At 41.4% G+C, this 144,179-nt stretch overlaps 3 protein-coding genes and 1 pseudogene across 5 annotated transcripts; 2 read left to right on the forward strand and 2 right to left on the reverse strand.

The window, feature by feature from the left end:
* Positions 1-758: 758 nt before the first annotated feature.
* Positions 759-32,685, reverse strand: GTF2H1 (general transcription factor IIH subunit 1). Its single transcript, XM_030864938.3, has 15 exons — positions 32,241-32,685; positions 24,323-24,491; positions 20,339-20,531; positions 19,380-19,545; positions 18,357-18,450; positions 16,320-16,469; positions 14,890-14,969; positions 11,567-11,694; positions 11,366-11,453; positions 8,585-8,673; positions 8,088-8,205; positions 5,975-6,065; positions 5,380-5,495; positions 4,200-4,292; positions 759-1,870 (listed from the first exon to the last, which is right to left on the reverse strand). The coding sequence occupies exons 2-15, from the start codon at positions 24,474-24,476 to the stop codon at positions 1,784-1,786; spliced, it is 1,647 nt and encodes a 548-aa protein (XP_030720798.1). The 5' UTR covers positions 24,477-24,491; positions 32,241-32,685; the 3' UTR covers positions 759-1,783.
* Positions 15,141-15,939, forward strand: LOC115857668 (heterogeneous nuclear ribonucleoprotein A1-like; annotated as a pseudogene).
* HPS5 (HPS5 biogenesis of lysosomal organelles complex 2 subunit 2) lies at positions 32,469-77,447 on the forward strand. Of its 3 annotated transcripts, none has more exons than XM_060303442.1 (23): positions 32,469-32,851; positions 37,901-37,991; positions 39,900-40,010; positions 40,184-40,248; positions 40,709-40,901; positions 42,245-42,378; positions 45,901-46,113; positions 46,422-46,493; positions 50,370-50,458; positions 51,486-51,664; positions 52,426-52,584; positions 53,179-53,365; positions 54,040-54,163; positions 55,196-55,345; positions 56,558-56,635; positions 56,942-57,522; positions 61,825-61,945; positions 62,148-62,303; positions 63,076-63,195; positions 64,377-64,490; positions 65,898-66,004; positions 75,041-75,311; positions 76,577-77,447. In XM_060303442.1, exons 2-23 carry the CDS (start codon positions 37,974-37,976, stop codon positions 76,635-76,637), a joined length of 3,303 nt encoding a protein of 1,100 aa, XP_060159425.1. In that variant the 5' UTR covers positions 32,469-32,851; positions 37,901-37,973; the 3' UTR covers positions 76,638-77,447. The 3 variants fall into 3 exon arrangements, with proteins under 3 accessions (XP_060159425.1, XP_030720791.2, XP_030720793.2); XM_030864931.2 differs by lacking the exon at positions 37,901-37,991 and adding an exon at positions 38,020-38,183; XM_030864933.3 differs by lacking the exons at positions 32,469-32,851; positions 37,901-37,991 and adding exons at positions 37,380-37,399; positions 38,020-38,183.
* Positions 77,448-97,456: 20,009 nt separating this feature from the next.
* LOC132597676 (serum amyloid A-2 protein-like) lies at positions 97,457-100,165 on the reverse strand. Its single transcript, XM_060303448.1, has 3 exons — positions 100,071-100,165; positions 98,092-98,230; positions 97,457-97,701 (listed from the first exon to the last, which is right to left on the reverse strand). Exons 1-3 carry the CDS (start codon positions 100,156-100,158, stop codon positions 97,539-97,541), a joined length of 390 nt encoding a protein of 129 aa, XP_060159431.1. The 5' UTR covers positions 100,159-100,165; the 3' UTR covers positions 97,457-97,538.
* Positions 100,166-144,179: the final 44,014 nt, after the last annotated feature.

Below are 144,179 nucleotides of genomic sequence, written 5' to 3' on the forward strand. Positions count from 1 at the left end.
GCCTTACAAAGCCATCTGAAACCTGAATTAAACTGATTTTCCCAGCCTCTTCACTTCCAACTCTCCAATCCAACAAACACTCTTGTCCCAACACGTGTGTGTGTGGGTTTCAAAGTCTTCACATCCTCATCATGCACTTCCATGTTCACCCTTCAAGGCTTAGCTAAAATGTTACTTCTTTAGTGAAGTCCACCCAATTCCCCCAATGGTTTCTTCCTTCAGGTTCCATTATATTTATCACTTAATCTTTAACAGAGCACTCAACAGAGCATTTTATTTCTTTACGTCTGCCTTTCCCAGACATACTCTTTCTTCTATTTCAAACATTTTTCTATCTGCTCGATTGCTATTGCTTATAGAGTAGTTGTGGTAATAATTCATTTGAAATGCACTTTGTAAAACTGTGAAGTGTAACACACCATTACTAAACTGATCTGAAGGAGAAATGGGACGGCTGAAGCAGAAGAATGATGTTGCTACTTTCCTTTTACTGGTTCAAAGTCTGAACAGGTTGAAAACCTGTTGTAGCCATTTTATGAGAGATAACCAGCTTGTATAATGGCTTAAAAAAACGAGTAGCCCTCGAGCAGCCCACCCAAGTAAGTACCACACATAAGGAGAATCCACAAGATGTGTTACAGTTAAAAGAGTATCTATAAAAAGTTTTACTTTTTTCTGTAATTTTTAATATAAGACATCTAATGTCTTAGATAAACGGTGAGTTGATACTATCAGGAACAAGATATGGCACAGATTCCAAAAACAAATTTTTTTTTTTTTTTTTTTTTGCATTTAGGCTTTGCAGTCACTATGCAATGATTATCAATTCGCCAAGGACTGTAACAGTCAGATACTGGAGAAAAAGAGATATGAGAAACATCTTTTATTTTTTCTAAAGAGGTGAAAATAAGTAAGATTTCTTATATCTCTCACTCATAAGATTTTTAAACTCTTAAAAATGCAATTTCTTTTCAAAGCACATGCCATCTTAAAAAAAATCTTAGCAATGTACATTTGCACTCAAAGAAAAACATGCAGCGCATTGTCCTCTGACAAAATTCTGCATAAAAACCCCACACGACTTTCTGCAAATATGTCCCCTCTTTATCTTTTAGGGACTCCAAACCACAAACATTCAGTGCAATATTTATTGTTTCTTATTTCCGTAGGAAACACAGGACCAATGATGTCTTCTGACTACAACTGTTTCTGGATGGCTGAGCAACAGTCTCCCTCTGCTTTATTTTAAAGTACTCTCTTTAGCTTGCTGATGTAAGGTACAACTAGAATTCAGCAAAACTTGAGGATCCAAGTGGAAGATGGAGGAGAAATACTTAAGGTGTACCCTGTGCCATAAACTTAGGAAAAAAAATTTACACAATAACAAAACAAAACCAAAAATCCTCAGATTTTATCAATGCACCCTTTTAAAAAGTTTTTTTTTTTTTAGATTCCTGAAAGCAGCTTAATGTGAATCAAAAGCAGTTCCTGAGTAACTGCTGTAAACAGTGTCTTTTTAAAATATATATATATATATATATTTGCAACTTAGCTCATTTTGGTTCTGCCTTAATTTACCTCCCTAGCTTTTAGTTTAATCCTAGTTCCCTTCTTTTCAGTTCTCAATGTGCAAGTACAATAGCATCAGCTCCGAGTCGGCATGGTACAGATGTTTCTTGTCACTTCTGTGTGATCACCTGCATGTCTGACAGGCCAGGTTTCCAGAGTCACTGCAGGTCACAGTTCTCTCAGTCTCACAGAACCTGTGAGAGCCACGGACACTTCACGTTTTCTTCATCAGACGCCGTGACTGCCACGTGTGGAGCTTGTTGTAAGCTGTCTGGAGCATCTCCTCTATGTGACTTACCAACTGAAAAACATAGCAAGACACTTAGGCAACAATGGTAAAGGCTGGGGAAGTTACTGCTTCTGATCCAGATCTGGCACATACTTCAGTGCTGTTCCCAAGCTCTTTTCTGTTTCTCCAATGAGGTAACATGCAAGCCCTCTGTGAAGGTGTTATCAGACACACTTTGTATAGAAAGGTAAGAGGGAAGGTGGGGTATAGTAGAGGCTGGAAATTCACCTGCTTTGCCTGCACTGTATGTCTGCCCTGTCATTAATCAGCCATAGGACAACATGAAATGCTGGGTTCTAGGCTTTAGTTTCTTTTGTCAAATGAGAAAGGTGAACTAAACTGGTGATTTCTAGATATAAACATAAGCCTCTTGACTAAGATCAAGAGGGTGGCATCAACACTAACTTAGAGAAAATTTGAAAAATGCCCCACTCCCCTGAAGATTCTGAGGCAACAGGTCTGGGATGAGACCCAGGAATCTTTTGATTTTCAAAAGCTCCTCCACTTAATTCTGCTTCACAGGCAACCTTGTGAAGCACTTTTCTATGTTCTCTAGGGTCTTTTCCAGGTCTAACACTTCAGGATTTCAATGTAACTCAGCAGATTACAGAAAAATCTAAATGGTCTCAAAGCTTCACACAAGTATTATGTCATGCCTTAGGTCAGGACTACGTATCTTGAGCAGAAAACAATTTTACCCTCGTCACAGACATAACTAGAAGTCAACAGGACCACACTGATCTAAGCTGATAAAGACTCCTAAGGCAGAGTGTCTTTGGATTATCTGTTTCCTCGGAAGTGGAGAGTGTAATTTACATGGTTGGAAGTAAAAGTCTTATGAAAAGTCTGCAAGTCAATTTTGGCAGTATGGGGACAGAGACCAGGAAGTTCTAAATCCTTGTAGCATGCCAATAACTTAGATTCAATCTGAGATAGTTAAAAACAAAATAAACTCTTATTTACCACACCTGTTATCACTGTGTGTGTGTGTGTGCGCGCGCGCGCACAAGGGGGAGTGTTATGTTATTTACTTCTGTCCGGGAACTACACTGCTCCATAGGCTGCAGTGGCTCCACAGAACCAGTTAGAAGAGATGAACGCCACAGCCTCCTGTAAGGCCGCACATGGCCTCAGAATCCTGTTGACTACAGTGCTCCAGGTAGTGACAGTCAATTGAGAAGGCACATAAACTGAAATCTACTTGTCACCCTTGCTCTGCTGTGGGAAGACACTTCGAGCTTCTTTTCTGATTATAAATAACGTTGTTATATTTTAAGAAAAACCACTTAGAATGTTTAGGGAATAAAAATTTACTAAAAATATTACTGATGAAGATTTTTCAACTGTAAAACTTGTTTTGATTATCCTACTCACTGAAACACTGAACTCTAAGTTTGTACATACTAATTTTTTCCCTGTCACCTCTGAGAAGACCTGCATTAACACATAGAGAAACAATCTTGTGTGGTTGTTCTAGCCTTCCATTAAAAACAATGCTAAAAATCCTGGGCATAAGGTGACACTTCTTACCCACTTGCCATGCCCTGCTGTCAACCAGGGAAGCTGAAGGCAGACCATAATCCAGGAACTGTTCAGCTTACTTTCATAGAATGGCAATTCTACCTTTCTCTGCATTGCTACATTTGTACTTGCTACTCAGGTTTTCAAAATAAATACCCTTAGGAACATACATATAGGTTGTAAATCTATAAAGAAAGGCATGTAGGTGATTATTACAAATCCTGGTTAGTCATGGCCTTGAGAGAGTGGGACAGGGACACTCAGGGTACTGGTTCTATTTTTACCATGATTGGTGGGTACACAGATACTTGTTTTACTATTTAAAAGAGCAAATGTATTTTATACACTTCTGAATGTATGATACATTTTACAATTAAAAAACTATTCCTGGGACTTCCCTCGTGGTCCAGTGGTAAAGAATCCGCCTTACAATGCAGGGGACACAGGTTTGATCCATGGTCAGGGAACTAAGATCCCACATGCCACCGGGGAACTAAGCCCGTGTGCCGCAACTACAGAGCCCACGCACCACAACTAGAGAGAATCCCGCGCACCGCAAGGAAGAGCCCGCGGCGCCGCAACGAAAGATCCCGCATGCCTCAACGAAGATCCCACGTGCTGCAACTAAGACCTGATGCTGCCAAAAATAAAATAAATAAATGCTCTTAAAAAAAAAAAAAAGCAGCCTTAAAAAAACCCCCAGTATTCCCAGCAACAGAAAAAAAACAACATATATACTCATTTACAGGAAAACAAAGTAAATTTCATCATTTTACTACACAGAGAAAAATATTAGGCCAAAATTAAATTGTTGCCTTACATTTGTGCTTAAATACTGTCTCCGAATTTTTTCTTGGAATGGGCAGAGTTTTGTAACTTGGAATCGTTCCAAATTACTTTTCATTTTCACTACCTAAAAAAAGATGAGAGAAATAATGAATTACAGACTCTCAAAGAACCTACAGGGATCAAGAGAAAAACACACATAAGGTTTCTTTTTCTTTCTTCTTCTTTTTTTTTTTTTAAGATTAACTGGCTCCACCAGGCAGAGAAGCAATATTGAATATATTCAGATTCTTTTGGTTTATAATTCATATCCTTCCTGATGTTTTTTGTGCATGCGTATAAATGCATATGTAGAAAATATACAGTATACACTGTTTTAAAATTCCACTTGGTTTAACGGGAACATCTTTAAGTCATTAAATACTAAGTCGTCATTTAAAATGGATGTATCTTTAACCAATCCCTTTCTGGTAGATATTTAGACCATTTCTACACAGACAGTGGTAGAGAAACATCTCTATGGCTCAATATTTGCATACATTCATTCTTAATTATTTCCTTAGGTTAAGTTTCTAAATGTTGAATTTCTGGGTCAAAGCGTGTTTTAAAAAGGTAGTACTTGTAGTGGAGGAAAGGACTCTCTTCTTAGCAACTTGGCCATCACTGATCATTCTAAGTTTTTTATCCTTTTACAAATTATAGATGAAAAATGCGCTTTTTATGTAGCTTTAAAGATAATTTATTTGAATACTGAGTATGAAAATTTCCTAGGTTTATTGGGCCACTTGCATTCTTTAGTGAATCGCCTGTTAAAAATGTTTTGCCTATTATTTTAAATGGGGTATTTATCTTTCTCTTAAAGATTGTTTGTAAGAGCAATCTATATAGTAAAGCTATTACTACCTTTTTTTTAAATTGAATTATAGTTGATTTACAATGTTGTGTTAGTTTCTGGTGCATAGCAAAGTGATTCAGTTAACTTTTAAGATGCACGATTATAAGTTATGGAACTGGTCTGGATCTCAAGTTTCTTTGCATACAAAATGGGTGTCAATACCTACTCCATCAGGATGCTGTGAGGCTTAAATGAAACAATATATGCAAAGTAGTGTTTGGCACATAGTAAACATCCAATACGATTTTCCAACTTCAAGATAACACTTCACTAAGTTACACTACTACAACAGCTGGCTGTGTTTGGAATCGGTTCTGACCTTTTCTTCTAGGAATGGCGTATTAACGGGAAAGCAGGACCAGAAGTGCCGTAGAAGTTCCCCAACAGCCACATACAGGTGTTTCAATTCAGACTGAATATCATTTGGCACCATCTCTGCAAAAGAAAAAGTGGTCCATAGGATAAAAGCTATTTTCCCCTGTGTGTGGTCTCTGAAAGAATGACAACTCAGAGAATAAATCTGAATGCACACTCTACCAATACTAAACCAGGATGTGCTATTCTGAGACAAGTTACTGATTTTGTGGCTGAAAGACCACAGAATTTAAATTTCCTTGGGGTTTTGGAGGAATTTTCAGGTTTTGCTTTAAGAGGTAGGAGAGGAAAAAAAATGTGTGACGAGCAATATCAGACATTACTAGTGTGACACAGCAACGTGCCACTGTTTGTAATATTAAAACAATACTGAAACATCAACTCTTGTCTAAATATGCTTTAGGATCTGGATGCATAAAAACAAAACAAAAATTCCAGAAATGTCCCAAAGAGAAACCAATAAAACTTAGCACTCTTCTCAAATTGCTCTTCTGAGGTTATTTAGGTAAAGGGACAGCAACATGAGGTCCAGAACATACGGTTTATGGCTTGCTGTGTCCCTCCCTGCATCAGTGCTCCTCCAGGTGACAGTGCTGTGATGGTACTACTGGCAGCACTGCTTGAGAGAACCTGAAAGAAATTAAGACAAAAAAGTGGTTTCTCTCTTTTCTGGCCATCTTTTTTACTTAACATTTCAGTTCTATAGCAAAATGTCCATTAAGTCTTCATTCCTGTATAAATACATAAGTTATAGCAACCAGAGTGAACCACTTTCCATGAGGCTAGAAACACAATATGTGTAGAAACAGAATACCTACCAATCTTCCAGGAATACCAGGCAAGTCCACAGGTACTTCAAAATACACAACTTTTGTCTAGTCAAGCCCCCCTGCCTTTTTTAAAGTATAGTTGATTTACAATATTGTGCTAGTTTCAGGTGTACAGCAGTGATTCAGTTACACATGTACATGTATATATCTATATTCTTTTTTTCATTCTTTTCCATTATAGTTTATCACAAGATACTGAATATAGCTCCCTGTGCAGTAAACTCTTATTGTTTATCTATTTTCTATATGGTAGTGTGCATCTGTTAATCCCATACTCCCAATTTATCCCTGCCCACCACCCCTCCTTCTCCTTTGGTAACCATAAGTTTGTTTTCTATGTCTGTGAGTCTGTTTCTGTTTTGTAAATAAGTTCACTAGTACTATTTTTTTTTTTTAAAGATTGGGAGTGAGTTATTTATCTATCTATCTATCTATCTATTTATTTATTTATGGCTGTGTTGGGTCTTCGTTGCTGCATGTGCGCTTTCTCTAGTTGCCGTGAGTGGGGGCTACTCTTCATTGCTGTGCATGTGCTTCCCATTGCAGTGGTTTCTCTTGTTGTGGAGCATGGGCTCTAGGTGCATGGGCTTTAGTAGTTGTGGCACGCAGGCTTATGAGTTGTGGCGCATGGGCTTAGTTGCTCCACGGCATGTGGGATCTTCCTGGACCAGGGCTCGAACACGTGTCCCCTGCACTGGCAGGTGGATTCTTAACCACTATGCCACCAGGGAAGTCCCTGTACTATTTTTTAGATTCTACATAGAAGTGATATCATGTAATATTTGTCTTTCTCTGTCTTAGCCAAGCCCTTACTTAAGTACCAACTTAACTTATGAACTCTTAGCACTGAAGGTAAGAGTGCTAAGGTAAAACTGAGTTTAAGGAAAGAAAAAAATGACAATAAAACAAATGTTAAATCCTTAATGGCAGCTGACATAAGAAAATCCAGCAAAGCAGAAATATACCATTTGTCACTTTTCAAGAAGTGAATACACCTAGCCAAAAGGGGAAAAAACCCCACATTCCCCACTGTATCCATATCAACATTTAGGGACATAACTGATCTATCTCTTCATTGAGTGCCTAACAAGTACCAAGGGCTAGCCATGGAGAGGAACAAATCATTTGCTGAATAGCTCAAGCGCAGGTTTAGTGTGTCTCAGTGGAGTTTTTACAAGTAGAAACTTATGTGTGTATGAAAAAAATATTTAACTTGGTGTAAAGAGCACATTATAGGACAACTATGAGTCAAGGGGACATGAATGTTCACTTCATTCCTATTTCCTTTTGTTAGAAATGTTATAATGCATTGTAACCAGAAGTTTCAGTGACTGCTGAGCTTGCCGACTAGTCACTGGTTACACTCAGGTATACACATCCGAGGGCAGATGACCTCTTCATGTGTCTCAGATGATGAAATCACTTTTTTAGGGCTGTGCGGAAGAATCTAAATATTGAAGACTGACCACAGCTTAAAAAAGTTAGGTGGACCTACTTTGGCCCAAGGGCCAGATCTTGCACAAGTATAGTATCTAGAGAGTGATGTCCAGAAATTTGGGGAAATCTGGGAGATTTTTCCAATAAAACTGTGTATATGGAAGAAAAAATCAGCAATCACAAAACTCATTATCTTACTTTTCATCATCATCTTACCTTCAGGTATGCCAAATACCTCTTTTCTCTACCTCTTTTTCAATTTATTAAGCAGAAATATGTCTTTAAACCCCATTAAAGTATTAGTTTCACAGTTCAATGTGAATGTGCTCATAAACTCAGAAAACAGAATGGGAATTCTGTTTTTCAAACAGTACAAGTCACCTACCTGAGTTAATTTGGGTGTATAAGCTTCCATTTCTTGTCTAATACTTTGAAAAGAATTAATAATGTCCTGACTTGTTGCATACTGTAGTGACTGGATTGGAGTTGGACCATGATAGTACCTGAAGATTAGCAAAGAAGAAATTACTAATCACACAGAATAAAGGTGCTCAACATTTGCTTTCAAATATTTTAGCAGTCTCAAGACAACATTCTCCCCAAAGTAAAGAGTTAAAGATATTTCAATAATATAATTGAATTCCTGTAAGGGCAATAGGAAGAAAACAGCACAGATTGCCAAAATTTATTTTCTTGGCTTCCATCATTTAGGATCCTTTCCTGAGATGCAAAAAGTAAATTTTTAAGGAAATAAGATACTGTATTTTATGGTAACAAACTAATTAAAACTTGAGTTCTATACTTGCAGAATATATTCTGTAATGACTTGTAATATAAAACTATTCTGTCTCAAGTTAATTTAATATTAGTCACCAAACTTACCTATCTGACTTCTTGAGGTTTAGTGCAATTGTTTTTATGGAATTATTTTTTCCCAAGTCTTCATATTCAATGGACTCTTGTAACTTCGCCTATAATTATCAACACAACATTTTTTATTGTAAAGTTCTCTTACAAAAGTAATGAACATGACTGAAAAAGCAAAACTGTACAGAGGATAAAATATGAAGTCTTCCCAAAATGAGTCTCACTTCCTAGACATGACTGCTCTACAAATGGCTGAACCCATTTTTTTTCACCATCCACTTACACAGAGTACCTGTTTTCCTACACTCTGACCAAACTAAGCATTACTGAACCTTTAATATTTGAAAATTTGGTAGATGAAAATGTGTATTTTACTATTTTTCTCCCCAAATAAATATAAAAAAATAATTTTTTTACATGTGTTGCAAATACTTCTCTTCCAATTTGGTGTTTTTCAATTTTAATTATTCCCTTTATGCTTATTCTTTCTGTGGGTTAATTTTTTGCTTAAATCTTTGATCCACTTAGAATTATTTTGAAATAAGTAGTAAGGTAGGGAATCTGAGGGTTTTTTAAAATATTAAATTATTAATCAGTCCCCCTAACACCATGTGTAGAATAATGTCTTTCCCCACTTATTCTGAAATGTCATGTTTATCATATATGTATTTAATCCCTCCATGTAATAAATATTTGGGTTTACTTCTGGATTCTTTATTTTGGTTTTACTACTGTGTTTTCTCCTGGACTAGTAACAAAATGCTATATTTCTATAGCCTTATAATAAAAACACATTAATTATAAGACACATGGTGACAATCTATGTAAACATTTGGGAAAACAATTTTACAATATTTCATCCCTACAGAGCTATGGAATTCATCTGGTTAGCTCTCATCTGTAGCTTCCCAGACTAGGATCAAAACGTTTACGATATTAAATATACCTCAAAAAAGATCAATCTGAAAACAGTATTTAAACTGCCCCTATTTTAAGAGTCTGAATAGTCCTCTTGTAGTATAGGAACAGATCTGACCTCAGCATGCTATTCAGAGTAACACATCCATCAGTCCCACCTTACCTAGACTCAGCCTAAGCTTTTATTATTTTCTCAGCTCTACACCCTTGAGCCAACTTCAAAGCATACTGATGTCTTCATTACCTTTCCCATATGTCAAGCTCATTTCTACCCTGCTGTTACCTTACCCAAGTCATGTCCCAACCTAACCTCTTATATAAATCCAAACCCTAAGCCTCTGCCAAGGCCTAGTTATTCACCTAACTTTCATACTTAACTGAAAGCTCCATGAATATAATACTTCTGGATCTCTCATTCTATAAATCCTTGCAGAACACACAGCAGACTATTGACTTGAAAAAATATCTATAGAGTCAGTTTATCACTGAATATTGTGAAAATTAACACAATGATTTTTGACAATTCTTTCACTACCAAGAATCACGAGTACTTAGTGCAATATTGCAAAGAAAAGCATCACTTCCTAGATTTCTTCCTTAGCATCTCTAACTTACATTTTAGATTCACTTTGCTTAGTTCAGAAAAGAAATATCTTATTTTGTTAATTTTAAAGGTGTATATCCCTGTAGAAACATATTAAGTAACTGAAATATATAAAATAAAGACTCGCCCATAATCCCCTTTTAAAAATCATAAACTTAATTATATCGTATTAGTCTGTTCTGTGAACTTCATCTACTTGCTCACTCTTTGGTTCCTATTGTAAATCACACAATTACTATACTTTAAATTGTTTTATAATTATTCTTTTGATTTTGTTTTACCTGTAGACACTAAATTCTTTGAGGACAAGAACCCAATCTTATTCTGTCTTGTTTCCCACCACCTAATATGGCATGTAAGGCAACTCAAAAGTGCTTTCTTGAATTTAATTTTAATGAACTGAACTATCGTATGGTATACGTGAACTCTTTTTAATTCAACATATCATTAATCCTTTTAAAAAGCCATCAATTGCTGCATGCATCAATCTCCACTGTATGGATGTATCACGGATATTAGGATGGTTGCTATTTTCTCAATTATAATACTGCCATGAGTATCTGTATCTGAATCTTTGCACACATCTTTATTTTTTTAAAAAATAAATGTCCAAAGTGGAATACTATCCAGAAGTGGAATTAAGGGTATAAACCTTCAAAAATTTAATACATATTGCCTGACTGCCCTCTAAGGAAGCTTTATCATAACTTATTTTTATAACGAGGGAGGGAGGAACTTAAAAAAACTGAGGGATAGCGAAGCTTGGCAAAGTTGCAGGGAGAGAAGAAACATACAAGTAGGTAACTGTTCATATTCCCCCACAACCTCTTTTCAGTATTTAATGAAAGACATTTCCAGTTCTGAAATGCCAGGCTTTAACATGAGGGCCAATCTTATCTTTTAAAATCACATACACTAACCTTTAGTTTTTTCTTTCTGTCATAGTCTTTGTTGATACTCTTTCCCAGAAAATAAAACTGTATGTTAATATGTGTATGTGTCTACAGGTGAAGGAAAAAAATAAAAATAAAAAAATAAAACAAAACAATAAAAACAGTTAACAGACTTGAGTCCACGGAAAGCAGGCTGGCAGGCCAAAACTAAGGAAGTACTCTTTAAAATGTTCTACAATTTAACCCAAATGCTTAACATCTTGGCCAGAAGGAACTGAGTCATCTGAACTGATCAAGGGTCAACATAAGGTACTCGCAGTCAGTTACATAAGTTATCTGGAGAAACGTGAGCCGTAAATGTCCCAGACTTTTTACCCATACCCTTTTTACTGCTGGCTGAAAGCAATCTACATCTCCAGAATTTCCATCAACGCTGCTGGGCTCGCCATTTTGCTCATTTTGTGCTTCTCTGAAAACAAAGGAAAAAAAATTAATGTTGAAAACCACAGGCAGAACAACAACAAAACTCCATCTGGCTATCATGGGAAACCCAGTTACTGCATCTTAGCATGTGTACTTAACTGTTTCCTGAGACCTGCTGCCAGGACCATGGCACTGTGATGGTTAAATCTCTTGATGATGGCAGCATTACTATTCTCTCTTATGGATTTAGAATTAGAAGTAGATGGCACAGAGGAAATGCCATAGCCCTGTGAGAAACAATTTAGTAGATTAAAAATTAAAATAAACTTCTGTTTTTCTTATCTATTATGAGAGACATGTTGAGCCATAAAAACTTTCTGGATGACAGGACTTTATTAATTCTAAGCATTATCAAATACTTACAGGTAAACATTTAAAAATAAGTGACATTATACACGCAAAAAATGAAGAAATACTACTAACTGCTTTTAGTATCACAAAAATACCTTAACTGTTAAGTGCTGCATTTTTTTCCTAAAGAGCAATTTTGGATCTAGATTAAAATACTAGTTAGTGGGACGTTGGGCTGTAAGTCAGTACACTTAGTTAAAACTCACAGGGGCTACGAAAGAAGAAGTGGTCACTCCCACCGGGGTGGGGTATAGGGAGGGTAGGGTAGGTTCAAAAAAGCTTCACGGAGCACCATAAGATGAATAGGTGCTTGCAAGGCAAAAACGGAGACATTTCAGGAAGAGGAAACTAAACAAAGGTATAGAAGTAATGTAATACATATTGTGCCATGGGTTTGTATGTTGTTTGGTATACCTGGAATGAAGGGTGGGCCAGGGATTGGTGGGACATAAGGTTAAAGAGGTATGAGAAAGATCGTAAAAACTCATATGCCATTCATTCATTTATCAAGTAATTACTGAGTGCCTAATACCTCCTATGTGATGGGGATAGGCCAGTAATAAGAACAGTCAGCCTCATGGAACTTACAGTCTAGTGAAAGAAGACTGACAACTGACAAGTAAAACAAGGTAAAAATAAGACCACTTTTGAAAGTGACAGATGCTATGAAGAAAATAAAGAAAAGAAATGGAGAAAATAAAGACACAGTGTAGTGACTGGAATGGGAGGAGATACTTTAGATAGGGAGGTTAGGGAAGGTCTCACTGAAGAAGTAACATTAGAACACATGTCCAAAAGATGGGTAGAAGCTAGTTAGGTAGAAGAGCAGGAAGAACGAACAGCAAGTGCAAAGGCCCTGAGGTAGAAAAAGCTTGATACGGACCTTAAAGAAGGCAATTATGTTTGGAGCACGAATCGAGTGGAAACAGCCCCAACTGAGGGAGAAGTAGGCAGAGGCCAAATCAAGAAGAGCACGGTAGGAGTTTTGATTTTATTCTAAGTTCAATGAGAAACCACTGAAGAGTTTTACATAAGGGGGGCATTATGATCTGATTTGTAACTCTGACTGCTAGGGAAGAATAAACTATAGGGAATAAACGTTGAAATAAGAAGATCAATTAGGAGGTTAATGCAAGCCATGAAGCAACGGTACCCTAAAAGCAAGAGGGTGTAAATGTCTACGGAGACAGAGGAGATATAGACAGATCAGAGATGTGTTGTTGAGTGCTTGTTGATCAATTGAATGTTGGAGGTGAAGAAAGGGGAGGAATCAAGGAGACTCCTAGGTTTTGGCTTGAGTAACTGAGTCCATGGTAATGGTTTTGTTTTTTTTAAACTGACATACGGATGACCCAGGAAGAAATAGGTTTTTGAGAATGGGAATCAAAGGTTCTATTTTGGACATGTTATGTTGAAGGGTGTCTGTGAACTACCTAAGTGAAGATATCAAGTAGGGAGTTGGATATATGATTTTGGAGTTCTGGGGTAGACAGACCAGGACTAACTGGGAGTCATCATTACATAATTAGAATTTGAAGCAATGGAATGGAAAGATGTATTTACAAGGAGGCTCAAGTCTGTATCCTGGGACAGAACTACTAGAGGATGACAGGGGAAAAAGAGGCATTAAAGGAACAACTGAATCAACCAACATTTTAATTAAAAGGATTGGATATATAAATTTTTATATATCCTTACAAGGGAACACTAGTTGCAAGTCTGTACCCTTAAACAACATCTCTCCAATTTTGCTACCCCTCCCCAAGGTCAGAACTATTAACCTCATTTACAAGAAAACTTAGAAAAATGTTTATAAACTACAGTTTAAGCCAGGTAAGTCTATGTACTTAACAACCGTGTGGTATGTTTAGCTCAGATTGATAGTGATAACAGGAAAAGAGAAGAAAGGTATGCACAACATACCACCATTTTTATTAAAAAAAAATTAAATTCCCCCTCCATCATATTAAGCTGTATCTTTTAAAAAAATATTTTAATTTTAATTTAATTTTATTTTATTTTTGGCCACGCTGCGCAGCATGTGGAATCTTAGTTCCCCGACCAGGGATAGAACCCATGCCCCCTGCATTGGAAGCGCGGAGTCTCAACCACTGGACCGCCAGGGAAGTCCCTTAAACTGTATCTTAAGCTTCATTTTCTCCAGGTGATTAAAGAAGGCCACATTTGTAACGTGTTGAGATTCACCAAGGAAGTGACTGAATGCTGAGAATTTTCAAGAAAACAACTGAATTTCATTAGGGAAATGACTCACTGGGACATCAAGGATTACTTTCTGTTAATTTAATAATTTAGACTATAGGACACAATTTTAACATTGGTTTTCTCACCAGGTGCATGCATACACCAAGAGGAAAAAGGGGGGGGGAAGGAAGGAATGAGCATGTTTATATGGCCAACAGAATAGTAGCCAAAGGAAGGGCAAGAAAATTAAAAAGTAACAGTGTCAAGAGAATACCTGAGGAAAGCAGGTTCCTTCCTAGCCTAGAAGATAGAGGCAGGGATAGAATTAGCCTTGATCAGAAGGGATCACCTATTTCTCCGTGATTGGATAAACTTCTCAGTCTGGAGTCACGATGCTGAGGTAGGTGCTCATACTTGATGGTCTAGCTGTTGAAACATATTGGGGCTAATATAGGGTAAGGGTCATGACTGTGCTCAAGATCTGGCAAATAGTGGGCAACCAACAATGTTAACTTTTCCCTGTATAATAATATTTAGGCACATTTATTTAGATTAATGTTAGATACAGCATAAAAAACATCGTGTTAAACCTTCATTAATACCTAGGCAACTGTTGATGGGGGAGCTAGAAAATTCTTTTAAAAAATGTTTTACCAATTCATATGGAAATTTCAGTTCTCCAAGGCAATCTTAATAATAAACAGTGCTCTTGAAAAGCACTTTTGATAAACCACTCCAAATAACAGTATTTTGTTTGTTTTACCTTCTAACAAGTTAGAATATCTATACTCAAGGCAATTTTAAAATTATACAAATGTTGAAGACTAGGAAGACTGTTTTCTCTCGTAAATCCTTTTACTACTACTTACCTCATCTAATGGTTTATCTTCCAAAGCTGTCAAATCAAGTAGTGGGTTTTTCACTCCCAATGAAACCATTGTTTTTAACCCTAGAAAATCAATGAAACAAAAAGTGATTAAGTTTTCCTTTCTCAGAAATAAAAAAAATCACTAACAGCATTAATGACGAGAGCAGCAAATTAAATGCTAGAGTGTGTTTCTGCCCATGGACGCCGCCGAGTAAGCATCGTTGACGTCTCCCCGCCCCCTCCACTGCCGTCATGTCTAAGTCAGAGTCACCCAAAGAGCCCGAACAGCTGCGGAAGCTCTTCATTGGAGGTTTGAGCTTTGAAACAACCAATGCGAGTCTGAGGAGCCATTGTGAGCAGCGGGGAGCGCTCACAGACTGTGTGGTAACGAGGGATCCAAACACCAGGTGCTCCAGAGGCTTCGGGTTTGTCACATATGCCACTGTGGAGGAGGTGGATGCGGCCATGAATGCAAGGCCAGCACAAGGTGGATGGAAGAGTGGTGGAACCAAAGAGGGCCGTCTCAAGAGAAGATTCTCAAAGACCTGGTACCCACTTAACTGTGAAAAACATTTTTGTTGGTGGCATTCAGAAATATCACACAGTGAACGGCCACAACTGTGAAGTAAGGAAAGCCCTATCTAAGCGAGAGATGGCTGGTGCTTCATCCAGCCAAAGAGGTCGAAGTGGTTCTGGAAATTTTGGCGGTGGTCGTGGAGGGGGTTTTGGTGGGAATGGCAACTTTGGTCGTGGAGGAAACTTCAGTGGTCGAGGTGGCTTTGGTGGCAGCCGCGGTGGTGGGGGATATGGTGGCAGTGGGGATGGCTGTAATGGATTTGGTAATGATGGAAGCAGTTTTGGAGGCAGTGGAAGCTACAATGATTTTGGCAGTTGCAACAATCAATCTTCAAATTTTGGACCCATGAAAGGAGGAAACTTTGGAGGCAGTAGTTCTGGCCCCTACGGTGGTGGAGGCCAATACTTTGCCAAACCCCGAAACCAAGGTGGTTCCAGCAGCAGCAGTAGCTACGGCAGTGGCAGAAGGTTTTGATTACTGCCAGGAAACAAAGCTTAGCGGGAGAGGAGAGCCAGAGAAGTGACAGGGAAGCTACAGGTTACAACAGATTTGTGAACTCCGCCAAGCACAGTGGTGGCAGGGCCTAGCTGCTACAAAGAAGACATGTTTTAGACAATACTCATGTGTATGTGCAAAAAAACTCGAGGACTGTATTTGTGACTAATTGTATAACAGGTTATTTTAGTTTCTGTTCTGTGTAAAGTGTAAAGCATTCCAACAAAGGGTTTTAATATAGATTTTTTTTTTGCACCCATGCTGTTGATTGCTAAATGTAACAGTCTGATCATGATGCTGAATAAATGTCTTTTTAAAATAAATAAATAAATAAATGTGTGTCAAGGATAAACAGTTACCTTTTTCATCTATTTTGGCACATTCTGCAAAGAGGTCCTTTGACCCAGTATTCAGCCGGTCCCTGTGAAAATAATGGGACTGAAAGAAACGTGTCCAGAACTCCTTTTCTGTCATGTTGTGGGGAACATTTTCTGCATATTTCATTTTTACTGTGAAAAAAACCCATAATAGTTACATAGTGAATTTCCAATTCTTAAAACCCCTCAAATTAGTTTCAAAATAGACTAACAGCAAAACTAGATTATGAAAGTATTCAACTTTACAAACTGTATATAATAATTGTAAATATAAAATATAACTTGAGAGATTAGGTGAGGCACTACCTTTATGAATCTTAACAAATTACAAACAAAACCTTATATTGAATATTTATTTATTTGGCTGTGCCAGGTCTTATTTGAGGCATGCAGGATCGTCGTTGCAGCATGCAGGCTCTAGTTCCCTGACCAGGGATTGAACCTGGGCCCCCTGCATTAGGCGTGCGGAGTCTTAACCAATGGACCGCGAGGGAAGTCCCACAAAACCTTATTTTGTACCAAGAAAATTAACGAGTTTCAAAGTTTTAGTGGAAACACCAAGCTTTTTGGAGTGAGACTTGAATCTGCTTATTTGATCACTTACATATGGACACTTTTAATCCAAGGCATCATGTTAGGTGCTGGGGAAATAAATAAAGATCTCCATAACCCACTGGACTATCAGTTCAGCACTCCAGATGCATACACATTGTTCAATAAGTAAAGAGATTAAGAGGTTTAGGTCTCTTAAGCTGGAGAGCCTAAGTTTAAAATTCTAGGTCTGCCACTTACTGTCTGTGTGATGCTGGACAAATTACTTAATCTTTCTTTATCTTGGCTTCCTCATCTGTAATGTGGGGGTAATGATAGTACCTACTTCATAGGTACTATCTGTGATGATTAAATGAGTTAATATACATAAAGGCCTTAGAATGGTGTCTGGCACACAGTAAACACTACATAATTATGTTATTATCAGAAAGATAAGAAAATAATTACATTATAATGTGGTAAGACACAGAGCCCTATCAAAGGAATGGGGAGGGGGCTTATATCTGCCTAAGATAGTCAGGATTTTACAGAAGTGGCAATGAAGTGATGCTTGAGCTGAGTCCTGTGGGAGAGAGATGTTTCCTAAGGACTAAAGGGGCAGGAGTGAGGAAGTATAAAGAGAGAATAGTGTATAGCTTGAGAGCTTTGTTTAGTTAGAAGAATGACTGAAGCAGCTGCTCTCAACCTTGGCTGCACATCGTACATCACTAGAGCTAGAATCAAAACATTTATACTTTTAGGATGATTTCTGCAAGGGAGGCAGAATGAAGGATGATCTGAGTTAGTGCTGTAGAGACTCATTTATTGATGCCTCTGGAGCATGTCATCTTACTCATGTATGTTAAAGGGTATATAAAGTTTAGGAACTTCCCTGGTGGTCCAGTGGTAAAGAATCCATCTTCCAATGCAGGGGACGCAGATTCGATCCCTGGTCGGGGAACTAAGATCCTACATGCTGCGGGGCAACTAAGCCCGCGTGCTGCAACTACTGAGCCCGCACACCTCAACTAGAGAGCCCGTGTGCCGCAAACTACAGGGCCCACACACTCTGGAGCCCATGTGCTCTGGAGCCTGCACACCACAACTAGAGAGAGAAAAATCAGCAGGCCACAACTAGAGAGAAGCCTGCATGCTGCAACGAAGAGCCCATGCACCGCAACTAAGACCCAATGCAGCCAAAAATAAATATATACATAAAAAAGAAAAAATAACTTAAATATTAAAGAAAAAAAGTTTAAGAACCACCAATGGAAAGAATGGGAAAGTCATCATACCAATGGATTGATGACAGCACATTATATGCTAAGCCATTAGTATCTACCACATGTCAGGCACTGGATAACGTACTTTACATATTTTATAGCACTTCATCAGGAATAAAGGTAAAGCCTTTTGCTTTTCAATGGTACATTACTGAATTCATCCAAACAAATATTTTAACTATCTGAAAGAACTGATTCTTCTTACCTGCTGGATAGGTCCTAAATATGGACTCAATGATATCAGTCGTTAAATTGTATCTCAGACCATTACATCCATCTGTTTGGGGTCGGACATCAGCCTAAAATAAAGACCACATATATATCTCTATTTGTTAGAATATTGGGGGGAGATGTCTAAGAACCCAATGAACACTGGACAAAGGTGGAAAAATAGACTCTCTGAATGAAATACAGACAGAGATAAGTCCCTCACCTATACTTTTGGCATAGAGACAGGGCTCACAGAAGCCTGACCTGGTTTCACATAATTTTAGTGAACTGTAAAATCTGCTTTTTGAAAATACAACATGGTCAAACAGGCACATTTAAGTGTGGCCAAAGGCAGATATCTAGTGGAGATTTAACATAAAACTTATACAGTTACCAAATATTTAACTATTTGGTTACTAAGTAGTTAAATATTATCTGATTGGTTTCTTTAGAAGGCCTTATTAATTCAATTCACTGCTAAGCACTCAGAAAGATGCCAAACACGTAACTGCTACTCAAATTTTTGTTAAATGTATAAATACTGCTTTGGTTTTACCGTCACTTTCTAATTCCACACATAAGGTAGTCTCAATTTTCCTCTTAAGATACATTTTACAAATCTTACTTTTTTATAACCTGGTGGTCATTATACGTTTAAACTTTGCATTGTAAGTAAAATATTGCAATCATTAAAAAAAGGTAGCTGAAAGCCCTAAATTTAAAAGTAATAGGGGAAGTAAGCATTAGTCCAGTTGCTATAACATTCTTTTTCAAAAGTCCATTTGATTTCCAGCATACTAGGGTCAAGTCCAGAAAACTAAGAAAATATAACTGGCAAAAAATATATAAATTAAAAAAGACACTGTATGTATTTTAAAAATTATTTTAGAAGAATACCATAGATACTGAAGTATCCACTAATTTACTTGAAGAAAATGCTAAATTTTACAAAAGAAGTGGCATCGTTAATACATATACCACGGTTTTTTCCCTTTAGAAATCTAGAAGGGTCACATACCAGAAATGCTGCAGAAATGCCAACATCCTGCTTATGATTAGATGTGGAAGAACTCTCTGTTGCATTCACATTTAAACGATTGGCCCAGAATTCCTCAGCACTGATCACCTGACTCACAACAAGGTCTTTATAAAGCTGAAACAAAACAGGATCTTCTTGCAGCATTCTGGTGATAGAATATATCGAACATATTGAACTTTTAGAATAAAATACCATTTAGGTAACATTCAAAAAAGACTTTAGCCACATGAAACACCCAACTTTCATTTTGTGATGACTGAGCGGCAGAGGTCATTTAGTTCATTTGTAATTAAAAGCAAAAAAACATTTTTGGAGGAACAAATGTAAGTGCAGATAAACAGAAGTCAGTCTGAAGAAGCAAAGGCTAAACTCTTTGAAGGCATGGATTTGGTCTTATTCATCCCTATATTCCAGTGATACAAAGGCTGTATTTGTACTGTACTGTATTCTTTCACAAAAAGGTGAATGGGGAAGAGAGATTTTCTAGCAACTAGTTTTTCATGGTGATAAGCACCTGGAGCCATAAGCACAGAAAGACAATTCATCTTATCAGAAATTCTCATTATTTTAGAATGTTTGCTCAACTTTTTTACAGTATGACTACTTTCAGGTTTCTTATTCACATACACATTTCTAATGGTTTAGTATCTTCTCTGTGACAGAGAACTAGAGAATTAAGGGACCTTATTAGCACCTTCGAATCGCAGTTCTGTTCCTAATCAGATGTTAGGTTTGAGGCAGTTCGTCTGAGTTTATCTCATCTGCCGAAAGCCAAAGCTAGTAAGATGCTAAAGTTAATAACCAAACACAGAGGTAAAGATAATGAAGCCCATATTTTCCTAAACTACACTGTCAAAGCACAAGGGTGAGAAATAAACTATTACTTGACTGGTGAGAACCTAGCATCTCTTTAAAAGGCTGTTCTTTTCCTCCTTCACCTGTTTTTCTCTTCCAGTTCTTTATTTGCTTTCCTCTTGAATTTGGGCAGCAGCTGCTGAAGAAGGTCTTTCACTGCATCTCGCTCTTTCACTGCTGTGCTTTCATTGGAAAAATGGAAGTTAGTTGTGTCCCCTGCATGCAGGACCAGCTGAAGTTGAATTTTAGCTTTTCCTTCTGGACTGATTTTCTGGCCTAAAAAGAAGCATGAGGCTAGTTAGATAAGGACACTCACACTGTGGAAAGTCATACAATAAGTTACTTCTCTCAAGACTCAGGCTTCCTTTGGGCTTTAGTTGCCCTATTCCAATCTTGATGCTTCAGAAGAAATGTACAATTCTCAAATAATCCCATATAACCAGAGCATGGTTCAACAAATTCGCTGCTAGCACTTGGCTTCCTTCTTCAGTATCCTTTTTGTGTGGCACTTCTCACCCACTGCTTCCACCTACGGATACTAAAGGGCTTTGGTTTCCACTCAACTGGGCAGCTTTCTTAAAAGCTTTCTAAACAGCCAACCCAGAGTCCTGAATCCACCCTGAATAGCTGCTTCCAACTGACAATATCATTAATAAAAATGATTTGTCACGATTCAAAAAACTCCAAAACATAGCCCATGGCCTAATTACTAATTGCGAAGGAAAATACATAATTTTACATTTGAGAGATCAGGTGTCAGCACTTTAACCAAGTGACCAAACTTAGCCTCATTAAAAATGGAACAACCTGACACTATGGGCTTTCTGAGGTGACAGAATAGCAACACCACCACTTATGTGTTGTTCTTGCTGAAAATGTCTAACTTGAGTATAATCGAGCCTGTAGACCTGACTTTTATAAGAAATACAGGTATACAGGAAAAAAATGAAACAAAACCTTGAGGAGACCATCAGACTGTGTGATATTCTACAAGCCCATACTCTTAAAGAACAGACAAAAGAGGCTACAACTACATACATGAACCTAGACTAGGTATTGGTTAAAAAAAAAAAAAATCACAGGTATAAAAAACTTTGGACAACTGGGGAAATGCAACAATGGTCTGGATATTTATTAAAATTTTCTTGGTGTCATAAAATTATAAGCAGTCAAAGTGTACACTCACATAAAAAAGCAAATATGGCAAAATTACTAATATTTAGATGGTATACAATATACACGTATACATTGTACTATTCTTTAAACTCTTCTGTAACTTTGAAGATTTTCATACTAATTTGGAGCTGGAAATGTCAAAATATACCTACATAATAGAGATCTTGTATTCTTAAAAAGTGGGCCTCATGACTTGTCTTCTTCATAAGGGAAACAGATGAAGGGGCTTTGTCTCACTAAATGGGTGACTAATGGTAGTGTGAACACATTACCTAGAGCTCTCTGCCCCAAGCAACCTACTAACACTTAAATAAACAGGAACTTTTTCAATGAAAATGCTGCTTCCAAACCAACAGTTTAGATGAAATACCTTACTGCCAAAAAGAGCAATATGAAGCAATTTACACTGTCAGCCAGCCTGTTCCATTATCCCATACCTCCAAAACAAACTATCACTCCTCTCTACTATCTCTTCTCAGTCACTGCTTTATTCTTGCTCTATCTTAGCTCGTGCCTCTGAGAGGCCTACTTTTGAAGTTTTTTAACTATCTAACTGCTAATTTTCACCTTAGTAATGTACTATTGACAACTTTCAATGGCTTCTTTCAGAAATGAGCATTCTTTCAAATATTCAGCTTAAAATGAAAACTGATCTGGTGCAGATCTAAATTTGGGTATGTGCTCTCCTCCCCAACAGCTGAGAAGAATTGTTGAAATACAGAAGATAGGCATATTCTTTTTTTTGTGGCCTCTCCCGTTGCGGAGCGCAGGCTCAGCGGCCATGGCTCACGGGCCCAGCCGCTCCGCGGCATGTGGCATCCTCCCGGACCAGGGCACGAACCCGCGTCCCCTGCATCGGCAGGCGGACTCTCAACCACTGTGCCACCAGGGAAGCCCAAGGCATATTCTTTATTGCATGCTGTAAGTATCATATTGAGTATGTGTTTTGCAAAGGTGTAAGGCTAGCTTCCCGTTTAAGAGAAATGCTAATACAGGCAGTTCCTAATTTATGAGTCTATTGTAGAACAAATGTTAGTTTGTTAAGACTACTATTAGAAACTTGGTGAGGCATTTCTCCACAGAAACAAAGGTTTGAAAGGAAGTAGTGTTACCAGGAGAGTGGACAAAGACCAGATAGCTTAGGCAGTACTGAATTATGATGAATTTTAAACAGTATTTCCTTTTGAAAATTAAGATTCTCAGTTATTTCAGTGGAGAAAGATGATCTTGGTCATTTCCAGCAGCAAATTAGAGGTAAGTCCTTAGGGCAACTGTTTATACACAAAGGACATTTGTAAACTGACCACTTGCAAGTTGAGGATTGTCTATGTTTTGAGGTGTCATGTTCCTTGAAATCTGTTCAGGATTTTATCTAGGAGAAGAATCTCATATCCAGGAAAATAAATGAATCCATATTAATGGTCACAGTTAAGATACCACAATTTGTTGAGGGCTTTGTTACCCAACTCCCCTGGGGTCCCTCCTATTCAAGATCTTTTAGTTAGGTGAATTGCAGAAATCCCTTTCAGAGTACAGGTTCTAAATCCCAGGATTCACTTGGTGCCTTTAAACCTAATTATTATTGAGCCACAAAGTACCATGTCCTTTGGGTAATAAATTCAAAGTTAATTTTGCAAATTTGAAAAGAGAAGGGGTTTTGATGTTAGCTTTCATACCTGAAAATCATAAAAAGGATATAAAAATATTATGCTCTGTATTCCTCCCATCTACATTTAGTATAAAACTAAGTCTATTTTCTCAACAGATGATGGATGGCCACATAACCAAAGATTAGACGACTTTACTTAAAAGATACAATTTTATGCCAGGGCAATCTGGCATCATCTATCAAGCTTTTTTTTAAAATAAATTAATTTATTTATTTTTGGCTGCACTGGGTCTTTGTTGCTGCACGTGGGCTTTCTCTAGCTGTGGCGAGCGGGGGCTCCTCTTTGTTGCGGTGCGCGGGCTTCTCATTGCGGTGGCTTCTCTAGTTGCGGAGCACGGGCTCTAGGCACAAGGGCTTCAGTAGCTGTGGCATGCAGGCTCAGCAGCTGTGCCTCGCGAGCTCTAGAGTACAGGCTCAGTAGTTGTGGTGCACGGGCTTAGTTGCTCTGCAGCATGTGGGATCTTCCCGGACCAGGGCTTGAACCCATGTCCCCTGCATTGGCAGTTGGGATTCTTAACCACTGCGCCACCAGAGAAGTCCATCTATCAAGATTTTAAATGCATGAACCATTTGAACCTGTAAGCCCACTGCAGGGATGTATTCCATACATAAAAGCTCAAAAAAATATTAGTGCATAGACCAATACTGCAACATTGTTTTCAATAATAAAATTCTGAAAACTTCCTAAATGTCCTTCAATAGTGGACTGGTTAAATACATAAGTGTAAATCCATTCAGTGGACTATTATGCAACTCTTAAAAGAAGGTATGGGGCTTCCCTGGTGGCGCAGTGGTTGAGAGTCCGCCTGCCGATGCAGGGGACGCGGGTTCGTGCCCCGATCTGGGAGGATCCCACATGCCGCGGAGCGGCTGGGCCCGTTGAGCCATGGCCGCTGAACCTGCGCGTCCGGAGCCTGTGCTCCGCAACGGGAGAGGCCACAACAGTGAGGCCCACATACCGCAAAAAAAAAAAAAAAAAAGATGGTATGTGTGGAGATCTTTATGTGAGGTAGATTTACACATGTAAAGCTGTACATACTCTATTATTGTAGAAAAGACAGGTTACAGAATAATATATATTCAATGATCCTACTCTATAATTATTTTTATACAGTTGATTTTTTGACATTATAATAAAAACCCCACAGAGACTGTATAATCAGTCTTCTTATAAAGTTACTAACAAATATGACATACATCAGACTTAGTATAGCCGACTTACATTTAATATCTGCATACATATGGCTGATGGTAAATCTATCTTTGCCTTCAGGTGCCCAAGCAATTCTTTCTGCCATGAGGTACAGAGCTCCATCCTGCTTCTTCTGTCGCACCTTCTTTACAATCAGCAAAACTTCTTCAGATGAAGTCGCCATGACGGCTAGAAGGTGCTAAAAAAGACAAAAAGATTTCACATCTCAGTTAGGGTTGGATTCATTGACTTGAGTCCCTTCCAAATCTAAAATGAGTAATAAGGAGGGAAAAAAGTCTTTTCCCTCTTTCCGAGTTGAAGATAAAGCTGTATGGCGTTATTCCTTTAAAATCAAATTTCATTTTGCTCATACCACAGGTATGAATTTACACAACACTGCAAGTTGACAACACCTGGCAGTTTTCAAACCATTTCCACATATGCTAATCAGTATTTTCAATTTATTTTCCTGTTATATTATTAAATCTTAAACACATGATTTGACTACAAATATGTGGTCTGTAACCTATATTGCAGAACTTTAGAATTACACAGCACTCTATTGGATATTTAGTTCAAATTTGTTTCAACTGAAAAAACTAGGAGCCAAAGGGTTTGTGTGACCTTCCTAAAACCACTCCTAGATCTAAAACCCGGTCTAATATGCTTAAAAAAAAAAACTGAAAGAATTTAACACTTAACACTTCAGATGCTATCTTCCCCATCTTTTTTTTTTTTTTGTGGTACGCGGGCCTCTCACTGTCGTGGCCTCTCCTGTTGCGGAGCACAGGCTCCGGACGCGCAGGCCCAGCGGCCATGGCTCACGGGCCCAGCTGCTCCGCGGCATGTGGATCTTCCCGGACCGGGGCACGAACCTGTGTCCCCTGCATCGGCAGGCGGACTCTCAACCACTGCGCCACCAGGGAAGCCCTATCTTCCCCATCTTTTAACAATCAAATGTCTTCAACTGCTCTCCAGTCTAAGCGGAAGATTCATTTGTATATGGCTAATTTGTTACCTAGGAAGAAACAGCTTGGAGCTCCCCCCAGGTTCACCCCATCCTGGGAATCTTAAGCCACTCAACCCAAATCCTAGAGTCTTGAGTGTAGCTGTCTGTAATATGAGGCTGAAAAGGATTTTGAAGCTGTTTGGGCTCAACAGGAAAGATGCCATGATTGATGAAGTCTGCCATGGGCTGCGATGGGGAAAGTGGTGGCACAAATGGCACATATATGCCATTTCTGGTGAAGTTATGACTTTAGCTTTCATTCCCAAAGGAATGATTTAAAATATAACTTAAAAATATTTACTTCTTCAGGTACAAATTATAATTTCAGAGAAGTTAGCATATCTAAGTGTCATAAGAATTAAATTTGAGCAAACAAGTGAAGCTTTATTGTAACATTTCTTATTCACTGAAACAGTGATTTAAAAATCAAAAATACAAGTAAAAAAAAAAAGAGTGAAATTTTAATTTCTCTGAAGTTGACTACCTGAATTTTGAATAGCCAGATCTTCCCTTTTAGTTTCCTTACAGGCTACTCCACCCCAAAAATGGAAAGGAAAAGGGTCAGTGTGAATACATTTATTCAATAGTTCTGTACTGAGCCAAGAAGTCTAGGGATTACCTGAAGACAAATGTCTGCCAGTAGTGATTTCTGCTTTGAGAAAGCTTCCAGTCTAGTGAGCAAGATGTGTGTGTGTATATACAAATTAGAATGTGTAAAGTCCCAAAAGGGAGACAAAAAACAGTTCTGAATTAGGACTCAGAGGCAATTAACTTTTTCACATGAGAGGCTTTGTCAAATATTTGTCACAGATATCTTAGGGCAATAAAAATAATTCAGTTATAATTAACTGAACAAACAAGATGCAAATCACTAAATGCATAGTCCTTAGGTGTTCCGTTTGATGCGTTTTGGCAACTGTATACACCCGTGTACCATTACCCAAAACAAGACAGAGAACATTTCCATCACCCCCCAAGTTCTCTCATGTCCCCTTCTAGTCAATTCTCTTCCTCCCGCCCTCGAGCAACTGTTTTCTGATTTCTATCACCACAGATTAGTTTTTATCTGTACTAGGATTTCATATAAATGGAATTCAGGCACTATGTATGCTTTTGTCTCTAGCTTTTCGCTTAACATGTTTTTGGAAATTCACCACATTATTACATGTATTGGTAGTTTATTCTTTTTTATACAGAAGTTAGTTATGAATTGGGTCTTGAATGAGGGTTTTGACAGAGAAAAGGCAATAAGCATTACAGGCAAAGAGAATGGCTTGGGGCAAAGGCTCCAGACTCTCTGCAAATGGTTAGTAGTCCACTCTGGATGTAGCACAAAGTTCATAGTGGGGATCAGTGGGATATGAAGTTGGACAGTTAAGATGGAGGAAGATAGTGGAGAATATCCCCCTATGTGGCAGACAACAGAAAACTTCTAAAGATTTGAATAAGGGAGTGATTTTTATTTTAGGAAATTAATCTGAGGCAATATGAGAGAGACTGAAGGGAGGACCAGAAAGGGTCTGAACCAGGCTGGTGGCAGTGAGAATGGAGAGGAAGAGACAAGGAGGAGTACTGAGGAAGCAGGATGAATAGACACTGTGCTGAAGGAGGTATCACAGCTGCTTGCTCATACCCCACTTTTAAGCCTAACTGACATGAGTACAGCGATGCCACTCACAGAAACAGTAACAAGGAAAAACAAGTTTGAAAGTGAAGGCAAGGAATTCGGCTCTGAAAATGAGTGTGAGGTGCTGCTGAGTCACGCAGGTAGAAATAGTCTGTATTATGTGGGCATTTATAAATGTTGGGACAGAGCCTAGTAAGTTAACAAAAAGGGATTTAAAAAATGCCACAATCTCACAACTTTAACATCAATTTTCTTAATTTTAAATTGTGCTTATCTGTACTCACCTTACAAATGTAATCATGAAGTACAGCCAAGTTAATTATCTTGTTTATTTGCCATTGAAAACATTTTCCCATGTTACTTTACAATCTCCAGTTTTAATATCCATACATTATATATGATAAAGGGTCAAAATTCTTAATATATAATACCATCTTTTAACTGATTAACTTATTTGATGTCCTCCAAAGATTTTGATTAGAGGATTACTGTCGCTTAAAAAGTTTGAAAACCACTGTTTTAAAGAACTATTTTTTTTTTTTTGGCTGTGCCGCAGCTTGTGGGATTTAAATTTCCCAACCAGGGATTGAACCTGGGCCCGTCAATGAAAATGCACAGTCCTAAGCACTGGCCCGTCAGGGAATTCCTTAAAGGACTATTTAATGACATGAAAAGATAAACTGTTAGGTGATCAAAGCAAGCAAAAAAAGCATGTAGTTTGATTCCATATTCTTAAATTTTAAAAAACCTTCTAAAATTTATTGAAGGCTTGTAATACGTGCCAGGCATTGGGCTAAATTCTTCATAGGCATTATCTCATTCAGTCCCCAGCTAACAATCCTGAGGTAGGTTCTATTATTAGTTAGTTCTATTCTGCAGATAAAGGAAATTGGGTCTGAGAGATCAAGATGCTTTCCCAAAGCACCAAGAAGTAGAACTGGGTTTGAATCTGGATCAGTCTGACCTTAGAGTTCCATTATGCTATTTTGCAAATATATATGACTGGAGAGACATACACCCAATTTAATAGTGGTTACCTATGGTGATAGGACTACAGATGATTTGAATGTTCTTTTTGTTTTCTGGACTATCTACATTAAATATGTATTTTGTAATGAGAAAAGCAGTTACTAAAAATGTCTTTCCAAGAGTTTGTTCTCTATCAAACCACATCTATAAGGTAACATGGGAAGGTGTTAGGGTTGGTAAGAATTAAAACTGTTATTTTCAATTTCTGTAATATGTGTACTATTTTTATTTAGTATTAAAACTTTAATTTATAATAATTTTTATAAAATCTATGGAACCATTAAATATTTTAATATTAATTTTATAATATTCATTATAATAAACACGTAACTATTAAAAACATTTAAAAACCTGTCTATACTATGTAAAATTAAACTGCATATCATATGAATCACATTTTAGGAAACATGAATTAAAATCTGAGAAAGATAGGAGAGGTGTGTGTGTGGAGGGGGATAAGCAGATAATTACAGGATAATTTAAAATATGTCCATATATGGAGGAAACACAAGGTTACAGCTGACAGAGCAAGTCACCAATTAACTGGGCTTATGGGCACAAATAAAGTGTTAACTTTGGAAAAGAACAAAAAAACCTTTCTGAGATGGGAAGATAAGGAGAAAGATGAATGAAGACAGAGAAACTGTAAAGTGGAGAATAAATTAGATTAATAGAACTATTAGAGTTGGCTACTTTAAATCAATTGGGGAAAAACATAGCCTCTTATGCATAGCATGTAAAACCATTCATATTAAAATCTATTTAGAGGGAGCTTTAAAAATAAATCAGAGATAAGTTATTGAACACTGGGAATAACTAGTCAATTGTCTCACAGCTAACCTGCTTGGCAAATTTCCCTGGTCATCTGTAGCACCTCTGTTAATTGTACAAGGACCAGTTTTAGGAAGTTTAATAGAACCAGTAGGACCATCCTACAAGGGCTTCTATGATTTCTAGATTTTTCTTGAAGGTGGCTCCTTGGGTGGCAAAAACTTCTTTCTAGTAGAACTCTGTAAGAGCCACAGAATATTTTATGAAAAACACCGGTGCAGTTATATTTAAACAAAGTGGCTTGATGAAGATCTAGCTTTACTTAAAAGATTATTTACTTTATGAAATAATCTGCCACAAGACTTCTTTAAATAGCAAAATCCTCCAGTAAAGGCATTTATTCATTTGCAGTTAAATATTTACTTGCTTGAGGCTAAAGGCACATGCATGCCTTGTGCTGAGCCTCTGCACATTCTCCTCCCTTTCCATCAACTAGCTTTTACTCATTTTCTGTCTAAGTTTCAAAGTTACAGTATTCTTCCCTTCACAACACTTATCACTACTGCAATTAATTTTTTTAAATTAATTAATGAATTTATTTTTGGCTGCGTTGGGTCTTCATTGCTGCGCGCAGGCTTTCTCTAGTTTCCGCGAGCAGGGGCTACTCTTTGCTGCGGTGCACAGCCTTCTCATTGCGGTGGCTTCTCTTCTTGTTGAACACAGGTTCTAGGCACATGGGCTTCAGTAGTTGTGGCTCACGGGCTCTAGAGTGCAGGCTCAGTAGTTGTGGTGCACAGGCTTAGTTGCTCCGTGGCATGTGGGATCTTCCTGGACCAGGGCTCGAACCCATGTCCCCTGCATTGGCAGGCGGATTCCCAACCACTGCGCTACCAGGGAAGTCCCTGCAATTAATTTTTAATGTAATTCTTTTAATGCCTTTCTCCCCGAAAGACCGCAAGTTTCATAAAGAAGGGAAGAGGCTGCACGTGTTGTATTCATGGCAATACAGAGCCCAGCAGCATATTTTAGTCCATAGGAATAGTCCAATAAATACCTATGACATCAATTTAAGATCTCTGTTGTTAAAAGAATACAGTCTTGGTTAATACATAACAAGAAGCCATTGTACAGACATCCTCGGCTAAACTCCAGGAAGCACTAAAGCTCTCAACTCACAGATCAGAGTACCATTCCTCACAGATTCCAATAACTGGCTTATAAGTAAACAGGGATAGGAAGAATTTGAAACTATTCAGGAGAAATCTTTAAATTTCCATTTCCTACATCTCATGTCTCTGCATTTCCATCACCTACATCTCCTTTTCCAATGTGCAGAGATAAATGGGGCAGACGAAAAGAAGGCAACAAGTGAAATATAAACTCCTTATCACTCACTAAAAGGAGGACTGTTATTAGAGAAAGCACTTCTGTGTCTGCCAGCATACAAAATGGAGACTGGAATGCTGCTTGCCATCAGGCAATCCTAAAAAATGTTAACAATTCAGCACTACAGGGAATAAGACCTTGAAAGTATGTAAAGAGTGACCAAAATGTACTGTTTTAAGGATAGTTACACACATAAAGAAGATATTAAAGGGAATAACTGAGGTAGCAATTTTAAGACCGAGCACTTTTTCATTTTACAGCAGTGATGGGAGAGGCAGGAGGAGGAAAATGCGACAGAGACGCAAGATAGAGGGAAGAGTATGCTCATATTCACTAATAAATACTGCATGCTGACAAAGAGTACGATACCAAAATTGAGAGAAGAGCAATCAGTTGGTAATCATAAATGGAGCAAGGAGGGACTATTAGATGGATGCCTGACACTGTCACATTGCAGGCAGGAAAGAGAAAAAGGAGGAAGGGACAAAGACACTTTTTTTTTTTTTTAATTAAAAAAACATTTTTTTTTGGCCATGCCATGTGGTATGTGGGATCTTAGTTCCCTGAACAGGGATCGAACCCATGCCCCCTACAGTGGAAACAGGGAGTCTTAATCACTGGAAAACCAAGGAAGTCCCCAAAGACACTTCTAGTAGCAGCATCCATGAAGTAGAAATAGTGGTCAAAATGGTAGGAAAGCTCAAGGTACACCTGACAACATTCTGATGGTAAGGGAAAAACCAGCAGCGCAGAAAAGCAGGGCTAAAAGGTGTAAAGACAGCCCAGCAGGGATAAGATATAAGCCTTGAGAGCAGGTCGTACAGGAGGCAGCCACAACTGACTGAAGCTGATCGTTGGGTGCATTCTTTTAAACTGATTCCTCTCTCTTTGCACCAACCTTCCTAGTATTTTTAAAGAGCCCTCTCTGCATTTGTGTGGATTTTTTTTAACATTAGCACTACCATATGTATTTAATATCCCCTAGGAGAGACTCAAAGCTCATCAGTCTGATGCCCTGCCAAATGTCAGATGAGTGAGAGTAGCAGAACAGGTTTAATGCCTCCAAATTCTCTCTTCCAAATAATGGATTTTGGTCTGCTAAAAGGTACAAAGTTCTTTCCAGAGTCTAGATCTTTTGTAAGCCATAAGCCTGATACTAGAGGTTACCTTCCCCTCTGTTGTGACCTCTCCATCTCATTTGTTCTAGTTTTGATTTTTTTAAATCGATCTTAGGGTTGGCAGCTTTGGCTTAGTTACCAAAGCCCAGTTCATGATGTTCACACTGTGTTCCAAGAGGGGAGGCTGAGCGCTCCCAAACTCAATTCCACCATGGCATGCTGCTTTGTATGTTGGGGTTTCTGGTAAGAATTCAACGGGAAAAATTGTTCCACTCCTTTATGGAATCAGTACTTACTGCAAGGTATATTTTAAACCACTTAGTTTTTGTATGTTTTTAAAACTGGGTCTTCTGATGGGCAAAAGGTTGTTTTTATCTCTCTCCTCCCGCCCCCCATTTTACAGACCCTAAAGCGGGCATTTAAGAGTCAACTGAATACACTTCCTTAAACAATGCAGTCTCTGAGAACACTGGGGAATTTCTAAAATAATTATTTACTTCCATGTGTTGGTGCTTAAAGATGATCAAATTGGGCACAGACCAAAATGTGATGTGTGTGTAGGAGGTTGGCCTAGCACACATGTTAAGAAGATTTTAAGAGTGGTAAGTTTGACAGGTAAAGCAAAAGGTGTGTGGACACTAAGGTAAAAGCTTTTCCCTTACAGAAACCAAAAGACTCAACAGCACATTTTCTAACGGGACGGACTTCTCAGCCCCAGAGAGGCCTCCGTGTCCTTCATCCTCATGAGCCAAGTCTGATCCCGGCTTTGAATAAATCTTCGAGTCCCTGCTTTCAGTGGAGAGATAAGGCTTCCTACAGACAAGTAGATTAGGGGTCGCCTCTTCGTCGCGTCAGAATAATAAAGGGCTACGAGACCGCAGGCTTGGGAGTTGTGTCAACGGCGACAGGGACACAGGAAAAAGAGGCAGATTCCGCGCCGTCCTGCGGCCCCCAGGCCTGTCAGCTCTTCACCCGCCCGCCCACCCCCATTCTTCGGTCGAAACTTACCAGGTGGGAGCTACGGCCTTGGGCAAGGAGTAAGTTACTGAGCTAGGTCGAGTCGAGTTCCGCTGCGCTTCTTAGAGACGCTGCCGGGAAGAGGCTGAAACCCAGCAGCCGCAGCCGTCGCCACCGCCTCTGTTACCGGGGGGTCTCGCCTCCATCGCTGGCTGCGAGAACTCTGAAGGCACGTGACCGGAAGTACCAAGGCGGGCCTGCGGGGCACGTGACCCCAGAGCGCGGCCGCCATGACACCTTCCGCTAGTTCCCTCCCTTCCCCGCCGGTGCCCGCCTGTTTCATTTCCTCTCGCCGGCTTTAAGCGGTGAAGGGTCCCGGGATCCTGCCTGGCTCACCCCTTTGGCCTAGAGCTCCTCCGGTCCCGATCGGCGCTGCGTCTTCGGCCGGCAGCGGCCCGCTTACTGCAGGCCACAGAGAGCGTAATCACGACGGCGGCCCGAGGGGGAGGGATCACGCGCCAGCAGGGGCGTAACCTGTCACGTGACGAGGAAGTACAGTTAACAGCTTTGTCCCAGCGTCCCCGGCGCTCCGGGATGACGTAAGCCAGGGAGGGGAGGAGCAGGAGGGGAGACTGAAGTTCAGGTGCGGCTCTTAGTGCGCGGTGAGTGTTAACGGCACCCAGCCGGGAGAGAGGGTGTGACCCATTGGAATTTGGGGACTACCGGCCTGGAGATGGTGGAGAGAGGCTGAGACCTACAGGCTGTGAGCCTGGCTTTGAAAACTTGATTACCGAGGCTCCTTTCAAGAGATCTGAGTATAGTATTAAAGTTACTGCTGTTAAAAAGTTAGGAGTTCCGCTAGTCAGGGAGCTTGTGGTCAGGAACTGTCTGCAGTGGGGTGTACGAGGCATGCTGAGTGCATGAATGAGTGAGTCGCCATTTCTTGGTCTGAGGTGAAGAGTTGTTCTCTGTTACTTGGGTTTAAAGATCCCCATTACGGGAATGAGGGACTCTCGTACTTCCCCTCCGCATAATATCTTTAATTTTTGCTTCCTTTCTTTTCTCTTTTGCCTCCTCTTCCTTCCACGCCCCTAGTGGGGAAGAAAGAAAGCTGTGATTTGCATTGGTTGTTTGCGCAGCAAACACTAGTCCATTAAAATGAATAAAAGTGAGTACTAGGACGAAGAGAAAAGACTTTTCTTGATTCTACTGCTCCTTTAGTTACCATCGAGCAGTGTGGGGAAATGGAAAGGTAATTAGATTTGGACTCAGGATTAGTGGATTCTAGTCTCAGCTCTACTTGTGAACTCTGTGACCTTGGGCAAGTCAACACTTCAAAAAGTTCTTTCATTGACTTTGGTAAGCATTTATGACCACCTTCTATTTGCTTAGTTTTTTGCTAGGCTAACAGTGTGACAGACTTAACAGAAGTAATAGTTAAACTCGGATCTGTAGGAAGATAGTGTTTTGTTAGATGGAGGAAGGTTCAAGGAACAGCATATATTAAACCATGGAGGCACAGAAAGTTTATAGAATGAAAGGTTTGTACAGAGCTTTTTGTTGTTAAGCACATACTTAACAAAATCTTGAATATATGTGACGAAATCACTGTGCTGCACACTTGTAGCTAACACAACATTGTAAATTAACTATACTTCAATAAGAAATCTTGTTCAAGAAAATTTAAAACAGACAAAAGTAGACAGGATAATATAACGAACCCTCATGTGCACCTAACCAAACTTTAACAGTTATCAGCATTCTGCTGTTCTTGTTTGAACAGTTTTAAATTTTCTAGGTACTTTTTATATCCATTATCACATTTGATTAATGGCAACTTTCAATTTGAGCTCAATTCTACTGTATCTAGGTACTGGCTAGGAAGATTATATTCATTTTATTTGAAAATTTCTTTGGGTTTTAGTTAACTGCTTGCTCTGTTGAATCAAAAGTGTGACATGGCACATTGTAAAGCAATTATACTCCAATAAAGATGTTAAAAAAAAAAAGTGTGACATGGCTACTTTAAAAACATACCTGGAAAAAAAAGTCTGATACTTTTTTAGGATGTAACATAGAAATTTAGTGTCCAGGTCAAGGAACTTAGTGTTTCTACTCTATTCTGTGTATCCAGCTACTTAAGGAGATTTATGTTCAGTTCTGGAGACCACATTTTTAGGCAAACTAAAGCTCTTGTGTGGAAGGCTGATCAGAACAGAGAGGAATTTGGACATTGTCAGGTCAGGAAGAACTGGGGTTGATGAATTTTTAGAAGACCTCATAACACTTTTCAAATACTGAAGGACTGTTTTGAAAGGAGTGAACTTATTTCCTTAAACTGTAGAAGCCACAGTTGGAAATAAAAGCTCCAAGTCATCAGGTTTCAGCCCAATAGTAGAAAAAGTACCTTATAACAGTGAGAGCTGTGGAGGAGTGGAATGGGCAGCTTCATGAGAGGGAGCAATTCCTTTCCCTTACTGAAAGTGTTCAGGGATCCAGCACAAGACTAATTCCTGAATTACGTGGATGTGTGCACTGAATTACCTATGAGTCTTCCACTTTGAGAATTCTGGGAAGTGGGACTTACGCTGGGCCTGAAAGCCTGGGCAGATTTTAGTAAGTAGATCTGGAGGGAAAGGAGTCATTTCAGAGAGTAAACGCAAAGAAAAATATAAGTTTGGAGTTGGCTCAACACTATCACTAGCAACTTCTCTTGAGAACTGACATTGTTTATGCTATTCCTTTTTCATTCTCGTCTCTATTAAGTCTTTTTCCGAAAAATAGAAACTTACTAGGTTTTTTACTCTGTTAGGTCATAATTTCCAGGTCATTCTCTCTTCACTGAGATCAAGACCAAATGGTCTATCCGTCTCAGAGATTGTTTTAAGATTGCAAGTGGAAGAGATAGCCGCTGTGGTCCTAATGTCATTCCTTTCTGTCTTTCTTAGGATCTTGTACAGTGATTTTATTTTCTTTTTCTTGTATTTTCAGTCCCTTTCATTTTTTAAAAAAATTATTTATTTATTTGCGTGCTCCAGGTCTTAGTTGGGTCACACAGGATCTTAGTTGTGGCTGTAGAATCTTTGGTTGCAGCATGCAGGAATCTAGTTCCCTGACCAGGGATCAAACCTGAGCCCCCTGCATTGGGAGCACAGCGTCTTAACCACTGGACCACCAGGGAAGTCCCTTCAGTCCCTTTCATTCTAAAGCCTTTTCTTTTAGCTGCTATCTACAAATCTGCGTCTCCCCTGCTCACAAGGTCGAGAGGTTTTCTCCTTCTCCACCAGATTTCTTGAGTAATTGAAAGGCCTTGTCTTTAGTTCCGCACCGCCCCTCCCACCTTTTCTCAAGTCTTTGTTTTCTAGTGTCTACCCACGGCACTTCACAGAAATTATGTGATCTCCCAACGCCAAATTCTTCAATGCCTTTCTGTTGCCTACCAAATTAAAATTTGTGCAGGTTCCTTAGTTTGAGATTCAGTGCCTTGTACTTTGTGACTGAATTACTGTTCCAGCTTTATCTTTCATTTTTCTGTTGCTTGTGTCCTGTGTTTCAACCAAAGACTAAACTTGTATTCTCCAAATATATCCTCTGTATCTTTGCTTATTGCTGCCCTACCTGCTACCCTTTCTTTTTTCCTTGTGATAAAACCTAATCAGCTCCAGTGCTACTTCCCTTAGGAAGTTTTCTATGGTTACTTTTAACTCAATGTGATCCCTCTGTCCTCTAAGTTCCGACATTGGACCTTGCTTACGTTTCCCTTATGAGGGGGGTGTGTGCATGTGTGTGTGTGTGTGTGTGTGTGTGTGTGTGTGTGTATGATTTGTCTTTTTCTCCCTAGTTGATTATAAAGTGACTGATTTCAGGAATTATTTTATTTGTCTTGTTCGCACCACTGTGCCTCATATTCTACTAGAAACTGTCGACTCAGAGAAAAACACACAAGATGAGAGTTGTGAGTTTAAGTTTTATTCAGGGTCTTGCTGAGGACTATAGCCCAGCTAACAGCCACTTAGCCCTGAGGAAACTGCTCTGAAGAGGTAGGGGAGAAGACAGTATATTTTATGTTATTTTATTTTTAAATTTTTATTGGAGTATAGTTGCTTTACAATATTGTGTTAGTTTCTGTTGTACAACAAAGTCAATCAGCAATGCATATACATATATCCCCTCTTTTCTGGATTTCCTTCCCATTCAGGTCACCACAGAGCAATGAGTAGAAGTTCCCTGTGCTATACAGTAGGTTCTCATTAGTTATCTATTTTATACATACTATCAATAGTGTATATAGAGAAGACAGTTTATATATGATTTTTGGCGAGGAAATAACTGCAAGTTAAGCCTACATCTTGGTAAAAGATTACTGCTAATCACAAAGAATAGATATCTCAAGTTAATGATTTTAGTGCTTTTCTATGTATGGGAAGGTGCAAAAATCTGGGGTGATTAAAATTCTTCCTGAGATATACATCTATGAGGGGCCTGCTTTGTCCAAAGCAGAGGGCCTCATCCTGTTGTTAATTTCCTCTCAGAGTGCACTGGTGGTCAGCAACTGTAGTGGGTTACGATGTAACTCTTGTAGAACTGGATGGTGAGCAAAACTATTTGTCTTAGCAATCCTGATTTTTCTGTATCTACAGTACTTAATAAAATGAATGAGTGAAAAGGATGAGAGAAGATTTTTCTTAGATTAGGAATTCTCAAATATTTGAGTATAGGAGGACTACTAAAGAATTTTGTTTTTTCAGAACACCATTCTCCTTGCAGAGATCAGCTGTATTACCAGCAGAAAATAAGACTATATTATGTGTATGCAGTAAAAAGTATTGTAAGCTTATATATGGTTTGCCCCTGGAAAGTGTGCTCCATGAACGTTAGGACTTTGTTTTGTCCTCTGTTTTATCTCTGGGACCTAGAACAATGCCTGGCACATAGTTGGTGCTAAGTGTATATTTGTTGAATAAATGAGTGAGTGAATACATGTGTTTCTGGAAAAAAAAATTAAAACCACAAAGTATAAATTAAAAACAATTAAGCATAAACAGTTGTTTCTGAATTTTTTTGTAGTATTTGTTTTTTATTCTCAATTTGGTAGGCAACAAAGGATTGAGGAAAAGTTAAAATTAATGGATAGAATTTTCTTAAACTCTGCTTTCTTCTGGAAACTGGTATAATTTGACAAAAATGTACACTTGAGAGTTGTTGAACAGGTAAGAACTCTTGTGTTAGTTTACAAAGTCTTCACTGGGTAGTTGGCATTTGCTACCTTGTATTCTTATTTCTATTCTTTCCTATCAGGCCTCTTATTGAAGCTCTTATTCGTCTTTCTGCCTAATTCCCCACACCTGACTTTTCACTTATTCACAGGTTGGAGAAAGCTATCCAGAGGCCCTTTCCTATTAAGCACGGTTAAAATGTGGGCTGATAACCATTGAATTTAACAAGAGACTTAAAAGCAGAAGATTTACAGCTCAAAGAATTGCAGCTGGAGGTGCTATTTTACCACAGAGGAGCTTGACAAAATTTCCCCTTATATCCTGCAAGCGTCTATTCTATCTGTTCACACTGTTAGGTAAATAGAATGGGATAGGATTGTGGAGGGCCTTGAGAATCTGGATTTCGTTCTGTGAGAGTTTTAGGAGTCAGGGAATAATCAGTACAAGCTGATGGTCACTTATAATGTCACCTGCGTGTGTTTTCTTTCCACCTAGATGCCAAGGAGCTCCAGAATAGGGATCCTTGTCCCTTTCGCATGTTTCCCTGTTTTCTCCACCTGTTCATTAAATGCTTGCTGAAGGAGTGGTGAGCTTCTTAAATTATATTTTTGCAGGTTTTATTCAGGAATACTGTGCCTATCCCTCAACGTAGTTTCATCTTTCTGGGTAAATGACTTTCGTGCCAGTGATACCAGAGTCTTACAACCATGTTCTTGCAGAATTTGAGTCTCTGGATCCATTACTTTCAGCCCTGAGGCTGGACTCCGCTCGTCTAAAGGTGATTTTCGTGATCCTTATATCAGTTTTATTTTCACGTTCATATTTTTGTGTGCTCTCGGTTACGTGCCCCTCCGACCCCGTTCTTTATGTTTTATAGACTCTTGGGTGTTCTTACCTGTGCTAGTAATACCTCACATAGCAGTAGTATGTTCATAGTGCTTTCTTGATTTATTTTTCAAGCAATCTTTGAATTCTTCTTTCCCATCCTTGGAAACTATGATATAGATTACTGAATTTTCCCGCCTCTAATCTTGCTGTCTTCTCTCAGAAAGTAATGTATTCAATTGAAAATAAAATAGTATAAATGAGTATACCCCATTGCATTTTGAGCAACACAAACCATTGCTATTAAACTAAGTTTGTTCCAAAACAAGGAGTTTGATGTACCCCCTCTGTTTTAGGGAACAGAGCTAAAAATTAGCTTTACAAAGTTAGCTAAAAATTAGCTCTGTGGGAAGGAGTATGTGCTTCCCTCGAACCTTGAATTCATTTGATAAACTCAGGAATGACATGGTAAAGAACAGTTTCATAACCAATTCCAAAATAATTTCATTCTTATCCTTTTGTTCCCACCCCAAAGCACCTTTCTAGCCTCTGAGCAAAGGGAGAATAGGAAGTAATAGGCAAAGTAATATGGACAACAATCATGAGGGTTGATATCAGACGTTTTTTAGCTGCAAGTTACAGAAAACCTTCTCAATAATATCTTAAGCAGTAAAGGTGTTTATAACCTGGTTGGAGGTTATCGTTTCTGGGTTTAGTGTAGTGGCCTTTGATATTCCTTAGGACCCAGGCTCTCCATCTTTCCTGTTCTACCATCATCTGTATATTGACTGTTGGTCACAGTTGCAAGATAAGTGTCCTGGCTCCAGTCTTAATGTCTCCATTAGCATCTCAAGCAAGAAAGAGGTGGCCGAGGACAAAGGCTTTTTTCTCTTCAGCTTCGGCCATTCATCTGGGAGGGCAAAGCTTTCCGGGAAGCCCCAGTAGGGCTTAGTCTTAGTAGCTGGATTTGAGTCACAGGGCTCCCCCTAGCTGCAAAAGAAACTGGGTAAGTGAAGATTTAGGTTTTCCAGCTTCTGCGGTAGAAAGCAACAAGTTCGAAGAGGATTGGGAATTCCTGTTCGTTCACCAACCAATAATTTTTGTCACAGGGTATTGGGCACAGCCTGGCCACTGCTTTCTCTGGTGGGTAAGGAGAAGAATCAGTAGGCTGAAGGTGCGGGGAGATGTAATAGTACACTGACTTGCATTTGTGTCCTCTGCAGTCTCACTTGCTCTCAAAACTGTGGACATTTTGTGCTGATTATACAGACGAGAAGTGATTTATGTGAGCAGGTGATTAAAGTGGTTGCTTTATCCCATAGAGACTTACTTGATCTTCCATCATTGTAGTCAGTATTGGAATGAGCTAGCTGAATTGCACAGAAGATGAATGGGCTAGTAACTGGCTTTTGCCAAGGGAAAATTACTCATTTATACAATTGAGCCTATTCAGCAATTTTGAGATTCAATTAAAAATTTAAAACCAAAATGTTCTTTCTTCTGTATCTTTCACTATCTAGAATAAGAGCTTGAGTGCCATTATGTGGTGTCTAACTGGGCGGGTGCGGGGAGGAACCTGACACAGATCCTCAGTATTTATTTCCAGTACATAGTTTATTTGTTAAATGACTGTGACAGTTTCACACTTGTCTGTTGCCATGTTTTTTAGTGCACGAGCATAGCTGTGTCTCGAAAATGGTTGGCTTTGGGCAGTTCAGGAGGAGGACTCAATCTCATTCAGAAAGAAGGATGGAAGCACAGGCTTTTTCTTTCGCACAGGGTAAGATTAAGGGTAGCCCTGTCATGTACCATCCGGAGTATCTTTCATAAATTTGAATTTCTCCATTATCAATGATCATTTGGACTAAAAGAAGAAGGTAAAACTTGAGATTTAAAAGTAAAAAATTACCCATTTTTGAGGAGCTGCCTAATATTTTTCCTTTTGTGCTCTAGGAAGGTACAATTTCTCAGGTCGCCTGTTGTTTACATGATGATGATTATGTTGCTGTGGCTACCAGGTAAGAAACTGTTCTAAAACTGTCTGATCTTTTCCAAATGCATTTGAAGCTGACAAATGTAGTTGTGTGTTTGTTAGGGTGACCAGCCATCCCAGTGTGCCTGGGCCTGACCCTGTTTTAGCACTGAAAGTCCCGTGTCTTAGGAAACCTCTTAGATGCAAGCAAACCAGGATGGACACTTGGTCACCCTAGGGTCTGTGGAAAACACTAATATGAGGCAACAACATTTCTGTGACCTTAAAAGAGAAAGGTAACAGGGATAATTTAGAACATCTAAGTTCTCCTATTATATTGGATTGGTGGACTAAAGCAAGGAAATTAATACCTTGGCTTTCTACTTCCTCTTTTCTGAAGAATAAGAATTTGCTTATATATTTAACATAGTTGATATTGTGATGCATTGAAATTGTACCTTTTTCACCATTGCCAAAAATTTGCTTTTGTGTCTCAATACTTGCAGTCAAGGTCTTGTAGTTGTTTGGGAATTAAATCAAGAGCGTCGTGGGAAACCAGAACGAATTTATGTGTCTTCAGAACACAAAGGCCGAAAAGTTACAGCTCTCTGTTGGGATACAGCTATTCTTAGAGTTTTTATAGGTGATCATATGGGGAAAGTTTCTGCCATCAAACTCAACACTTCTAAACAAGCAAAGGTGAGAACCAGTCCAGTTCTTTGTGTATGTAGGTGAGATATAAGGTGTTGTCTCGCAGAATTTCAATTAAAGGACACAATTTGACCTACTGTATCTCTTGGGGACTGATCTAGAGCCCAGACTATGAATTTTGAGAAGACTTGTTTGCATGTAGTGCATATGGTACCCTGGTTTAGCTTGACACTGTTACAGAATGGCTTCTGTGAGCTAACTTCAGTAATTTGCAGTTGTCTATTATATTACTCCATAATTCACCTTCATGGCTCATTTAAGTAAAGCATCCTTTAATACTAGGCTGTTAAGAAAGAAAAGATGGCTGGACTTCGCGGGCGATTCAGTGGTTAAGACTGCGTGATCCCAATGCAGGGATCACAGGTTCGATCCCTGGTCGGGGAACTAAGATCCTGCATACCACATGGCGCAGCCAAAAAAAAAAAAAAGGAAAGAAAGAAAAAAGAAAAGATGCCTGTTTATTAGTTGTGTGAATAAAATGGCAAACATAGAAATGGTACCAATTGCCCAGGGTCCTATTCTCCTGGTCCCTGGTTAGAAGAAACTCATGGGTCTAGGTATATTTTCTCAGGATGGATGTAACTTGTGAATGGAATCTTAAAGACATCTCCTGGATTACGCTAAGCAGTGTGGTTCCCCAGGCTTCCTGCCACAGTTGTTGGAGTAGAAAAGTTGAGTCTCAAGTTATCCTAACAGAATGCTCCAGTCTGTCATTAAGGCAGAGCCAGCCTGCTCCTCGCTGTCCCTCTCCTCCAAAGCTATGATATCAGAAATGGGGGACTTGTCTCTCATTGGCTTATTTGCATGTAGGATCCTGGTAGAGAAGAAGAGATCTAACTACTATTGGCTAAGTTATTTTAATTAACACATCAGAATATTCTTGATGTATTAATTAAATATTCATGATGACCCATCAAGGTTACTACTTGATTCCTAACATATTTTTGATATACAGTTGGAATTCTACACTTATTACAGCTCTAATTTGTCTTTTTTCCAAAGGGAGAAGTACTGTCTACAGGTGAAAAATTGTCTCACGTATTCTAAAACTTGCTTCATCTTTTTCTTCCCAACTTCTAAGAATAGATAATCACAAACAGAGCCTTAAGAATTCTCTTCTGCAGTTATGTAGCAAATTATTTCACAAAACTTAAATGAGCAAAACTTGATATTCTAACAGGCAAATTAATTTTGGCCCATTTAAAGTTTTTATTTTGCTGTCTAAGCTGTTTTCATGTAAAAGCACATAATCCCCTTCTCTCTAAAGAGAAGGGAATTATGTGTATACGTAAAGATAAATAAACTTTATTTCCTTGTCACATCCCCTTTAGGCGGCTGCTGCCTTTGTGATGTTTCCTGTTCACACAATAACAACAGTTGACTCCTGTGTTGTCCAGTTAGATTATTTGGATGGAAGATTACTTATATCTTCACTTACTCGATGCTTCTTATGTGATACTGAGAGGTATATTGACTAACCATGAGTCATTGGAAATACAGAATTTTAGTCCCGGAAAGAAGTCATCCCGCCCAAACCCCTAAATTCAGTTATACAGATATTAATAAGGAACCACCTGTGTGCAAGCTGATGTTAGTGATTAGAGAGGAGGTAGAGGACAGTGACATAGTCCAGTGGGTGACTAAGAAAAATATTCAGTTAACTCTACCAAGAAGCCTGGTCTAAGTGTCATGAGGGAAGACCGAACAGAGGCCTGTTTCTATATGGGGAATTGGGAAGTCTTCCTTGATTGAGTTTGTTGTTGTTGAAATTTGTTGTGTATTTAATAGAATTTTACTATAGGGTAAAATTGGATGAAAAATAAGAACTTTATGAAGCTGACAGATATTTAATGAAATCTCAACAGTGGAACCAAAGGTCCAATGAATGGCAAAGGAGTATATTGGCGGTAGCTGTAAAATACCAGAACAGAATAGGAAATGGTTTGAAAAAAATGTTGTGTATTGCTGTGTTTAAGTTCTTCAGCCATTCTCACCACAGGGAAATATTCACTGGGCATTTTTTTCCCCCTCCATTGGCCCTGTCCAGCTACGATATTCCTCAGGACCCAGCCCTTCTGTTAAAAATTTATTGTGGAGAATTTTGAGCACACACAAAGGAAGAGAGAATTGCATAATAAACCACTGTGAGCCCACTAGCCAGCTTCAGTAATTTGTTGAGGATATTTAATAGGCGAAGTTTGAAGGAAGAGAGGTAAGAGGGGATAGGATATTCTAGCAGGAAGGAACAGCGTCTTGGGGAGAAGTAAGAAAGAATTAGGCATATTTTAAAACGTGTCCTCTGGCTTGAGTAGGGGAGTCGTGGGAGATCACGTTGGTAAATTAGCACCACATGGAGAGTGACAGTCTTAAATGTCACACTAATTAAGTATGTGGGTTCTCAGATCATTTTAAGAAAGTGTACATGTAGAAAATCAGGGTTTGGAAATTGATTCCCTTAGAACTATCAAGGATTGGAAACTTCTTATGTTTTTCCAGGGGTTCTTGTATCTCAGTTAGAAGACTGCTATTCTAGAAAGTAGGAGACTGGACTCCAAAAGTTTTGAAGGAATGTATGTTGACTGTCAGGGTTAGTAGAGGGAAGGATGAGGAGAGGATGCACTTTTTAAAAATTTTCTTGGGATGAGAAAGGTATGTGGGAAGGAGACCAGTAATAGTAGGTTGCCGATGTCTGGCATCAGAGAACGTAGCTGTACAGCAGAGGGGCAAGGCTTTGAGATGCGAAGGATCAGTTTACCTGGAATTAGTAGGAAGGATGGTGTACTTGGTTCTGACTTATTTCAGACTAGATCGGTGATGAAGTTAGACTTACAGAACTGGAGATCATGTAGTGTCACTCTTTCATTTTTGCAGATCAGAAAGCCTAGTGAGTGATAGAGCTTGCCTCACATCATGCAGCTGGGAGGAGGCAGACTAGAATCTTTCTGTCTTGATTTTGTGCCTTTCCTGTTACCTCTAGTATATTCTTTGACATTGGACCTTTGGCCATTAAATCCATCCTTGAGATTTTGGTAAAATATTTGTTAGCTTCACAAATTTCTCAAATATTCTTCATCTATAGGTTTTCGAGTTTACCAAACAGCCCAATTCAGAAATTTGGCTGAAATTCTGACAAATGGTCAAAACACTGCATTGAATGAACACCTTATTGGGGTTGTTTTGAGAATCTAGTCAAATGGTATAAAGAGCTAACTAAGTGGAGGCTTATTCTTCCCTGTGTGCAGTACAGTTGCTAATCATTTATGCTCCCATTTTACAGGATTGTGGCTAGAGTTGGTTATGAGAATAACTAACTGCAAAAATAACATGTTTTAGAAATGCCTACTTTGTTAGCTAGAATTCAGTTTGGGGGTACATGGATAGGACAATAATTGAAAATTTTTATGTATGTTTTAAGTTTTGTTTCAAGGTATATTCCCTTCCAAACAAAGAAGCATTTTTCTTTTTTAAACAAAGGCTCCTAATAACTAACGGAAGTGAGGTATGAGTTTGCTTTTCCTGCTACTTTCTGTCAGTATTGTTAATGAACAGGGTGGATCCCAGGAGGAAATAGAACAAACAGAAACAAAGAATTATGTTGTAGTAGAGAGAACATTGGATAAGGGAGCCTGACAATATGGTTTCAAGTTCTAGTTCTGCCACTTCTTAAACCTTGCCAAATGTCAGTTTCCCCATCCAGAATGTAGAGGTAGTTTTAAGGATTAACTAAGATAATGTATAGGAAATACCTAGCCTTGTGCCTGTCACATGTCATTTGAAAATGTGGAAAGCAAGATTAATGAGCATGCAAATGAGAATGAGTTGACTGTATTGGTTTACTCAGGAAATATTTATTGCACGCCTCTGAATTAGTAGCACTGTTGTTAAGCACCATAGAGGATGTGAAATAAGCAAGAAATATATTTTATTTCCCAAATAAGGAACATAGGTAATAAAACCGTAACTTCTTGTATTGCTCTGTATACATTTTAAAGCACTTTCACATCCATATTCTTCTAGTAAAGCTGATGTTATATTTTATTCATAAAGCAAATAAGTACAGGGATATTTATTGAATTATCTAAAGTCATGTAGGAAGTTCATGCTAGAGACCATATCAGGCCATTGTCCAAATAAACAGTTTGAGTATATGGAGCACAAAGGGCACTGAGTGCTTTCCGTGGGCCAGCTACTGTGCTGTGCACTGGGAGTTCAGCTAAAGAGGAAAAAGAAATGACGTTTGTCCTGAAGAAAGTCATAATCTACTGTTCAAATAGACACAACTACCATATGTAACGTGGTGAATGCTTTGAAAACATAGCATGGGAAGCATATCCTTCTGCTTATAGGAGTCAAGGAAGTCTGTCAGAGGAGGAATGGTGGAGTTAATTATGAAGAATAAGTAAAGGAGTGTTTGGAAAGAGATATCCTCATTCTCACCTTCCATGTTCTCAGGCAGTTTTGTATATGCAGTTCTTTTATATATCTAGCTCAGGTAACCCTCAGGGAACAGAATGTTCCAAGGTACAGCCTTTCAGAAGGACTTAGCATTTTGAGGAAAGAGTGAGGCATTTATTGGGTATATGTGGCCGAGGAGTGGCCTGGAGACAGGGCAGATCAGTAGCCTCCATGGAGTGGCCAAAGAACAAGGTGATTTGGAAAGCAGTCAGTAGGATTTAAGGATGTAGGAAATGGTTCGGTAGCACTTACTTTTTAGTTTTGAAAAGAGCGTTCACATTCTGTGGATAATAAACTGAGTACTAACTTGAAGTCATTTGCTTTCTGTAACAGAAATAGTTAATGGCAAATCAGAGCTAGAACCCTATTTTGACCTTTCCATTCTGTTGTTCTTTCCAGTAAATTGCTAATATGAGGAGAGAGGGGACATTGTAGGTGGGGTTATTATGGCCATGCCGATATGTAGTGCCATTGCTTTTGACTTTTTTGTGAGTAAACATGCTTTCTCTTTTCTGCGGGGGTCGGGTATTAGAGAAAAATTTTGGAAAATTGGAAACAAGGAAAGAGATGGAGAATACGGAGCTTGTTTCTTCCCTGGAAGATGTTCTGCCAGCCAGCAGCCCCTAATATACTGTGCCCGCCCTGGCTCCAGGATGTGGGAAGTGAACTTTGATGGAGAAGTTATAAGTACACATCAGTTTAAGAAACTCCTCTCATCACCACCTCTTCCTGTGATTAATCTAAGGTAATGATTTGTATGGCCAGTAGGGAGTATTTGAGGAACTTACAGGGAGGGTTTGGTTTGAAACCTCTGATATTCTGCATGAGTTAAAGATTTTATCATGCCTTTTAAGAGTGAAGTAGAATTTTTATTAAAAGATTCAGAGAAACCAAAAAGTCTTTAATCAATTATCTTTCATATGCTTAAAGCAAATTCAATAAGGGTAAATGCAATTAGGCTCTTGAATTTGTTTTGGAGGCAGAAATTTTCCTATATAGGGAAAAAGATACTTTTATATTTTGATTAAATCATTAATCATGTTTACTTCCTAGATCAGAACCTCAGTATGATCATACGGTTGGATCCTCCCAGTCTTTGTCTTTCCCCAAACTCTTACATCTTAGGTAAGTTTCTCCCTTCGATCCTTTAAAAAAAAAATGAACACTTAACTTTTCCTCTTTGTTTCTTGTTCAAGGTAGTTAGCTTTTCAAGTTTGTTTTTGTACTAAATCATTTTTAGAAAATTAGGAAATGACTGTGTTATGTGAAGTGTTCTACGTATAAGAGGAATGAAAAAAAGCATAGAAATATGCTTCCCTTTCTGTTTTGAACTGGCCTAAACCAGTTGGACACTTCACAGTTGTTGAGAACTTTTGACAAATTAGAGCTCAGAGCTGTAGATACACATTCTTTCATAACCTCCTCTCCCTAGTGGAATATTCCAGTGAAAGCAAGTCTCAGACTGAAGTCTGCTGCATATGTATGTTTCTTAGTAGGCAGGCACAAAAGTAGTTGTAGAACTTGTTCTTGTAAGCTTGGTGAAATTTCAGCTCTCTATTCTTCAGGTACTTTGCATGAAAGATCTGCTCAAGGTGGATCCAGCCAGCCATATTTTAACATCTGAGTTCAGCTAGCCTTCTAGTTGGATTAGGTACAAAAAAGTCCACTATTAAGTGGCAGCACAGAGTGCCACTTAAAGCTATCAACTGCTGGGCTTGCCAGTTCTTACAGCTTGTTCTACAAGCATGGGCATGCCAGTGTATGATTTCCAGTCAATCTGTGTGTCTTGAACCCTTCTTATTTCAACAGCAGAATATTATTTCTAATATCTCTTAAGCTAATTAATAAGATCCCTAATGCAGATTCAGAGAATGTTATTTAGAGCTGGTATAGGGTACTCTGGAGCTTGGCTCCTGATCGAGTTCTTTCAAAGGCTAACTAACCGTGCTTTGAATGTAATTTTAAAAAACACTTGAAATGTTAACTAACTGCCCCTAACTAACGTATGTATGCCACACTACCTATAATGCAATATTTGAAAATAAATTATAAACAGTATAACTCTTTCACAAGTCCATAATTCATCCTAAAAGTTATGGGAGAAAGACCACTATTTACTTGCCCATAGTTAGATAAAGCATATTAAAAACTCTTTCTTTATGGCACTTATCACAGTTTATAATTACATATTCAAACAGTATTTATGCCTCTCTTACTCCTAGACAGTAAGGCCCTTGAGGGCATCATGTCTGTTTTGTTCACTGTGTTATTCTCAGTGTTTGGCGTAAAGCCTAGCACATCATAGACACTTAACATTTGTTGGCTATGGTGTGATATGTGGGGTGTGGGGAAGTCCCCTACCCAAGAGTATGTTTTCTAATGGCAAGGCCAGTCTGCTTGGTTCTCCTGGTAGTGTTTTTCCTTTGAGTGAAACTATTTAAAGCTCCCATACAAGTTCTTGCCATAGCATTCAAAGCCCTGCATGATCTGGCTCTGCCTACTCCTCAGCTTAAGGAATAATTAATGCCACTTTGAAGCTTTTCCTGACTCCTCCAGTGACTCCCGTTAGACACTTATTCCCTTGCACTGTTGTCACATCTTGTTCATTTCTCTGTCACCACCCTGTTTCACTGTCCTATGAATATCCATCCCAGGACCAGATTGTCAACTCCTTTGCTATGGGCACAGTGCTAGGCACATAGAAGGTTCTCAAATAATGGCTAAATTAAAGAGTTTCACAAAGATTTTTTTGAAAAAACATTAGTTATACAGGGCTTTTCTTTACTTTTTTTCCCATGTGTACACTTGTGTTTTGGTAACCTTCACTGTTACACCCACAAGTTCTACGGGGAAGCAAATTTGTATGCCTCATTTTCTTTGGGGTACACTGATGTCACTTTCTCTCCCTTAACTTTTTAAACAATGTTGTTAGGCTTGTGTCCCTGTCTGTTTATTATCAGTGAAGGGGAAGGGGATGAGGGATGTGTAAATTACCAAGTCTCAGCTCTGATATTAGTCCCCCCCACCCCCCACCTATTCTTAAGGAATCTTTCCAAGCTGCATGTCAAGTTCAGTGTCAAAATCCTGATCCTGTGTCTCTTTATTCAGGGATCTTCTGGCCTCTGGGGTTTTTTTCCCCTCTGGCTCCTAAAGGCAGCCTTCCAATTTTACTTATTTTGGACTAGGATTCTGACGATTTCTTCCTTCTTTGTGACAAAGATTACTTTCCCATAGGGACAGTGATCTGATCTTATATTGGCAAAATGTTTAACATTTGTGTGAGGACCGAATTCCCGTTAAATATCGCCCTTAGTTTCATCGCCACATGTTACCTTTTTTAGTACTCTTGGAGGCATAAACTTAAAAAAAAGTCCCTGTTCTCAAGATTATAGTTCGTTGGAGAGATGTAGTTTATTTCTAGAAAATGTTTAACAACAATAAAAAGTAAGAGTTGTGACAGTGCAATACATGATTAAGTGCCGTTTGAGCGGGGTTGATGAGAAATAGGTTGCGTGCAGGAGGGAGAGTGCTGAGGGCTGTCGGGGAGGATTTCAAAGGGCAGTAGAACTGCTGCTGATGCTTAAGTGGTGACTAGAATGAAACTGTTATATATGGGGAATGCTCTGACTGGGGATTACCAGTGGTGTATAAAAAAATAATAGCAGCCTCGAGAGAGTAAATGAGATATATGAGCAAAGGAGTATAGAAGGAGATGAGCAGAGATGGAGAGTACCAGAGGACTGGAAAGGAAGGTGGACCAAGAAGTAGTGTCCAGAGTCTAGGAAGGCGAGATTCAGGAAGGAAGGAACAGTCTGCAGAGTTGGCCTCTGCTTGGGGATCAAGAAGGAAAATGAGAAAGTAGGTTATTGGGTTTGGCATGTAGGAGATCTGTGACTTTCCAAGAATGTAGTTAAGTGGAATGATCAGGATTCCAGATAACAGTGGGTGGGTCAGTGAGGATAAATGAGGGTAGAAGTAGCTTCTGTGAGGTATGGAGAAAAAAGTCCAGGTTTTGGAGCCAGACAGTCCTTGGTATAAATTCTGACTCTTCCGTATTCATACTGAATGGGCTTCAACATGTTATTTATCTCTCTGGACTTCAGTTTTTCTTTTTTGTAAAATAGGGATAACACTCCTATCTTGATGAGATGCTACAAGGTTAGATAATATTGGTATAGCCTTTAATGAAAAAAATAAACTCCCATAGTTGACTGGTAGTTTTCAACCTTTTATTGCCCACATACAACTAAGGACATCAAAATATTACCCTCCCTGGGACTTCACTGGTGGTGCAGTGATTAAGGGTCCGCCCGCCAAGTCAGAGGACACGTTCGAGCCCTGGTCCAGGAAGATCCCACATGCCAGGGGGCAACTAAGCCCGTGCGCCACAACTACTGAGCTTGCGCTGTAGGGCCCGAGAGCCACAACTAATGAAGCCCGTGGGCCTAGAGCCCGTGCTCCTCAACAAGAGAAGCCACTGCAACGAGAAGCCCACACACCACAACGAAGAGTAGCCCCTGCTCGCCGCAACTAGAGAAAGCCTGCGCACAGCAACAAAGACCCAATGAAGCCCAAAACAAATAAATAAATAAACACATTTAAAAATATATATATATTATCCTCCCTAAAAGTGGCTCACTAGAGCAGTGATTGGTGGTTAGATGTGATGTTTAGTCTTTGTTTTAGATGTCATACCAGATATGGGAAGTTTAGATACTTTAATAAATGTCAGATAAGATACCAGCCTTTTATTTTTCTAGAAGATATTTCGTGTATCTGAATTTTTCCCACTTTGGTGTCATATTATGCTATCTTTTACTGGCTTGTTGTTACAGACAGAAAAGAGGTGGTAGGATGTAATTGGCTGGATCAACTGTTGCTTTCTTTGTACAGGCTGATTTTGCTTTAATAGCTAGAGTGAGGGTCTGAAATCAGGGAATTATAAACTTCTGATTCCGAGCAAACTAGAATTCTCTTGACCTCTTCCATTTTCTCTTGCAGTGAGCACTGTGTGCTGACTTGGACAGAAAGAGGAATTTATATTTTCCTTCCTCAGAATGTTCAAGTTCTTCTTTGGAGTGAAGTCAAGGGTAATTGTGTTTTTCTTCCTATGTAATTTTTAATCGCATGCTTGTGAAAGATTTAATTATTGTAGGAGGATTCTCTTGCAGTGTAAGAAGTAGAAAATAGAATGAGGTGACATTTCTTTTAAAGATTAACTTCATAGGTGTATCCCATTATAAGATACTTACGAAGTATACATTTGTGAATCTATGTATAGTTATTTAGTTATTTTAAATACAATTTCCATTTATTCTTAAATATTAGCAACCACTGCTAAGAATTGAATGGGTTAATTTTTCCCTCTACTTACCCTGAATATTTATCCCTGTTAGAAGTCTTGCTTTAACTCCTGTTTTGTGTCTTAATAATTTAGGGTTGAAAAGTCCTTGTGGGAACAATAGCCATTTTATGTGGCTGAGGCAGAGAAAGTCAATCTCTGTATTCTTCTGGTTTAAACCAGAAATGGAGGAAGTAAATCTAGCATTTTTAACATGACTGCTCAGAGAGTGTATCCTGACTTTTGAGTCATTTTCTACTTTGTAAAAACATAAAAAAGATGAAGGAACCATTACATACTGATTTCTCGTGAATTAAGTTTCCTAAAGGTGTCCCGTGAAAACTAGTTTTTTAGGTCATTTCATGGTATTCTGCCAAGACAGGTGTTTTTTCACGAACAGTTTGTTGATTTACATACTGCACTGAAATCTGTTACTGGTATCAGATTTGTAACTCAGAAATGTGATAGTCTGGCCTCCGAAGTGCCCCCTTTTAAAGTCCCAATTTCTTTTCACAAAACATAGCATTTTTAAAAACAGGATTTTAGATCAGAGAGATGTTTCTTTCTCTGTCTCTTTTATTCTTGATCTTTTTTAAAAGAATAGTGTCTAAGATATGATTTCTTCATTGAAATGCAAGTATAAAAATAGAGGTGAAATTCAATCAAGCCAAACCCTGTATAGAAAATGAATCTATTAGAATAATTTCAGCCATCGCAAAAATGGAAAAGGAGTACTTGGTTAATGTCCTGTGTGTTCACCCCTGTGGTTTTTGTAGATATTCAGGATGTGGCTGTCTGTAAGAATGAGCTGTTCTGTTTGCACCTAAATGGGAAGGTCTCCCATCTTTCCCTGTTATCTGTGGAACGTTGTGTGGAACGCCTGCTAAGGAGAGGCCTGTGGAACCTGGCTGCTCAAACTTGCTGTCTTTTCCAGAATTCCGTCATTGCCAGCAGAGTGAGTCAGAAAGCTTACATGTTCATCTGGGTTGTTAAAACCATTCTAGCTTGCAGGATTGTGCTACGCAGTTGCTTGTCTTTATTAGCCTGCTGATTAAGCAGCAGTAAATCCCCAAAGGAAACATGACAGATAAGTCTGGAGTGGGGATGGGGGTGAGAAAAACTGTACACTTTCCATTAAAAAAAATCAAATTTACCCACAAATTTATTTGAATTTCAGGCCTTGTTTTTTTTAGATGTTGGGGGTAGGAGTTTATTAATTATTTAATTATTTTTTGCTGTGTTGGGTCTTCGTTTCTGTGCGAGGGCTTTCTCTAGTTGTGGCAAGCGGGGGCCACTCTTCATCGTGGTGTGCAGGCCTCTCACTATCGCGGCCTCTCCTGTTGTGGAGCACAGGCTCCAGACACGCAGGCTCAGTAGTTGTGGCTCACAGGCCTAGTTGCTCCGCAGCATGTGGGATCCTCCCGGACCAGGGCTCGAACCTGTGTCCCCTGCATTAGCAGGCAGATTCTCAACCACTGCACCACCTGGGAAGCCCAAGGCCTTGTTTTAAGTGAAATTATTATATGTACAGTAACTCTAAATTCTTAGTTCCTAAGAGAATTCTTATTAAGTCTTTTACTAGCTTTTAACGCCCTTTTAAAGCACCTTTGAGGTTTTATGTTCTATGTAGACCTCTTTCAATGTATTGGCCATTTGAATATAGATTTAGTTACAAACAGAAAACCCTCCTATTGGTTCTACTTATCCTTTTATTAGGGAAGAAAAACTTTGACTATAGATAAATTGGAACATTTGAAATCTCAGCTGGACTTAACAACCTATGGTGATCTGATTTCCCAACTGGAAGAATTGATCTTAAAATTTGAACCTTTGGATTCAGCTTGTAGCAGTAGAAGAAGCTCCATTTCATCACATGTAGGTATTCTCACTTTTAAAAGGGTTTTGCTGTACAGTAAGGTTGTTCTACATTAGTTTGTACTCATTTACCTCTAGGATCCCAAAACTTACCTTCCTTTCCATGTTGTATATTGTTTGGGGGTGGTGGTGAAGAGGGGGCTTTCTTTCAGGTGTTGGACAACCTTATGAAGCCTTCATTTAGGTGTGTCTTAGAGCCGCATTTTGTTTTGTCATTGTTTATTATGTTCTGTTTGAAAATATACCTCATATAGCCTCCAGAGCAAGTTAAGTTACCCCTAATATGTAATTTCAGATGCTTCATGCCAGCTTGAATCTCAGTGCAGCTCAGGATTGTCTATTTAATCCTCATTCTCACATTCTCACATTCTCACAGCCAGACTTCATGGAGACCCACTAGAGAAATATGGTAGCATGATGCCATGAGCAGGTGAGAGGGACCTGGCTTCCAGGAGCCTAGACCTTGCTCACCATTTTGTTCTAATAAGCCATAATTGTCGTTAATGACTTGTTTCTTTTAGTGTTGATTTTTCTCTTAAAAAGCTATATCGTGTTATAAAAGTTTAACTTTTCTTTAATTCTTTTTCTTTTTAGGAAAGTTTCAGCATCTTGGACTCTGGTATTTATCGTATCATTAATAGTAGAAGAGGCAGTCAGTCAGATGAAGACTCTTGTTCCCTTCACAGCCAAACCCTCTCAGAAGATGAGAGACTTAAAGAATTCACCTCACATCAAGAAGAGGACCAACCAGATCAGTGTTGTGGTTCACATGGAAATGAAGGTGAGGAATGTGTCTTTTATTGGTTGCTGATGTGAAGCAGTTATTTTCTGTGACTTCTGTTTGCCAAGATTATCTCATGCATAGAGTTTTCTACAAGGTGTTAATAATTTTTATTAAGTTGTTAGACTTTCCATCCAGACCTATTGATCAGTTCACCATTAGAAGAATGGATTTATGTTTAGTTGGGGTTTTTTTCCCCTCCTGTTTAGGCTAACATTGGTAAATTACCTAATTATTATCATGCATCAAAGTGCTGGAAAGGTTAAGAAAGGAGGTCATTAACCAAGAGTGGAACGATTTTATCCTAACCAAATTATTTTCCATTCGGAATGAAAAATTACTACAGTTTTGGGGGTCATTGCCTTCACTTTTCGATGTTCAAGTACTCCTGTGACCGAACTGTTGAGATTAATAGAGACTCTAAGCTTCCTTTCTGACTTGTGGGGATTCAGGGCTAGTAGGAAAAATGAAGGTACCTGTCCAAGTGTTTTATATGTGGACCATCCCATGCTTCTTGTAAAACCTGTGTTCCACTCATTTGTATTTGGATCAGTTGTGATTTTGGTATTGAATCCTTCATTTCCTTTGCTTCATTCATTTCAGAATTTCTTTAAAGATTAAAAAACTCTTCATGTGATTAGATTTTGTTTTTTCTCCCCAATTCCATTCATCAGACAATGTTTCACACGCTTCAGTGATGTTTGAGACAGATAAGAATGAAACTTTTCTCCCCTTCGGCATTCCACTGTCATTTCGTTCTCCATCTCCTCTTGTGTCTCTTCAGGCTGTCAAGGAAAGGTAAACTCATTAGTCTTGTCATTTAATCCCACTTCTGGTTTTACTTCAGTTGTCATGTTAGGCACTTTTGCGCTGAGAATGGAAAGACATTTTAAATGAGGAAAAAGAAAGTCTCTAGATTATTCCTCATATAGCCTGTTATACGAAGCCGTTTACTTCTCATTTCAATCTTGGGGAATTTATCGTCCCTCTTTGTTTGAGTACCTGGATATTTGAGTTGTTACAAATGTGTTTTTTTCCCCCTCAGGCTGAGCAAAAGTTAAAAAATGTTTTTTCCTCATCCCTGATAGGAACAATTTCCATATATCATTAGTCATTTCTTAACTTAATCATTTCTCAGTTTGGGCTCAGAATTGAAGACTCTTCAGAAGTCTTTCTAGCTACTCCATGGGCCCAGAATTGACTTACATGAATTTATGTCCAAGTTTTTCCACTTAAACGTTTTACCATAATAGGATAAAGTCTTCATAATTATAACTTAATAATTATACAATGTGTCACTGAGTCCCTGTATTATGAATATACTAATGATTTCTGTAAAAAAAAAAAAATAAAGACATTTAAGTTTGAAAGAGAAGACTTCTGTAGCTCCTTCACTGCTAATGGGAGTTTTACTGGATACAAATTTTGCTTTTTCAAAGGATATATTGTGACAAATCAGCAGCTGAGTTTCCTGAAGAAATTCTTTGGCTAGGATGGGGCAGGTTTTCACATGGCCTTCTTTGCCTAAGTAAACAGAAACATTGCAGGCACAGCTGCAATTAAAGACCTTTTCTTTAGGATTGAATCAGAGTAGTTTAGTAAATGAAGTAAATCCTTATTATAAATTTTACATGGGCCTTATGTGAAATATGTGATTGATTAAGGAAGTTGCTATAAAGAGTCTTTCTTTATAGCAAGTAAAGAAAGACTTGCTAAGTCCAAGTTGCCTTCAGGGACTGACAGGAACATACAGAACTCAGATACTGAAATTTTCATTCTTGGCAGTAATGAGATTCTTTTCATATTAGTTTATTGGTATTTGGCTTCCAGCGTTTCTAGTTTTGTGCGTAAAACTACTGAGAAGATTGGCACCCTTCATACGAGCCCTGATCTGAAAGTGAGACCAGAACCCAGGTGTGATGAGCAGTCATGTGAAGAGGATGTGGGTCCAGTCACTTGCCCAAAGGAGGAAGACACTGAGTAAGCCATTGCAGAGAAATCTGTGTAAATTCTAGAGGATACAATTGTCGGTTTGAAGAGAGCCATAAACCATGTCGTCTTGAAGAAGACACATGTATGACTCTGTTCATTGTAGATTATTTGCATAGCTTATAAAAACTGAATACCACAGAGTAAGTGTTGGAAAATTACATCTACCCATAACAAGTCTGTTGAGACAGAATTTTAATTTAGCACCTCTTCTTCCATCTTTCCCCTGAACAACTTCCCTCACCTCCAAATCTCTTCAAACTTCTGCAATGTTAGAGAAGGAGTATTAGAGCAAGAGTAGGATGACCAAGGATATAGGCCTTGTTCTGGTTCTGCTTCTGACTAGCATGTGACGTTGGTGACGCCCTCTGGCCTGTAAGATGAGAGCATTGGCATTAATGTCGTCACGTGCCTTCCTATGGTATGCTGGTGGCATAGTCCTTATGTAGTGGAGTTGTAGCAGAGCCCTTGGTCTGGCACAATGTGAAGTATCTTGTCCATCTGGTCTCTGCCTTTTCTCATAATTCAGGGGATCTGGGCATTGGAGGCAGGCAAGCTCAGCACTCACACAGGAATTGAGATAGACCCACAGGGCCAGTGTACACTGACTGGACATTCAGATGAGAAAAAAGGTGTGTTACCCTTAGAGTAACTTAGTTATGAATCCGTATGTATATCGGGAAAAAAGTGTAGATAGTGCTGTGGCATTTAAGGCAGCCCTCAGTCTGACGTTAGCCCACCTTTCCAGGTTCATTTCCAACCACGTCTTTCTAAGCACTCTAAATTCTAGTCATGTCAGAGAAGTGGGTGTGTACACCTCACTACTTTTCTTCATGCTGTTTCTCCCACCTGCAGTATTTTCCCCCCATTTTTCCTAACGCAAATACACCTCCTCAGGAAAGCTTCTCGTGATTGCCTAGTCAGAATAATTATTCCTTTTTCTGTGCTTTCAGATCACAGTGCTTGTGCTGCTCTTTAGCATTCATTCTATTCTTTTTTATATTACAGTTGTTTTCTTGCCTTTCTTTCTGACTAGGGCTTACTCTGACTTGAACTTACTCATCTTGAAGCCATGGACCATTTTTTATACTCATCTGTTTGTTTCATGTATCATTAAGTACAATACCTACCACTTAGTGAGCACTTAGAAATATTTGCCCAAGAAGGTTCTAATCCCCTTTAACTCTTCTCACACTTCTCTAGGGGAAAAGAAGAAGTAACTAGTCAACCTCCAGAAGAGGACAAGTTTCAAGAGCTCAGAATGGCAACAGCAGAAGCAATGTGAGTATTTATGGGTGACAAAGTTTTATAGAGAGTGGGAATGACTTTTTGAGATCATTAGTAGTGGTCCTGAGACAGTGTGGGGCAGAGGCAGTTTCATTTGGAATTGAAATTCATGAATTAATACAAAGGTAACGTTCTCTGTGTTGTTGTCTTGCTACTGAGATAATTGTTATTTAAAGAGTTGAAAAGTAACATTTATTCTGGATAAGTAATGTTGTATCTGTTAGACTTATTTAGCATGAAACAATTTGTTTTTGAAAAACCACATAAAACATAAATTTCTTACTTGTCTGTCTTATATAGGACCAAGCTACAGGACCCACTGGTATTGTTTGAACCACAGTCTCTGAAAATGGTTTTACAGGAGTGGCTTTCACAGTTAGAAAAAACATTTGCCATGAAGGACTTTTCAGGCATTTCAGATACTGGCAACTCATCCATGGAATCAAACCAGGGTATGCTATTGCTTGATGAGTCAAAAAAGGGAATATTAGACGAAGAAGATGAAAAAGAAAAAAGGAACTCTTTAGGCAATGAAGAAACTGTTGATCGAGCAGCGTGTGACTCTGTAAATAGTCTGAGGGAGTCCCTGGATGATGACATTTTTCAAGTATGTTCTCCATGCAGTATACCAGGCAGTCTTCAGAAGGACCTGGCTGAAGTGACAACATTGTGTTTGGAACTGAATGTATTGAATTCTGAGATCAAAAGTGCAAGTAGACATGTAGACCACACTTTGCAACAGTGCTCTCCTGAAATTCTGGCTTGTCAGTTCCTAAAGAAGTACTTTTTTCTTCTGGACTTGAAAAGAGCAAAGGAGAGCATCAAGCTGAGTTATGCTAACAGTCCTTGTGTTTGGGATACTTTCATTGAAGGATTGAAAGGTAATAATCAGATTGCCTTACCAATAGAGGACAGTAGCATCTTGGCATTTTTGAGTTTAAAGAAGAAGATTTAAGTAGAAAATCACCTCTGTTCTGGTCAACCATCCCTTCAGTTTTCCACTCAATTTAGTCTTTTGTTGCTTTTTTTTTCTGTTGAGATTGCTCACTTTTTTTTTTTAATTGAAGTATAGTTGATTTACAACTCAATTTAATTTGTAATAGTTCTTGCAACTATTATAAGAAGCTAGTTTTATTTCTCTCACAGTCATTCAGAAAATGATACAGCAATGTTGGAGAAGTTGGGTTTAAGTAAAATTTTATAAGTGCAGATATATGAAAACCAGAAAATCCCTCTTGTAACTTACTAATATAGAGATAATATATACCATTTATTGAGTACTCACCAAGTGCCAGATAATATGCTAAACACTTTGCCAGCATTCTTTCATTTCATCCTTACAACACTTTGGAGTAGATGGTGTTATTCTGTTTAATAAGTAAGGAAACTGAGGCACAGAGAGATTATAATAGTTGAATAGGCTAAACTTCTGTAATATCTCATAATAACTCAGATACAATATAATAACTCAGATATGGTAGTTTATTTCTTGCTCATATATCAGCCCAGGACAGATGTTCCAGGTCAGTGGGCAGCTCTCTTGCATGTGGTAACTCAGGGTTCCAAGTTCCTTCCATTTTTTTGGTCTCTATCCTCCCTTAGGGCTGATGATTAAGACTGGGTTGCTATGTCCAGGGGGAAGCATGTGGAAGAGGCAGACAGGCTCTTACAGGGAGGTGTGGCCTGGTAGTGGCTTATATCTCTTCTGTTGGTGAGAATTCTATCTCATGGCCCCACCTAACTGCAAAGGAGTCTGGGAAATGACCTCTCCAGGTGTCTAGAAGGAAGAGGATGGACATGGGTCAGGAGCTTGCATGTCTGCCTCAGAGATTTTGGTGGGCAGTCAGCAGCCTCTACTTCACACTTGATTGAAGGTCACACTGTTGGTCATCCTCATGTAGACACCAGCTTTCATACCCTAGAGGCCATGCCTGCCCTTTCTACTACATAGTCCTATGTTTTTGAACAGGTGGATTTTCTTAACTCAAAACTCTGAATAACAGATGTCATGTTTCTAATAATTGATGTAGACTCTAAGCAAACTTTTCATTCATTACCAAAAGTGAGTAGTCACAAGTAGAGGTACATTTTTATATTATCTGACTTAAAGAGCGTTAAGGTTTCTAGAAACAAGGATCTATGGTTACAGTTCTGCCTCAATTCACATTTAGCAGTTAAAAGCATAAGAAATGATTTCAGCTTCTTTTTCTGAATTGAGGTAGACTGTCTTTTATGCTGAAGTAAGAAGAGTTATTTCTTTTCAAATAAGTTCAAATGTTTGATATTACTTACTGGAAATTTGCTATATCTGTCTCTATTATGTGATTGTACCCAACCTTGGTTACAGGAAAATAGCAAAAAAAATAACCACTTCATCAACCTGAGTGGTTAACTTATTGCCAGGGCTGGCTGGAGCAAGTGTGGTGGGTGTTTGAGATGATGCAGCTGCTTCCAAATTGAATTTAAGGGGATAAGTTTGGCTTAGCGCCCACCCAATCATAAAGCTTTCCCTCACTTCATATGCTCTAAATGATGGCCTTCTCCTCTAAATCCCTTTAAATACTTACTGTCTGACCCAGTCAAATCGGAAATAATGAAACTGGGAAAGATTGATATATTTTTTTAAACAAATATATCGGAATTGAAGGTTTGGCTCTTTAGAAATGGTCTATTGAACAGGTTCTACTCTTCTAATGATGTTGTAATCATGAAAACAGCTTTGGAACAGTTCTTTGGGATTTATCTTCAGAGCTAGATGAAAACTTCTTGAAAAAACTCATTTTACTTTAGATTCATATATATGTAAACATATTTTTTAACTACAAGTAGTTTTAACTAGATCTTCACTCACTTTATTTACACACTTCGCTTTAAATGACTCGGCTATTCCCCAAAGTCAGATCTTCCTTTGGAGGAAGATTTGCTATAACTGATGTTTTTAAAAAATAGGTAAAATATTTTTAAGTTAATTTAATTAAATTTAATTAACTAATTTTGTTCCAAAAGATTGATTAGGGATATCAGTTCTAGAAAAAAACGGAAGAATTTGTCATTGATGGTAGAAATGTAGCTTATATATATATTAGCTTGCATATATGATAGCTTATATATGTAATACATATATTACATATATAAAGGGTACATTTTCTTTTTTTTTTTTTGCGGTACACGGGCCTCTCACTGCTGTGGCCTCTCCCGTTGCGGAGCACAGGCTCCGGACGCGCAGGCTCCGTGGCCATGGCTCACGGGCCCAGCCGCTCCGCGGCATGCGGGATCCTCCCAGACCAGGGCATGAACCCGCGTCCCCTGCATTGGCAGGCAGACTCTCAACCACTGCGCCACCAGGGAAGCCCTAAAGGGTACATTTTCAATGGTAATAGTCATGTATTGGTTATCTGTTCCTTTATCTTGTTTAAAACTTCCAATATGCTTTGCCTCCCAATTTGATTTTTTTTTAAACATCTTTATTGGAGTATAATTGCTTTACAATGGTGTGTAATGGTGTGCTTTATAACAAAATGAATCAGTTATACATATGCATATGTTCCCATATCTCTTCCCTCTTGCATCTCCCTCCCTCCCGCCCTCCCTATCCCACCCCTCTAGGTGGTCACAAAGCACTGAGCTGATCTCCCTGTGCTATGCAGCTGCTTCCCACTAGCTATCTATTTTACGTTTGGTAGTGTATATATGTCCATGCCACTCTCTCACTTTGTCACAGCTTACCCTTCCCCCTCCCCATATCCTCAAGTCCATTCTCTAGTAGGTCTGTGTCTTTATTCCCGTCTTGCCCCTAGGTTCTTCATGACTTTTTAAATTTTTCCTTAGATTCCATATATATGTGTTAGCATACAGTATTTGTTTTTCTCTTTCTGACTTCACTCTGTATGACAGACTCTAGGTCCATCCACCTTACTACAAATAACTCAATTTCATTTCTTTTTATGGCTGAGTAATATTCCATTGTATATATGTGCCACATCTTCTTTATCCATTCATCTGTTGATGGACACTTAGGTTGCTTCCATCTCCTGGCTATTATAAATAGAGCTGCAATGAACATTTTGGTACATGACTCTTTTTGAATTATGGTTTTCTCAGGGTATATGCCCAGTAGTGGGATTGCTGGGTCATATGGTAGTTCTATTTATAGTTTTTTAAGGAACCTCCATGCTGTTCTCCATAGTGGCTGTATCAATTTACATTCCCACCAACAGTGCAAGAGGGTTCCCTTTTCTCCACACCCTCTCCAGCATTTATTTCTAGATTTTTTGATGATGGCCATTCTGACCAGTGTGAGATGATATCTCATTGTAGTTTTGATTTGCATTTCTCTAATGATTAATGATGTTGAGCATTCTTTCATGTGTTTGTTGGCAATCTGTGTATCTTCTTTGGAGAAATGTCTATTTAGGTCTTCTGCCCGTTTTTGGATTGAGTTGTTTGTTTTTTTGATATTGAGCTGCATGAGCTGCTTATAAAATTTGGAGATTAATCCTTTGTCAGTTGCTTCATTTGCAAATATTTTCTCCCATTCTGAGGGTTGTCTTTTGGTCTTGTTTATGGTTTCCTTTGCTGTGCAAAAGCTTTGAAGTTTCATTAGGTCTCATTTGTTTATTTTTGTTTTTATTTCCATTTCTCTAGGAGGTGGGTCAAAAAGGATCTTGCTGTGATTTATGTCATAGAGTGTTCTGCCTATGTTTTCTTCTAAGAGTTTGATAGTGTCTGGCCTTACATTTAGGTCTTTAATCCATTTTGAGCTTATTTTTGTGTATGGTGTTAGGGAGTGTTCTAATTTCATACTTTTACATGTACCTGTCCAGTTTTCCCAGCACCACTTATTGAGGAGTCTGTCTTTTCTGCACTGTGTATTCTTGCCTCCTTTATCAAAGATAGGGTGACCATATGTGTGTGGGTTTATCTCTGGGCTTTCTATCCTGTTCCACTGATCTATATTTCTGTTTTTGTGTCAGTGCCATACTGTCTTGATTATGCAATTTGATTTTAAAGTTCTTAAAAGCAGTGGTTGTCTCTTGTTCTGTTTTTGTCTCTCCTATGATGCTTTACAAATGTTGGGACTTGCACACAGTAGGTGCATGACTAATGATTGTTGATTAATGTGTTCATGAATAAAATATTTACCGCTATGAGATGAAGGGAAAGGGGTGTGCTTTGTCTTTTAGAAATGGCAAGTTCCAATCCTACATATATAAAGATGGAAGAAGGAGACCTTCCAACAAGATTAAAGTTATTGGATGACTTGGTCTCTTTTGACAGTCCTTTGTTGATTGCTTATGCTACCCGGTGAGTGGTCCTGTATGTTGTTTATGTGAACTAAAGCACAGACATTTTCTTCGTCTCAGTCTGTAAAGTTTTACTCTGTTACATGTTGAGCAGCTTCTTGTTAGTATATTTATTTTTATTTCTAGTAAATACATAGATAATGTAACCAAGTTATATTATCTTACTGAAGTTGGAGACTAACATGTTTTGTTTTTAAATGCAGATTGTATGAGAAATTTGGAGAATCTGCCCTTCGATCCTTAATCAGGTTTTATCCATCCATTTTGCCTTCAGATGTCATGCAACTTTGTCATCATCATCCTGCTCAGTTTTTGGCTTATTTAGACAGTCTGGTAAAATCAAGGCCTGAAGATCAACGGTGAGAAGGAGAGAATATTTGCGGACCCTCCTTTTTTTTTTTTTTGGACTCTCTTTTGATAGGGCACTGTTTCTCTAGTATAAGCAGTTGGAAAATTTATACTATTAACTGCCACAGGATTGAGGCACCTGCTATGGAAGAGGAGGATTTTGGCAGTTGTGTTCCATTCTTCCACAATTCACAGCACACACCACAAATGTGCACATAACCCACACTTCTCTTTCCTCCCTCTCTCCCTCTCAGAGATTCTCAGATCAACAGTGTAAAATTAAACTCCGCTTCAAGGCCTATGCTAAGACAGATAAGCTTCCTTGTTGTCTCTGCCAGTGAGTGGATTTGCTGCCACCTTTTTGTTGGTGATATATCCCAGCTTTTTGTGGGTGGATCTCAGTTACAGCTCTTAACTTCTTTGGGCTGAGGCCTCACTTCCTATCTCCACATGGCAGTGAACACACATGTCCTTTGGTTATTGAGAATGACAACTTCCCCCCTCTGTTTCTTCTGATTGGTTCACATTTGCTATACTGGTATTTATTTCTCCTTTTTTTTTTTTGGCCCCTTGGTATTTTCCTTATTATCTTGAAGCTCAACTGTTCAGTTAAAAGGCTATTATATTTTCACCAGCATTTCTATACATTTTGTAGCAGAAGAGTTTTCAGGTTATTTCATCCACTGTCTTGATCCCTTAATAACATTTTCTTCACATCTGCACATTTTATCTTTCCTTTCTCAGCATGAATATTGGTGATTTTTTTCCCCAACTTTCTCTTAGGTCATTCTTCCTTGAGTCCCTCCTACAACCAGAGTCTTTAAGATTGGATTGGCTGCTGTTGGCAGTGTCCCATGATGCTCCCCCAAGCACCAGCACTATGGACGATGAAGGAGACCCCAGGTATAGAAGGAGTCCTGTTTCTAAGCTCTGCTGCTCCTTTGGAATGGAACCAGTTTATTCACATATAGCATTCTGGGCTTACTTCAGGAATAGCTATGGAAGCGACTGACTCAAGTCATGGTAGTAATCAGATTGAGTGTACTGCTTAGTGGTTCTGAATATTTTTTGAATCACAGACCCTCTAAGAATCTGATGATTCCTCTCAGAAAAATGCACATTCATACAAAATTTTGCACATGATTGCAGAGAATTAAACTGGGCTACTGAAACTCTTTCATGGACCAACATTAAGAGACCTTGGTGACTAAACCTGTGTTAGAAGAAAATTGTGTGTGTGTGTGTGTGTGTGTGTGTGTGTTTTCTTCCTAGAAATTTGCCAAGGGATTTTTAGATGTAACCTGATGTAGGATTTTTTTTTAACTTTGACTCTTTTTTTAAAGCTTTTCTAGTACATTTTAAAAACTTTTAATTAATTTATTTTTTGGCTGCATTGGGTCTTCGTTGCTGCGCACAGGCTTTCTCTAGTTGTGGTGAGCGGTGGCTTCTCTTGTTGAGGAGCATGGGCTCTAGGCGTGTGGGCTTCAGTAGTTGTGGCACATGGGCTCAGTAGTTGTGGCTCACGGGCTCTAGATTTGCAGGCTCAGTAGTTGTGGGGCATGGGCTTAGTTGCTCCGCGGCATGTGGAATCTTCCCGGACCAGGGATTGAACCCGTGTCCCCTGCATTGGCAGGCGGATTCTTAACCTTTGCGCCACTGGGGAAGTCCCTGATTAGGATTTTTTAAAAAAAAGAATTCATAAAAAATACACACTGTTACTTGTAATATATCAGAAATATTCCTTGTGTTTTCCTCCAGGAGAAACTTTTTAAAAGCTACCAAAATGCCTATTTTATATGCCTAGAGAAAAAGGTCTGGAAGGATATAAAATGGCTATCTGTGAGTGATGGAATTATGAGCTTCTTTCTTTTGATTACTAAAATATATAATTAAAAAAAATAAACAGGTATTTGTCATTGGAAAAATAGCTATTTTAATTTTTCAAAGGCCAAGTAGAAATGTTTGAAAAATATAATAATGGAAAAAATGTAATTAAACTCTGATCTTACCTATCAGCTGACGAATAAGCATTTTTGTAGAGTTTATTTCCTGTCTAATTTACTGATTTTTTTTTCATTTTTCAGGCCTCATTCCCACTTGTTTTCCTGGGGTTACAGTCAGCTAATCCTTCATCTAATTAAACTTCCTGCAGATTTTACAACAAAAGAGAAAGTGACTGACATCTGTAGGTCTCATGGGTAAGTGAGAATTTTCCTAGAAGCTGAAGTTAGGATTAGAATCATTTTAGTTAGTAACTTTGTAGTTAGGGGCCTGAACGGATATGCTTTGTCATTTGGGATTTTTTTTTTTTGCTACATAAAGGTGGCTTTTTGTTTTAAGTGATAATAAACATCTTTTTTTGTCTTAAATTTTGAGTGTATTTTATTTTGTGTGTGGAAGAGACTGGTCCTTGCTCATTCCTCTCTCCCCCTTTTGCTTAGTTGTTAGCCCCGGTTCTCAGGTTTATTTAATTAAGCACCAGACTGTGTGATACAAGTTATAATTGATACAGTTTCGGAGAAGGGAGAGATCAGAATGGGCTTGGTAGAATGGCTGGTGAAGGACTCAGGGAGGAGGTGAGACTTTGAGGTAAGCCCTAAGCCTGGGTAGGATTTGTATTCAAACAGGAGCCAGGAGGAGGGCAAGTCAGGTGAGAGAAACAGCAAGAGCAAAGCCATGAAAAACTGACATTGCTTTTTATCTGTACCACATATTCGTCAGTTATTCATGGCCTGAAGATGTTATCTTATGGCTTTACCTGGATTACAGTCTTTTGGAGATAGGGACATGTGTCTTGCTTTTCCCTCATTATGCATAATTCATAAAGTGGTAGGCACTTGGTACATATTTGTTCACTGATAATGAGGGATGAGACTGGCCAGGTTGTGGGTCATGAGATCATATAGGACCTTGAAAGGTGGTTAGAAGAATTTAGTTATCAGCAGAGACCCTTTTAGGTACAAAAATGACAGGATAAAATGGAGGTTTCTGGAGATCATTTCTGGTTTCATACATGAGAAAGATTGGAGATGAGAAAGGAAGGCCAGCTAGGAAGCTGGTGCAGTAATTCAGGTATGACCAAATTGATTCTAGGTCAGCAGAAGGAGCACATCTAATGGCACATTTCAAAGGAAAATGCAGTGGGACCTGTAGATACTGGGTATAGCAAATGAAGGAAGGGCAAGAGTCAAGGAGAACTTCCAAAGTTTGCATACTTGGGGAAGAAATATGCTAGTTTGTTATTGAACCTTAAAGTCTGTGAAGTGTATAAGCTTAAATGTCTCATAATTGGGACTTGGCCTCAAATGTTAGTATTTATCACTAGCTTTATTTTTTTTCTTAAATGCTCTAGATCAGGGCTGTCTAATAGAATTTTCTGAGGCAGTGGAAATATTCTATCACGCTGTCCAGTATGGTAGCCACTAGTCACATGTGGCCATTAAGTACTTGAAATATGTATTGGTCAACTGAAGAACTGACTTTTAAATTTTATTTAATTTAAATGTAAGTAGCCACATGTGGCTAATATCTACAGTATTGGACCACACAGCTCCAGATAAATTCACTGCCTTTTATTCCTCTCTCCAACTTTGGTCTCTTTCAAGTTTCTGGCCTGGATATCTTATCCTCTGTTTGGAGCTGGGGAGAAGAAGAGAGGCCTTCACGAATATTGTGTATCTGAATGATATGAGCCTGATGGAAGGGGACAATGGTATGTAAATCTCAATCGGTTATTCTTGGTTACAGTATTTTAGAAGTCACTACAGACTATTCAGTAAAGAAATTTGCTAAATATTTCAATGATCATTTATGTTATTCTAGCTAGCTGTCACATTTTTGGAGTTTTTTTTTTTTTTATCTGTACTACTTGGTATACCATGAAATCATAACTAGAAATAAACTACAGGCAACTTTTCTGTTTCACGAGTGCCTACCGTGTGAGGCATTATATTGATACCTGATGCTTTTCCATATGCTGTTTAAATGAGATATTAAACCTGTGGGATAGTTACTATTATTTCGATTTTTAAAAAGTTATGATTGAGGCCCAGAAAAAGGATAATTAGTTTCCCCACAGTCATACAACTAGTTAATGCTGGAGCTGGTGTTCAGGCCAGGTCTGACCATCTCGAAAGCTTGTGCTCAGGTTTTTTGATCTGCATCATGTTGCCATTTTACACAGCCCAAAGTTAGAGATCATTAAGATGAACTTAGAGTAGCAGTCAGATTTTCCTAAGCCTTTACAGGTACTTAGGGTTTGTTTTTGTTTTTGTTTTTTTAATTTTCGTGAATTCAATACAGATAAAATGGCAGTCAGGAGGCCAGGACTTTGACACACTGATTTCTGAAGTCTGAGAGTTCATCCTGCACTCAGAGAGGTGGTCTTGGTCTGTTTTGTAGTGTTACTTTATTCATCTCAAGCAGAGATGCCAGCAGCATGACGTCAGGATCCTTCATCTAGCAGTGTGATCTACAGCCTTTTTCAGCCCTATTTCTGTAGAGGAAGAAAAGTTACAACCAAGCAAAGAAACCAGATGACTGGCAAAGAGATAGCCTCAGGTGTCACAGTTACAGCAATAATAACTGAATCATCTTTGTTTCAAACATGAAACAAGAGGGTCACATGGTTTTGTAGAACTATAGATGTGTTCACTTTGGAAAAATAACCAGAAAAGTTAAGATATAAATGGTTTATGCTTTTAAAGTTACAACATGATGTTTGTTATAGAAAAAAATGGAAAATCTAGGAAGAATGAAGAAGATATCACCTAAAATTCTTCCCACCCAGATAAAAGTACTCTTAATATTTTGTTAATATAATAATAATAGCTATTCTTACCCTTGGTGTATTAAATGGGAGTCTTTTCTTGACATTGTTCTCTCCTAACTTATATTTCACTTCAAAGAATGTTGCTTTTGCTGCCAAATATATATCTCATATTTATCTACTTTCTTTGGCTCCACCACGGTCATTCTGATCCCAGCTACTTGCCTGGTTACTGCAATAACTTTATAATTGGCCTTCTGGTTTCCATTCTTGCCCATCTTTAACCGATTTTCCTTAGAGCCGCCAGAATGGTTCTTTTTTTTAATTAAAAAAATTTTTATTGAGATAACATTGGTTTATAACATTATATAAGTTTTATGTGTACATTATATTTCCACTTTTGTATACCCTGCAGTGTACTCACCACTAAAAATTTAGTTTCCATCTGTCACCGTGTTTGTTCCCTTTTACCCATTTCACCCTGCCCCCACTCCATCCCCTCTGGTAACCACTACTTTGTTCTTTGCATCTACATGTTTGTTTTTGTTTGGTTTGTTCATTTATTTTGTTTTTGTTTGTTTTTGTATTCCACAAATGAGTGAGATCATATGGTGTTTGTCTTTCTCTGTCTGACTTACTTCACTTGGCATAATATGCCCAAGGTCCATCCATGTTGTCACAAATGGCAAGATTTCTTCTTTTTTTTTATGGCTGAGAAGTATTCCATTACATGTGTGTGTGTGTGTGTGTGTGTGTGTGTGTGTGTGTGTGTGTATCACATTTTCTTTATCCATTCATCTATCGATGGGCACTTCGGTTACTTCCATATCTTGGCTATTATAAATAATGTTGCAGTGAACATAGGGGTGCATATATCTTTTCCAATTAGTGTTTTCATATTCTTTGGATAAATACTCAGAAGTGGGATTGCTGGATCATATGGTAGTTCTATTTTCAGCTTTTTGAGGAACCTCCATGCTGTTTTCCCCAGTGGCTGCACCAACTTACATTCCCACCAACAGTGCACAGGGTTCCCTTTTCTCCATATCCTTGCCAACATTTGTAGACTTTTTGATGATAGCCATTCTGACAGGTGTGAGGTGATATCTCATGTGGGTTTTTTTAATATAAATTTATTATTTTTTATTTATTTTTGGCTGCGTTGGGTCTTCGTTACTGCACATGGGCTTTCTCTAATTGCAGCGAGCAAGGGCTACTCTTTGTTGCGGTGCACAGGCTTCTCATTTTTGTGGCTTCTTTTGTTGCAGAGCATGGGCTCTAGGTGCACGGGCTTCAGTAGTTGTGGCTCGCAGGCTCTAGAGTGCAGGCTCAGTAGCTGTGGCTCACAGGCTTAGTTGCTCTGTGGCATGTGGGATCTTCCTGGACCAGGGATCGAACCCGTGTCCCCTGCATTGGCAGGCGGATTCTTAACCACTGAGCCACCAGGGAAGTCCTCCCATGTGGTTTTGATTTGCATTTCCCTAATAATTAGTGATGTGGAACATCTTTTCATGTGCTTCTTGGCCATCTGTATGTCATCTTTGGGAAAATGTCTATTCAGTTCCTCTGCCCATTTTTTCATCCAGTTGTTTATGTATTTTTGGTTATTAACCTCTTACTGGATATATTATTTGCAAATATCTTCTCCAATTCAATAGGTCATCTTTTCATTTTGTGGATGGTTTCTTTTGCTGTGTAGAAGCTTTTTAGTTTGATGTAGTCCTATTTGTTTATCTTTGCTTTTGTTTCCCTTGCCTGAGGAGACCTAGCTAGAAAGATATTCCTAGGACTGATGTCAGAGAGTGTCGTGCCTATGTTTTCTTCTAGGAGTTTATGGTTTTGGATCTTACATTTAAGTCTTTAATCCATTTTGAGTTGATTTTTGTGTATGGTGTGAGGTAGTGGTCTACTTTCATTTTTTTGCATGAGGCTGTCCAGTGTCCCCAACACCATTTATAGAAGAGACTATCCTTTCTCCATTGGATGTTCCTTATTCCTTTGTTGTATATTAATTGTCCATATATGTATGGGTTTATTTCTGGGCTCTCAGTTCTGTTCCATTGATATATGTATCTGTTTTTCTGCCACTACCATGCTGTTTTGATTACTGTGGCTTTATAATATAGTTTTAAATCAGAGCGTGTGATACCTCCAGCTTTGTTCTCTTCGCTCAGGATTGTTTTGGCTATTTGGGGTCTTTTGTGGTTCCATGTAAATTTTAGAATTTTTTGTTTTATTTCTGTGAAAAATGTTTTTGGGATTTTGATAAGGATTGTATTGAATCTATAGATTGCTTTGGCAATATGGACATTTTAACAATGTTAATTCTTCCAGTCCATGAGCAGGGAATATCTTTCCATTTATTTGTGTCTTCTTCAGTTTCTTTCAGCGGTGTCTTATAGTTTTCAGTATACAGGTCTTTCACCTCCTTGGTTAAATCTGTTCCTAGGTATTTTATTCTTTTTGTTGTGACTGTAAATGGAATTGTTTTCTTAATTTCTTTTTCTGCTAGCTCATTGTTAGTGTATAGAAATGCAACAGATTTTTGAATGTTGATTTGTACCCTGCAACTTTATTATTTCTAGTAGTTCTTTGGTGGAGTCTTTAGGGTTTTCTATGTATAAATCATGTCATCCACAAATAGTGACAGTTTCACTTCTTCCTTTCCAATTTGGATGCCTTTTCTTTTTCTTGCCTGATTGCTCTAGCTGGGACTTCTGGTACTATGTTGAATAAGGGTGGTAAGAGTGGGCATCCTTGTCTTGTTCCTGATTTAGAGGGCTAGCTTTCAGTTTTTCACCATTGAGAATGATATTAGTTGTGAGTTTGTCATATATGGCCTTATTATGTTGAGGTATGTTCCTTCTATACCCACTTTATTGAAAGTTCGTTTTATCATAAATGGGTGTTGAATCTTGTCAAATGCTTTTTTTTTTTTTTGCATCTATTGAGATAATTATATGGTTTTTATCCTTCATTTTGTTAATGTGGTGTATCACATGAATTTATTGTGGATACAACTATTCTTGCATCCCTGGAATAAATCTCACTTGGTCATGGTGTATGATTCTTTTTATGTATTGTATTCGGTTTGCTAATATTTTGTTGAGAATTTTTGCATCTATGTTCATCAGAGATACTGACCTGTAATTTTTTTGAGTCTTTGTGTGGTTTTGGTATCAGGGTGTTGTTGGCTTTGTAAAATGAGTTAGAAAGCATTCCCTTCTCTTCAAGAGTTTGAAAAGGATAGGTATTAAGTCTTTTGAATGTTTGGTAGAATTCACCTATGAAGGCATCTGGTCCTAGACTCGTGTTTTTTAGGAGCTTTGATTATTATTTCAATTTCTGTACTAGTGATCGGGCTATTTAGATTTTTCATTTCTTCATGATTCAGTCTTAGAAGGTTTTATGATTCTAAGAATTTGTCCATTTCTTCTAGGTTGTCCAATTTTTTGGCATGTAGCTGTTCATATTATTCTCTTATAAGCCTTTCTATTCCTGTGGTATCCATTGTTATCTTTCTTCTTGCATTTCTGATTTTATTTATCAGAGCCTTCTCTAAGATTAGTGAATCTAGCTAAAGATTTGTCAATTTTGTTTATCTTTTCAAGAACCAGCTTTTAGTTTTATTGATCTTTTCTATTGTCTTTTTAGTCTTTATTTCATTTATTTCTGCTCTGATCTTAATTATTTCCTGCCTTCTACTGATTTGGGGCTTCATTTGTTCTTTTTCTAGTTCCTTTATGTACAGGGTTAGATTGTTTATTTTAGATTTTTCTTGTTTCTTGAGGTAGGCATGTATTGCTTAAACTTCCCTTTTAGTATCACTTTTGCTGCATCCCATAGATTCTGGTATGTCATATTTTCATTTGTCTTTGGGTAACTTTTGATATCTTCCTTGATTTTCATTGACTTGGTAGTTGTTCAGTAGCATGTTGTTCAGTCTCCACATATTTGTAATTTTTCCAGCTTTCTTATAGTTGATTTCTAGTTTCATAGAAATTGGAAAATATTCTTGATACGATTTCAGTCTTCTTAAATTCACTGAGATTTGTTTTGTGTCCCAACATACGGTTTACCCTTGAGAAAGTTCCATGTCCACTTGAGAAGAATGTGTATTCTGATGCAATTGAATGGAATGTTCTGTACAAATCTATCAAATCCATCTAGTCTGATGTTTAATTTAAGGCTGCTGCTTCCTTGTTGACTTTCTGTCCGGATGATCTATCCATTGATGTCAGTGGGCTGCTAAATTCCCCTACTATTATTGTGTTGCTGTCAATTTCTCCTTTTAAGTCTGTTAATAATTGTTTTATATATTTTGGTGCTCCTGTGTTAGGTGCATATATATTAATAACATTATGTCTTTGTGATGAATTATCCCCTTTATCATTATATACTATCCACTTTTGTCTCTTGTTATCTTTTTTGGTTTGAAGTCTATTTTGTCTGATATAAGTATGGCTACACCCACTTTCTTTTGGCTGCCATTTGCCTGGAGTGTCATCTTCCATCTCTTTACTTTGAGCCTATAATTGTCTTAAACTCTGAGATGAGTCTCCTGGAGGCAGCATACAGTTGGCTCTTGGTTTTTAATCCACCCAGCCTTTCTGTGTCTTTTGATTGGTGAATTCAATCCATTTACATTTAGGATGATTATTGACAGATGACGATTTGGTACTGCTATTTTATCTTTCGTTTTCTGGTTGCTCTATATCTTCATTATTTCTTTTTCCGTGTATTTCTGTCTGCCATTTTGCTTTGGTGTTTTTTCATGATGTTTTTCTCACTTTCCTCTTTTTTAATGTTTTGTGTCTTTGCTCTAGATTTATTTTTTGTGGTTACCATGGGGTTTGTATGAAACATGTCATAGATAAAGTAGTCCTTTTTCTGCTTATAGCATCTTATCTTTATGTACCTATATGAGTTCCACCCTTTTCCTCTCCCCCTTTTGTATTTTTCTTGCCTCAAATTATCCCTTTTTATGTTGTGAGTTTGTTACCAAATTGAAGTAGCTATAATTACTTTTTCTACTCATCTTTGCCCTTTAACCTTTATGCTGTAAAGTGTTTAAAAAACCTATTCTGATAAAGAGTTGCAGTTTAAAGATTCTGTCTGCTTATCACTTTACTCAAAGATTTGTGTACTTTACTCTTTTCTGTTTGTTTGTTTCTGGTAAAGAGCTCCTTTCAACATTTCTTGTAAATGCAGGTCTAGTGTTGATGAACTTCCTCAGCTTTTGTTTGTCTGGGAAAGTCCTTATTTATCATTCATATCTGAATGATAACTTTGCTGGATAGAGTATTCTTGGGTGATGGTTTTTATCTTTCAGTATTTTGAGAATGTCATTCCACTTTCTTCTGGACTGTAGAGTTTCTGCTGAGAAATCTGTTAATAGCCTAATGGAGGTTCCTTTGTAGGTTACCTTTCCTTTTTCCCCTGGCTGCCTTAATTCTTTGTCATTGACTTTTAACAATTTTAATATAATATGTCTTGAAGAAGGTCTTTTTTAAATACATTTATTTATTTATTTATTTATTTTTGGCTGCGTTGGGTCTTCATTGCTGCGTGTGGGCTTTTTCTAGTTGTGGCGAGCGGGGCCTACTCTTGATTGCAGTGCTCTGGCTTCTCATTGTGGTGGCTTCTGTTGTTGCAGAGCATGGGCTCTAGGTGGGTGGGCTCAGTAGTTGTGGCTCGTGGGCTCTAGAGTGCAGGACCAGTAGTTGTGGCACATGGGCTTTGTTGCTCCGCGGCATGTGGGAATCTTCCTGGACCAGGGCATGAACCCATGTCCCTTGCATTGGCAGATGGATTCTTAACCACTGCACCAGCAGGGAAGGAAGTCCCTTGAAGAAGGTATTTTTGTATTGAGATAATTAGGTGTTCTCTTAGCTTCATGGGCTTGTATATCCAGTTCCTTCTCCAGTTTGGGAAGCTCTCAGCTATTACTTCTTTAAATAAACTCTCTGCTCCCCTCTCCCTTTCTTCTCCTTCTGGGAAACCCATTACCCTAATGTTGTCTTTCCTAAGGAGTCGGATAGTTCTCATAGAATTTTTTCAAATATCTTATTTCTTTCTTCTTCTGCTTGTGTCATTTCTAGAGTTCTATCTTCAAGCTCACTAATTCTCTCTCCCATGTGATCTGCTCTATTTTCAGTGCTTTCTAATGTTTTCTTCAACTCATTTATTGAATTCTTTAGTTCTAGAATTTGTTTTTCTTTTTTAGAGTTTTAATCTCTTTTGTAAAGTATTCCTCTGTTCATTAATTTCGTTCCTGAGTTCATTGAACTGCCTGAGTTTTCTTGTAGTTCCTTGACTTTCTTCATGACAGCTATTTTGAATTCTCTGTCAGTTAGATCACAGTATTCTGTGACTTTAAGTTTGGTTTCTGGAGAATTGTCATTTTCCTTTTGTGGTACAGTGTCACTATGGTTCTTCACAGTGTTTGATGAAGTTGTTCCTCTGACACATTTAAAGTAGCAAGCACCTTTCTGCTTGATTCTAATGATCCAACAGGTTAGAAATTAGAGGCCTTTCTTTTGTTTTCCAGTAGGTGGCGCTATAGCACAAGTTTTGGGTTTCTCTTACGTCAGCTGCCTCTGGTTATATTTGAGAGTCTGCACTTTGTGCCCTCTACCATCTCCATCTGTGGTGTGGCCCGATGCCTGCATTATCACTTCCTGTACCTGCAGGGTCGCCTTACTTCTGCCAGTGTTGCTAGCATTGCCACCTGGTGCACCAGGATGGTGGGCTCCCTCCTGTCCAGGAGCCCTTGAGTGGCAAGTTCTACTGCTATTGGGGAGGAAGGGGCAGGGGCAATAGCTAGGATTGCTCAGGTGGCCCTGCCATGTCCAGTGTTGTAAGATTCATGGGCTTGCTACTTCGAGTGGGGGGCTGGGGGCTGGGGTCATGTGCACTGCTTCCCCTGCTACCGTCAGCTTCTCTGGGGCTGGAGGGCTGGGACTGCAGACACCGCCTCCACTGTTTCCCTGGTTCTGCCTCTTCTATGTGTTCCAGTCCATCACCTTTAGTTGTATAGATATGTGGAGAATTCTCTGGTTTCTTGGTGTGTCGGACACAAGAACGTTTGTTGTGTTGTGGATGTTTTACTGGTTGTAGGTTAAGGGGAGAGACAAAGGTAGCTTTTCACTCCACCACGTTGCTGACTCTCAGAATGGTTCTTTTAAACAAAAATTGGATTATGTGGCTCTCCTCCTTGAAGCCCCTTACATTGGACTGAAAATAAAATCCAGATTCTTAAGCTGTTCCCTTATGGCCTGGCCCTATCATCTCATTCTCACTCCTCACTGCCACCTTTGTGCATTGTAGGCCTTTTTTGAGTTCCTTGAACTCACCTAGTTCCTTCCTGTGTCGAGTCATTTTCCATGTTTCCTTTGTCAGAAATGCAGGCTCCTTCACCCTCCATTCCTGACACCTTCCCTGCACGTTTGTGTACATATGGGCCACAAGCACATGCTCACTAAACTTGTCTCATCTTTCAGCTCTCTGCTTAACTGTCGCTTCTCATACAGCCCTTCTCTGATCCTTAAAAAAAAAAAAAAAAAAAAAACCCAAACCTGCCAATCTCTCTAATGGCTCTTTGATCTTTTCCTTTATAGCAAGCACTTAGCACAGTTTATAAGCATACTGGACCATGAGTTCCACAGGAGTGCAGGCCGGGCTCATCATGTCTGTCTGTTCCTCATTCACATTCAGTGCCTAGTATGCAGTGTGCCCTGGGTAATTACTTACTGCGTGAGCAAATGAAGGAATGTTGGAGCTAATTTTATGGCTTCTCCTTTTCGTGAGCTATTTATTCAACAAATATTCAGAAAACAACTCTGTATTGGGGGTAATGAGATTATATTCTTTAATATTTTTATGTTTTGGTATGAAACATTTTCACGAATGGTTTCTCCTGTATGCAGGCAGAGTGCTAAGAGCGGTCAGAGCCCACATTGTTTCTCTGTGTTTGAGTAGGTTGGATCCCAGAGACTGTGGAGGAATGGAAGCTTCTCCTACATCTGGTACAAAACAAGAGCACAAAGCCAGCCCCCCAGAAGTCACCAAATGGGAACTTCAGCGATGGGCCTTCCCCTATCAACATGGAGAATGTGGCACTCCTGTTAGCTAAGGTCATGGGCCCAGACCGGGCCTGGTCACTGCTACAAGAATGTGGTTTGACCCTTGAGCTGTCAGAGAGGTTTACCAGAACCTGTGATATCCTGAGGATTGCCGAGAAAAGGCAGAGGTAATGTATGTCTGTCCTGCCCTATCCACAGGCACCTGGGGAATGTAGAATTGCACAGATTTTCAGAGGTGGACGGGACTATAGAGATCACATAGTCTCAACCCCTCATTCATAGATGAGGGAACAGAGACTCCTCTGTTGACGAAGGTGATTAAGAGAAGAGGCTAAAGTAATATTTTGTTCACAGTCATCACCAAAACACTGTTTAGGTTAATGTAAGTACCCAAATCTGATGTGTACTCAGTTCTTTAAGAATATTATTGGTACCGCATACCTAATTGTCTCAGTCAGGGTTTTGTTTTGTTTTGTTTTTTTTAAACTGTGGTAAAATACAGATAACATAAAATTTCCTGCCAACCGTTTTTAACCACTTGGTTCAGTAGTGTTAAGTATATTCATATCAGTGTGCAGGCAGTTTCCAGAACTTTTTCAACTTACAAAACTGAAACTCTATACCCATTAAACAACAGCTCCCCCTTTCCCCTCCACCTAAGCCCTGGTAACCACCATTCTACTTTCTGTCTCTGACTTTGACTACTCTAAGTACCTGATATAAGTGGAATCATACAGTGTTTGTCTTTTTGTGACTGGCTTGTTTCACTTAGCATAATGTGAGTAATGCTGCTATGAACATGAGTTTACAGATATCTCTGAGACCCTGCTTTCAGTTCTTTTGGGTGTATACCCAGGTGTGGAATTGCTGGATCAGATGGTACTTCTATTTTTAATTTTCTGAGGAACCTCCATACTGTTTTCCATGGAGCCTGCACCATTTTACATTCCCACCAATTATAGCACATCCCCACCAACACTAGTTATTTTCTGGTTTTTTTCTGTTTTGATTTTTGTTTTGTTTTTTTGGATAGTAGCTATCCTAATGGGCATGAGGTGGTATCTCATTGTGGTTTTATTTGCATTTCCCTAGTGATTATTGATGTTGAACATCTTTTCATATGCTCGTTGGCCATTTGAATGTCATCTTTGGAGAAATACCTGTTCAAGTCTTTTGCCCATTTTTAAATTGCATTATTTGTTTTTTGTCATATGAGTTCTTTACATATTCTCAATATTAACCTCTCAGATATGTGATTTGCAAATATTTTCTCCTATTGTATAGGACAGGATGCCATATTCACAGGATGCCTTTTCAGTCTGTTGATTGTGTCTTTTGATGCACAGAGTCAGTCAGCTTTTTTAATCCTTTCTTCTGAAAAGAATGAACAATGACAGCTAAATTTGCCTGTTTCTTTTCTTTGGGATTTCAGAGCCTTGATACAAAGCATGCTTGAAAAATGTGATCGGTTTCTCTGGTCTCAGCAGGCCTAATTGAAGAAGATTCAGCAGGGTGTCATGACATTTTGAGAAAAACTGAATCGTGCTCCGGAACCTTCTGAATGCATTTGTTATTGAAGGAAAGGCCCCACCTGAGATCCCTGCCACCTTATTGGGAGCACTTTTGTCCGTGTCTGTAACCTCTGCATTTGTGGCTCTATCTGTACCTCAGTGTTTTTCAACTGAAGTTGAATTTTGAAAGGAATCAGTCCTTGTTTGCTGAAATGAAGTGCTCTGGAAGGAATCAGAATGTGAATATCCCCAGCTATGCAGTCCTTATTCTGAACAACAGTGTTATTTGTTCCTTGCTGGTGGACTGGGGGAATTCTTTTCCTGTCGTGACTGCCATGTAGGGAGCAGAAGTTTCTCATCCTGGTCACATGAAGACATACAATGTAATTGACAGAAATTGAATTCCTTTTTTATCTTCTCTGGGACACTTGAGAAATTACCAAAGTAAGATCTGGTATAATGGAATTAACACATAAAATGAGTGAAACACTGAAGATTCAAATCAGATGTTTAAATGAAATGGCCCCATATTTAAATTGAGCTAATTTAAAATGTTTTTTTTTTCCAGTGCTTGACATTTTCTAATCTGAACCTATATACAACTAATTCATTACTGGAAATGTTTTACTCCAGTCTTTCCTAAACAGTAGCCTAAAGGAATCATGTACTTTTAAAATTTGTTTTTTAAAAGCCATAATAAAGGAAGGCTGAGTACTGATAAAGATCACAGCAAGTGCTTGTATTATTTAAGCCAAGTACTAGATTGCCATTTTCAGGCTCCTGTATACTTACACAGCATGTTATATTAATAATAAATGTAAAATCTAATTTAAAAATTATTTGAGTGGAATGTAGACATGAGGTTTATAGTGAGCAATTTGCAGGAAGGTGTGGTGTAAACTCGGTGTGGAATAAGCAAAGTGTTGGGTACATTGAATGATTCACTTCTTTCTTTCATTTATAACACAGCCAGAGAACTATAGACACAAATTGCTGTCATACTTCCATGTGACATTTGGATATGACATAACCAGATTAGTTGAAGAGATGATCAGAGAAGGGAGGCTTCACAAAGCTTCTTAGCATTTTGGGAAGTGTGGAAAACCTAACAATTTTGGTCACCAGTGTGTGGCAGAGTGTGTGTGTGGTGTCTCCCCACGCCAAGCAATTCTCCAACACCAGCTGGTTGTCCTACAACTCAACTCAATTGAACATATCTCCCTGGAGATAGCATCCGATTTCACAGGTTAGGGGCTCAGAACCACAAAACTGCCCCCACTTAAGATGCCAGTCACAAATCCAGGTTGTTAACCGTACAGGCGTACCTCTTTTTTTTTTTTCAGGCATACCTCTTTTTATTGTACTTTGCTTTATTGTGCTTCACAGATACTGTTTTTTTTTTCTTTCTTTTTTGTTTTCTTTAACAAATTGAAAGTTTGTGGCAACCCTGTGTTCAGTAAGTCTATCAGTACAATTTTTCCAACAGCATTTCCTTACTTTGTGTCTCTGTCACATTTCCCTGATTCTTGGAATATTTCAATCTTTTTCACTCTCATTATTTGTCAGGGTGATCTGTGATCAGTGATCTTTGATGTTACTATTGTAATTGTTTTGTGGCACCACTGCACCCATGTATGATGGTGAACTTAATGTGTGTTGTGACTGCTCCAACTGGCCGTTCCCCATCTCTCTCCCTCTCCTCAGGCTTCCCTATTCCCTGACACACAGCAATATTGGAATTAAGCCAATTAGTAACCCTATAATGGCCTCTTAAGTATTCAAGTGGAAGGAAGAGTTACACATCTCTCACTTTAAATCAAAAGCTAGAAATGATTAAGCTAAGTGAGAAAGGCATGTTGAAAGCTGAGATAGGCTGAAAGGTAGGCCTCTTGCATCAAATAGCCAAATTGTGAATGTAAAGGAAAAGTACATGAAAGAAATTGAAAGTGCTACTCCAGTGAATATAAGAATGAGAAAAAAGTGAAAGAGCCTTATTGCTGATATGGAGAAAGTTTTAGTAGTCTGGATAGAAGATCAAACCAGTCACAACATTCCCATAAGCCAGAGCCTAATCCAGAGCAAGGCCCTAACTCTTCAATTCTGTGAAGGCTGAGAGAGGTGAGGAAGCTGCAGAAGAAAAGTTTGAAGCTGGCAGAGGTTGGTTCATGAGGTTTAAGGAAAGAAGCTGTCATCATAACATAAAAGTGAAGCAGCAAGTGCTGATGTAGAAGCTGCAGCAAGTTACCCAGAAGATCTAGCTCAGATCATTAATGAAGGTGGCTACACTAAACAACAGATTTTCAGTGTAGACAAAACGGCCTTATATTGGAAAAGGAGGCCATCTAGTACTTTTCATAGCTAGAGAGGAGAAGTCAATGCCTGGCTTCAAAGCTTCAAAGGACAGGCTTCCTCTCCTGTTAGGGGCTAATGCAGGTAGTGACTTTCAGTTGAAGCCAATGCTTATCTACCATGGTGAAAATCCTAGGACCCTTAAGAATTATGCTAAGTTTACTCTTCCTGTGCTCTATAAATGGAACAACAAAGCCTGGATGACAGCACAAGTGTTTACAACATGGTTTAATGAATATTTTAAGCTCCCTGCTGAGACCTACTGCTCAGAAAAAGAGATTCCTTTCAAAATATTACTGCTCACTGACAGTGCACCTGGTTGCCCAAGAGCTCTGATGGAGTTGTACATCAAGTTTAATGTTGTTTACATGCCTGCTAATACAACGTTCATTCCGCAGCCCATGGATCAAGGAGTAATTTCAACTATCAAGTCTTATTTTTTAAGAAATACATTTTGTAAGACTATAGCTACCATAGATAATGATTCCTCTGATGATTTGGGCAAAGTAAATTGGAAACCTTCTGGAAAGGATTCACCATTCTAGATGCCATTAAGAACATTCATGATTCGTGGGAAGACGTCAACATATTAACATTAATAGAAGTTTGGAAGAAATTGATTCTAACCCTCATGGATGACTTTGAGGGGTTCAGGACTTAAGTGGAGGAAGTAATTGCACGTGTGGAAATAGCAAGAGAACTAGAATTAGAAGTGGAGCTTGAAAATATGACTGAATTGCTGCAATCTCATTGTAAAACTTGAACGGATGAGGAGTTGCTTCTTATGGGTGAGGAAAGGAAGTGGTTTTTGAGGTGGAATCTACACCTGGTGAAGATTGCTGTGAAGATTGTTGAAATAAGACAAATGATGTAAAATATTACATAAACTTAGTTAATAAAGCAGTGGCAGAGTTGAGAGAGAAATTACTCTAATTTTGAAAGAAGTTCTACTGTGGGTAAAATGCTCTCAAACAGTATTGCCTGCTACAGAGAAATCATTTGTGAAAGGAAGAGAAGGAAGAGTCGGTGATCTGCCAAACTTCATTGTTGTCTTATTTTAAGAAATTGCCACAGCTGCCCCAACTTCATCAAACACCACGCTGATCAGTGAGCTGCCATCAACATGGAGGCAGGACCCTCCACCAGCAGCAAGATTACAATTTGCTGAAGGCTCAGAAGATGCTTAGCATTTTTTTTATCAATAAAGCAGTTTTAAATTAAGGTATATACATTTTTTAAGACAATGCTATTGCACGCTTCATAGACTATAGTATAGTGTAAACATAACTTTTATATGCACTGGGAAACCAAAAAATTCATGTGACTCGCTTTATTGCTGTGGTCTGGGGACCGAACCCACAATATCTCCAAGGTATGCCTGTACTTCTGACCAACTGGCTATAAATCAGAGGTTCCCGTGACCCGCTCTTTGGGTTCAATTAATTTGCTAGAGTGGCTCACAGAACTCAGAGAAACATTTTACTTACTTAGATTATCAGTTTATTATAAAAGGCTCAGGAACAGCTGGCTGGAAGGGTAAGGTATGGGGAAGGGGCAAGGAGGTTCCATGCCCTCTCCTAGTGCCACTCTAGACCAATCTCCACATGTTTACCAACTGGAAGCTCTAGATAAAGCAGCGGCAGCATTGAGAGTGGAGATAGGCTGGACGTTGAGTTCAGTTGCCAATGGCCAGTGTCAAGAGTGGGACTGAAAGTTCCAACACTAATCACATGGTTGGCTCCACTGGCAGCCAGCCCCCATCCTTAGGTGTGGTCCAAAACTCACCTCATTAACAACGAAAGACACTTTTCTGCCTCTCATCGCCTTGGAAATTCCAAGGGTTTTAGGAACTCTGTGCCAGGAAAGGAGATGAAGACCAAATATAAATTTCTTATCACAATATCAAACCTTCCCACTAGTTCAGCTGGATTGTGGCTGTATTGGATTAAGTTGACTGTGAGTCTATAAGGTAAAGGGTGAGAGCCCTCCTGTCACTTTCAGCTTTTGTCATTACACAGTGACTGTCCGAAAGAGGGTGTGGAGGAAATCTCAGGAGGAGGGGACACCCTGAACTGGCACAATTGTGCAATTATTTCCCAACAGATCGTTCTAGGGCACGTTACAGCAATCCTCATTTACCTAAAGGGTAACAGAATTTTCTAGCATTAAAACAAACCCCCCCCCCGAAACCCCACATCATCTGAATTTATTTTCTAAGGAAAACAAACAAAAATCCCATTCAGTTAAACATTTAAATTTGAACAGTCTACTTGGATATTAGGCAGTGTTTTCAAATACAACTTGTAATCTTTCACTTGCCTAAAAATGATAGATTGATTCATGGTTGCCTCACTTTTATTTTTGCATCCAGACTTGACTGGTGTTTAACAGGGCTTCAGGGTATCATAATGGCGGAGGGCTTGGGTTTGTCGACTGAAAAAAAGGAGCACAATGTGAGAATTGTGAGGTTTTTTTGTTTGTTTTTTTGCGGTACGCGGGCCTCTCACTGTTGTGGCCTCTCCCGTTGTGGAGCACAGGCTCCGGACGCGCAGGCTCAGCGGCCATGGCTCACGGGTCCAGCCGCTCCGCGGCATGTGGGATCTTCGCAGACTGGGGCACGAACCCGTGTCTCCTGCATTGGTAGGGGGACTCTCAACCACTGCGCCGCCAGGGAAGCCCATGAGTTAAGTTTTATTTGGGGCAAAATGAGGACTACTGCCCGGAGACTGCATTTCAGATAGCTCTGAGAAACTGCTCCAAAGAGGTTGGGAGAAGGTCAGTGTTGTAAATGATTATTGAAGGGGGGTGGTGCGTGCAGTCAAGCATGCAGTTGGACAGAGGCTTGTTGCTAGTCAGGAGGAGCAGATGTCACAGTTTATAATTTTAGTTCTTTTCTAGATGTGAGTAGATGCAAGAATTGGAGCTCATAAGATCTTCTCCTGAAAATATCTAACTATATGAAGACCTGTTCCAGTTTTTCCCAGATCACAGAGTGCCACATTCCTGATCTCCACCCTGACCTCCTTTCAGGGGGTGTTGAAGGTCAGCAGCCACAGTGGTTCATGATTCAATCCTTGTAGAGGTAGATGGCAATGCCAAATTTTAGTTGGCAGTTTCTGAGGCAGACTGGCTTTGAATGTCTGCTCTTCATCTAGATGACCTTAGGTGAGTTCCTTTGTTTCTCCAAGTTTCAGCTTCCTCATCTGTCAAATATGGATAATAGTAGCAGTCCCCTTGGGGGTAGTTTGAGGATTAAATGAGATAATGAATGTGAACCAGAGCTACCTCATAGTGACAATTAAATGAGACTAAAATGCAGAGCATAGTGCCTGTGGCATAGTGTCTGGGTAATAAATATTAGTTGTCGTTTGAAAGATTTGGAATATCGTTTCACCCAGTAGTGATCAGACCCATGTACACTGGTTTTCATGAATGAAAGACAGTGGGAAGACCAAAATTGAAATAATTTCCTTGCATGTATTTAATTTGTCACTGCCCTGGCCAAGGCTCAAAACCTTGTCGTCATCCTTGCCCCCTTCCTCAACCCTCACTTCCAATTACTAGGTAAATTCCCTCAATTCTACATTGGTGGTGTTTTCCGTTAGTCGTTTATTTTTCCATTCTCTATTGCCACCATCCCACATTCTCATTACTTCTTGCCAAGACAATTACATCAGTCTTACGGGAACTTTCTTCACTTCTGTTAAAAAAAACAAAATTCAACAGTACATTTGAAGGTCTAGTTGGCTTTATTCAACAACTCATGAATCAAACAGCATCACACCTAGCAACTAGAAGAGTGCTCTGAGTGGGTGTACGAAACGGACAGCTTTTATAGGAAGAAGGGTGGGACAAGACAAAAGAAAAAAGATTATTTCTAGGTCAGGATATCTTCTTTTTGGGGGAAAGGGATCATCAAAACTTTTATCATGCATGTTACCTCTTCTGGGGGTGGGGCGTGGATGGAGAGGGCCCACATGCAGATTACCTCTTCGGTGCTGACCAGAAAATTCCACTGGTTAAGATTACATTTCTGGGGAGGGTTGAAACTGCAACTAAGTCAAGTATTAAGTCTAGGCTTGGTATCACGGGAGCACAAGTGGCACCATTTTGGGCCTTTGGTTTTCTCGTTAACACTTCTAAAGACTGCCTTCCCCACCACCACTGAGTCTCAGCACATCACAATGGAACCAGCATTAGGTACCACCCAGTCAGGTGATTCACGAACTTGCCATGCATCAGAATCATCACAGGAGCTCGTTAAAAATACAGACGCTGGGATCCTGCCCCAGACCTGGAACTTGTAGATCTAAGGACTAATTTAACCTCCTTCAGCTTGTCTCCTACCCCCACGTTATTCCTAAATTTAGATGTAGAGTTATCCTAGTTTGTAGATAAACCTAGGCCCCTGAGAAAGAGTGCTTCCCTGGGTCTCATGGGAAGTTAACTGGAGATATATTGTCAGAATCCTTGTCCTCTGAGGCATAGCCTTAAGCCACTTCCAATCAGAAACTTTCGGTGGCTCTCCTCTGCTTTCAAAATAAAGCCCAAATCCTTGAGATTGACATTTAAACTGATGAAACAAAATTATTTTAAGGCAGGACAAGAAAAAAATGTAACGTAAAATTTTCTCTGCTTTTTGAACCACTATCCCCCCCCCTTTAGTGTACATTGTGCATCTGTACTACACATTAACTAGGTTCCCTTAAAAGACACAGGAATGCCTACTTGCCAAAAAGAAAAAAAAAAAGCAATTTCCTCCTGGCATCAGCAGGGTAACTTTTTTAAAAAATTATTTTTATTTATTTATTTTTTGTGTGTGGTACGCGGGCCTCTCACTGTTGTGACCTCTCCCGTTGCGGAGCACAGGCTCCGGACGCGCAGGCTCAGCGGCCATGGCTCACGGGCCCAGCCGCTCCGTGGCATGTGGGATCTTCCCGGACCGGGGCACGAACCCGTGTCCCCTGCATCGGCAGGCAGACTCTCAACCACTGCGCCACCAGGGAAGCCCCCAGGGAAGCCCCCAGGGAAGCCCCCAGCAAGGTAACTCTTTAGGAATTAACATTTCCTTTTAATCCTGTAAGGAGTCACAATGACCCACTGCTTGCCTGTTGGACTACATAGTCAATATGTCACTTTGATGTATAACCCTTTGCCTCAAAAACTTACATAACTGCTTTGACCTCTAATGGGTGGAACGGCTTGCAGGATCTTAGTTCCCTGACCAGGGATCGAACCCGCGTCCTCGGCTGTGAAAGAGAAGAGTCCTAACCACTGGACCACCAGGGAATTCCTCAGAGCTTTTTTTTTTTTTTTTTTTTTACATTTTTTTTCTGTTTTCACATTTTTTTTTTTTAACATCTTTATTGGGGTATAATTGCTTTACAATGGTGTGTTAGTTTCTGCTTTCTAACAAAGTGAATCAGTTATACATATGTTCCCATATCTCTTCCCTCTTGCGTCTCCCTCCCTCCCACCCTCCGTATCCCACCCCTCCAGGCGGTCACAAAGCACCGAGCTGATCTCCCTGTGCTATAAGGCTGCTTCCCACTAGCTCTACCTTACGTTTGGTAGTATATATATGTCCATGCCTCTCTCTCACTTTGTCACAGCTTACCCTTCCCCCTCCCCATATCCTCAAGTCCTTTCTCTAGTAGGTCTGTGTCTTTATTCCTGTCTTACCCCTAGGTTCTTCATGACATTTTTTTCCTTAAATTCCATATATATGTGTTAGCATACGGTATTTGTCTTTCTATTTCTGACTTACTTCACTCTCTTTGACAGACATTAAGTCTATTCACCTCATTACAAATAGCTCAATTTCGTTTCTTTTTATGGCTGAGTAATATTCCATTGTATACACGTGTCACATCTTCTTTATCCATTCATCTGATGATGGACACTTCAGTTGTTTCCATCTCCTGGCTATTATAAATAGAGCTGCAATGAACATTTTGGTACATGACTCTTTTTGACCCAGTAGTGGGATTGCTGGGTCATATGGTAGTTCTATTTGTAGTTTTTTAAGGAACCTCCATACTGTTCTCCACAGTGGCTGTATCAATTTACATTCCCACCAGCAGTGCAAGAGGGTTCCCTTTTCTCCACACCCTCTCCAGCATTTATTGTTTCTAGAGTTTTTGATGATGGCCATTCTGACCAGTGTGAGATGATATCTCATTGTAGTTTTGATTTGCATTTCTCTAATGATTAATGATGTTGAGCATTCTTTCATGTGTTTGTTGGCAGTCTGTATATCTTCTTTGGAGAAATGTCTATTTAGGTCTTCTGCCCATTTTTGGATTGGGTTGTTTGGTTTTTTGTTATTGAGCTGCATGAGCTGCTTATAAAATTTGGAGATTAATCCTTTGTCAGTTGCTTCATCTGCAAATATTTTCTCCCATTCTGAGGGTTGTCTTTTGGTCTTGTTTATGGTTTCCTTTGCTGTGCAAAAGCTTTTAAGTTTCATTAGGACCCATTTGTTTATTTTTGTTTTTATTTCCATTTCTCTAGGAGGTGGGTCAAAAAGGATCTTGCTGTGATTTATGTCATAGAGTGTTCTGCCGATATTTTCCTCTAAGAGTTTGATAGTTTCTGGCCTTACATTTAGGTCTTTAATGCATTTTGAGCTTATTTTTGTGTATGGTGTTAGGGAGTGATCTAATCTCATACTTTTACATGTACCTGTCCAGTTTTCCCAGCACCACTTATTGAAGAGGCTGTCTTTTCTCCACTGTACATTCCTGCCTCCTTTATCTAAGATAAGGTGACCGTATGTGCGAGGGTTTATCTCTGGGCTTTCTATCCTGTTCCGTTGATCTATCTTTCTGTTTTTGTGCCAGTACCATACTGTCTTGATTACTGTAGCTTTATAGTATAGTCTGAAATCACGGCGCCTGATTCCTCCAGCTCCATTTTTCGTTCTCAAGATTGCTTTGGCTATTCGGGGTCTTTTGTGTTTCCATACAAATTGTGAAAGTTTTTGTTCTAGTTCTGTGAAAAATGCCAGTGGTAGTTTGAGAGGGATTGCATTGAATCTGTAGATTGCTTTGGGTAGTAGAGTCATTTTCACAATGTTGATTCTTCCAATCCAAGAACATGGTATATCTCTCCATCTATTAAATGGGAGTGTTTTCTTGATTTCACTTTCAGATTTTTCATCATCAGTGTATAGGAATGCCAGAGATTTCTGTGCATTAATTTTGTATCCTGCTACTTTACCAAATTCATTGATTAGCTCTAGTAGTTTTCTGGTAGCATCTTTAGGATTCTCTATGTATAGTATCATGTCATCTGCAAGCAGTGACAGCTTTACTTCTTCTTTTCCGATTTGGATTCCTTTTATTTCCTTTTCTTCTCTGATTTCTGTGGCTAAAACTTCCAAAACTATGTTGAATAAGAGTGGTGAGAGTGGGCAACCTTGTCTTGTTCCTGATCTTAGTGGAAATGCTTTCAGTTTTTCACCATTGAGGACGATGTTGGCTGTGGGTTTGTCATATATGGCCTTTATTATGTTGAGGAAAGTTCCCTCTATGCCTACTTTCTGCAGGGTTTTTATCATAAATGGGTGTTGAATTTTGTCAAAAGCTTTCTCTGCATCTATTGAGATGATCGTATGGTTTTTCTCCTTCAATTTGTTAATATGGTGTATCACTTTGATTGATTTGCGTATATTGAAGAATTCTTGCATTCCTGGAATAAACCCCACCTGATCATGGTGTATGATCCGTTTAATGTGCTGTTGGATTCTGTTTGCTAGTATTTTGTTGAGGATTTTTGCATCTATGTTCATCAGTGATATTGGCCTGTAGTTTTCTTTCTTTGTGACATCCTTGTCTGGTTTTGGTATCAGGGTGATGGTGGCCTCTTAGAATGAGTTTGGGAGTGTTCCTCCCTCTGCTATATTTTGGAAGAGTTTGAGAAGGATAGCTGTTAACTCTTCTCTAAATGTTTGATAGAATTCACCTGTAAAGCCATGTGGTCCTGGGCTTTTGTTTGTTGGAATATTTTTAATCACAGTTTCAATTTCAGTGCTTGTGATTGGTCTGTTCATATTTTCTATTTCTTCCTGATTCAGTCTTGGCAGGTTGTGCATTTCTAAGAATTTGTCCATTTCTTCCAGGTTGTCCATTTTATTGGCATAGAGTTGCTTGTAGTGAGCTCTCATGATCTTTTGTATTTCTGCAGTGTCAGTTGTTACTTCTCCTTTTTCATTTCTAATTCTATTAATTTGAGTCTTCTCCCTTTTTTTCTTGATGTGTCTGGCTAATGGTTTATCAGTTTTGTTTATCTTCCCAAAGAACCAGCTTTTAGTTTTATTGATCTTTGCTATTGTTTCCTTCATTTCTTTTTCATTTATTTCTGATCTGATTTTTATGATTTCTTTCCTTCTGCTAACTCTGGGGTTTTTTTGTTCTTCTTTCTCTAATTGCTTTAGGTGCAAGGTTAGGTTGTTTATTCAAGGTGTTTCCTGTTTCTTAAGGTAGGATTGTATTGCTATAAATTTCCCTCTTAGAACTGCTTTTGCTGCATCCCATAGATTTTGGGTCGTCGTGTCTCCATTGTCATTTGTTTCTAGGTATTTTTTTATTTCCTCTTTGATTTCTTCAGTGATCAGTTCGTTATTAAGTAGTGCATTGTTTAGCCTCCATGTGTTTGTATTTTTTACAGATTTTTTCCTGTAATTGATATCTAGTCTCATAGCGTTGTGGTCGGAAAAAATACTTGATACAATTTCAATTTTCTTAAATTTACCAAGGCTTGATTTGTGACCCAAGATATGATCTATCCTGGAGAATGTTCCATGAGCACTAGAGAAAAATGTGTATTCTGTTGTTTTTGGATGGAATGTCCTATAAATATCAATTAAGTCCATCTTGTTTAATGTATCATTTAAAGCTTGTGTCTCCTTATTTATTTTCATTTTGGATGATCTGTCCATTGGTGAAAGTGGGGTGTTAAAGTCCCCTACTATGAATGTGTTACTGTCGATTTCCCCTTTTATGGCTGTTAGTATTTGCCTTATGTATTGAGGTGCTCCTATATTGGGTGCATAAATATTTACAATTGTTATATCTTCTTCTTGGATTGATCCCTTGATCATTATGTAGTGTCCTTGTCTCTCCTAATAGTCTTTATTTTAAAGTCTGTTTTGTCTGATATGAGAATTGCTACTCCAGCTTTCTTTTGATTTCCATTTGCATGAAATATCTTTTTCCATCCCCTCACTTTCAGTCTGTATGTGTCTTCAAGTCTAAAGTGGGTGTCTTGTAGACAGCAAATATATGGGTCTTGTTTTTGTATCCATTCAGCCAATCTGTGTCTTTTGGTGGGAGCATTTAGTCCATTTACATTTAAGGTAATTATCGATATGTATGTTCCTATTCCCATTTTCTTAATTGTTTTGGGTTCGTTATTGTAGGTCTTTTCCTTCTCTTGTGTTTCTTGCCTAGCGAAGTTCCTCTAGCATTTGTTGTAAAGCTGGTTTGGTGGTGCTGAACTCTCAGCTTTTGCTTGTCTGTAAAGGTTTAAATTTCTCCATCAAATTTGAATGAGATCTTTGCTGGGTAGAGTAATCGTGGTGGTAGATTTTTCTCCTTCATCACTTTAAACATGTCCTGCCACTCCCTTCTGGCTTGCACAGTTTCTGCTGAAAGATCAGCTGTTAACCTTATGGGGATTCCCTTGTGTGTTATTTGTTGGTTTTCCCTTGCTTCTTTTAATATGTTTTCTTTGCATTTAATTTTTGACAGTTTGATTAATATGTGTCTTGGCGTATTTCTCCTTGGATTTATCCTGTATGGGACTCTCTGTGCTTCCTGGACTTGATTAACTATTTCCTTTCCCATATTAGGGAAGTTTTCAACTATAATCTCTTCAAATATTTTCTCAGTCCCTTTCTTTTTCTCTTCTTCTTCTGGCACCCCTATAATTCGAATGTTGGTGCATTTGATGTTGTCCCAGAGGTCTCTGAGACTGTCCTCAGTTCTTTTCATTCTTTTTTCTTCATTCTGCTCTGCAGTAGTTATTTCCACTATTTTATCTTCCAGGTCCCTTATCCGTTCTTCTGCCTCAGTTATTCTGCTATTGATCCCATCTAGAGTATTTTAAATTTCATTTATTGTGTTGTTCATCGTTGTTTTTTTCATCTTTAGTTCTTCTAGGTCCTTGTTAAATGTTTCTTGCATTTTGTCTATTCTATTTCCAAGATTTTGGATCATCTTTACTATCATTATTCTGAATTCTTTTTCAGGTAGACTGCCTATTTCCTCTTCATTTGTTAGGTCTGGTGGGTTTTTATCTTGCTCCTTCATCTGCTGTGTGTTTTTCTGTCTTATCATTTTGCTTATCTTACTGTGTTTGGGGTCTCCTTTTTGCAGGCTGCAGGTTCATAGTTCCTATTGTTTTTAGTGTCTGTCCCCAGTGGCTAAGGTTGGATCAGTGGGTTGTGTAGGCTTCCTGGTGGAGGGGACTAGTGCCTGTGTTCTGGTGGATGAGGCTGGATCTTGTCTTTCTGGTGGGCAGGTCCACGTCTGGTGGTGTGTTTTGGGGTGTCTGTGGCCTTGTTATGATTTTAGGCAGCCTCTCTGCTAATGGGTGGGGTTGTGTTCCTGTCTTGCTAGTTGTTTGGCATAGGATGTCCAGCACTGTAGCTTGTTGGTCGTTGAGTGAAGCTAGGTGCTGGTGTTGAGATGGAGATCTCTGGGAGATTTTCGCCGTTTGATATTATGTGGAGCTGGGAGGTCTCTGTGGACCAGTGTCCTGAAGTTGGCTCTCCCTCCTCAGAGGCACAGCACTGACTCCTGGCTGCTGCACCAAGAGCCTTTGATTCACACGGCTCAGAATAAAAGGGAGAAAAAGTAGAAAGAAAGAATTAGTAGAAGTAGAAAGAGAGAAAGAAAGAAAGGAGGGAGGGAGGAAGGGAGGAAGGAAGGAAGGAGGAAAGGAAGAAAAAAAAGAAAGGAGATAAAGTAAAATAAAATAAAGTAAGATAAAATATAATAAAGTTATTAAAATAAAAAATAATTATTAAGGAAAAAATTTTTTTAAAAAAATGGACGGATAGAACCCTAGGACAAATGGTGGAAGCAAAGCTATACAGACAAAATCTCACACAGAAGCATACACATACACACTCACAAAAAGAGGAAAAGGGGAAAAAATAATAAATCTTGCTCTCAAGTCCACCGCCTCAATTTTGGGATGAGTCGTTGTCTATTCATATATTCCACAGATGCAGGTACATCAAGTTGATTGCGGAGCTTTAATCCGCTGCTTCTGAGGCTGCTGGGAGAGATTTCCCTTTCTCTTCTTTGTTCTCACAGCTCCCAGGGGCTCAGCTTTGGATTTGGCCCCGCCTCTGCGTGTAGGTCGCCGGAGGGCGTCTGTTCTTCGCTCAGACAGGACGGGGTTAAAGGAGCTGCTGATTCGGGGGCTCTGGCTCACTCAGGCCGGGGGGGGAGGGAAGGGCACGGAGTGCGGGGCGAGCCTGCGGCGGCAGAGGCCGGCGTGACGTTGCTGCAGCCTGAGGCGCGCCGTGTGTTCTCCTGGAGGAGTTGCCCCTGGATCCCGGGACCCTGGCAGTGGCGGGCTGCACAGGCTCCCCGGAAGGGGGTGTGGATAGTGACCTGTGCTCGCACACAGGCTTCTTGGTGGCGGCAGCAGCAGCCTCAGTGTCTCATGCCCGTCTCTGGGGTCCGTGCTTTTAGCCGCGGCTCGTGCCCGTCTCTGGAGCTCCTTTAAGCAACGCTCTTTTTTTTTTTTTTTTTTGTGGTACGCGGGCCTCTCACTGTTGTGGCCTCCCCCGTTGCGAAGCACAGGCTCCGGACGCGCAGGCCCAGCGGCCATGGCTCACGGGCCCAGCCACTCCGCGGCACGTGGAATCTTCCCGGAACGGGGCACGAGCCCGCGTCCCCTGCATCGGCAGGCGGACTCTCAACCACTGCGCCACCAGGGAAGCCCTAAGCAGCGCTCTTAATCCCCTCTCCTTGCGCACCAGGAAACAAAGAGGTAAGAAAAAGTCTCTTGCCTCTTAGGCAGGTTCAGACTTTTCCCCGGACTCCCTCCCGGCTAGCCATGGCGCACTTATCCCCTGGCAGGCTGTGTTCACGCCGCCAACCCCAGTCCTCTCCCTGCGCTCCGACCGAAGCCCGAGCCTTAACTCCCAGCCCCGCCCGCCCCGGCGGGTGAGCAGACAAGCCTCTCGGGCTGGTGAGTGCTGGTCGGTACCGTTCCTCTGTACGGGAATCTCTCCGCTTTGCCCTCCGCACCCTTGTGGCTGCGCTCTCCGCCGCGGCTCCGAAGCTTTCCCCCTCTGCCACCCGCAGTCTCCGCCCGCGAAGGGACTTCCTAGTGTGTGGAAACCTTTCCTCCTTCACAGCTCCCTCCCACTGGTGCAGGTCCCGTCCCTATTCTTTTGTCTCTGTTTATTCTTTTTTCTTGTGCTCTACCCAGGTACATGGGGGGTTTCTTGCCTTTTGGGAGGTCTGAGGTCTTCTGCCAGCGTTCAGTAGGTGTTCTGTAGGAGTTGTTCCACGTGTAGATGTATTTCTGATGTATCTGTGGGGAGGAAGGTGATCTCCGCGTCTTACTCTTCCGCCATCTTCCCAGAAGCCTCCCTCTCAGAGCTTTCTGAAAGACTGTCTCCTGAGTTATAATCTTCATATTGGCTGGAATAAAATTCTCTATTTCTTTCTTAGATTGACTACTGATTAAAGTTTTTTTGTCGACAAGGCCCTCTGTGACTTGTTCCCGCACTCTTGTTTTCAGTTTCAGAGCCCAAGTTTGTCTCTCATCCTGGGCTCTCTGTTCTTGGACACGCTCTGCACTTGCCCTCCGGTTGTGCCTCTGCTCAATCAACCCTGAGCTGCCCTTTGCCCCAGGGCCCACCTGCTGAAATTCCACCAGGGTTCTGTTTCTTCAGGTTCCACATGTCAAGTTCGTTTTTTAAATTGTAAACTACAGATACCATAAAATTTACCATCTTAACCATTTTGGGGCACAACAAGGGGCTGAAATCATCCCTTGCACCAGGAACAGTAACTTTAGAGTAAGGTCAGAGCAAAACCCAGCTTTTCCCTCTCCTTCATTTAGAAGAAATCTGGATGCCGTGAAACTTCTTGAGTAACAGTACAGAATTACTACACAATGCTGCCGTGCAGAGTTGACCAGCCTGGAGTTTCCAGTCAACCCTGGTTTAGTGGATCAAATACAAACCACAAGAGAGGCCTGGAAAATTCCTGCTTGGCATTTCTTCCCAGAGGGTTCAGAAAAATACTAACTGGCACCGCCGTGTCCTAAATACAGAGAATGTTTTCCCAGATTGTGGTTTTCCCATCTTCCCCAGGTAATAATACATTATTCCAGATGGACGACTCTGAATCAATCTGAATATTCGAGTTGATATATTCTTCTAGCAATCTAAGCATGATTTTATCTGATACTAATAGGCAAAGCCTGGGTTTAGTGACTTTGTATCAGAGTTTTTAATCCCCTGGCTGTCTGTGTAGCTTTTCCTAGGAAACTGCCCATCTTTGTGGCATGAGGCTTGTGCAGCTGTGCAGAGCCCCATGCTTAGCACGGCCCAGTGCTTGGTTAATGCCCTGCTTTCACCATCTTAGAATTTTTAATAATTTCTGAACAAGGTCCGCACATTTTTATTTGGTACTGGTACCACACATTATGTAACTGGTCCTGGCTGCCATAGTAGATCTGAGGTAGAACTTGAGATTTTGCATTTCTGGGAGGATCCCAGGTGACAGTCTCACAGCTTGTTCTGTTCTCAGTTTATTTAGGCTTAAATAAACTTTCTGTGCCTGGGAACTTGACTCCAGCTGGATCAAACACAAGCTCAGGCTCTCTGGTCCCTCTCTTCCAGTGATTCTGGGTGCTGATTAGAATGGCCTTTATTATTATTTTAATTGAGATATAATTAATACATTACATTAGTTTCAGTTATACAACGTAATGTTTTGATACTGGTACATATTGTGAAATGATCACCCCAATAAGTTTAATTAACATCACTTACCATACACAGTGATGAAATTTTTTTCTTGTGATGAGAACTTTTACATACTTACATGTGGAATCTAAAAAATAAAACAAACTTGAATATAACAACAACCAAAAAAACCCCAACAGACTCACGATATAGAGAACAAATTAGTGGTTACTAGTAGAGAGAGGGAAGGGCATGATAGGGGTAAAGGATTGAGAAGTATAAACTACTATGTATAAAACTACAAGGATGCACAGGGAATAATAGCTAATACTTTATAATAACTATAAATGCAGTATAACCTTTAAAAATTGTGAATCACTGTGTTGTACACCTGAAACGTACATAATATACATCAACTGTACCTCAATTAAAAAATTTTTTAGAAGATACATGCACCCCTATGTTAACTGCAGCATTATTTACAACAGCCAGTATATGGAAGAAACCTAAGTACTTAAATGTCCATCAATGGATAAATAGATAAAGAAAATGTGGTATCTGTGTATAATGGAAATACGTTTTATAAGAAAGGTAATGCATTTCTCTTACCTTGCAAAAATTCCCTTCTTACTAGTAAGTTAAAAAATAAATTCTCTCAGTCGTTCATGTGTTCAATAAGTGTTTGTTGAAGTCCTGTTATGTGCCAGATACTTTACTTGGTGCTAGATAAATGAGACAGAAATTGTTACAATCTAGGGTGTAAGACAGACCAAGAAAACAATCAAAACCAACAAACCACCCAAGTAACAGAAAAAGTAAACCGAGAAATGAACAAAATCATCCCACATATTGATAATTGCTAAGAAAGAAAGAATAGTCATGGTAGGTCACTCAGAGTAGTCAGAGAAGGCTTTTCCGAAGAGAGATTTCAAGTGAGAGGCACAGGAAAAAAGGAAGCACCCATGTGAAGGAGAGGTGGGAAGCGTGTTCTAGGCAAAGGCAATATCATGTGTAGACACCCTGGTAAATTAGAGCTTGACTTGTTGGTAGGACTGAGGGAAGAACAGTGTGGCTGGAGAGCAGTGAGCTGGGAGGGTGTGGCATGAGATGATGCTGGAAGGTGACCAGGGACCAGATCTGCTAAAGGGTTTTAAGCAGAAGGGACACATGATCAGATTATGGTTTGCAAAGATCAGTCTGAATGCTAGACAGACAGGCCTATTTTGCCCAGAACAGTTCCAATTTATTCCTGTCATCCAGGTATAATTATCAATAATGTCCCTTTCACAATGGAAAGTGACTTGGCTTAGATGATAAACTATACAGTCACACTTAAGCAGAGGCGGAAGCCATGAAGATGGGGAGACTACTGAGACAGCTGTTGCAGGATCCCAGGTGAGAACAGGTGTGGCCAGGAGCGTGGAGGTGCACGTGAGACCAAGCTGATGGGCTAGAGATGAATTTTGGAAGTAGAATCACAGGGCTTGCTAGTGGATTGGATGTGGAGGTAAAGGCAAGGGAAGCATCGAGCACATTTCCCAATATCTGGGGTGAGCCACAGAGGGAAGAGTCGTGTCATTTGCTGAATTGGAGTGGCCTGGGGGTGAAGAGTTCTGGACGGAGATGAGCGTTTCCTTTGGACAAGCAGAGTGTGAGATCTCTGGAAGCCATCCAATCAGAGGTTTCAGGAGGCCAATCAGATAAACAAGCATGGAGCTTGGAAACCAGGTTCTGAGGGGGAGATATAAGTTTCAGAGGCGTCAGCATGTAGATACTATTAGCTGCGCTTGTTGGGGAGAATACAGAGAAATAAAAAGTGCGAGCCCAGAACCAAGTCTGAGGGACACTTAGAGTTTGGGGAGATGAAAAGACCCAGCTAAGGAGATAAAGGAAAACTGAAGGGAAGCAAAAGGAGAGTGTGGTACTATGAAGCCAAGAGAGAACCTTCCAGGAAGGAGGGAGAGGACAACTGTGCTGAGCATGGCTCAGAGGCCTCCTGATAGGAGGAGAGAAACATGTCAGTTGTTTTGGCAACATGGAGGTCAGTGGTGACCAGAGCTGTTTTGCTGAGTGGTGGGGACAGAGGACAGGCTGGTGTGGGTTCAAGTGTGAGTCAGAAGCGAGGAATCAGAAAGTGCAGATGGGCAGGTTTTCAACAAGTCTGACTATAAAGAGGAAGAGGAAAACGTGCAAGAGTGAAGAGTGATGTGGATTGAACTCAGGGTTTTCAATGTGGTGCTTTATTGGGAAAGCTGTTACTGACTGTCTGGACTCTGCAAGGTTTTGCCCATGTGAGGAACAAGCACATTTTCCTCCCTGGTGTGAGTGTCACTGCGTGTCCTGTGCAAGAGAAGAGCACCACAGGAGCTGGGCAGAAGGAAAGCACAAACCAGGAAGTGTTTGTGTCCTACAACGTCCCTCCTGCGCCCTGAAAGGACAGAGATTAACACTGTGCCCAGCTGGCACGGGAGAAATGTTTACCAGTTCCAGTATCACAAGCGGGCAAAAGAAGGGTGGACGTGGAGCTCAGAGTAAATAAACTGATAACCGGCACACACTTCTACTCTGAAAGTGGGATTCAGGAGCACTCCTAAGGGGAGACGATTCATGATGAAATGATCCCTGTAGGGGAAAGACAAGTTTAACTTCCTTGTCAAGGAGGAAGAAAAAGTGTGTCTGTAAGGTAGTTAGTCACAGGAGAACTTTCTCATACAGTTCCCATCAGAAGGCACTGTCAGAGGTGTACGTAGAGGCTGTGTCTCAGAAAAGTGAGTCTGACAAAATAAAGCAGGAGCAGGGTAACCGGGATTAGGGAGAGTGTGGTGGCAGATTGGCTGGCAAGAACAGGCTCAAAGCACTGCTGAGTTTAGGGCTCTAGTGGTAAAGTCTCAACAGACCCCAGGTTGTAAGGAGACTCCTATTATGAGAATGTTCACTATTAGATTTCTATCCCAGGAACTGAAGCTATAGAATTTGCAAAATGAGGGGAAAGAAAGGAAAAGTAGGAGAAATGATGACTTGAAAGTTTAGATAAAGCAAGTTCTCCAAATTATTGTAAATAGGAAAAATTTAATAATCAGCCTTTTTATTACTTGAAATAAAAGTTGGATACAGAAGTCTATTCACCATTCTTTTTTCTTTTTTGGGGGGGGCTGCTTTGGGTCTTCGTTGTTGCACGCGGGCTTTCTCTAGTTGCGGCGAGCGGGGGCTACTCTTCGTTGCGGTGCGTGGGCTTCTCATTGCGGTGGCTTCTCTTGCTGCGGAGCATGGGCTCTAGGCACGCGGGCTTCTGTAGTTGTGGCGTGTGGGATCAGTAGTTGTGGCTCGCGGGCTCTAGAGCGCAGGCTCGGTAGTTGTGGTGCACAGGCTTAGTTGCTTTGCGGCATGTGGGATCTTCCCGGACTAGGGCTCGAACCCGTGTCCCCTGCATTGGCAGGTGGATTCTTAACCACTGTGCCACCACAGAAGCCCCTGTTCCCCACTCTTTAAAGTGTTAGATCATTTTACTTCTTGGAATCTGTAATCTGAAAAAACCAAACACCCAAACCAAATTTTTATCCAAGGAAGAAGGCTATTGGTTTCTCTAGGAATTTGTGATTTATAGAGTCACTCATAATTCCTGTACTCTAACAGGCCCAAACCCCTTTTATTAGACACTGTTTTCCTCAGTAAGAAGTAACATGCTGGGACTTCCGTGGCAGTCCAGTGGTTAAGACTTGGAGCTCTCACTGCCGTGGGCCTGGGTTCAATCCCTGGGGGGAGAACTAAGATCCCGCAAGCCATGCGGCATGACTGGAAAAAGAGTAACATGCTGCTGGCTTTCCTCTGTTGGGAAGGGTCCAGGGAGGGAAAATGACTTCTTCTCAAGGACCTGATACATATCCAATGCAATACAAAACCTCCTGATACTTAATCTTGATGGCGTCCCTATGCCTCCGTTTCTGGACATGTTTATTCCTGGACACTTGCATCAGGCAAGGAATATAGAGTGAAGGGAGACAGCGTTGGAGGCACTTCTGGATGGCACAGACAGAAATTGGTTCATAGATGGATTTGTAGGTGTTGCTGAGAGATGAACAGAAGATCAAGGTGCAGCTGTTGGAGCAGGATTCCACGATCCAGTCGTCCCGAGGCTGTGTCCCCTGCCCGCACACAGACACCACTGAGGACGCACTAAGGGCACTAGACCCCAGGGCAGAGAAGCTGACAGGACCCAACTGCCAGGGAGTGAAGAGGCCTGAATACAGAAGGGCCTAGAAAGAGCACCACTGTAACCAGAGGGGCCTGGAGGGGAGCGGGTCTGATTAGGGGAAGGGGTGGAGCAGGGTGTCTGCCCTGTATGATGCTGAGATTGTGGCCCCGACTCCCAAGACACAGGCACAGACTCGGTCTTCATGTGGGTGTCCAGCCATCACCCCTTGGGAACAAACAGGCTGTCCTTATATCAAAGAATAATACACGGTTTTCAACATTCAATCTCTTAAGCATTTATTAGATCTGCTGGCTTCCGTGGACAGAGAACTCACAAGCTCAGCGTCCCTGCCCTTGGGGGCTCACAGCCCCGTCGTCTCCTGAGCAGAGTGAGAGGCAGCTCAGTACTTGTCGGGCAGGCCAGGAGGTCGGAAGTAATTGGGGTCTTTGCCGCTCCGGCCCCATCTATTGGCAAACTGGTCGGCCTCCGAGTCCTCCCGTCCGTGGCCACTGTCTCCATGCTTAAAAAGGTCTGTGATTCTCTGACTATTCTCCCTGGCATCGCTGGAATGGAGGAGGGCAGGTAGGGGATTACTCCAGGGCTGACGAGCAACAGCCCACCCTCCCCATCTCTCCTCTTTCCAAGGAATCGAGGACTCTGACAGGAGCTAGGAAAGAGGGAATGAAGCCTGAGGCTGCCCGGGCTCAGCCCACCTCAGCCCTGCGGGTCCCCTTATGCTGGGTGAACAGCACCCATGGGGGAGGCTTGGGAATCGTCTGTCCCACCAGCCTTGCTCTGCTCTTCAGCCACTCAGACCCCACACAGGACACAGAGGGTGAGGGTGGATAAGAGGAGGAGAGGCCACAGCCCTACAGGAAGTTCTCCAGGGCTTGGCCCCTCCTGGCTGTCCGAGGCTCTCACACCCATCCCTGCATCCTCAGGGCCCCTGGTACCTGATCACTTCAGCAGCCCAGACGCCCCCAGGTCCCCTTTGGGCAGCGTCATAGTTGCCCCGGGCGTGAAAGTACTTGTCTGCATCTTTGTACCCGGCTTCTCTCATGTCAGAGTACGCTCGCCACATGTCTTTAGCCCCTGGGAGGAAAGCACATAGAGAAAGGATTATCAGGTGGACAGAAAACTGTGACACACCTTAGGGAAGAATCAAGGAATGAAAAATCTTCCACTGACTCAGTTTCATCCTGTGGCTATAGCACCATGAGTGCCATAGAGTGAGCAGAGCATTCTTGTGTCTAGTTTCCTGCTCCTGGTAACTCGAATGAGAGTCGTTATGGGGGGAGGGGCACAGCTGCGTTGGACCTGGTTGTCGGGCCCCTACGATGCTGTCTCTGGACTGCATCTCACTTAGGGCTCCATGTGATACGTTTAAGGAGAGAAGGGAGCTATCTTTATAGGGCAGGATTCCTCAGCTTCATACTATTGACATGTTAAACCAGATAATTCTTTGCTGTTCAGGGCTGTCCTGGGTATTGTAACACGTTTAACAGCATCCCTCACTTTTACCCACTAACGGGCAACCTATTCCCCAAGTGGGACAACCAAAAGTGTTTCCAAACATTGCCAGATATCTCCAGGACACAAAATTGCCCTTGGCCCCGAACCACTGTTAGAAAAGGAAGCCGCATAGGATGAGATCCAGGGGATTTGGGTGAGTGAGGAGGTGACGTGGAGGACAGATTCTGAGAAAGGGGCAGACATGCAGCACCTCTGCCCTGACGCCTAAGAAATGTATCCCTGCTGCGCGAATGCGCTCAATGTGACTTGATTCCCCTGCCTGTTAGGCACGTGAATGGCATCCTGAGGACTTTCTAGTGGACGGTATTGGTGACGTGGGCTGCCTGAGGAAGCAAGCCCTCGAGCAGTGGGTCTTGCCTCAGCCTGGTTACACCTTCCAATCAGCTGGGGAGGTACTGAAAGTCCCCTGAGACCTACCTCACAGCCCAGGCCAGTTACCTCACACTCTCTGGGGTGGGTCTCAGGCATCAATAGTTTTCACTGCTCCCCAGGTGAATCCAACATGCAGCTGAGATTGATAAGCCCCCAGCTTGAGGGAGTGGCACTGGGACAAGTCTGCCCAGCAAGAGCTGTGGCCTCGTGCACAGCTGGGTTCAAACTTCTGTCCTGCCACCTGCTGACTGGCACTTAGTCCCTGGGCAGCAGACTCGGCTGCTCTCAGCCTCGGTTTTCTCCCCTTCAGATGGGGGGAGATGCCTCCCTCACGGAGGTATTCTGCAGGTAAGTAGGTGACCACCTGTCCCAGCCTAACCAGAACTGCACCTGTTTTCCTGGAACTGCCCCAGTTAGCGTTGAAAGTGTCCTGGAAAAGTCCTCAGACCTGGGCAAAGCAGGAGAGTTGGTCACCCTGAAGTGCATATAAGGGCCGAGTTCCTACCGGAAGCTTGAGATATGTTATTAGGTTCCCCACCCCGGTCGCACACGGGTTTTTTTGTCAGTTAAAAGGCTATAAAAGGGTAGGAAACAGACTGAACCAGGGACAGTGTCACTGAGTATAGGAAGCAGGAGCAAGAGCTAAGCTGAAGGTCCCTGAATTATCCAATTAGGAAATGGAAGGTAAGAAGGAAGAGAAGAAGAAGAGAGGAAGGAAGGAAGGAAGAGGGAAAGGGAGGGAGGAAGGGAGAAATTGGTCTGAGGGAAATGCTGTACCATTTCAAGACTTATTTTATGTCTTCCATTCAAACTTCCATTTCAGCTGGGAATGATGACTGTTCTTTCTCTAGTGACTGATCGACATAAATCCTGTGGTTTTCAATCTGTCTGAAAAAAAGCTCCCCAAACACCTGGCACATTCTACCACATAGGGCAGCACCGCCTAAGACAGTAGCTCCAACCCTTAAGAGCGCTCATGGTGAATCCCAGAGGCCCATGGGTGTCATCCCCCCTCCACCAGCCTTACCTTCATAAGCCTCACCAAGGAAGGAAAACCATCGGCTGTGGACTCCCAGCACCAAGGAGCAGAGAATGAGGCCTGTGAAAAGCTTCATTGTGCTGAAATGAAAGGAGAGGGTCAGGGAGACACGGACAAGCCTTGTACACCCACTTGGGGATTTGTATGTCGAGGAGAGCCCGGCTGTTCTTTCCACTTGTTCTCATTAGACTCTCAGTGGTCCACCTAGGCAATATTGCAGTAGGACCTCACTCGGAGCCACTAGCCCTCAGCTCTGAACCCACCAACCCTGAACCCAAGCCTGTCTAAGAGGTCACCAAGGTGTCTATGGTGGAAGAAGAGAGCAGCTGGGACGTAGCTGTGTCTTGCTAAAGCAGCCTGTAATTAATCAAAAAGGATTTCTCATACACCACGCTGCCAGCACTGACCTCATTCAGGACAAATACAAAAGAGAAGAATTAATGTAAGTGTTTTCAAAGAAATCACTCCTTGGAGAACTTTCTCACCTGAACCCGGTGGAGCAGACCTGCTGGGGACAGGTGGCTGCATTTATACTGAGCCATCCCTGCTGGGGTCATGGGGTGAGAAGGAAAGCTGGACTGGTGCCTGGGGGAGAGTCCCTGCAGGTCATTTCTCCTACAAAACTGCAAAGGGTAACTTACTGGAGACCAGTGGCTGTCCTCATCCACAGGTCATATTCCTCATTGTGCAACCCTGAGAAAACAGCAAGGCCTGTTCTGCCTGGTGGCCACTGTCAGGGGTGGAGGGGCTGAGGCCTGGGCCACCTGGGCTGTGGAGAAGAGGGTGTGGAGCTCCAGGAAGGAGGCCCCCAGGCTGCTGGCAGGTGTGTGGTTAGAGGATACTCCTCCAGCCTGGACCTTGCCTTCCTGGTCGTTTCCTCAGGATGGTCCCTTCTGGACCAGACAGCCGATGTGTCAGAAATTAAATCCTTTGAACTCACGTGTAAAGCCCTCGAGCTTCAAAACTGACAGGCCACCCCACCGAATGTCGTGGGTGCCCCGAGCACTTTCCACCACGCTGTGTACCTGTGCTGAGCTCTCCGCTCCAGGGCAGAGAAAGCCCTCTCAGCCTCTCAGCCATGCCTTTCATATGGGTCAGCACCTATCATGACAACAAAAAAGGGAGGTATTATAAAATAATGAGAGGCTTTTTGACTTGATAAAGGTTAAATACCAATAATCTATAGCAGCAGTTCTCACAGTGTGTTCTAGGGAAACCTGAGGGTCTCTTAAGACCCTTTCAGGGGAGTCTGTGGGATCAAAACTATTTTCACAGTAGCACTAAGATATTCTTTTCCTTTTTCATTCCCATTTTTTTCATGAGTGTACTGGGTATGAAATGTTCATTGATATGGGTTGAGATTTCTACATTGCAACTGACCTTTAAGAAACTACCACTTGTCAAGTTTTGGTATCGTATCAAAGAATTGCCTGAATTATCTTAAAATGCTATTAAAATGCTCTCCTGTTTTCTACCTATATGTTATATCTGTGTGATGTTGAATTTTTTTGTATACTTCAACCCAAATAATGTATTGTGACAGATTGAGTGCAGGATCAGACATGAGAATCCAGCTATCTTCTATTAAGCTAGATATTTAAAACTTTTCAAAAATGTAAAGCTACTATTTTTGTTATTAATCTTTTTGTTTTGGAAAAAGATTATTTTCATTAAAATATATTATTTATGTTAACATAATGGATTTATTATTGTGTGTTTATTTATTCATTTATTTATTTGACCATTTTTAGATACTCTGCAAAGGGTTTTTCATAAATTAACTCAGTCCTCATAAAACTTCATAACAGCACAATATATTATTGTGTTTTTAAATGCTCAAACATTTTTTCTTTCCAGTGTGTTAAATCCTGATAGAGTCAGGATAAATTAAATTTCTTTGAGGTCCTCAATAATTTTTCAGAGTATAATGGGACCCTGAGACACAAAAGCTTGAGAATCATTGCTCTACAGCAAATTTATGTGTAAAGAAGACACTTTAGGTGCATTCTCAAGAAGGCCAAGAGGGAGACATGGATGTCCTCTTCTGATCACCTCAGTTTCACATTCTCCTGGAGGACCTGCCCGTTGCTAAGACAAGAAACATGAGGAGGATAAGAAATGGAAGAGAAGAAATGAAACTATCATTATTTCTAAGTGATGCAAGCTTTTACGTAGAAAACCCATCAGGATCAAATGGTACACTAATGAAGCCATTAAGAGAATTCAGTGAGATTGCCATGTTTCGCATAAAAATTCAATTGTGTGTCTCTACACCAATTCTTTTTGTGTTGTTTTATTGGCTGCGTTGGGTCTTTGTTGCTGCCCGCGGGCTTCCTCTAGTTGCAGCGAGCTGAGGCTACTCTTCAATGCGGTGCATAGGCTTCTCACTGCGGTGGCTTCTCTTGTTGCGGAGCACAGGCTCTAGGTGTGCAGGCTTCAGTAGCTGTGGCTCGCGGGCTCAGTAATTGTATCTCGCGGGCTCTAGAGCACAGGCTCAGTAGTTGTGGCACATGGGCTTAGTTGCTCCACAGCATGTGGGATCTTCCCGGACCAGGGCTCAAACCCGTGTCTCCTGCATTGGCAGGCGGATTACTGACCACTGCGCCACCAGGGAAGTCCCAACACCAATTCTTAACAGTTAAAAAAATACAATACAAAATAGTACCAAAAACATTAACTATCTAGGGAAAAGTTTAAAAATACACAAATATTTACAGAGAAAATTTAAGTTTGTTAAAGGATAAAAAGTGGGGGATGTATGTCATGTTGATGGAGAGGATGTTTTGACTTAGTAAAGATATCAGTTCTCCTTGGATTAATTTATAAATTCAGTGCAATGCTAATCAAAAATTCCCCGTGGAATTCTTTTAGGGACACAACAGATTTATGTTTTATGGATGAATAAAGGTCCATGAATAAGTAAGTTAAAAAAAATAAGGGCCTAGGGGAGACATACGTTGGTCTCTAAGATGCGTGATCTTGGGATTTAGCCCAAGGGGGGAGACAACTGTGATGGTAAGGCCAACAGATCGGGAGACAACTGCCATGAAAAAGAAGTTTGTTACTCACAGATCCCCAAAGAAGGGGGCACATCACACCAAGGGGTGGCCACACGAGGAAGCACCCAGGGTGGGCCAGGGGACAGACAGAGGGGCAGAAAACGTGACAAACGCCTTTATTGTGGTTTCTGTGGGAGGACCAGTGAGGCACAGTGAGCGGGTTAAGGACTGGCTCATGTGAATACTTTCAGCTCTCGCTCGGCATAGGGGCTGGTTCCTAGTTGTCTGGTACCTGGCTCTGCTGTGGTCAGGGCAGGTGGATAGTTGCCCAGAGCGTGAGGGCGCAATGAAGGAGGTGGTGGAAGTGTGAGCTCTGGATTGGCTGGTTTGTATTTGAAAGGCTCACTCACAGGTTACTTTACTATCACAGGTTAGTTTACTAATCTGTAAGAATTGGCTGCCTCTGGGAGAAGCAGTCCCTCCAGGGGCAGGGAGGCCCCAGGATGTGAAAGCATTAAAAACACAGATACAGAATGGAAAAACATGTTTAACACAACTTCCGAGGCATCCTTGGAGGGGCTCGGGCATCTCGCTGCTGTCAGATGAGCCAGGCTGTATGAAGCTCTTGTCAGTGGATGTGGGATCCTTGCCTGGCTTGCTTTATCTTGTTGTAAATCCCTGTAATCTCTACTCTTCTACCTAAATGTCTCCGGTCTCAATCCACACCCAGCGGTCCACTCTTCCTCCTCTGCAGAATGGTCAAGGACCTAGTGAACTCCTCAACGGCAGGTTCAACTATGTTCTAGAGTTCTTGTCAGTCAGAGTGCAAGTGCCTCCTCTTCTCGGCTTTTACACATTTTTGTCCCCAGCCTGCCACTCCACAATCACAACCCAAAAAGTGCACTCTCTCTGTCCTCCGCCACCGGCCTGCATCCATCCCACGGAAGCTTCCATTCCTACATCCCCAGTGTGTTCCATCCACTGTTCACACTCTTCTTTCCCCAGTCTGCACCACACCTCAAGGAACAATCCGGTCACCTTGATGCCACAGAGCACTGGCTGCACTACTTGTGCCTGTGCAGGGAGGATGAGATCGGGCGCCCACTGGGTCCTCACCATCTCTGCCACATCTCTCATGAACCGTTCCCGGGTGCAGTCCAACACCATTTTAACATTGCCTGTAGGATGGTGAGACGGAGGATGGTACACACACTTCTCCATGGGTACCCATTGCTTGATGTGAAATTGTTTCATGCACATCTGGGTTAAGGACGATCTTCAAAGCTGTGTGGCTCTACTTCTCTGGTGCCTATTCTGGACATAACTGGTGCTGCAAACATCTCTCAGTTCTCTTGGTCCCTGGGGATGCCCTCTGGCCCAAAGACAGAGACAGCAGTCACAGTTGTCTCCCCCCTTGGGGTAAATCCCAAGATCACGCATCTTAGAGACCAGCGCATGTCTCCTCTTGGTCCTTATTTTTTTAAACTTACTTATTCATGGACCTTTATTCATCCATAAAATATAAATCTGTTGTGTCCCTAGAAGAATTCCACTGGGAATTTTGATTAGCATTGCACTGAATTTATAAATTACTCCAAGGAGAACTGATATCTTTACTAAGTCAAAACATCCTCTCCATGAACATGACAAACATCCCCCACTTTTTATCCTTTAACAAACTTAAATTTTCTCTGTAAATATTTGTGTATTTTTAAAGTTTTCCCTAGATAGTTAATGTTTTTGGTAGTATTTTGTATTGTATTTTTTTAACTGTTAAGAATTGGTGTTGGGACTTCCCTAGTGGCGCAGTGGTCAGTAATGCGCCTGCCAATGCAGGAGACACGGGTTTGAGCCCTGGTCCGGGAAGATCCCACATGCTGTGGAGCAACTAAGCCCGTGTGCCACAACTACTGAGCCTGTGCTCTAGAGCCCTCGAGCTACAACTACTGAGCCCGCGAGCCACAGCTACTGAAGCCTGCACACCTAGAGCCTGTGCTCCGCAACAAGAGAAGCCACCGCAGTGAGAAGCCTGTGCACCGCGTTGAAGAGCATCCCCCGTTCGCTGCAACTAGAGGAAGCCCGCGGGCAGCAACGAAGACCCAACGCAGCCAAAAACACGACCAAAAAAAGAATTGGTGTAGAGAAACACAATTGATTTTTTATGTGAAACAAGGTAATGTTTCACATAAAACCCGGTGGAGCAGACCTGCTGGGGACACGTGGCTGTAATTATACTGAGCCATCCCTGCTGGGGTCATTGGGTGAGAAGGAAAGCTGGACTGGTGCCTGGCAGAGAGTCCCTGCAGGTCATTTCTCCTACAAAACTGCAAAGGGTAACTTACTGGAGACCAGTGGCTGTCCTCATCCACAGGTCATATTCCTCATTGTGCAACCCTGAGAAAACAGCAAGGCCTGTTCTGCCTGGTGGCCACTGTCAGGGGTGGAGGGGCTGAGGCCTGGGCCACCTGGGCTGTGGAGAAGAGGGTGTGGAGCTCCAGGAAGGAGGCCCCCAGGCTGCTGGCAGGTGTGTGGTTAGAGGATACTCCTCCAGCCTGGACCTTGCTTTCCTGGTCGTTTCCTCAGGATGGTCCTTTCTGGACCAGACAGCCGATGTGTCAGAAATTAAATCCTTTGAACTCACGTGTAAAGCCCTTGAGCTTCAAAACTGACAGGTCACCCCACCGAATGTCCTGGGTGCCCCGAGCACTTTCCACCACGCTGTGTACCTGTGCTGAGCTCTCCGCTCCAGGGCAGAGAAAGCCCTCTCAGCCTCTCAGCCACGCGTTTCATATGGGTCAGCACCTATCATGACAACAAAAAAGAGAGGTATTATAAAATAATGAGAGGCTCTTTGACTTGATAAAGGTTAAATACCAATAATCTATAGCAGCAGTTCTCACAGTGTGTTCTAGGGAAACCTGAGGGTCTCTTAAGACCCTTTCAGGGGAGTCTGTGGGATCAAAACTATTTTCACAGTAGCACTAAGAAATTCTTTTCCTTTTTCATTCCCATTTTTTTCATGAGTGTACTGGGTATGAAATGTTCATTGATATGGTTTGAGATTTCTACATTGCAACTGACCTTTAAGAAACTACCACTTGTCAAGTTTTGGTATCGTATCAAAGAATTGCCTGAATTATCTTAAAATGCTATTAAAATGCTCTCCTGTTTTCTACCTGTTATATCTGTGTGATGTTGAATTTTTTGGTATACTTCAACCCAAATAATGTATTGTGACAGATTGAGTGCAGGATCAGACGTGAGAATCCAGCTATCTTCTATTAAGCTAGATATTTAAAATTTTTCAAAAATGTAAAGCTACTATTTTTCTTATTAATCTTTTTGTTTTGGAAAAAGATTATTTTCATTAAAATATATTATTTATGTTAACATAATGGATTTATTATTGTGTTTTTATTTATTCGTTTGACCACTTTTTAGATACTCTGCAAAGGGTTTTTCATAAATTAACTCAGTCCTCATAAAACTTCATAACAGTACAATATATTATTGTGTTTTTAAATGCTCAAACATTTTTTCTTTCCAGTGAGTTAAATCCTGATAGAGTCAGGATAAATTAAATTTTTTTGAGGTCCTCAATAATGTTTCAGAGTATAATGGGACCCTGAGACACAAAAGCTTGAGAATCATTGCTCTATAGCAAATCTTATGTATAAAGAAGACACTTTAGGTGCATTCTCAAGAAGGCCAAGAAGGAGACATGGGTGTCCTCTTCTGATCACCTCAGTTTCACATTCTCCTGGAGGACCAACCCGTTGCTAAGACAAGAAACATGAGGAGGATAAGAAATGGAAGAGAAGAAATGAAACTATCATTATTTCTAAGTGATGCAAGCTTTTACGTAGAAAACCCATCAGGATCAAATGGCACACTAATGAAGCCATTAAGAGAATTCAGTGAGATTGCCATGTTTCACATAAAAATTCAATTGTGTTTCTCTACACCAATTCTTTTTGTGTTGTTTTTTTGACTGTGTTGGGTCTTCGTTGCTGCCCGCGGGCTTCCTCTAGTTGCAGCGAGCTGAGGCTACTCTTCAATGCGGTGCATGGGCTTCTCACTGCGGTGGCTTCTCTTGTTGCGGAGCACAGGCTCTAGGTGTGCAGGCTTCAGTAGCTGTGGCTCGCGGTCTCAGTAGTTATAGCTCGCGGGCTTTAGAGCACAGGCTCAGTAGTTGTGGCACACGGGCTTAGCTGCTCCACGGCATGTGGGATCTTCCCGGACCAGGGCTCAAACCCGTGTCTCCTGCAATGGCAGGCGGATTACTGACCACTGCGCCACCAGGGAAGTCCCAACACCAATTCTTAACAGTTAAAAAAATACAATACAAAATAGTACCAAAAACATTAACTATCTAGGGAAAAGTTTAAAAATACACAAATATTTACAGAGAAAATTTAAGTTTGTTAAAGGATAAAAAGTGGGGGATGTATGTCATGTTGATGGAGAGGATGTTTTGACTTAGTAAAGATATCAGTTCTCCTTGGATTAATTTATAAATTCAGTGCAATGCTAATCAAAAATTCCCCGTGGAATTCTTTTAGGGACAGAACAGATTTATGTTTTATGGATGAATAAAGGTCCATCAATAAGTAAGTTAAAAAAAATAAGGGCCTAGGGGAGACATACGCTGGTCTCTAAGATGCGTGATCTTGGGATTTAGCCCAAGGGGGGAGATAACTGTGATGGTAAGGCCAACAGATCGGCAGACAACTGCCATGAAAAAGAAGTTTGTTACTCACAGATCCCCAAAGAAGGGGGCACATCACACCAAGGGGTGGCCACACGAGGAAGCACCCAGGGTGGGCCAGGGGACAGACAGAGGGGCAGAAAACGTGACAAACGCCTTTATTGTGGTTTCTGTGGGAGGACCAGTGAGGCACAGTGAGCGGGTTAAGGACTGGCTCATGTGAATACTTTCAGCTCTCGCTCGGCATAGGGGCTGGTTCCTAGTTGTCTGGTACCTGGCTCTGCTGTGGTCAGGGCAGGTGGATAGTTGCCCAGAGCGTGAGGGCGCAATGAAGGAGGTGGTGGAAGTGTGAGCTCTGGATTGGCTGGTTTGTATTTGAAAGGCTCACTCACAGGTTACTTTACTATCACAGGTTAGTTTACTAATCTGTAAGAATTGGCTGCCTCTGGGAGAAGCAGTCCCTCCAGGGGCAGGGAGGCCCCAGGATGTGAAAGCATCAAAAACACAGATACAGAATGGAAAAACATGTTTAACACAACTTCCGAGGCATCCTTGGAGGGGCTCGGGCATCTCGCTGCTGTCAGATGAGCCAGGCTGTATGAAGCTCTTGTCAGTGGATGTGGGATCCTTGCCTGGCTTGCTTTATCTTGTTGTAAATCCCTGTAATCTCTACTCTTCTACCTAAATGTCTCCGGTCTCAATCCACACCCAGCGGTCCACTCTTCCTCCTCTGCAGAATGGTCAAGGACCTAGTGAACTCCTCAACGGCAGGTTCAACTATGTTCTAGAGTTCTTGTCAGTCAGAGTGCAAGTGCCTCCTCTTCTCGGCTTTTACACATTTTTGTCCCCAGCCTGCCACTCCACAATCACAACCCAAAAAGTGCACTCTCTCTGTCCTCCGCCACCGGCCTGCATCCATCCCACGGAAGCTTCCATTCCTACATCCCCAGTGTGTTCCATCCACTGTTCACACTCTTCTTTCCCCAGTCTGCACCACACCTCAAGGAACAATCCGGTCACCTTGATGCCACAGAGCACTGGCTGCACTACTTGTGCCTGTGCAGGGAGGATGAGATCGGGCGCCCACTGGGTCCTCACCATCTCTGCCACATCTCTCATGAACCGTTCCCGGGTGCAGTCCAACACCATTTTAACATTGCCTGTAGGATGGTGAGACGGAGGATGGTACACACACTTCTCCATGGGTACCCATTGCTTGATGTGAAATTGTTTCATGCACATCTGGGTTAAGGACGATCTTCAAAGCTGTGTGGCTCTACTTCTCTGGTGCCTATTCTGGACATAACTGGTGCTGCAAACATCTCTCAGTTCTCTTGGTCCCTGGGGATGCCCTCTGGCCCAAAGACAGAGACAGCAGTCACAGTTGTCTCCCCCCTTGGGGTAAATCCCAAGATCACGCATCTTAGAGACCAGCGCATGTCTCCTCTTGGTCCTTATTTTTTTTAACTTACTTATTCATGGACCTTTATTCATCCATAAAACATAAATCTGTTGTGTCCCTAGAAGAATTCCACTGGGAATTTTGATTAGCATTGCACTGAATTTATAAATTACTCCAAGGAGAACTGATATCTTTACTAAGTCAAAACATCCTCTCCATGAACATGACAAACATCCCCCACTTTTTATCCTTTAACAAACTTAAATTTTCTCTGTAAATATTTGTGTATTTTTAAAGTTTTCCCTAGATAGTTAATGTTTTTGGTAGTATTTTGTATTGTATTTTTTTAACTGTTAAGAATTGGTGTTGGGACTTCCCTAGTGGCGCAGTGGTCAGTAATGCGCCTGCCAATGCAGGAGACACGGGTTTGAGCCCTGGTCCGGGAAGATCCCACATGCTGTGGAGCAACTAAGCCCGTGTGCCACAACTACTGAGCCTGTGCTCTAGAGCCCTCGAGCTACAACTACTGAGCCCGCGAGCCACAGCTACTGAATCCTGCACACCTAGAGCCTGTGCTCCGCAACAAGAGAAGCCACCGCAGTGAGAAGCCTGTGCACCGCGTTGAAGAGCATCCCCCGTTCTCTGCAACTAGAGAAAGCCCGCGGGCAGCAACGAAGACCCAACGCAGCCAAAAACACGACAAAAAAAGAATTGGTGTAGAGAAACACAATTGATTTTTTATGTGAAACAAGGTAATGTTTCACATAAAACCCGGTGGAGCAGACCTGCTGGGGACACGTGGCTGTAATTATACTGAGCCATCCCTGCTGGGGTCATTGGGTGAGAAGGAAAGCTGGACTGGTGCCTGGCGGAGAGTCCCTGCAGGTCATTTCTCCTACAAAACTGCAAAGGGTAACTTACTGGAGACCAGTGGCTGTCCTCATCCACAGGTCATATTCCTCATTGTGCAACCCTGAGAAAACAGCAAGGCCTGTTCTGCCTGGTGGCCACTGTCAGGGGTGGAGGGGCTGAGGCCTGGGCCACCTGGGCTGTGGAGAAGAGGGTGTGGAGCTCCAGGAAGGAGGCCCCCAGGCTGCTGGCAGGTGTGTGGTTAGAGGATACTCCTCCAGCCTGGACCTTGCTTTCCTGGTCGTTTCCTCAGGATGGTCCTTTCTGGACCAGACAGCCGATGTGTCAGAAATTAAATCCTTTGAACTCACGTGTAAAGCCCTTGAGCTTCAAAACTGACAGGCCACCCCACCGAATGTCCTGGGTGCCCCGAGCACTTTCCACCACGCTGTGTACCTGTGCTGAGCTCTCCGCTCCAGGGCAGAGAAAGCCCTCTCAGCCTCTCAGCCACGCGTTTCATATGGGTCAGCACCTATCATGACAACAAAAAAGAGAGGTATTATAAAATAATGAGAGGCTCTTTGACTTGATAAAGGTTAAATACCAATAATCTATAGCAGCAGTTCTCACAGTGTGTTCTAGGGAAACCTGAGGGTCTCTTAAGACCCTTTCAGGGGAGTCTGTGGGATCAAAACTATTTTCACAGTAGCACTAAGAAATTCTTTTCCTTTTTCATTCCCATTTTTTTCATGAGTGTACTGGGTATGAAATGTTCATTGATATGGTTTGAGATTTCTACATTGCAACTGACCTTTAAGAAACTACCACTTGTCAAGTTTTGGTATCGTATCAAAGAATTGCCTGAATTATCATAAAATGCTATTAAAATGCTCTCCTGTTTTCTACCTATATGTTATATCTGTGTGATGTTGAATTTTTTTGGTATACTTCAACCCAAATAATGTATTGTGACAGATTGAGTGCAGGATCAGACGTGAGAATCCAGCTATCTTCTATTAAGCTAGATATTTAAAATTTTTCAAAAATGTAAAGCTACTATTTTTCTTATTAATCTTTTTGTTTTGGAAAAAGATTATTTTCATTAAAATATATTATTTATGTTAACATAATGGATTTATTATTGTGTTTTTATTTATTCGTTTGACCACTTTTTAGATACTCTGCAAAGGGTTTTTCATAAATTAACTCAGTCCTCATAAAACTTCATAACAGTACAATATATTATTGTGTTTTTAAATGCTCAAACATTTTTTCTTTCCAGTGAGTTAAATCCTGATAGAGTCAGGATAAATTAAATTTTTTTGAGGTCCTCAATAATGTTTCAGAGTATAATGGGACCCTGAGACACAAAAGCTTGAGAATCATTGCTCTATAGCAAATCTTATGTATAAAGAAGACACTTTAGGTGCATTCTCAAGAAGGCCAAGAAGGAGACATGGGTGTCCTCTTCTGATCACCTCAGTTTCACATTCTCCTGGAGGACCAACCCGTTGCTAAGACAAGAAACATGAGGACGATAAGAAATGGAAGAGAAGAAATGAAACTATCATTATTTCTAAGTGATGCAAGCTTTTACGTAGAAAACCCATCAGGATCAAATGGCACACTAATGAAGCCATTAAGAGAATTCAGTGAGATTGCCATGTTTCACATAAAAATTCAATTGTGTTTCTCTACACCAATTCTTTTTGTGTTGTTTTTTTGACTGCGTTGGGTCTTCGTTGCTGCCCGCGGGCTTCCTCTAGTTGCAGCGAGCTGAGGCTACTCTTCAATGCGGTGCATGGGCTTCTCACTGCGGTGGCTTCTCTTGTTGCGGAGCACAGGCTCTAGGTGTGCAGGCTTCAGTAGCTGTGGCTCGCGGTCTCAGTAGTTATAGCTCGCGGGCTTTAGAGCACAGGCTCAGTAGTTGTGGCACACGGGCTTAGCTGCTCCACGGCATGTGGGATCTTCCCGGACCAGGGCTCAAACCCGTGTCTCCTGCAATGGCAGGCGGATTACTGACCACTGCGCCACCAGGGAAGTCCCAACACCAATTCTTAACAGTTAAAAAAATACAATACAAAATAGTACCAAAAACATTAACTATCTAGGGAAAAGTTTAAAAATACACAAATATTTACAGAGAAAATTTAAGTTTGTTAAAGGATAAAAAGTGGGGGATGTATGTCATGTTGATGGAGAGGATGTTTTGACTTAGTAAAGATATCAGTTCTCCTTGGATTAATTTATAAATTCAGTGCAATGCTAATCAAAAATTCCCCGTGGAATTCTTTTAGGGACAGAACAGATTTATGTTTTATGGATGAATAAAGGTCCATCAATAAGTAAGTTAAAAAAAATAAGGGCCTAGGGGAGACATACGCTGGTCTCTAAGATGCGTGATCTTGGGATTTAGCCCAAGGGGGGAGATAACTGTGATGGTAAGGCCAACAGATCGGCAGACAACTGCCATGAAAAAGAAGTTTGTTACTCACAGATCCCCAAAGAAGGGGGCACATCACACCAAGGGGTGGCCACACGAGGAAGCACCCAGGGTGGGCCAGGGGACAGACAGAGGGGCAGAAAACGTGACAAACGCCTTTATTGTGGTTTCTGTGGGAGGACCAGTGAGGCACAGTGAGCGGGTTAAGGACTGGCTCATGTGAATACTTTCAGCTCTCGCTCGGCATAGGGGCTGGTTCCTAGTTGTCTGGTACCTGGCTCTGCTGTGGTCAGGGCAGGTGGATAGTTGCCCAGAGCGTGAGGGCGCAATGAAGGAGGTGGTGGAAGTGTGAGCTCTGGATTGGCTGGTTTGTATTTGAAAGGCTCACTCACAGGTTACTTTACTATCACAGGTTAGTTTACTAATCTGTAAGAATTGGCTGCCTCTGGGAGAAGCAGTCCCTCCAGGGGCAGGGAGGCCCCAGGATGTGAAAGCATCAAAAACACAGATACAGAATGGAAAAACATGTTTAACACAACTTCCGAGGCATCCTTGGAGGGGCTCGGGCATCTCGCTGCTGTCAGATGAGCCAGGCTGTATGAAGCTCTTGTCAGTGGATGTGGGATCCTTGCCTGGCTTGCTTTATCTTGTTGTAAATCCCTGTAACCTCTACTCTTCTACCTAAATGTCTCCGGTCTCAATCCACACCCAGCGGTCCACTCTTCCTCCTCTGCAGAATGGTCAAGGACCTAGTGAACTCCTCAACGGCAGGTTCAACTATGTTCTAGAGTTCTTGTCAGTCAGAGTGCAAGTGCCTCCTCTTCTCGGCTTTTACACATTTTTGTCCCCAGCCTGCCACTCCACAATCACAACCCAAAAAGTGCACTCTCTCTGTCCTCCGCCACCGGCCTGCATCCATCCCACGGAAGCTTCCATTCCTACATCCCCAGTGTGTTCCATCCACTGTTCACACTCTTCTTTCCCCAGTCTGCACCACACCTCAAGGAACAATCCGGTCACCTTGATGCCACAGAGCACTGGCTGCACTACTTGTGCCTGTGCAGGGAGGATGAGATCGGGCGCCCACTGGGTCCTCACCATCTCTGCCACATCTCTCATGAACCGTTCCCGGGTGCAGTCCAACACCATTTTAACATTGCCTGTAGGATGGTGAGACGGAGGATGGTACACACACTTCTCCATGGGTACCCATTGCTTGATGTGAAATTGTTTCATGCACATCTGGGTTAAGGACGATCTTCAAAGCTGTGTGGCTCTACTTCTCTGGTGCCTATTCTGGACATAACTGGTGCTGCAAACATCTCTCAGTTCTCTTGGTCCCTGGGGATGCCCTCTGGCCCAAAGACAGAGACAGCAGTCACAGTTGTCTCCCCCCTTGGGGTAAATCCCAAGATCACGCATCTTAGAGACCAGCGCATGTCTCCTCTTGGTCCTTATTTTTTTAAACTTACTTATTCATGGACCTTTATTCATCCATAAAATATAAATCTGTTGTGTCCCTAGAAGAATTCCACTGGGAATTTTGATTAGCATTGCACTGAATTTATAAATTACTCCAAGGAGAACTGATATCTTTACTAAGTCAAAACATCCTCTCCATGAACATGACAAACATCCCCCACTTTTTATCCTTTAACAAACTTAAATTTTCTCTGTAAATATTTGTGTATTTTTAAAGTTTTCCCTAGATAGTTAATGTTTTTGGTAGTATTTTGTATTGTATTTTTTTAACTGTTAAGAATTGGTGTTGGGACTTCCCTAGTGGCGCAGTGGTCAGTAATGCGCCTGCCAATGCAGGAGACACGGGTTTGAGCCCTGGTCCGGGAAGATCCCACATGCTGTGGAGCAACTAAGCCCGTGTGCCACAACTACTGAGCCTGTGCTCTAGAGCCCTCGAGCTACAACTACTGAGCCCGCGAGCCACAGCTACTGAAGCCTGCACACCTAGAGCCTGTGCTCCGCAACAAGAGAAGCCACCGCAGTGAGAAGCCTGTGCACCGCGTTGAAGAGCATCCCCCGTTCGCTGCAACTAGAGAAAGCCCGCGGGCAGCAACGAAGACCCAACGCAGCCAAAAACACGACCAAAAAAAGAATTGGTGTAGAGAAACACAATTGATTTTTTATGTGAAACAAGGTAATGTTTCACATAAAACCCGGTGGAGCAGACCTGCTGGGGACACGTGGCTGTAATTATACTGAGCCATCCCTGCTGGGGTCATTGGGTGAGAAGGAAAGCTGGACTGGTGCCTGGCGGAGAGTCCCTGCAGGTCATTTCTCCTACAAAACTGCAAAGGGTAACTTACTGGAGACCAGTGGCTGTCCTCATCCACAGGTCATATTCCTCATTGTGCAACCCTGAGAAAACAGCAAGGCCTGTTCTGCCTGGTGGCCACTGTCAGGGGTGGAGGGGCTGAGGCCTGGGCCACCTGGGCTGTGGAGAAGAGGGTGTGGAGCTCCAGGAAGGAGGCCCCCAGGCTGCTGGCAGGTGTGTGGTTAGAGGATACTCCTCCAGCCTGGACCTTGCTTTCCTGGTCGTTTCCTCAGGATGGTCCTTTCTGGACCAGACAGCCGATGTGTCAGAAATTAAATCCTTTGAACTCACGTGTAAAGCCCTTGAGCTTCAAAACTGATAGGCCACCCCACCGAATGTCGTGGGTGCCCCGAGCACTTTCCACCACGCTGTGTACCTGTGCTGAGCTCTCCGCTCCAGGGCAGAGAAAGCCCTCTCAGCCTCTCAGCCACGCGTTTCATATGGGTCAGCACCTATCATGACAACAAAAAAGAGAGGTATTATAAAATAATGAGAGGCTCTTTGACTTGATAAAGGTTAAATACCAATAATCTATAGCAGCAGTTCTCACAGTGTGTTCTAGGGAAACCTGAGGGTCTCTTAAGACCCTTTCAGGGGAGTCTGTGGGATCAAAACTATTTTCACAGTAGCACTAAGAAATTCTTTTCCTTTTTCATTCCCATTTTTTTCATGAGTGTACTGGGTATGAAATGTTCATTGATATGGTTTGAGATTTCTACATTGCAACTGACCTTTAAGAAACTACCACTTGTCAAGTTTTGGTATCGTATCAAAGAATTGCCTGAATTATCATAAAATGCTATTAAAATGCTCTCCTGTTTTCTACCTATATGTTATATCTGTGTGATGTTGAATTTTTTGGTATACTTCAACCCAAATAATGTATTGTGACAGATTGAGTGCAGGATCAGACGTGAGAATCCAGCTATCTTCTATTAAGCTAGATATTTAAAATTTTTCAAAAATGTAAAGCTACTATTTTTCTTATTAATCTTTTTGTTTTGGAAAAAGATTATTTTCATTAAAATATATTATTTATGTTAACATAATGGATTTATTATTGTGTTTTTATTTATTCGTTTGACCACTTTTTAGATACTCTGCAAAGGGTTTTTCATAAATTAACTCAGTCCTCATAAAACTTCATAACAGTACAATATATTATTGTGTTTTTAAATGCTCAAACATTTTTTCTTTCCAGTGAGTTAAATCCTGATAGAGTCAGGATAAATTAAATTTTTTTGAGGTCCTCAATAATGTTTCAGAGTATAATGGGACCCTGAGACACAAAAGCTTGAGAATCATTGCTCTATAGCAAATCTTATGTAAAAAGAAGACACTTTAGGTGCATTCTCAAGAAGGCCAAGAAGGAGACATGGGTGTCCTCTTCTGATCACCTCAGTTTCACATTCTCCTGGAGGACCAACCCGTTGCTAAGACAAGAAACATGAGGAGGATAAGAAATGGAAGAGAAGAAATGAAACTATCATTATTTCTAAGTGATGCAAGCTTTTACGTAGAAAACCCATCAGGATCAAATGGCACACTAATGAAGCCATTAAGAGAATTCAGTGAGATTGCCATGTTTCACATAAAAATTCAATTGTGTTTCTCTACACCAATTCTTTTTGTGTTGTTTTTTTGACTGCGTTGGGTCTTCGTTGCTGCCCGCGGGCTTCCTCTAGTTGCAGCGAGCTGAGGCTACTCTTCAATGCGGTGCATGGGCTTCTCACTGCGGTGGCTTCTCTTGTTGCGGAGCACAGGCTCTAGGTGTGCAGGTTTCAGTAGCTGTGGCTCGCGGTCTCAGTAGTTATAGCTCGCGGGCTTTAGAGCACAGGCTCAGTAGTTGTGGCACACGGGCTTAGCTGCTCCACGGCATGTGGGATCTTCCCGGACCAGGGCTCAAACCCGTGTCTCCTGCAATGGCAGGCGGATAACTGACCACTGCGCCACCAGGGAAGTCCCAACACCAATTCTTAACAGTTAAAAAAATACAATACAAAATAGTACCAAAAACATTAACTATCTAGGGAAAAGTTTAAAAATACACAAATATTTACAGAGAAAATTTAAGTTTGTTAAAGGATAAAAAGTGGGGGATGTATGTCATGTTGATGGAGAGGATGTTTTGACTTAGTAAAGATATCAGTTCTCCTTGGATTAATTTATAAATTCAGTGCAATGCTAATCAAAAATTCCCCGTGGAATTCCTTTAGGGACACAACAGATTTATGTTTTATGGATGAATAAAGGTCCATGAATAAGTAAGTTAAAAAAAATAAGGGCCTAGGGGAGACATACGCTGGTCTCTAAGATGCGTGATCTTGGGATTTAGCCCAAGGGGGGAGACAACTGTGATGGTAAGGCCAACAGATCGGGAGACAACTGCCATGAAAAAGAAGTTTGTTACTCACAGATCCCCAAAGAAGGGGGCACATCACACCAAGGGGTGGCCACACGAGGAAGCACCCAGGGTGGGCCAGGGGACAGACAGAGGGGCAGAAAACGTGACAAACGCCTTTATTGTGGTTTCTGTGGGAGGACCAGTGAGGCACAGTGAGCGGGTTAAGGACTGGCTCATGTGAATACTTTCAGCTCTCGCTCGGCATAGGGGCTGGTTCCTAGTTGTCTGGTGCCTGGCTCTGCTGTGGTCAGGGCAGGTGGATAGTTGCCCAGAGCGTGAGGGCGCAATGAAGGAGGTGGTGGAAGTGTGAGCTCTGGATTGGCTGGTTTGTATTTGAAAGGCTCACTCACAGGTTACTTTACTATCACAGGTTAGTTTACTAATCTGTAAGAATTGGCTGCCTCTGGGAGAAGCAGTCCCTCCAGGGGCAGGGAGGCCCCAGGATGTGAAAGCATTAAAAACACAGATACAGAATGGAAAAACATGTTTAACACAACTTCCGAGGCATCCTTGGAGTGGCTCGGGCATCTCGCTGCTGTCAGATGAGCCAGGCTGTATGAAGCTCTTGTCAGTGGATGTGGGATCCTTGCCTGGCTTGCTTTATCTTGTTGTAAATCCCTGTAACCTCTACTCTTCTACCTAAATGTCTCCGGTCTCAATCCACACCCAGCGGTCCACTCTTCCTCCTCTGCAGAATGGTCAAGGACCTAGTGAACTCCTCAACGGCAGGTTCAACTATGTTCTAGAGTTCTTGTCAGTCAGAGTGCAAGTGCCTCCTCTTCTCGGCTTTTACACATTTTTGTCCCCAGCCTGCCACTCCACAATCACAACCCAAAAAGTGCACTCTCTCTGTCCTCCGCCACCGGCCTGCATCCATCCCACGGAAGCTTCCATTCCTACATCCCCAGTGTGTTCCATCCACTGTTCACACTCTTCTTTCCCCAGTCTGCACCACACCTCAAGGAACAATCCGGTCACCTTGATGCCACAGAGCACTGGCTGCACTACTTGTGCCTGTGCAGGGAGGATGAGATCGGGCGCCCACTGGGTCCTCACCATCTCTGCCACATCTCTCATGAACCGTTCCCGGGTGCAGTCCAACACCATTTTAACATTGCCTGTAGGATGGTGAGACGGAGGATGGTACACACACTTCTCCATGGGTACCCATTGCTTGATGTGAAATTGTTTCATGCACATCTGGGTTAAGGACGATCTTCAAAGCTGTGTGGCTCTACTTCTCTGGTGCCTATTCTGGACATAACTGGTGCTGCAAACATCTCTCAGTTCTCTTGGTCCCTGGGGATGCCCTCTGGCCCAAAGACAGAGACAGCAGTCACAGTTGTCTCCCCCCTTGGGGTAAATCCCAAGATCACGCATCTTAGAGACCAGCGCATGTCTCCTCTTGGTCCTTATTTTTTTAAACTTACTTATTCATGGACCTTTATTCATCCATAAAATATAAATCTGTTGTGTCCCTAGAAGAATTCCACTGGGAATTTTGATTAGCATTGCACTGAATTTATAAATTACTCCAAGGAGAACTGATATCTTTACTAAGTCAAAACATCCTCTCCATGAACATGACAAACATCCCCCACTTTTTATCCTTTAACAAACTTAAATTTTCTCTGTAAATATTTGTGTATTTTTAAAGTTTTCCCTAGATAGTTAATGTTTTTGGTAGTATTTTGTATTGTATTTTTTTAACTGTTAAGAATTGGTGTTGGGACTTCCCTAGTGGCGCAGTGGTCAGTAATGCGCCTGCCAATGCAGGAGACACGGGTTTGAGCCCTGGTCCGGGAAGATCCCACATGCTGTGGAGCAACTAAGCCCGTGTGCCACAACTACTGAGCCTGTGCTCTAGAGCCCGCGAGCTACAACTACTGAGCCCGCGAGCCACAGCTACTGAATCCTGCACACCTAGAGCCTGTGCTCTGCAACAAGAGAAGCCACCGCAGTGAGAAGCCTATGCACCGCGTTGAAGAGTATCCCCCGTTCGCTGCAACTAGAGGAAGCCCGCGGGCAGCAACGAAGACCCAACGCAGCCAAAAACACGACAAAAAAAGAATTGGTGTACAGAAACACAATTGATTTTTTATGTGAAACATGGTAATGTTTCACATAAAACCCGGTGGAGCAGACCTGCTGGGGACACGTGGCTGTAATTATACTGAGCCATCCCTGCTGGGGTCATGGGGTGAGAAGGAAAGCTGGACTGGTGCCTGGGGGAGAGTCCCTGCAGGTCATTTCTCCTACAAAACTGCAAAGGGTAACTTACTGGAGACCAGTGGCTGTCCTCATCCACAGGTCATATTCCTCATTGTGCAACCCTGAGAAAACAGCAAGGCCTGTTCTGCCTGGTGGCCACTGTCAGGGGTGGAGGGGCTGAGGCCTGGGCCACCTGGGCTGTGGAGAAGAGGGTGTGGAGCTCCAGGAAGGAGGCCCCCAGGCTGCTGGCAGGTGTGTGGTTAGAGGATACTCCTCCAGCCTGGACCTTGCTTTCCTGGTCGTTTCCTCAGGATGGTCCCTTCTGGACCAGACAGCCGATGTGTCAGAAATTAAATCCTTTGAACTCACGTGTAAAGCCCTTGAGCTTCAAAACTGACAGGCCACCCCACCGAATGTCGTGGGTGCCCCGAGCACTTTCCACCACGCTGTGTACCTGTGCTGAGCTCTCCGCTCCAGGGCAGAGAAAGCCCTCTCAGCCTCTCAGCCACGCGTTTCATATGGGTCAGCACCTATCATGACAACAAAAAAGAGAGGTATTATAAAATAATGAGAGGCTCTTTGACTTGATAAAGGTTAAATACCAATAATCTATAGCAGCAGTTCTCACAGTGTGTTCTAGGGAAACCTGAGGGTCTCTTAAGACCCTTTCAGGGGAGTCTGTGGGATCAAAACTATTTTCACAGTAGCACTAAGAAATTCTTTTCCTTTTTCATTCCCATTTTTTTCATGAGTGTACTGGGTATGAAATGTTCATTGATATGGTTTGAGATTTCTACATTGCAACTGACCTTTAAGAAACTACCACTTGTCAAGTTTTGGTATCGTATCAAAGAATTGCCTGAATTATCATAAAATGCTATTAAAATGCTCTCCTGTTTTCTACCTATATGTTATATCTGTGTGATGTTGAATTTTTTGGTATACTTCAACCCAAATAATGTATTGTGACAGATTGAGTGCAGGATCAGACGTGAGAATCCAGCTATCTTCTATTAAGCTAGATATTTAAAATTTTTCAAAAATGTAAAGCTACTATTTTTCTTATTAATCTTTTTGTTTTGGAAAAAGATTATTTTCATTAAAATATATTATTTATGTTAACATAATGGATTTATTATTGTGTTTTTATTTATTCGTTTGACCACTTTTTAGATACTCTGCAAAGGGTTTTTCATAAATTAACTCAGTCCTCATAAAACTTCATAACAGTACAATATATTATTGTGTTTTTAAATGCTCAAACATTTTTTCTTTCCAGTGAGTTAAATCCTGATAGAGTCAGGATAAATTAAATTTTTTTGAGGTCCTCAATAATGTTTCAGAGTATAATGGGACCCTGAGACACAAAAGCTTGAGAATCATTGCTCTATAGCAAATCTTATGTATAAAGAAGACACTTTAGGTGCATTCTCAAGAAGGCCAAGAAGGAGACATGGGTGTCCTCTTCTGATCACCTCAGTTTCACATTCTCCTGGAGGACCAACCCGTTGCTAAGACAAGAAACATGAGGAGGATAAGAAATGGAAGAGAAGAAATGAAACTATCATTATTTCTAAGTGATGCAAGCTTTTACGTAGAAAACCCATCAGGATCAAATGGCACACTAATGAAGCCATTAAGAGAATTCAGTGAGATTGCCATGTTTCACATAAAAATTCAATTGTGTTTCTCTACACCAATTCTTTTTGTGTTGTTTTTTTGACTGCGTTGGGTCTTCGTTGCTGCCCGCGGGCTTCCTCTAGTTGCAGCGAGCTGAGGCTACTCTTCAATGCGGTGCATGGGCTTCTCACTGCGGTGGCTTCTCTTGTTGCGGAGCACAGGCTCTAGGTGTGCAGGCTTCAGTAGCTGTGGCTCGCGGTCTCAGTAGTTATAGCTCGCGGGCTTTAGAGCACAGGCTCAGTAGTTGTGGCACACGGGCTTAGCTGCTCCACGGCATGTGGGATCTTCCCGGACCAGGGCTCAAACCCGTGTCTCCTGCAATGGCAGGCAGATTACTGACCACTGCGCCACCAGGGAAGTCCCAACACCAATTCTTAACAGTTAAAAAAATACAATACAAAATAGTACCAAAAACATTAACTATCTAGGGAAAAGTTTAAAAATACACAAATATTTACAGAGAAAATTTAAGTTTGTTAAAGGATAAAAAGTGGGGGATGTATGTCATGTTGATGGAGAGGATGTTTTGACTTAGTAAAGATATCAGTACTCCTTGGATTAATTTATAAATTCAGTGCAATGCTAATCAAAAATTCCCCGTGGAATTCCTTTAGGGACACAACAGATTTATGTTTTATGGATGAATAAAGGTCCATGAATAAGTAAGTTAAAAAAAATAAGGGCCTAGGGGAGACATACGCTGGTCTCTAAGATGCGTGATCTTGGGATTTAGCCCAAGGGGGGAGACAACTGTGATGGTAAGGCCAACAGATCGGGAGACAACTGCCATGAAAAAGAAGTTTGTTACTCACAGATCCCCAAAGAAGGGGGCACATCACACCAAGGGGTGGCCACACGAGGAAGCACCCAGGGTGGGCCAGGGGACAGACAGAGGGGCAGAAAACGTGACAAACGCCTTTATTGTGGTTTCTGTGGGAGGACCAGTGAGGCACAGTGAGCGGGTTAAGGACTGGCTCATGTGAATACTTTCAGCTCTCGCTCGGCATAGGGGCTGGTTCCTAGTTGTCTGGTGCCTGGCTCTGCTGTGGTCAGGGCAGGTGGATAGTTGCCCAGAGCGTGAGGGCGCAATGAAGGAGGTGGTGGAAGTGTGAGCTCTGGATTGGCTGGTTTGTATTTGAAAGGCTCACTCACAGGTTACTTTACTATCACAGGTTAGTTTACTAATCTGTAAGAATTGGCTGCCTCTGGGAGAAGCAGTCCCTCCAGGGGCAGGGAGGCCCCAGGATGTGAAAGCATTAAAAACACAGATACAGAATGGAAAAACATGTTTAACACAACTTCCGAGGCATCCTTGGAGTGGCTCGGGCATCTCGCTGCTGTCAGATGAGCCAGGCTGTATGAAGCTCTTGTCAGTGGATGTGGGATCCTTGCCTGGCTTGCTTTATCTTGTTGTAAATCCCTGTAACCTCTACTCTTCTACCTAAATGTCTCCGGTCTCAATCCACACCCAGCGGTCCACTCTTCCTCCTCTGCAGAATGGTCAAGGACCTAGTGAACTCCTCAACGGCAGGTTCAACTATGTTCTAGAGTTCTTGTCAGTCAGAGTGCAAGTGCCTCCTCTTCTCGGCTTTTACACATTTTTGTCCCCAGCCTGCCACTCCACAATCACAACCCAAAAAGTGCACTCTCTCTGTCCTCCGCCACCGGCCTGCATCCATCCCACGGAAGCTTCCATTCCTACATCCCCAGTGTGTTCCATCCACTGTTCACACTCTTCTTTCCCCAGTCTGCACCACACCTCAAGGAACAATCCGGTCACCTTGATGCCACAGAGCACTGGCTGCACTACTTGTGCCTGTGCAGGGAGGATGAGATCGGGCGCCCACTGGGTCCTCACCATCTCTGCCACATCTCTCATGAACCGTTCCCGGGTGCAGTCCAACACCATTTTAACATTGCCTGTAGGATGGTGAGACGGAGGATGGTACACACACTTCTCCATGGGTACCCATTGCTTGATGTGAAATTGTTTCATGCACATCTGGGTTAAGGACGATCTTCAAAGCTGTGTGGCTCTACTTCTCTGGTGCCTATTCTGGACATAACTGGTGCTGCAAACATCTCTCAGTTCTCTTGGTCCCTGGGGATGCCCTCTGGCCCAAAGACAGAGACAGCAGTCACAGTTGTCTCCCCCCTTGGGGTAAATCCCAAGATCACGCATCTTAGAGACCAGCGCATGTCTCCTCTTGGTCCTTATTTTTTTAAACTTACTTATTCATGGACCTTTATTCATCCATAAAATATAAATCTGTTGTGTCCCTAGAAGAATTCCACTGGGAATTTTGATTAGCATTGCACTGAATTTATAAATTACTCCAAGGAGAACTGATATCTTTACTAAGTCAAAACATCCTCTCCATGAACATGACAAACATCCCCCACTTTTTATCCTTTAACAAACTTAAATTTTCTCTGTAAATATTTGTGTATTTTTAAAGTTTTCCCTAGATAGTTAATGTTTTTGGTAGTATTTTGTATTGTATTTTTTTAACTGTTAAGAATTGGTGTTGGGACTTCCCTAGTGGCGCAGTGGTCAGTAATGCGCCTGCCAATGCAGGAGACACGGGTTTGAGCCCTGGTCCGGGAAGATCCCACATGCTGTGGAGCAACTAAGCCCGTGTGCCACAACTACTGAGCCTGTGCTCTAGAGCCCGCGAGCTACAACTACTGAGCCTGCGAGCCACAGCTACTGAAGCCTGCACACCTAGAGCCTGTGCTCCGCAACAAGAGAAGCCACCGCAGTGAGAAGCCTGTGCACCGCGTTGAAGAGCATCCCCCGTTCGCTGCAACTAGAGAAAGCCCGCGGGCAGCAACGAAGACCCAACGCAGCCAAAAACACGACAAAAAAAGAATTGGTGTAGAGAAACACAATTGATTTTTTATGTGAAACAAGGTAATGTTTCATATAAAACCCGGTGGAGCAGACCTGCTGGGGACACGTGGCTGTAATTATACTGAGCCATCCCTGCTGGGGTCATGGGGTGAGAAGGAAAGCTGGACTGGTGCCTGAGGGAGAGTCCCTGCAGGTCATTTCTCCTACAAAACTGCAAAGGGTAACTTACTGGAGACCAGTGGCTGTCCTCATCCACAGGTCATATTCTGCATTGTACAACCCTGAGAAAACAGCAAGGCCTGTTCTGCCTGGTGGCCACTGTCAGGGGTGGAGGGGCTGAGGCCTGGGCCACCTGGGCTGTGGAGAAGAGGGTGTGGAGCTCCAGGAAGTAGGCCCCCAGGCTGCTGGCAGGTGTGTGGTTAGAGGATACTCCTCCAGCCTGGACCTTGCCTTCCTGGTCGTTTCCTCAGGATGGTCCCTTCTGGACCAGACAGCCCATGTGTCAGAAATTAAATCCTTTGAACTCACGTGTAAAGCCCTCGAGCTTCAAAACTGACAGGCCACCCCACCGAATGTCGTGGGTGCCCCGAGCACTTTCCACCACGCTGTGTACCTGTGCTGAGCTCTCCGCTCCAGGGCAGAGAAAGCCCTCTCAGCCTCTCAGGCATGCCTTTCATATGGGTCAGCACCTATCATGACAACAAAAAAGGGAGGTATTATAAAATAATGAGAGGCTTTTTGACTTGATAAAGGTTAAATACCAATAATCTATAGCAGCAGTTCTCACAGTGTGTTCTAGGGAAACCTGAGGGTCTCTTAAGACCCTTTCAGGGGAGTCTGTGGGATCAAAACTATTTTCACAGTAGCACTAAGATATTCTTTTCCTTTTTCATTCCCATTTTTTTCATGAGTGTACTGGGTATGAAATGTTCATTGATATGGGTTGAGATTTCTACATTGCAACTGACCTTTAAGAAACTACCACTTGTCAAGTTTTGGTATCGTATCAAAGAATTGCCTGAATTATCTTAAAATGCTATTAAAATGCTCTCCTGTTTTCTACCTATATGTTATATCTGTGTGATGTTGAATTTTTTTGTATACTTCAACCCAAATAATGTATTGTGACAGATTGAGTGCAGGATCAGACATGAGAATCCAGCTATCTTCTATTAAGCTAGATATTTAAAACTTTTCAAAAATGTAAAGCTACTATTTTTGTTATTAATCTTTTTGTTTTGGAAAAAGATTATTTTCATTAAAATATATTATTTATGTTAACATAATGGATTTATTATTGTGTGTTTATTTATTCATTTATTTATTTGACCATTTTTAGATACTCTGCAAAGGGTTTTTCATAAATTAACTCAGTCCTCATAAAACTTCATAACAGCACAATATATTATTGTGTTTTTAAATGCTCAAACATTTTTTCTTTCCAGTGTGTTAAATCCTGATAGAGTCAGGATAAATTAAATTTCTTTGAGGTCCTCAATAATTTTTCAGAGTATAATGGGACCCTGAGACACAAAAGCTTGAGAATCATTGCTCTACAGCAAATTTATGTGTAAAGAAGACACTTTAGGTGCATTCTCAAGAAGGCCAAGAGGGAGACATGGATGTCCTCTTCTGATCACCTCAGTTTCACATTCTCCTGGAGGACCTGCCCGTTGCTAAGACAAGAAACATGAGGAGGATAAGAAATGGAAGAGAAGAAATGAAACTATCATTATTTCTAAGTGATGCAAGCTTTTACGTAGAAAACCCATCAGGATCAAATGGTACACTAATGAAGCCATTAAGAGAATTCAGTGAGATTGCCATGTTTCGCATAAAAATTCAATTGTGTGTCTCTACACCAATTCTTTTTGTGTTGTTTTATTGGCTGCGTTGGGTCTTTGTTGCTGCCCGCGGGCTTCCTCTAGTTGCAGCGAGCTGAGGCTACTCTTCAATGCGGTGCATAGGCTTCTCACTGCGGTGGCTTCTCTTGTTGCGGAGCACAGGCTCTAGGTGTGCAGGCTTCAGTAGCTGTGGCTCGCGGGCTCAGTAATTGTATCTCGCGGGCTCTAGAGCACAGGCTCAGTAGTTGTGGCACACGGGCTTAGTTGCTCCACAGCATATGGGATCTTCCCGGACCAGGGCTCAAACCCGTGTCTCCTGCATTGGCAGGCGGATTACTGACCACTGCGCCACCAGGGAAGTCCCAACACCAATTCTTAACAGTTAAAAAATACAATACAAAATAGTACCAAAAACATTAACTATCTAGGGAAAAGTTTAAAACTACACAAATATTTACAGAGAAAATTTAAGTTTGTTAAAGGATAAAAAGTGGGGGATGTATGTCATGTTGATGGAGAGGATGTTTTGACTTAGTAAAGATATCAGTTCTCCTTGGATTAATTTATAAATTCAGTGCAATGCTAATCAAAAATTCCCCGTGGAATTCCTTTAGGGACACAACAGATTTATGTTTTATGGATGAATAAAGGTCCATGAATAAGTAAGTTAAAAAAAATAAGGGCCTAGGGGAGACATACGCTGGTCTCTAAGATGCGTGATCTTGGGATTTAGCCCAAGGGGGGAGACAACTGTGATGGTAAGGCCAACAGATCGGGAGACAACTGCCATGAAAAAGAAGTTTGTTACTCACAGATCCCCAAAGAAGGGGGCACATCACACCAAGGGGTGGCCACACGAGGAAGCACCCAGGGTGGGCCAGGGGACAGACAGAGGGGCAGAAAACGTGACAAACGCCTTTATTGTGGTTTCTGTGGGAGGACCAGTGAGGCACAGTGAGCGGGTTAAGGACTGGCTCATGTGAATACTTTCAGCTCTCGCTCGGCATAGGGGCTGGTTCCTAGTTGTCTGGTGCCTGGCTCTGCTGTGGTCAGGGCAGGTGGATAGTTGCCCAGAGCGTGAGGGCGCAATGAAGGAGGTGGTGGAAGTGTGAGCTCTGGATTGGCTGGTTTGTATTTGAAAGGCTCACTCACAGGTTACTTTACTATCACAGGTTAGTTTACTAATCTGTAAGAATTGGCTGCCTCTGGGAGAAGCAGTCCCTCCAGGGGCAGGGAGGCCCCAGGATGTGAAAGCATTAAAAACACAGATACAGAATGGAAAAACATGTTTAACACAACTTCCGAGGCATCCTTGGAGGGGCTCGGGCATCTCGCTGCTGTCAGATGAGCCAGGCTGTATGAAGCTCTTGTCAGTGGATGTGGGATCCTTGCCTGGCTTGCTTTATCTTGTTGTAAATCCCTGTAATCTCTACTCTTCTACCTAAATGTCTCCGGTCTCAATCCACACCCAGCGGTCCACTCTTCCTCCTCTGCAGAATGGTCAAGGACCTAGTGAACTCCTCAACGGCAGGTTCAACTATGTTCTAGAGTTCTTGTCAGTCAGAGTGCAAGTGCCTCCTCTTCTCGGCTTTTACACATTTTTGTCCCCAGCCTGCCACTCCACAATCACAACCCAAAAAGTGCACTCTCTCTGTCCTCCGCCACCGGCCTGCATCCATCCCACGGAAGCTTCCATTCCTACATCCCCAGTGTGTTCCATCCACTGTTCACACTCTTCTTTCCCCAGTCTGCACCACACCTCAAGGAACAATCCGGTCACCTTGATGCCACAGAGCACTGGCTGCACTACTTGTGCCTGTGCAGGGAGGATGAGATCGGGCGCCCACTGGGTCCTCACCATCTCTGCCACATCTCTCATGAACCGTTCCCGGGTGCAGTCCAACACCATTTTAACATTGCCTGTAGGATGGTGAGACGGAGGATGGTACACACACTTCTCCATGGGTACCCATTGCTTGATGTGAAATTGTTTCATGCACATCTGGGTTAAGGACGATCTTCAAAGCTGTGTGGCTCTACTTCTCTGGTGCCTATTCTGGACATAACTGGTGCTGCAAACATCTCTCAGTTCTCTTGGTCCCTGGGGATGCCCTCTGGCCCAAAGACAGAGACAGCAGTCACAGTTGTCTCCCCCCTTGGGGTAAATCCCAAGATCACGCATCTTAGAGACCAGCGCATGTCTCCTCTTGGTCCTTATTTTTTTAAACTTACTTATTCATGGACCTTTATTCATCCATAAAATATAAATCTGTTGTGTCCCTAGAAGAATTCCACTGGGAATTTTGATTAGCATTGCACTGAATTTATAAATTACTCCAAGGAGAACTGATATCTTTACTAAGTCAAAACATCCTCTCCATGAACATGACAAACATCCCCCACTTTTTATCCTTTAACAAACTTAAATTTTCTCTGTAAATATTTGTGTATTTTTAAAGTTTTCCCTAGATAGTTAATGTTTTTGGTAGTATTTTGTATTGTATTTTTTTAACTGTTAAGAATTGGTGTTGGGACTTCCCTAGTGGCGCAGTGGTCAGTAATGCGCCTGCCAATGCAGGAGACACGGGTTTGAGCCCTGGTCCGGGAAGATCCCACATGCTGTGGAGCAACTAAGCCCGTGTGCCACAACTACTGAGCCTGTGCTCTAGAGCCCTCGAGCTACAACTACTGAGCCCGCAAGCCACAGCTACTGAAGCCTGCACACCTAGAGCCTGTGCTCCGCAACAAGAGAAGCCACCGCAGTGAGAAGCCTGTGCACCGCGTTGAAGAGCATCCCCCGTTCGCTGCAACTAGAGAAAGCCCGCGGGCAGCAACGAAGACCCAACGCAGCCAAAAACACGACAAAAAAAGAATTGGTGTAGAGAAACACAATTGATTTTTTATGTGAAACAAGGTAATGTTTCACATAAAACCCGGTGGAGCAGACCTGCTGGGGACACGTGGCTGTAATTATACTGAGCCATCCCTGCTGGGGTCATTGGGTGAGAAGGAAAGCTGGACTGGTGCCTGGGGGAGAGTCCCTGCAGGTCATTTCTCCTACAAAACTGCAAAGGGTAACTTACTGGAGACCAGTGGCTGTCCTCATCCACAGGTCATATTCCTCATTGTGCAACCCTGAGAAAACAGCAAGGCCTGTTCTGCCTGGTGGCCACTGTCAGGGGTGGAGGGGCTGAGGCCTGGGCCACCTGGGCTGTGGAGAAGAGGGTGTGGAGCTCCAGGAAGGAGGCCCCCAGGCTGCTGGCAGGTGTGTGGTTAGAGGATACTCCTCCAGCCTGGACCTTGCTTTCCTGGTCGTTTCCTCAGGATGGTCCCTTCTGGACCAGACAGCCCATGTGTCAGAAATTAAATCCTTTGAACTCACGTGTAAAGCCCTTGAGCTTCAAAACTGACAGGCCACCCCACCGAATGTCGTGGGTGCCCCGAGCACTTTCCACCACGCTGTGTACCTGTGCTGAGCTCTCCGCTCCAGGGCAGAGAAAGCCCTCTCAGCCTCTCAGCCACGCGTTTCATATGGGTCAGCACCTATCATGACAACAAAAAAGAGAGGTATTATAAAATAATGAGAGGCTCTTTGACTTGATAAAGGTTAAATACCAATAATCTATAGCAGCAGTTCTCACAGTGTGTTCTAGGGAAACCTGAGGGTCTCTTAAGACCCTTTCAGGGGAGTCTGTGGGATCAAAACTATTTTCACAGTAGCACTAAGAAATTCTTTTCCTTTTTCATTCCCATTTTTTTCATGAGTGTACTGGGTATGAAATGTTCATTGATATGGTTTGAGATTTCTACATTGCAACTGACCTTTAAGAAACTATCACTTGTCAAGTTTTGGTATCGTATCAAAGAATTGCCTGAATTATCATAAAATGCTATTAAAATGCTCTCCTGTTTTCTACCTATATGTTATATCTGTGTGATGTTGAATTTTTTGGTATACTTCAACCCAAATAATGTATTGTGACAGATTGAGTGCAGGATCAGACGTGAGAATCCAGCTATCTTCTATTAAGCTAGATATTTAAAACTTTTCAAAAATGTAAAGCTACTATTTTTCTTATTAATCTTTTTGTTTTGGAAAAAGATTATTTTCATTAAAATATATTATTTATGTTAACATAATGGAATTATTATTGTGTTTTTATTTATTCGTTTGACCACTTTTTAGATACTCTGCAAAGGGTTTTTCATAAATTAACTCAGTCCTCATAAAACTTCATAACAGTACAATATATTATTGTGTTTTTAAATGCTCAAACATTTTTTCTTTCCAGTGAGTTAAATCCTGATAGAGTCAGGATAAATTAAATTTTTTTGAGGTCCTCAATAATGTTTCAGAGTATAATGGGACCCTGAGACACAAAAGCTTGAGAATCATTGCTCTATAGCAAATCTTATGTATAAAGAAGACACTTTAGGTGCATTCTCAAGAAGGCCAAGAAGGAGACATGGGTGTCCTCTTCTGATCACCTCAGTTTCACATTCTCCTGGAGGACCAACCCGTTGCTAAGACAAGAAACATGAGGAGGATAAGAAATGGAAGAGAAGAAATGAAACTATCATTATTTCTAAGTGATGCAAGCTTTTACGTAGAAAACCCATCAGGATCAAATGGCACACTAATGAAGCCATTAAGAGAATTCAGTGAGATTGCCATGTTTCACATAAAAATTCAATTGTGTTTCTCTACACCAATTCTTTTTGTGTTGTTTTTTTGACTGCGTTGGGTCTTCGTTGCTGCCCGCGGGCTTCCTCTAGTTGCAGCGAGCTGAGGCTACTCTTCAATGCGGTGCATGGGCTTCTCACTGCGGTGGCTTCTCTTGTTGCGGAGCACAGGCTCTAGGTGTGCAGGCTTCAGTAGCTGTGGCTCGCGGTCTCAGTAGTTATAGCTCGCGGGCTTTAGAGCACAGGCTCAGTAGTTGTGGCACACAGGCTTAGCTGCTCCACGGCATGTGGGATCTTCCCGGACCAGGGCTCAAACCCGTGTCTCCTGCAATGGCAGGCGGATTACTGACCACTGCGCCACCAGGGAAGTCCCAACACCAATTCTTAACAGTTAAAAAAATACAATACAAAATAGTACCAAAAACATTAACTATCTAGGGAAAAGTTTAAAAATACACAAATATTTACAGAGAAAATTTAAGTTTGTTAAAGGATAAAAAGTGGGGGATGTATGTCATGTTGATGGAGAGGATGTTTTGACTTAGTAAAGATATCAGTTCTCCTTGGATTAATTTATAAATTCAGTGCAATGCTAATCAAAAATTCCCCGTGGAATTCCTTTAGGGACACAACAGATTTATGTTTTATGGATGAATAAAGGTCCATGAATAAGTAAGTTAAAAAAAATAAGGGCCTAGGGGAGACATACGCTGGTCTCTAAGATGCGTGATCTTGGGATTTAGCCCAAGGGGGGAGACAACTGTGATGGTAAGGCCAACAGATCGGGAGACAACTGCCATGAAAAAGAAGTTTGTTACTCACAGATCCCCAAAGAAGGGGGCACATCACACCAAGGGGTGGCCACACGAGGAAGCACCCAGGGTGGGCCAGGGGACAGACAGAGGGGCAGAAAACGTGACAAACGCCTTTATTGTGGTTTCTGTGGGAGGACCAGTGAGGCACAGTGAGCGGGTTAAGGACTGGCTCATGTGAATACTTTCAGCTCTCGCTCGGCATAGGGGCTGGTTCCTAGTTGTCTGGTGCCTGGCTCTGCTGTGGTCAGGGCAGGTGGATAGTTGCCCAGAGCGTGAGGGCGCAATGAAGGAGGTGGTGGAAGTGTGAGCTCTGGATTGGCTGGTTTGTATTTGAAAGGCTCACTCACAGGTTACTTTACTATCACAGGTTAGTTTACTAATCTGTAAGAATTGGCTGCCTCTGGGAGAAGCAGTCCCTCCAGGGGCAGGGAGGCCCCAGGATGTGAAAGCATTAAAAACACAGATACAGAATGGAAAAACATGTTTAACACAACTTCCGAGGCATCCTTGGAGGGGCTCGGGCATCTCGCTGCTGTCAGATGAGCCAGGCTGTATGAAGCTCTTGTCAGTGGATGTGGGATCCTTGCCTGGCTTGCTTTATCTTGTTGTAAATCCCTGTAATCTCTACTCTTCTACCTAAATGTCTCCGGTCTCAATCCACACCCAGCGGTCCACTCTTCCTCCTCTGCAGAATGGTCAAGGACCTAGTGAACTCCTCAACGGCAGGTTCAACTATGTTCTAGAGTTCTTGTCAGTCAGAGTGCAAGTGCCTCCTCTTCTCGGCTTTTACACATTTTTGTCCCCAGCCTGCCACTCCACAATCACAACCCAAAAAGTGCACTCTCTCTGTCCTCCGCCACCGGCCTGCATCCATCCCACGGAAGCTTCCATTCCTACATCCCCAGTGTGTTCCATCCACTGTTCACACTCTTCTTTCCCCAGTCTGCACCACACCTCAAGGAACAATCCGGTCACCTTGATGCCACAGAGCACTGGCTGCACTACTTGTGCCTGTGCAGGGAGGATGAGATCGGGCGCCCACTGGGTCCTCACCATCTCTGCCACATCTCTCATGAACCGTTCCCGGGTGCAGTCCAACACCATTTTAACATTGCCTGTAGGATGGTGAGACGGAGGATGGTACACACACTTCTCCATGGGTACCCATTGCTTGATGTGAAATTGTTTCATGCACATCTGGGTTAAGGACGATCTTCAAAGCTGTGTGGCTCTACTTCTCTGGTGCCTATTCTGGACATAACTGGTGCTGCAAACATCTCTCAGTTCTCTTGGTCCCTGGGGATGCCCTCTGGCCCAAAGACAGAGACAGCAGTCACAGTTGTCTCCCCCCTTGGGGTAAATCCCAAGATCACGCATCTTAGAGACCAGCGCATGTCTCCTCTTGGTCCTTATTTTTTTAAACTTACTTATTCATGGACCTTTATTCATCCATAAAATATAAATCTGTTGTGTCCCTAGAAGAATTCCACTGGGAATTTTGATTAGCATTGCACTGAATTTATAAATTACTCCAAGGAGAACTGATATCTTTACTAAGTCAAAACATCCTCTCCATGAACATGACAAACATCCCCCACTTTTTATCCTTTAACAAACTTAAATTTTCTCTGTAAATATTTGTGTATTTTTAAAGTTTTCCCTAGATAGTTAATGTTTTTGGTAGTATTTTGTATTGTATTTTTTTAACTGTTAAGAATTGGTGTTGGGACTTCCCTAGTGGCGCAGTGGTCAGTAATGCGCCTGCCAATGCAGGAGACACGGGTTTGAGCCCTGGTCCGGGAAGATCCCACATGCTGTGGAGCAACTAAGCCCGTGTGCCACAACTACTGAGCCTGTGCTCTAGAGCCCGCGAGCTACAACTACTGAGCCCGCGAGCCACAGCTACTGAATCCTGCACACCTAGAGCCTGTGCTCTGCAACAAGAGAAGCCACCGCAGTGAGAAGCCTATGCACCGCGTTGAAGAGTATCCCCCGTTCGCTGCAACTAGAGGAAGCCCGCGGGCAGCAACGAAGACCCAACGCAGCCAAAAACACGACAAAAAAAGAATTGGTGTACAGAAACACAATTGATTTTTTATGTGAAACATGGTAATGTTTCACATAAAACCCGGTGGAGCAGACCTGCTGGGGACACGTGGCTGTAATTATACTGAGCCATCCCTGCTGGGGTCATGGGGTGAGAAGGAAAGCTGGACTGGTGCCTGGGGGAGAGTCCCTGCAGGTCATTTCTCCTACAAAACTGCAAAGGGTAACTTACTGGAGACCAGTGGCTGTCCTCATCCACAGGTCATATTCCTCATTGTGCAACCCTGAGAAAACAGCAAGGCCTGTTCTGCCTGGTGGCCACTGTCAGGGGTGGAGGGGCTGAGGCCTGGGCCACCTGGGCTGTGGAGAAGAGGGTGTGGAGCTCCAGGAAGGAGGCCCCCAGGCTGCTGGCAGGTGTGTGGTTAGAGGATACTCCTCCAGCCTGGACCTTGCTTTCCTGGTCGTTTCCTCAGGATGGTCCCTTCTGGACCAGACAGCCCATGTGTCAGAAATTAAATCCTTTGAACTCACGTGTAAAGCCCTTGAGCTTCAAAACTGACAGGCCACCCCACCGAATGTCGTGGGTGCCCCGAGCACTTTCCACCACGCTGTGTACCTGTGCTGAGCTCTCAGCTCCAGGGCAGAGAAAGCCCTCTCAGCCTCTCAGCCACGCGTTTCATAAAGGTCAACACCTATTATGACAACAAAAAAGGGAGGTATTATAAAATAATGAGAGGCTTTTTGACTTGATAAAGGTTAAATACCAATAATCTATACCAGCAGTTCTCACAGTATGTTCTAGGGAAACCTGAGGGTCTCTTAAGACCCTTTCAGGGGAGTCTGTGGGATCAAAACTATTTTCACAGTAGCACTAAGATATTCTTTTCCTTTTTCATTCTCATTTTTTTCATGAGTGTACTGGGTATGAAATGTTCATTGATATGGTTTGAGATTTCTACATTGCAACTGACCTTTAAGAAACTACCACTTGTCAAGTTTTGGTATCGTATCAAAGAATTGCCTGAATTATCATAAAATGCTATTAAAATGCTCTCCTGTTTTCTACCTATATGTTATATCTGTGTGATGTTGAATTTTTTTGTATACTTCAACCCAAATAATGTATTGTGACAGATTGAGTGCAGGATCAGACGTGAGAATCCAGCTATCTTCTATTAAGCTAGATATTTAAAACTTTTCAAAAATGTAAAGCTACTATTTTTCTTATTAATCTTTTTGTTTTGGAAAAAGATTATTTTCATTAAAATATATTATTTATGTTAACATAATGGATTTATTATTGTGTTTTTATTTATTCATTTATTTATTTGACCATTTTTTAGATACTCTGCAAAGGGTTTTTCATAAATTAACTCAGTCCTCATAAAACTTCATAACAGTACAATATATTATTGTGTTTTTAAATGCTCAAACATTTTTTCTTTCCAGTGAGTTAAATCCTGATAGAGTCAGGATAAATTAAATTTCTTTGAGGTCCTCAATAAGTTTTCAGAGTATAATGGGACCCTGAGACACAAAAGCTTGAGAATCATTGCTCTACAGCAAATCTTATGTGTAAAGAAGACACTTTAGGTGCATTCTCAAGAAGGCCAAGAAGGAGACATGGATGTCCTCTTCTGATCACCTCAGTTTCACATTCTCCTGGAGGACCTGCCCGTTGCTAAGACAAGAAACATGAGGAGGATAAGAAATGGAAGAGAAGAAATGAAACTATCATTATTTCTAAGTGATACAAGCTTTTACGTAGAAAACCCATCAGGATCAAATGGCACACTAATGAAGCCATTAAGAGAATTCAGTGAGATTGCCATGTTTCACATAAAAAATCAATTGTGTTTCTCTACACCAATTCTTTTTGTGTTGTTTTTTTGTCTGCGTTGGGTCTTCGTTGCTGCCCGCGGGCTTCCTCTAGTTTTAGCGAGCTGAGGCTACTCTTCAATGCGGTGCATAGGCTTCTCACTGCGGTGGCTTGTCTTGTTGCAGAGCACAGGCTCTAGGTGTGCAGGCTTCAGTAGCTGTGGCTCGCGGGCTCAGTAGTTGTGGCTCACGGGCTCTAGAGCACAGGCTCAGTAGTTGTGGCACACGGGCTTAGCTGCTCCACAGCATATGGGATCTTCCCGGACCAGGGCTCAAACCCATGTCTCCTGCATTGGCAGGCGGATTACTGACCACTGCGCCACCAGGGAAGTCCCAACACCAATTCTTAACAGTTTAAAAAATACAATACAAAATAGTACCAAAAACATTAACTATCTAGGGAAAACTTTAATAATACACAAATATTTACAGAGAAAATTTAAGTTTGTTAAAGGATAAAAAGTGGGGGATGTATGTCATGTTGATGGAGAGGATGTTTTGACTTAGTAAAGATATCAGTTCTCCTTGGATTAATTTATAAATTCAGTGCAATGCTAATCAATATTCCCCATGGAATTCTTTTAGGGACACAACAGATTTATGTTTTATGGATGAATAAAGGTCCATGAATAAGTAAGTTAAAAAAAATAAGGGCCTAGGGGAGACATACGCTGGTCTCTAAGATGCGTGATCTTGGGATTTAGCCCAAGGGGGGAGACAACTGTGATGGTAAGGCCAACAGATCGGGAGACAACTGCCATGAAAAAGAAGTTTGTTACTCACAGAACCCCAAAGAAGGGGGCACATCACACCAAGGGGTGGCCACACGAGGAAGCACTCAGGGTGGGCCAGGGGACAGACAGAGGGGCAGAAAACGTGACAAACGCCTTTATTGTGGTTTCTGTGGGAGGACCAGTGAGGCACAGTGAGCGGGTTAAGGACTGGCTCATGTGAATACTTTCAGCTCTCGCTCGGCATAGGGGCTGGTTCCTAGTTGTCTGGTACCTGGCTCTGCTGTGATCAGGGCAGGTGGACAGTGGCCCAGAGCGTGAGGGCGCAATGAAGGAGGTGGTGGAAGTGTGAGCTCTGGATTGGTTGGTTTGTATTTGAAAGGCTCACTCACAGGTTACTTTACTACCACAGGTTAGTTTACTAATCTGTAAGAATTGGCTACCTCTGGGAGAAGCAGTCCCTCCAGGGGCAGGGAGGCCCCAGGATGTGAAAGCATTAAAAACACAGATACAGAATGGAAAAACATGTTTAACACAACTTCCGAGGCATCCTTGGAGGGGCTCGGGCATCTCGCTGCTGTCAGATGAGCCAGGCTGTATGAAGCTCTTGTCAGTGGATGTGGGATCCTTGCCTGGCTTGCTTTATCTTGTTGTAAATCCCTGTAATCTCTACTCTTCTACCTAAATGTCTCCGGTCTCAATCCACACCCAGCGGTCCACTCTTCCTCCTCTGCAGAATGGTCAAGGACCTAGTGAACTCCTCAACGGCAGGTTCAACTATGTTCTAGAGTTCTTGTCAGTCAGAGTGCAAGTGCCTCCTCTTCTCGGCTTTTACACATTTTTGTCCCCAGCCTGCCACTCCACAATCACAACCCAAAAAGTGCACTCTCTCTGTCCTCCGCCACCGGCCTGCATCCATCCCACGGAAGCTTCCATTCCTACATCCCCAGTGTGTTCCATCCACTGTTCACACTCTTCTTTCCCCAGTCTGCACCACACCTCAAGGAACAATCCGGTCACCTTGATGCCACAGAGCACTGGCTGCACTACTTGTGCCTGTGCAGGGAGGATGAGATCGGGCGCCCACTGGGTCCTCACCATCTCTGCCACATCTCTCATGAACCGTTCCCGGGTGCAGTCCAACACCATTTTAACATTGCCTGTAGGATGGTGAGACGGAGGATGGTACACACACTTCTCCATGGGTACCCATTGCTTGATGTGAAATTGTTTCATGCACATCTGGGTTAAGGACGATCTTCAAAGCTGTGTGGCTCTACTTCTCTGGTGCCTATTCTGGACATAACTGGTGCTGCAAACATCTCTCAGTTCTCTTGGTCCCTGGGGATGCCCTCTGGCCCAAAGACAGAGACAGCAGTCACAGTTGTCTCCCCCCTTGGGGTAAATCCCAAGATCACGCATCTTAGAGACCAGCGCATGTCTCCTCTTGGTCCTTATTTTTTTAAACTTACTTATTCATGGACCTTTATTCATCCATAAAATATAAATCTGTTGTGTCCCTAGAAGAATTCCACTGGGAATTTTGATTAGCATTGCACTGAATTTATAAATTACTCCAAGGAGAACTGATATCTTTACTAAGTCAAAACATCCTCTCCATGAACATGACAAACATCCCCCACTTTTTATCCTTTAACAAACTTAAATTTTCTCTGTAAATATTTGTGTATTTTTAAAGTTTTCCCTAGATAGTTAATGTTTTTGGTAGTATTTTGTATTGTATTTTTTTAACTGTTAAGAATTGGTGTTGGGACTTCCCTAGTGGCGCAGTGGTCAGTAATGCGCCTGCCAATGCAGGAGACACGGGTTTGAGCCCTGGTCCGGGAAGATCCCACATGCTGTGGAGCAACTAAGCCCGTGTGCCACAACTACTGAGCCTGTGCTCTAGAGCCCGCGAGCTACAACTACTGAGCCCGCGAGCCACAGCTACTGAATCCTGCACACCTAGAGCCTGTGCTCTGCAACAAGAGAAGCCACCGCAGTGAGAAGCCTATGCACCGCGTTGAAGAGTATCCCCCGTTCGCTGCAACTAGAGGAAGCCCGCGGGCAGCAACGAAGACCCAACGCAGCCAAAAACACGACAAAAAAAGAATTGGTGTACAGAAACACAATTGATTTTTTATGTGAAACATGGTAATGTTTCACATAAAACCCGGTGGAGCAGACCTGCTGGGGACACGTGGCTGTAATTATACTGAGCCATCCCTGCTGGGGTCATGGGGTGAGAAGGAAAGCTGGACTGGTGCCTGGGGGAGAGTCCCTGCAGGTCATTTCTCCTACAAAACTGCAAAGGGTAACTTACTGGAGACCAGTGGCTGTCCTCATCCACAGGTCATATTCCTCATTGTGCAACCCTGAGAAAACAGCAAGGCCTGTTCTGCCTGGTGGCCACTGTCAGGGGTGGAGGGGCTGAGGCCTGGGCCACCTGGGCTGTGGAGAAGAGGGTGTGGAGCTCCAGGAAGGAGGCCCCCAGGCTGCTGGCAGGTGTGTGGTTAGAGGATACTCCTCCAGCCTGGACCTTGCTTTCCTGGTCGTTTCCTCAGGATGGTCCCTTCTGGACCAGACAGCCCATGTGTCAGAAATTAAATCCTTTGAACTCACGTGTAAAGCCCTTGAGCTTCAAAACTGACAGGCCACCCCACCGAATGTCGTGGGTGCCCCGAGCACTTTCCACCACGCTGTGTACCTGTGCTGAGCTCTCAGCTCCAGGGCAGAGAAAGCCCTCTCAGCCTCTCAGCCACGCGTTTCATAAAGGTCAACACCTATTATGACAACAAAAAAGGGAGGTATTATAAAATAATGAGAGGCTTTTTGACTTGATAAAGGTTAAATACCAATAATCTATACCAGCAGTTCTCACAGTATGTTCTAGGGAAACCTGAGGGTCTCTTAAGACCCTTTCAGGGGAGTCTGTGGGATCAAAACTATTTTCACAGTAGCACTAAGATATTCTTTTCCTTTTTCATTCTCATTTTTTTCATGAGTGTACTGGGTATGAAATGTTCATTGATATGGTTTGAGATTTCTACATTGCAACTGACCTTTAAGAAACTACCACTTGTCAAGTTTTGGTATCGTATCAAAGAATTGCCTGAATTATCATAAAATGCTATTAAAATGCTCTCCTGTTTTCTACCTATATGTTATATCTGTGTGATGTTGAATTTTTTTGTATACTTCAACCCAAATAATGTATTGTGACAGATTGAGTGCAGGATCAGACGTGAGAATCCAGCTATCTTCTATTAAGCTAGATATTTAAAACTTTTCAAAAATGTAAAGCTACTATTTTTCTTATTAATCTTTTTGTTTTGGAAAAAGATTATTTTCATTAAAATATATTATTTATGTTAACATAATGGATTTATTATTGTGTTTTTATTTATTCATTTATTTATTTGACCATTTTTTAGATACTCTGCAAAGGGTTTTTCATAAATTAACTCAGTCCTCATAAAACTTCATAACAGTACAATATATTATTGTGTTTTTAAATGCTCAAACATTTTTTCTTTCCAGTGAGTTAAATCCTGATAGAGTCAGGATAAATTAAATTTCTTTGAGGTCCTCAATAAGTTTTCAGAGTATAATGGGACCCTGAGACACAAAAGCTTGAGAATCATTGCTCTACAGCAAATCTTATGTGTAAAGAAGACACTTTAGGTGCATTCTCAAGAAGGCCAAGAAGGAGACATGGATGTCCTCTTCTGATCACCTCAGTTTCACATTCTCCTGGAGGACCAGCCCGTTGCTAAGACAAGAAACATGAGGAGGATAAGAAATGGAAGAGAAGAAATGAAACTATCATTATTTCTAAGTGATACAAGCTTTTACGTAGAAAACCCATCAGGATCAAATGGCACACTAATGAAGCCATTAAGAGAATTCAGTGAGATTGCCATGTTTCACATAAAAAATCAATTGTGTTTCTCTACACCAATTCTTTTTGTGTTGTTTTTTTGTCTGCGTTGGGTCTTCGTTGCTGCCCGCGGGCTTCCTCTAGTTTTAGCGAGCTGAGGCTACTCTTCAATGCGGTGCATAGGCTTCTCACTGCGGTGGCTTGTCTTGTTGCAGAGCACAGGCTCTAGGTGTGCAGGCTTCAGTAGCTGTGGCTCGCGGGCTCAGTAGTTGTGGCTCACGGGCTCTAGAGCACAGGCTCAGTAGTTGTGGCACACGGGCTTAGCTGCTCCACAGCATATGGGATCTTCCCGGACCAGGGCTCAAACCCATGTCTCCTGCATTGGCAGGCGGATTACTGACCACTGCGCCACCAGGGAAGTCCCAACACCAATTCTTAACAGTTTAAAAAATACAATACAAAATAGTACCAAAAACATTAACTATCTAGGGAAAACTTTAATAATACACAAATATTTACAGAGAAAATTTAAGTTTGTTAAAGGATAAAAAGTGGGGGATGTATGTCATGTTGATGGAGAGGATGTTTTGACTTAGTAAAGATATCAGTTCTCCTTGGATTAATTTATAAATTCAGTGCAATGCTAATCAATATTCCCCATGGAATTCTTTTAGGGACACAACAGATTTATGTTTTATGGATGAATAAAGGTCCATGAATAAGTAAGTTAAAAAAAATAAGGGCCTAGGGGAGACATACGCTGGTCTCTAAGATGCGTGATCTTGGGATTTAGCCCAAGGGGGGAGACAACTGTGATGGTAAGGCCAACAGATCGGGAGACAACTGCCATGAAAAAGAAGTTTGTTACTCACAGAACCCCAAAGAAGGGGGCACATCACACCAAGGGGTGGCCACACGAGGAAGCACTCAGGGTGGGCCAGGGGACAGACAGAGGGGCAGAAAACGTGACAAACGCCTTTATTGTGGTTTCTGTGGGAGGACCAGTGAGGCACAGTGAGCGGGTTAAGGACTGGCTCATGTGAATACTTTCAGCTCTCGCTCGGCATAGGGGCTGGTTCCTAGTTGTCTGGTACCTGGCTCTGCTGTGATCAGGGCAGGTGGACAGTGGCCCAGAGCGTGAGGGCGCAATGAAGGAGGTGGTGGAAGTGTGAGCTCTGGATTGGTTGGTTTGTATTTGAAAGGCTCACTCACAGGTTACTTTACTACCACAGGTTAGTTTACTAATCTGTAAGAATTGGCTACCTCTGGGAGAAGCAGTCCCTCCAGGGCAGGGAGGCCCCAGGATGTGAAAGCATCAAAAACACAGATACAGAATGGAAAAACATGTTTAACACAACTTCCGAGGCATCCTTGGAGGGGCTCGGGCATCTCGCTGCTGTCAGATGAGCCAGGCTGTATGAAGCTCTTGTCAGTGGATGTGGGATCCTTGCCTGGCTTGCTTTATCTTGTTGTAAATCCCTGTAATCTCTACTCTTCTACCTAAATGTCTCCGGTCTCAATCCACACCCAGCGGTCCACTCTTCCTCCTCTGCAGAATGGTCAAGGACCTAGTGAACTCCTCAACGGCAGGTTCAACTATGTTCTAGAGTTCTTGTCAGTCAGAGTGCAAGTGCCTCCTCTTCTCGGCTTTTACACATTTTTGTCCCCAGCCTGCCACTCCACAATCACAACCCAAAAAGTGCACTCTCTCTGTCCTCCGCCACCTGCCTGCATCCATCCCACGGAAGCTTCCATTCCTACATCCCCAGTGTGTTCCATCCACTGTTCACACTCTTCTTTCCCCAGTCTGCACCACACCTCAAGGAACAATCCGGTCACCTTGATGCCACAGAGCACTGGCTGCACTACTTGTGCCTGTGCAGGGAGGATGAGATCGGGCGCCCACTGGGTCCTCACCATCTCTGCCACATCTCTCATGACTGTTCCCGGGTGCAGTCCAACACCATTTTAACATTGCCTGTAGGATGGTGAGACGGAGGATGGTACACACACTTCTCCATGGGTACCCATTGCTTGATGTGAAATTGTTTCATGCACATCTGGGTTAAGGACGATCTTCAAAGCTGTGTGGCTCTACTTCTCTGGTGCCTATTCTGGACATAACTGGTGCTGCAAACACCTCTCAGTTCTCTTGGTCCCTGGGGATGCCCTCTGGCCCAAAGACAGAGACAGCAGTCACAGTTGTCTCCCCCCTTAGGGTTAATCCCAAGATCACGCATGTTAGAGACCAGTGCATATCTCCTCTTGGTCCTTATTTTTTTTAATTTACTTATTCATGGACTTTTATTCATCTATAGAAAACAAATCTGGTGTGTCCCTAATTGAATTCCACGGGGAATTTTGATTAGCATTGCACTGAATTTATAAATTAATCCAAGGAGAACTGATACCTTTACTAAGTCAAAACATCCTCTCCATGAACATGACATACATCCCCCACTTTTTATCCTTTAACAAACTTAAATTTTCTCTGTAAATATTTGTGTATTATTAAAGTTTTCCCTAGATAGTTAATGTTTTTGGTACTATTTTGTATTGTATCTTTTTAACTGTTAAGAATTGGTGTTGGGACTTCCCTGGTGGCGCAGTGGTCAGTAATCCGCCTGCCAATGCAGGAGACACGGGTTTGAGCCCTGGTCCGGGAAGATCCCACATGCCGTGGAGCAGCTAAGCCCGTGTGCCACAACTACTGAGCCTGTGCTCTAAAGCCCGCGAGCTATAACTACTGAGACCGCGAGCCACAGCTACTGAAGCCTGCACACCTAGAGCCTGTGCTCTGCAACAAGAGAAGCCAGCGCAGTGAGAAGCCTATGCACCGCGTTGAAGAGTATCCCCCGTTCGCTGCAACTAGAGGAAGCCCGCGGGCAGCAACGAAGACCCAACGCAGCCAAAAACACGACAAAAAAAGAATTGGTGTACAGAAACACAATTGAATTTTTATGTGAAACATGGCAATCTCACTGAATTCTCTTAATGGCTTCATTAGTGTGCCATTTGATTCTGATGGGCTCTCTTCGTAAAAGCTTGCATCACTTAGAAATAATGATAGTTTCATTTCTTCTCTTCCATTTCTTATCCTCCTCATGTTTCTTGTCTTAGCAACGGGCTGGTCCTCCAGGAGAATGTGAAACTGAGGTGATCAGAAGAGGACACCCATGTCTCCTTCTTGGCCTTCTTGAGAATGCACCTAAAGTGTCTTCTTTATACATAAGATTTGCTATAGAGCAATGATTCTCAAGCTTTTGTGTCTCAGGGTCCCATTATACTCTGAAACATTATTGAGGACCTCAAAGAAATTTAATTTATCCTGACTCTATCAGGATTTAACACACTGGAAAGAAAAAATGTTTGAGCATTTAAAAACACAATAATATATTGTGCTGTTATGAAGTTTTATGAGGACTGAGTTAATTTATGAAAAACCCTTTGCAGAGTATCTAAAAAATGGTCAAATAAATAAATGAATAAATAAAAACACAATAATAAATCCATTATGTTAACATAAATAATATATTTTAATGAAAATAATCTTTTTCCAAAACAAAAAGATTAATAACAAAAATAGTAGCTTTACATTTTTGAAAAGTTTTAAATATCTAGCTTAATAGAAGATAGCTGGATTCTCATGTCTGATCCTGCACTCAATCTGTCACAGTACATCATTTGGGTTGAAGTATACCAAAAAATTCAACATCACACAGATATAACATATAGGTAGAAAACAGGAGAGCATTTTAATAGCATTTTATGATAATTCAGGCAATTCTTTGATACGATACCAAAACTTGACAAGTGGTAGTTTCTTAAAGGTCAGTTGCAATGTAGAAATCTCAAACCATATCAATGAACATTTCATACCCAGTACACTCATGAAAAAAATGGGAATGAAAAAGGAAAAGAATTTCTTAGTGCTACTGTGAAAATAGTTTTGATCCCACAGACTCCCCTGAAAGGGTCTTAAGAGACCCTCAGGTTTCCCTAGAACACACTGTGAGAACTGCTGCTATAGATTATTGGTATTTAACCTTTATCAAGTCAAAAAGCCTCTCATTATTTTATAATACCTCCCTTTTTTGTCGTCATGATAGGTGCTGACCCATATGAAAGGCATGGCTGAGAGGCTGAGAGGGCTTTCTCTGCCCTGGAGCGGAGAGCTCAGCACAGGTACACAGAGTGGTGGAAAGTGCTCGCGGCACCCACGACATTCGGTGGGGTGGCCTGTCAATTTTGAAACTCAAGGGCTTTACACGTGAGTTCAAAGGATTTTATTTCTGACACATCGGCTGTCTGGTCCAGAAGGGACCTTCCTGAGGAAAC

The sequence above is a fragment of the Globicephala melas genome, chromosome 8 (genome assembly GCF_963455315.2).
Source record: "Globicephala melas chromosome 8, mGloMel1.2, whole genome shotgun sequence".
Taxonomy (NCBI): domain Eukaryota; kingdom Metazoa; phylum Chordata; class Mammalia; order Artiodactyla; family Delphinidae; genus Globicephala; species Globicephala melas.

Bases quoted from the DNA above. Each gene is read 5' to 3' on its own strand.
- GTF2H1 (XM_030864938.3), bottom strand. From the start codon at position 24,476: ATGGCGACTTCATCTGAAGAAGTTTTGCTGATTGTAAAGAAGGTGCGA. The intron at 14,970-16,319 runs GTAACTGTTTAT...TTGATTTTCTAG, and splicing joins TGCCAAAATAGATGAAAAAG to GGTTAAAAACAATGGTTTCA. The intron at 6,066-8,087 runs GTAGGTGACTTG...AATTTCTTTCAG, and splicing joins ATACACCCAAATTAACTCAG to GTTCTCTCAAGCAGTGCTGC.
- HPS5 (XM_030864931.2), top strand. From the start codon at position 38,076: ATGACTTTCGTGCCAGTGATACCAGAGTCTTACAACCATGTTCTTGCA. The intron at 42,379-45,900 runs GTATATTGACTA...GTCGGGTATTAG, and splicing joins TTCTTATGTGATACTGAGAG to AGAAAAATTTTGGAAAATTG. The intron at 66,005-75,040 runs GTATGTAAATCT...GTGTTTGAGTAG, and splicing joins CCTGATGGAAGGGGACAATG to GTTGGATCCCAGAGACTGTG.
- LOC132597676 (XM_060303448.1), bottom strand. From the start codon at position 100,158: ATGAAGCTTTTCACAGGCCTCATTCTCTGCTCCTTGGTGCTGGGAGTC. The intron at 98,231-100,070 runs GTAAGGCTGGTG...CTTTCCTCCCAG, and splicing joins CCTTGGTGAGGCTTATGAAG to GGGCTAAAGACATGTGGCGA. The intron at 97,702-98,091 runs GTACCAGGGGCC...CCTCCATTCCAG, and splicing joins TGGGCTGCTGAAGTGATCAG to CGATGCCAGGGAGAATAGTC.